The sequence below is a fragment of the Telopea speciosissima genome, chromosome 3 (assembly GCF_018873765.1).
Source record: "Telopea speciosissima isolate NSW1024214 ecotype Mountain lineage chromosome 3, Tspe_v1, whole genome shotgun sequence".
In the NCBI taxonomy this organism is placed as follows: Eukaryota; Viridiplantae; Streptophyta; class Magnoliopsida; order Proteales; family Proteaceae; genus Telopea; species Telopea speciosissima.
In genome coordinates this window covers 72607198-72751376 of record NC_057918.1, presented here as the reverse complement: position 1 = coordinate 72751376, position 144179 = coordinate 72607198, and the positions used below count along the sequence as shown (strand labels likewise).

The following is a 144179-nucleotide window of genomic DNA, read 5'->3' as shown; positions in this document are numbered from 1 at the left end:
CCAAAGGTCGAGGAGTTCCAAGCTTTCATTTTTTAGCATTTTGGAGAAGGCCAGGAGAGGGGAGGAGAAGGACAGGATTGGAATGTTCCAAGCCGATTGGGAAAGGGGGAGGAAGCCGGGGTAGGAGGACCACATGTCAAAGAACTTGAAAGGTTTAGGGCCAAAGGAGAGGTAAGGGAGGACAGAGAGAGATATGGGGGAATGGTCAGAAAGACCAGGAAGCTCAAAGAAGGCATAAGAGGAAGGAAGGGAATAAAGCCAAGTATTATTGACGAGGACCCTGTCAAGCTTGCAGGCAACTCTATCAAAGCCAGAGGGCTTGTTGTGCCAAGAGAGATCAGCACCCGACCATCTGAGGTCGTTCAGCCCAGAGTCCTCAAGACAGGAGTTCAAAGCTGCAATTGCTTGGTAGTCGATAAGGGAACCACCCAATTTTTCGTGGGAGAAGCGGACGACATTGAAGTCACCTCCAATGCCCCAAGGAGAGGAACCAACAGAAGAAGAAACGGATCTGATGTTGTCCCAGAGAGGGATCCTATCAGGGTGACGGTTGAGGGCATAGACCATGGGGAAGAAGAAGAGGTGGTTGTGAAGGTGGTCAGCGATGCTAGGGTGGAGGAATTGGGAGGAGGATGAGGAGACCGAGATATGGAATTTGGTGGGATCCCACATAACCCATATGCGGCCACAGGGGGAATGGTCAAAGTTGGAGAGCAAGGACCAAGAGGGGGCGAGAGAGTGAGCAATGCGGGACGAATTAGGCTCGAGCACTTTGGTCTCAAGGAGGCAGCAAAGGGGGGATCTGGAGGACTTGAGGCGAGCACGGATTTCAGCTTGCTTGGCCAAAGCATTGAGCCCGCGGACATTCCAAATGGTCCAAGGGATCATGAGAGGGGGGGAGCAGGGGGGCAGCCAACCAGTGGAGGAGCTAACTCTAGACCCTGGTGGGACACTACGGGGCCGAAGACGATATTCCTTCAAGGGGGGATAGCAGACCATTGGGGAGGAAGGGAAGGGATCGGGTTGGTTAGGTAAGATGGGTGTCGACGAACCGATCTGGGGGCCAAGGATTGGTTCAGCTAAGGTGAGCCGGGATGGATTGAAAGGGGGAATAGGGAGTAAGTAGGTTGAGGAGATGGGTATTTGGATCGGGTGTAAGACAACTGGGTTTAAGTGGGATGGGACAAGGGGAAGTTGGTGGTGGCCACATGTAAGTTTTGGCTGGGTTTTTTAGGGAGCAGGGGACAAGACAGGGGGTAGGTGAGAGCTGGAAAAGGGGGGGTTTTGAAAAGTGGCAAAGGGGGGGTTTTGAAAAGTGGCAAAGGGGGGGTCTCACCTTCATTGACAAAAGGGGAAGAAGGACGAAGCAGGGGCAAAAGGCGATTTGCAGGGGCGATTTTCAGGGGGAAGTGCAGGGTGTGCAGGCCATCGTTGACGCTCGCAAAGGGCTCCTGGAGAGCAGGCGAGAAATCGACATCACAAGTGGTCTCAAGATCGAGACCCATGAGGGCAGCGAACCTGTTGTGGCCAGCGTCAGAAGAACAGCGAGGTAGTTAAACATCGAGAACCTCGCCAAGGGGTGTAGTCTCGTCAGGTTCTTTAGGACTTCTCCGGCAGAGATTTCTTTGTTTTTTCCGGCCACAAGGCATCGCCATGGGAGGCTTCAAAGGGGGTTCCTCGACTACTACAGGGATGGAGTCCATCGGGTTATCTCCATTAGTTGTGATAGCAGGAGAAGGCGTCGAATAAGCCGGCGGACGAGTGTTCTCAGGAGCAATAGAGTCAGTAGCCACGCTCGCCGTAGACGAAGCAAGAATCTCGACAATAGACGAAGCTATTCAATGCTCACCTTCGAAGGTCCCAGCCTCAACCAGGGTTGCAGAAGCAGGCTTGGAGGTTGAGCTAGCCTTAGAAGAGAGAGGACCTGGCTCGCAGTTTTTTTATGTGTGGCCGAAGACCTTGCAGAGAGAGCAGTGATGAGGCAAGCCTTCATAGTGAACACGTTGGGAGGAGTGGCCATCTTCTTCCAGAACGATGACAAAATTAGGGGGAGATTCCTCAGCACTAAGTTCCACGCAGATGCGAGCAAAGGATAATCGGTCCATTCTCTTGGTGCGCTCGTCGGAGAAGAGGGGGGTACCAATGGTCGATCCGACGATGCTTAGGCCTGAGGGGCACCAATAATGCAGAGGGAGACCTGGAAGGGTAATCCAAATGGGAATGGATTTGAGGTCAATCCTGTGAAGAGAGGAGCGATGGTTCCATTGCTGAAGGTAAATCTGCTTTTTACCAATCTGCCAGGGGCCACCTTTCAGCGCACGAGCTTTATCGGCTTCGTCAAAGAACCTGAAGATGAATATCCCATTTGATACCACGTAGATGAAGACAGCACCTGCAGCTTTCCCTTGCTTGAGAAGGGAGGCCTTGACAACATGGTAAGGAGGACAGCTACCAAGGAAATGCCCTACAAGACAGCACTGCCATTTCAGGATTTCTTGATCAAGTAAGCCTTTGGGGCAGAATCCAACTTTGGAATCATCACGGGAGGTGGGTGGTACAAAATGGAGAGGGTATCCAGCAGGTTTTGCAGAGGAGCTGCCGGAGAAGAAAGATGTCCAGGGGATAGCAGCAGAGGCAGGAGGATCGACTGCAGGGGTGGATGGGTCAAGGTAAGAAGCAGGGGGGTGAGAAGCAGGGGGAGGGAAGAAGGGCAGGGAGAGGGGGTGGGACGGTGGAGGCAGCGTGAGGGGTTCCCGGAGAAGAAGGGAGCATTCTGGAGATCATCCCATCATCCCATCAATCAAACCATAGAGCCTTTAGGAGTTCAGTTTACTTAGTTAAGTGTTACTTAGTCAAGTCTTAGATTACTTGGTGTACAAGACAATATTCTCATGTAAGAGGCTTCTAGTAGTTTCCTTTTCCATTACTTTCTAATTTTCAACTTTCTATTTTGTAAAGCTAAGGCCAAGCTATAAATAGGCCCCATCAGTTGTACTAGAATTAAGGCTTGATTAATGGAATTTCTACAGCTGGCTTGAAAGTGTTTGGTCAAAAAAAGACTTGTGTTAAACAGCTGAGGGTGAGAGACCCAAGGCTGAGATGGCCTACCCCTGTCCCTATTCCCGATTTATCCTTTCCCTTCTTCTTCCCCATCAATTCCTTGTTTCTATTTAACTCTTTTTTTTTTTTTTTTTTTTTTTTTTTTTTTTGGGCATAACTTAGATCAACCAAGGGCTTCTACTACTGCTGAGATTCCCCATCGGTTCAACAGAAGAGTAACCAGTAACTACTGCCATTGTTGCTGATTAGAGAAGGTTTCAAATTACCTGCGGTTCTGCAGATCTGGATTTTATTGCAACAACCTCAAGCTCTCTGAAGGTTAAGGATGATTCAACCAATGATACCTGAGATGGTCTGAGGATTCTTTGATGGTCTGAAGCAACCCCTATTCCGCTCACCTTCCACCTCCTGCTGCCGCCAGCAGGTAGGTGCCTCTCGTCATGACCTCCCCTTCCCTTGTCCCCCCCATCTCCCCATCCTTAGGTATGCCCTACAACTCTCTTTTCCAGCAAACCCCTACCTCTCGATATGGCCTCTCTTTACACTTTATTCCTCCGGCTGTTTCTGAATCATCCAAGCATGCCTTCTACAATGACAATCTGTTGGACGAGGAAGCTTCGAAATGGCACTCTGCTCTGGTTGGTCACTTTGTTGGCAGTCGCCCCCCTCCCCTTTGCCATTGTCAAGCAATCTCTTTCCAAGCAATGGAAAATCAATAATTCGGTGTTCACTTACCTTTTAGACAACGGGTTCTTCATCTTCAAGTTCTCCAATGAAGACGACAAGCTTTGCGTTCTTGAAGGTCGTCCCTGGCAAGTTGGTCGAAACCCCATATTTCTCCGCCAATGGGTCAGATATCTGCAACTTCAGAGAGTCGACCTCAACACCATTCCTCTTTGGATATCCCTTCCTGGCTTGCCCTTGCATTTCTGGGAAGAAGAATGGCTCAACATCATAGGCTTTGGCATGGAAACTGCTCTGTACTCTGATGGGAAAACCAAACGGCAAGACCGACTTGCGTTTGCTAGAATCTGTGTCGAAATTTTTGCTGAGGAAACTCCACCAAGCTCCATTCTGGTTACAGACGATAAGGATTTTTCCTTTTACCAGAAGGACTAATATGAATGCCTGCCTGCTCAATGCTTGGTTTGCAAAGTGTTTGGCCATGACTCGGCCAATTGTATTACTCCATCCCATGCCAAAACCCCTTCTGCACCTATCCTCCCTACACCGTATCCTTCGGCTTCTCTTAGGTCAAGTGTCCCCCCCCTCTCACCACATGAAAACCCTCCTCCATCTCTTAACCACCGTGAGAACCCCCCCCCTCCACCATCTCACCTTCACTCTGAACCTTCTGCTCCCCTTCCCTCAACCAGTCATGACCATGCTTGTCTTTGTAGAAGCTGCCGTCGTGGTCCCCGTAAACTTCCATCCTCTGGTTCTCCGATCGGTTGCTCCTTTGATCCACAGTCCGTTCCCACTTTCTGACCATCAGTCCAAACCAAGCTGATCTGTTGCAGTCTGGCGGAGAAACCCTGCCTTCTGCGACACCTCAGTCTACTGGCGGAGAACCACTAGCTTCTGTGAAACCTCTACTGGCGAAGAACCTCTTGCTTTTGCGAGAACTCAGTCTGTCCATCCTTCCCTTTCAGTCTCTACGGTCTGCATCCCTTGTTCCTGGAACCCTACAACCTTTCTCCTGCAAGCTTTTTCTTCCCTGGCTCCCCCGACTGGCACCCTGTCAGTCTTTGAATCCTTGTCTTCGACTTCTACTTCTGGTAATATGTCGCTCTCAACATCTACTCCTAACCCTTTGCCCTTCTTATCACCTCTTTCCTCCTTCCTTGTGGGACCCAGTACCCCTCTTACGCCATCTTCTTTCTTTATCGAACCATCTGCTCTTTCTTCCCTAACTAGGCCTCCCCCCTTTATTGGGCTTGGGCTTTCCTCTGTTTTTAACCCAACCTCTACCCAGATTGTTTCGAGTCCATCTTCTCTTAACCCGACCCATTTCCCCCCTTCTTCCTCACCCGCCCCCTGGCTTTGAAGACGCGGGTTTCTCTGCCTGTTCGACACTCATACTACAGGCTCCACAAATCGCCCAGGCCCCAACCTGCAATTCATCGCTTCCTCTCCCACAGCCCCTCAAGGGCATTGTTGCCTTCTCCTTCCTCTTTCTAATGATCCAAAGCTTCCTCTAGAACTACCATGGGCTGAACTCTTCGGCCAAACAATCGGAAGTGAAATCTTTCATCAAGTCCCTCAAATCTGCATTCTGCTGCCTCATAGAAACCAGGGTTAAAGAACCCAACTCTCATCGCATTGCTTCTTCTTTAGCCCCCTCCTGGTCCTTCCTTACCAATTACCATCACCACGAGTCCACGACAATGGTCGCCTCTGGTTTTGTTAGGAATCACGATGTAATCACGACTCCTCTATTGGGGGGTATTTCTGTCTTTTATTATTGTTTTGTGTTTTTGGGGTTTACCCTATTATATATTGAAATCAATGGGGAGTCCCAACCTGACGGTTGTGACTCCCATGAGTTGCAGCAGCTCTACTTCTTATTCCTCTCTCCATTCCTTCTCTTTTCTTCTTCTTTTATATTATTACATAGTATCAGACCAAGGTACTTAGGGCTGTGACATATTCCCTATTATCGTGTTCTCCTTTTTCTCAAGTTTTCAAACTATATTGGTCAATTCATCACTGGTTGGTGGTTTACGACTTCTTTAAAGCTTTCGTTTGAAGGGGTACAGCACCCTATCCTGTATTGTGGAATGTTTTAGAGACTAGTTCATGTTTCGGTATTGAGAACTAGGTCTCTCTCTTTTTTGTGGTGATCGATTTATGGAGTAGAAGGTTGCGGTTTTATTCTACATTCAGGTATGTGTTGCTGATTGGTTTGGGGCAGTCAGTTTGATCAGTTTTGGGTCAATTTCTGGGCAGACTCTGCTTATATTTTCTGGACATCAATTCCTGCATATTTTCTGGAAATCATTTTCTGGGCAGACTTGGAATTGATTTCTGCATATTGGTTTCTGGGCCGATTCTGCATATTTTTCTGGACAGATTCTACATTATATTTTTCTGCATCATTAATTGGACAGATTATTTGGATCAATGGGTGATAACAAATCTGTTTTCACTGAAGTTTCTTCCAACAAGTTAGTAGAGAAGAAGTTGGAAGGTGCCAACAATTTTCAACAATGGAAGAAAATTGTTGTGCTGGTTTTGACTGGTCGTGGTCATGAGAAGCATTTGATACAGACCAAGGATGATGCTGATACGTTATGGACAGTAGTAGATGCTCAAATTTTAGGGCAGATGTTAAACTGTATGGATCACCACATCGTTGACCTGGTGACCCATATCGATACAGTGAAGGAATTGTGGGATTATCTAAATGTTCTGTATTCTAGACAGAACAACCTTTCTTAAATTTATGAGCTGTCCCAGGACTTTTATCGGGTTGATCGGAAGGGTCGTTCTTTGACCCAATATTTTGGAGACTTCAAGAGGATGTATGAGGAGCTGAATTCCTTACTTCCTATTACTTCTGATGTACAGCAGATGCAAAATCAGCGAGAGCAACTCGCAGTCATGGGATTTTTAGGTGGTTTGGGTAAAGAATTTGATGCTGTCCGTTCCCAGATTCTTGGTGGCGATAAAGTGGCCACACTTTCAGAGACTTTTTCTCGTGTTCTACGTGTCTCACGTGAGAGTACAAAAGATACCACACCTGTGGATACTTCTACATTGGCATCCTTCACTCCCAACTGTGGGGGCAACCTTAGGACTGGTAGTGTTGGGCGTGGTCGTGGGGCTAGTAAGGGCCCAATATCTGGTAATCAGGCTGCTTCAGAGACTTCGGGGGCTATGAGAACTTGCCATCATTGCGGCAAGCCTGGTCACATCCAATGCTTTTGTTGGAAACTTCATGGTAAACCAGCTCAGTTTGCCAATTCAGCCAGTAGTGATTCTATTGTTGCTTCATCTCCACAGTCCAAGGGGAAGACAGTGAAGATGTCTGATGATGAGTATGAGCGCTTTACTCAATTTCAGCAATCCCAATCATCTCAAAGTTCCCAATCATCTCAGGTCTCCACGGCTACACCTGTTCAGACAGGTAATGCTACTACGTGTCTTTCGTCCACTTATCGTCCCTGGATCATTGATTCAGGTGCTTCGGATCATATGACTGGAGTTTCAGGTTTTTTTTTCTTCATTTCATGAGTTCTCTTCAAATGTTGTATTAGCTAATGGGTCTTTAGCAAAAGTCCGGGGTACAGGCACTGTGCATGTAACCCCTTCTTTGTCATTATCTTCTGTTTCTTATTTGCCCAAATTTCCTTTCAATTTATTATCTGTTCAGAAGTTCACCAAAACTTATAATTGTTCTGTTACTGTTGAATTATTTATCCACCTGTGTCCCCCTTTGGATAGTCTGTCGTGTTAGAGCTCCTGTATGATATACATATTATTTCCTCCCTTTCCTACGCGGTCGGCCTTTTAGAAGAAGCTGTTCCAACAAGGTATCAGAGCAAGCAAGGGTCACAATATCGAGTCCCCCTAGGAGCGGGCAGGTGTTGAATTATTTATCCACCCATGTCCCCCTTTAAATAGTCCGCCGTGTTAGAGCTCTTATATGATATACATATTATTTCCTCACTTTCCTATAAGGTTGACCTTCTAGAGGAAGCGGTTCCAACAGTTACCTTTTTTCATGGTTATTGTGTTTTTCAGGATCTTACGTTGAAGAAGACGATTGGTAGAGGCCATGAATCTGGGGGGTTATATCTACTTGAAGCCACATCGGCTGTAGCGTGTTCGAGTGTGGCACTTCCTCACCAAATTCACTGTCGTTTGGGTCATCCTTCCTTGGAGAGTTTAAAAATTTTGGATAGTCGTTTTCGGTCACTGTCCAGTTTATAGTGAGTCTTGTCAATTTGGGAAACTTCACCGTGTCAGTTATCCCCCTAGAGTCAATAAACGGTCTGACCAACCCTTTTCTTTGGTTCATTCTGATGTATGGGGTCCTTGTCCGGTCAAGTCTAAGTTGGGTCCTCGTTATTTTGTCACTTTTGTAGATGATTACTCCAGAGTTACCTGGATTTATTTAATGAAAAATCGTTCTGAGTTGTTCTCAATTTATTGTGCCTTTGTTCTTGAAATTCAAAATCAATTTAGTACTTCTTTGAAAATCCTCCGTAGTGATAATGCTAAAGAATATTTTTCAACGTCCTTCAGTACTTTTATGATGCAGCATGGGATCATTCATCCATCCTCTTGTGTTGACACACCTCAACAAAATGGTGCGGCAGAGAGGAAAAATAGACATTTAATGGAGGTCACTCGATCTCTTCTGTTTGAGATGAAAGTGGCCAAACCTTTTTTGGGCTGATGCTGTTTTGACTGCATGCTATCTCAATAACCGCATGCCTTCTTCAGTTTTGGGTGGTGGCATTCCATACTCTTTGTTGTTCCTTCTACACCATTGTTCGTGTTACCACCCCGTGTTTTTGGGAGTGTTTGTTTTATTCGAGATCATCGTCTTGGACTTTTTAAGTTGGATTCTAGAGCTCTTAAATGTCTTTTTCTTGGGTATTCTAAAACTCAAAAAGGTTATCGTTGTTCTTCATTTGATTTGAATAAAGATTTTGTGACAGCTGATGTTACCTTCTTTGAGTCTACTCCTTGTGTTGAGTCTTCCATTGTTTCTTCTGATTTGGATGATGACCTGCCCGTATATATTGTCGAAAGTTCTCCTAGTTTGTAGGTTCCTTTGTCATTTGCTCCAACTCCTAGTTCTACGGAACCTCTTGTTGTAACCCGTATTACACCTTTCGAGAGATACACCACTCGATTGACTGCTTCTACCACGCCTTCTTTGCCGGAAGATCCTGATCCTGCACTAGGTACATCTCTTCTCCTACAGTTCCTATTGTTTCCGATTTAGATGTTTCGATTGCTCATCGTAAAGGTGTTCGCAGTTGTACCCACCATCCCATTTCTAACTTTGTTTCATATTCTAGTTTGTCTCCTGGTTTTATTGCTTGTTTGTCTACTGTTGAGCGTCATACTATTCCTACGCCTGTTGCAGAAGCCTTGTCTATTCTTGGGTGGAGAGCTGCTATGACTGAGGAATTATCTGCACCGGAGGAGAATCAGACATGGGACCTTGTTTCCTTACCCTCTGGTAAGTCTGCTATTGGTTGTCGATGGATATTTGTGGTGAAGGTCAACCCTGATGGTTCCTTGGCTCGTTTGAAGGCCAGACTTGTTGCTAAGGGTTATGCCCAGGTATATGGTGTAGATTACCTGGATACTTTTTCTCCTGTTGCAAAGCTTACATCTGTCCGCATCTTGATTTCTTTAGTTGTTATACATCAATGGCCTTTAATTCAGTTGGATGTGAAAATGCCTTCTTACATGGTGATCTCAATGAAGAAGTGTATACGGAGCAACCTCCTGGGTTTGTTGCTCAGGGGGAGTCTGCTGGTATGGTGTGTAGGCTGAAGAAATCGTTGTATGGGCTGAAACAGTAGCCTCGGGCGTGGTTTGGCCGATTTACTGATGTTGTATTGGAGTTTGGGCTGACTCGATCTGCTAGTGATCATTCGGTGTTTTTCCAGCTATCTGATGCAGGAAGAATATTTTTGATAGTTTATGTGGATGATATTGTCATCACAGGTGATGATTCTCCTGGTATTGAGAAGTTGAAAGTACATTTGGGACAACAGTTTCAGACTAAAGATCTGGGAAGGCTGAAATATTTTTGGGCATTGAAGTTGATCAATCACAGAAAGGAATTTCGCTCTCACAGCGAAAGTATGTTCTTGACCTGCTTTCAGAGACAGGGTTGTTGGGTGCTAAACCATTTGATACTCCTATGGATCCAAATTTGAAACTTATGGCAGATGATGCTGATGTTCTTGAGGATCCTGAGAAGTATCGGAGACTTGTAGGGAAACTTAATTATTTGACTGTGACTAGACCTGACATCTCCTTCCCTGTCAGTGTACTGAGTCAATTTTTGTCTGTTCCTCGGTCATCTCATTAGGATGCAGTTATACGAGTTCTACGATATATCAAGAAGGCTCCTAGACGTGGTCTCTTATATTCGGATCATGGTGATGGGAGGATTGAAGGTTTTTCTAATGCTGATTGGGTAGGATCTCCTGTAGATCGGAGGTCTACTTCAGGATATTGTGTGTTTGTTGGAGGGAACCTGGTGTCATGGAAAAGTAAGAAATAGACCGTTGTAGCTCGATCTAGTGCAAAGTCCGAGTATCGTGCTATGGCTCATGGTACTTGTGAACTGATGTGGATGAAACAGTTGATGACTTAACTTGGGTTTGTTTGTCGTATGATTTTGTGGTCTGATAACCAGGCTGCTATCCACATTTCTACTAATCATGAAAGAACGAAACAAATTGAGATAGACTGTCATTTTGTCCGTGAGAAGCTGCAACAAGGGATCATTTTGCCTCGTCATGTTCAAACAGGAGAGCAACTTGCTGATTTGTTTACCAAGTCTTTGGGAAGTGTAAAGTTTGAGTATATTTGTAACAAGCTGGGCATGATTAACATCTATGCTCCAGCTTGAGGGGGAGTGTTAGGAATCACGATGTAAAGAGGGATACGCAGTAGTGATTTACTAATCACGGCTTCTCTATGGGGGGGTATTTCTGTCTTATATTATTGTTTTGTGTTTTTGGGGTTTACCCTATTGTATATTGAAATCGATGGGGAGTCCCAACCGGCAGAGTTGCTGCAGCTCTACTTCTTATTCCTCCCTCCATTCCTTCTCTTTTCTTCTTCTTTTATATTATTACAGGTTTCTTTGGAATCCTACCATTTTGCAAGTCAACCTCCTTGCCTCTTCCTCTCAATATATTCACCTCCAATTTTCTGACCTTCTCAGCAATCACAGCTGTTACTTCACAGCCATTTATGCCTCTAACTGCGCCTCTGAGCGCTTTCTTTGGAGTGACCTTCGCCTTATTGCAGATCAAGTGGGTCCCAACCCTTGGGGCATTGGGGGAGACTTCAATGTTGTCCGCTCTAGTCTTGAAAAACAGGGGGGAGATGAGATTGACACTTCTGCTGTTGATGCCTTCAATGATTGCTTGGAAGACATTAGTGTTGCTGATCTTCGATGGACTGGCCTGACTTACACTTGGCACAATAGGAGAAGTGGATCTGCTAGGATCACTTTTAAGCTGGACAGATTCAGGGTAAATGAAGCTTGGCTTTCTGCTTTCCCTGCTTCGCATGCCACCTTCCAAACCCAAGGTATCTCCGACCACAGTTCCATTTGAGTTCTCATCCAACCTCATATATCTTTTGGCCCCAAACATTCTAAACTTTTTGACATGTGGACCTCCCACACCTCTTTCCTCCCTCTTGTCCAATCAGCTTGGGACAAACCAGTTCACTCTTTCTCCTCCCCTCTCGGCCTCTCCTAGCCTATGTAAAAAAGCTCAGAAATGTCAAAGAAACTCTAAAAGCCTGGAATAAAGATTATTCTGGCAATGTCTCCTCTATGGTTTCTGATTGCAGGTCAAACCTTTCAGGCATCCAAATCAGACTTCAATCGGACCCTCTCAATTTTGCCCTTGCTGAAGAAAAGAAGCAAACAGCTCTGCTCCTCTCCTCCCTCATTGCCCAAGAAGAAAGTTTCCTTAGGCAGAAAGCCCGTGAGAAATGGTTTTTGAACCTTGGAGATTTCAACACTGCATACTTCCACAGATCTTTGAAAGCTCGGCATAATGCCAACACTATTATGCAGCTCAACTCCCCCGATGGATGTTTCATTACTTCAGTTGAAGGCATTAAATCTGAGGCAGTCAGATTCTTCCACAAGCAGCAATTTCAGCCTCAATCCCTAACCCAAGCTGCTTCCATCCCTAATGGTCTTCTCAACATATTTATTGACTCCTCATTCATAGATGTTCTTCGTAAGATTCCATTAGAAGAAGAGATTGTGACTACTGTCCATTTTCACAAGGAAAATAAAGCCCCGGGTCCTGATGGGTTTAGCATGGGCTTCTTCTCCTCCTGCTGGGACATTATCAAAGATGATCTGGTCAAAGCTCTTCAGAGCTTCTTCTTCATCCTTCTCAAGTCAAAGGAATTAATCAGAATTTCCTGTCACATTCCTAAAAAAGGAGTAGCCTCCACCATGTCTGGTTTTAGACCCATTGCCTTATGCAACTTGCTCTATAAATTCATTGCCAAGGTTCTTGCTAACAGAAACAAGTTGGTCATCAATTCTCTAGTCAGCTCCAACCAATCAGATTTTATTGCTGGTAGAAGCATCTCAGACAATATTCTTCTCTGCAATGAGCTTGTTCGTGGATTTGATTGAAAGAATCACCCCTCCACTGCCCTTATGAAGATTGACTTGCATAAAGCCTTTGACTCTCTAAAATGGGATTATATTATCAAGGTCATGAATATGATGGGGTTCCCTCCAATATTTGTTAACTGGGTTTACCATTGTATCTCTTCTCCTCATTTCATGGTGCTGGTCAATGGTAGCCCGGCTGGGTTCTTCTCTTTCACTGTTGGAATCAGGCAAGGCTGCCCCTTGTCCCCTTACATTTTTACCCTTGCTGTGGAAGTGCTTTCAAGAGAGATCCAATGCAAAACTGATCAGCGGCTTATTACCCCTATGTCCAAATGCAAGCATCTCAAGAACACCCACTTTGCCTTTGTTAATGATCTCACGATATTCTCCAAAGCTGACTTGGGTTCGATTGAGACTACTATGGGCTGCCTATCCCTTTTTGAAAGCATGTCAGGCCTCAAGATTAACCCGCAAAAATCCCTCATGTTTGTGACTGGTATTACTGAACAAAATAAGCTTCTTTTACAAGAAAAAACTGGGTTCCCTATAGGGCAGCTTCCTGTGAAATATTTGGATCTCCCCCTTATCCCTGCCAGGCTCTCGGCTCACCATTGCACCCCAATTCTTGACCTCCTCCGCAAAAAGCTCCAGCTTTGGAAAGGAAAACTTCTCTCCTATGTCGGCCGTCTTGAGCTGATCCGGTCAGTCATGCAATCCTCCTACATCTATTGGTCCGGCACCTTCGCTCTTCCCCATTCCATCATCAAGGCTATTGAAGCTCACATGTGTGGCTATCTCTGGAAAGGCACTGAATCTTCTAGATTCCTCCGCCCAGTCAGTTGGTCCTTAGTTTGCCTGCCAAAGAAAGAAGGGGGTCTTGGGTTGAAAAGAATCAAAGAAATCAACTTGGCTGGATTCTTAAACTCATCTGTAAAATTGCAGCCACGCTCAAAAGTATCTAGGTTGATTGGACTTATTCGGGGCTCCTTCAAAGAGATTCAATTTGGATTGTTTCTAGCTCTCCGGATACTACTTGGGTCTGGAAAAACATCCTCAAATTCAGAAACTTAGCCCTTGGGGCTGTTACTACCAAGATTGCTGATGGATCCTCCACCAGATTTTGGCTTGATCATTGGCATCCCTTGGGCATCCTCCTCCCCCTAGTGAGCTCAAGAGAGATATATAGGGCTGGTCTTCATAGACTTTCCTCAGTTGCAGACATCACCTCATCCGGATCTTGGGTCAATCCTCCCCCCCCCCAACTTGTATTTATTTAAAATTCTCTCCCTCCATTGATCAAAAGGGCATTGAGATCTGGAGACTTGGTTTCTTGGACTCCATCAGCTTCAGGTAATTTCAGCTCCAAATCAGCTTGGAATCTCATAAGATCCAGAGGTCCTTCTACTGCTTGGTCCAAGGCTGTTTGGTTCAAAGGGCACATTCCAAGACATAGCTTTTGTCTTTGGCGTACTCTTACAAACTGTCCCCCAACTCAGTCTTTCCTCATTCACCGGCATCTAAGAGTCTCCCCAGCTTGTTGCCTCTGTTGGAATGGCTTACAAACTATTGATCATCTGTTCTTTGAATGCTCCTTTTCGGCTATATTTGGTCTGGAATCCTCATCAAATGCTGGCCTAGAAGAAGAAGGATTCTACCTTTTCAGAGAGAGTGGAAGTGGATCATCCAATCTTTTGGGGGTAAATCGCATGGTGATAGATTGGCTTGTTGGCTTTTGGGGCTACCATTTCTCATATTTGGATGGAGCGCAACATTAGGAGATGGACTACCAACTCTAGGTCTTTCAGGCAGATTTCGGATTCCATCTCTTTGGATGTCAGCTCCAAATCCTTCTCCCCTCCCCCCCCCCCCCTACCCCTTGTGTGAACTCCCCAAGGAACAGGCTCATTGTTGCTTCCTGGGGCCTCCCTTCTTCTCTTCTCTCCCCGTCCCCCTAGGGGGTCGGTTAGCCCTATGTACTGTAGGATGTTCTCTTCTGTTCTTTTCTCCCTCTGAATTCTGGGGGCTTCTTGTATTTTCTCTTTGAAAATGAATTTTTATTCATCCAAAAAAAAACTTGAAGCTCTCTGATCTCCAGATCAATCCATCAGTTGTTGATGATATTTGGAGGCTGAAGTACCGTCATTGAACCTTTCCTTCGACGGTAAATTGAGTCCAATCCAATGGTCAGATTTGATTATATCTGTGAGTTTCTAAATCTGCACTTAACCTTCTAATTCTGAGATCTGTTGATATCTCAGCATCTAGCCATCACTTGTGGCTGAGTTTTGAAGGTTCATTCAACCCAATAATACCTACCTTCGATTGGTTCCCCAGCTCCATCGGAGTTTCTGAGTTACTAAATCTGCAGCAGGTTATTTTCTGGTTAATTTCAGTCTTATTTGTCTGTTTCTATTGCTGATATCTTTGCTGTAGCCAACTGATATTGTTATATAACAATCCTACTATAGAGTGGTTCTTACTAGAACCTCTCCTACATTAAATGTACCAAAAGTGTACAATGTGTAAGGATAAAAGAGATTGGAATATTTACCAACACAGGTCTATAGTTTATGCTGACCAAATAATGGAATGTATGCCACCAAAAATTAAATTTTAAAAAAACAAAACAATGGGTTTGCATGTTTGAAATGGGTACATTGGATGAAGTGAAGGTTCAGTGAATTGTGGAGTTGCGAGACCGAAGGTTCCCAAAGAATGAGACAACTGTTCACATTAAAAAATTAGGACAATTAACATATTGTTTAGTCAAAAACTGCACAAGAAAATGCTTGATTTATACCCCTGAAAACAGGGTATAAGCAAGAAGCAACCACTTCTAGTCCATCAATGTCATTTGAATACTCAGTAAAACATGTCAGTACCAATTGCACTTTCTCTGGTTTGTTGATGTTTGAACCCCGTCGAATTCCACCCCTGTCCTTGCCACTCCCTTCAGAATTAGCTGAAAACAGACTTTCAAGTTCTGAAATATCTATTTCAGGGGCCCTGTGCAGGGAAGAGGGGGGAGACGTGAAAAGAAGAAACAAAAAACGAAATTTCATCAGCCATTTTGTATTCAAAATAGAAACTAATAATTGTAAAAAGGATGAAAGGTAAGACGGTGTAAGTATAAGGAGCCTTCTCAATGCATGATCTGAAGAATTAAAGATTCTTAAACCACACAAGTCCCAACCTTTCAATTTATGGGCAACCGCTTAAGCTAGCCGCAACTCAAAAATTATGTCATTTGAGGCATTTAATGCATATCATCGAAGCATTTCCCTCCATTCCAATTGTAGCATGGACAACATCACAGATTTTTTTTTTTACTATAAGAAGAAATATCTGCAATCTACCCTCTGAGGAGGGATGTGAACCACTCAAGAAGTATTCTGACAGATAAGATCTACAGAGAAATTACAAAAAGTGCCATTCACATGAAGCATAGCAATGTCCTGAATATCAAGTACGTCTCTACCAGAAGTCCAGAACCTAATTGTGCATGTAAAATACATATACACTGACATATAAATAGATGTTACAAGCATGCTACTATACAAAGAGCATTTTAAAGAGCAAGAAAAAGAAAATCATACATACCTGGACTCATTTTCTTGTCTCTGGGAATCAGCCCATAAGCTACCTTGCATTGCCCGAGTAACTTTTACCCAGTGTAATGGCTTTAAAGAAGCTTTCTTAGCTACATTGGGGGCACCACGACCTCTTCCATAGCTTACAGAAACTGGTGCTGATGAGGCTCTTCCCCTTCCAATAGATGGTGGGGGAGGAGGTGGCGCACTAAAATACTTTCCGCCAGGGGGTGGGGGGGGACCCTTTGCTTGTGGTGGAAGTGGAGGGATTGAAACTTGTCGGGTAGATCCCATGGGAGGTGGGGGTGGAACAGGAGGAGCAGAACCACTAGAAGTTATGGGAGGCGGGGGTGGAACGGGAGGAGCAGAACCACTAGAAGTTATGGGAGGTGGAGGAGGTGGAGGAGGTGGAGGAGGAGCCCCCAAGGGTAGAATTCTTGGCAGATGCTCCAAAATTGCCTGATCTCATAGAAGGCAGCGGTGGCGGCAAAGGAGCATTATTAGATGAATTATGCCAAGGTGGTGGTCGATGAATAAAACTACCAGAACCAGAGGGAGGTGGTGGAGGTGGAGGGGGCCGCTCGTACGGATTGTTACTAGAAATTTTCGGGGGAGGTGGAGGCGGAGGTGGTGGGCATCTATTAGAGACATCACCAGAAGGCACAGGAGAAAGGCCTCTTGTAGAAGTAGAAAGGGATGATGGAGGCGGAGGCGGAGGCGGAGGCATGGGTGGTGGTGGACGTGCAGGAGAATCTCTACCAGAAACAAGGGGAGCAGGTGAGCTAGAGGCTGATGATGCATCTTTATCAGAAACAGGAGAGGGAGGGCGAGGAAGCAATGGAGGATTTACATCAGAAATAGAGGGCTGAGGAGTAAGCGATGTTAAAGCATCTCTCCCAGAATAAAACGGTAGAGGTGGTGGAGGTGGCAGAGGGTCCCTAATAAGAGGGGAAGGAGAATATGATGCAGCTGGAACTTTAAGAGATACACAAGTTAGGGGTGGAGGAGGTGGCGGCGGAGGGGGCTGTCTACAAGAAACAGTGGGTGAAGGTGTCGTCATGGGTTGAACACAATTAGTGATCACCAAAGGAGGAGGTGGGGGTGATGGTAGGGATGAGAGTGGAGGTAGGGGTGTAGTTACTCCACCTGGAGGCTGTGTTGCAGGAGAATTTGGAGCTAATCCATTCTCAATTGCAGGAAAAGATGGTGAAGGGCTTGGGAGTGGTTTAGTTGCATCATTGTTTTCCAGAGTTTCAAGTCGAGATGATAGACAAAGCAGTGGTGGTGGTGATGGATGCGGTGGAGCAGAATCTGTAGCAGGGGTACCACAGCTTTGAAAATGTGGAAGCATAGAACAAACTGGACTTGGTACTGAAGTTTGAGTTGGAAAATCAGAAGGCTGGGAAACAAAGTCTTGTGGAATTGTAACATCTTCTAATTCAATGTCTTGAGCTACAAGATCATCAAGGGAATTCATAATCGGTGTGGCTTCAAATTTTGCATATGGAATGGTTTCAGATTCTATAAGATCCATGCTAGCAGTCTTTGAATAATCATTTTCTTCCTCAGAGTCTGTTGGCGATGTTTCTACACTCACCTTACTCTGCAGTCTTGACAGCTCTTTCACATCACCTAGAATTAGTTTTTCAAATTTTTCTTGTAAAGCATTTGCAGAGATTTGCTTTAGTAACCATAAAGCAGCATCCCCATCACTATCAACCCATTCAACACCACTGAAGAGCTCTTGAACCCTAGAAAAAGCTTCAATGGGTAATCCACCTTTCTCTTCACCATTTAAAGTTTCAATTGGAGCTCTATGAGGAGATATACTCTCGACCTCACCAAAGAGAACCTGGGTTAATAAGATTAAAGTTAGAACATAGTGAGTTCATTTTCTTTATCAAAAGAGTCACAACTACCAAGAGATAAGAAATTCACCTCAGCCCGAAAGCCTTTTGGATATCGCTCCTTTGCATCCCAAAGAATGTCCAAGTCCTCAGAATTCAGCATCAGAATGTTGGATCGGATGAAAGCAGTATTGAACATTACGCGGAACATCATGATTTCCCTTTCCGAGTCCATGTCTACATGGAGGCACTCCAATACAACATCCCCTTGAACCAAACATTGTATGTCAATTTTGATCACATCACATTCCACCTGCAGAGAGAAACCACTCAATCTTAACACCAGCTAACAAATTGGAAACAGAAACTCTCATGAGATAAGCCTTCTACCTGTCGGTAATGCCGAAGGGCTTTGTTCTTCTTGGGCAAGGAGAACAGCATCTGAGTTGAAAGTCCATCCTTGCTGAGTAGGTTTCGACCAAAAATACGGATCATTGGCCTACATCCATTGTGGGAGTCGAAGCTTGGAATTGCTCGAAGAATGAGACAATCCAAGGAAAGAGCCCGCTCTGAAGGTGGCCATTCAGGGGAGATGTTTCTCCGCACTACATAATGCAAGTAACGAAGCTGAGATGGGAATGGGTTCAGAGGGGACAAAAGCTGTAAAAAACCCTTGGGAGCTTCCCGATGGACAATTTCAAGAATCCTCTGCTCACTAATGTGCAGCTTTTTGAAAACCAGGAAGCTAGCTAAGAGAAATGCCAACAGTGGCCAACCACCCCTCTCGCAGTGAAGCAAGATAATATTTTGATGATTCCCAATAGAAAGCCAATTCTCGCAAACACGCAAGAAATGCTGAATTAAAGACAACGGAAGAAGGGGACAACCTTCATACTGCCGTGGATAATCCAGGACAGTGACATCGTATTCACACAGAATTTCAGCAAACTGGCTCCTCTTTTCTCCTTCTCGGAAGTTGAAGGCAAGAAATGAGGAGTCCGAATATTCTTCATGAAGCTCAGTAATAATTTCATGCAAGTAGATATGGTACATTCCCTCTCGTAAAACTTCTGTCGAAAAGCATGAATCAAAAACTGCAAAACCAAATGGGAAAAAAAAGATTAATTAATTAATGTGGACAAACATCAATAAAGTAGACAACTAAATATGCTGCTCAACGCATTACTGCACCTTCTTATCTTTCAAAAAAGATGGGGCAACAATAGCAGTAAGTTGAACAAAGGATGATGGTTCTCACCGTATACTCTGTCAACAACTTCCAACAAGCCATCAGGAGGCCTTCGATAAAAGAATCGACTAAACAGGGACATCTTAACTGCGAGATCACGACTGCAATTGTACACTGTATAGGACTCATCAGCCTGATTCTATCCCATCGCCAACAACAGCACCAAATCAAATCAAGCCTGCAAATGCGAAATAAACAATTTAAAAAGAAAAACTAACCAACTCATCAAAAGCATTATCCAATCCATACTATTTTGGCTCGGCCACCCAAATATTGCAGCTTAATTACTAATAACAGTGCATCGCATGTATGTAAGTAGTAAAAATTAGGGCAACTTCAATCCTTCCCTATTTTGTTTTCGAAACAAAAATAAAACTAACCAAAATTTTCTGTGGTTGCCGGGAGAAAAAAGAGGAAGCAACTCATCTCAACCTGGGCAATGAAAACAAGGATAATAGTGTGGCTCTCACAAGTCACAACTCCTTCCCGGCATTAGCGTCTGGGCCAGACCACAGTCTTTAAAGCGAGCTGGGTTGCCTGATACAATTAAGTTAGGTCCTACTAGAAACCAACAAAATTAGCAACTACGCAGTGATTCCCGACTAGTGACTTGTTCTGCGATCAAAAGGTGAAGAGGGGAACGAGAACGACGTATGACTGAGTACAGGTGGACGAAATTTTTTGGTGGTGGCGCCAGGCGGTGGTGAGGATTTACGAGAAAAATATATTCACATGACCCATATTCCATAATATAACGGCTGCAACTGGTTAGAGGATGACGACATACTGGTAGAGGAAAAGTGGAAATCCCCGTCCATATTCGAATTTCAAACTCACCACTGCCTTCTCGCGGCGGAAACTATTGCCTGACAAGTCACAGGGCCTCCAGTCTGGAATGATCAATAGGAAGAAAAAAAAAAATTTGTGATGGAGTTTTTCAAAATGGAATAGCCAATAAAAATCTAGCATTTCAAATCTTAGAATTTTTCAAAAATAAAAAACTCCCTAAGAAAAAATGTGATGGAGTTTGGGCCCGCAAGTCCGAGTCCACCCTGAGCCCCGCAGCGCCAAGATTAGGCTTTTGAGCCCATAGGCAGGTCATGGTTGAGATTCCTAGTCAGCTTGGTTGCGTGGGTAGTGAAAATTCCACACTGCCTTCATTATATCCGTAATTGTGTTGTTTTGAAAGCTCCCATTGGATCTATTTGATAATTAAAAAGGGCAAGAGAACGCTACCACCTAGACACAAGGTCGTGTTCTCAGGGAAATTCGCCTTTCCATGGGGGCACGGTGGTTATTTTGTGTGGCTCTGTAATACTCGTATTCAAAATATAAGGGTAATTTTCATTATTTCACTTTTGATTGTTTGCATACCATGGTCTTCCATCAACCGTCAAGATATGAATGTGATTGATGTGTGCCGGTTGATGTCTTTAATTGATCGAGAATGAGTGTACTTTTGTTTCAAACTCCATTTCTATCATGGATGCTAATGTTGCTAATGCATCGGCGAACCGGTTGTTATCTCTTGGTAGGTAGGAGAAAGTGATCTCTTCGAATTCCCTAGATAGTATCTCCACATGTTCTTGGTAGGGTATTAACTTCTCGTCCTTGGTTTTCCATTTTCGTTGCATTTGACATATGACCAAGGAAGAATCCCCATAGACTTCTAGTCTCTTGAGCCCTATTGATAAGGCGGCCTCAAGTCCTATGGCGCAAGCCTCGTATTCGGCCATGTTGTTTGTGCATTCAAAGTTTAGCTTAAACGCCCAGGGTATATGGGTTCCATCAGGAGTGATTAGTAGTATGCCGGCTCTACAACCCTTGTGATTGACTGCTCCGTCAAACAATAATTGTCAGACCGTATCGGCTTCTTCTGGTTCCAATTGTGCAATGTCCTCGTCATGAAATATATCTTCCAACGATCTGGTTTCAAGGGTTGGGTGCGCTGATAGGTGATCAGCGATCGCTAGTCCTTTGATTGACTTTTGAGTCACGTGTTTGACATCAAACTCTACTAACAAGAGCAACCATCATGCTAATCTTCTAGTTAAGGCGGGTTTCTTGAATAGGTACTTGATTAGATCCATCCTCAAGATCAGAAACACTTGGTGTACTATCATGTAATGCCTCAACCGCCTTGTGGCCCAGATCAGACCCGTGCAGACTTTTTCGTGTGGAGTATATCTAGTCTCATAGTCCACAAACTTTTTACTCAAATAGTATATGGCTTGTTCTATTTTGCGATCTTCTTGATGTTGGGCTAGCATTGCACCCATGGCCGGGTCTGTTACAGACAGATAAAGCAATAAAGGTTTGCTTGGTACCGGTGGTGCCAATACCGGCATATTGGTCAAATATTCTTTGATTGTGTCAAATGTAGCTTGGCATTATTCATTCCTCTTGAGTAGCTTGAAGATTGATTCGCACACCATGGTTAATCGAGAAATGAATCGACTAATGTATTGGATTCTCCCAAGAAATCCCTGATTTCCTTTTCGGTTTTGGGTGGTGGCATGCATGGGATTGCCTTAATCTTGGTAGAGTCAACCTCAATGCCCCTATGGTTGACTATGAAGCCTAAAAGTTTCCCAACCATGGTTCCAAATACGCATTTCTGGGGGTTTAGCCATAGCTTGTATGTCTTAATTCTTTCAAAGAATTTTCTTAAGAATTCAATGTGTCTCTCTCGTTCTTTTGACTTGATCGACGATCATGTCGTCAACATAGACCTCAACCTCTTTGTGGATTAGATCATGTAAAATGGTGGTTGCTGTCCTTTGATAGGTTGCCCCGGCTTTCTTGAGCCCAAATGGCATTACCTTGTAACAATATGTTCCCCATTGAGTTATAAATGATGTCTTTTGCATGTCTTCGGGTGCCATCTTGGTTTGGTTGTACCCTGAGAATCCGTCCATAAAGGATAGAAGGGCGTGTTTGACCGTATTGTCTACGAGTATATCAATGTGTGGCCTTTCCACACTTTGACCTTCTTCTTTCTTTTTTTTGTTTTTTCTTTTCCTTCTCCTTCTCCTCCCCTTTTTTCTTTCCCTTCTTTCTCCGACGAAGTCCGCAAAGACTCCCTTCCCCCCCCTCCCCACCCTCCTCCCTGCAAACAAGCGGGCACCACTGCTACTATCATCCAGCCCTTCCCTCCTTCCCTCTCTCTCTCCCGCTATCCCTCAATTTACCTCTCACTATGTATGTCAATTTACATATTATCTATCTTCTTTCTTTTCACAGAAGAGGAGGGTTGGTGTCCAAGTCTGCACAGGAGCTGAATCTAGCTAGCCCTTCAAGAAGTTGTATGAGTCAAAAAATTACAATTATACATAGTGGAAATGATATGCTATTCTTTTGGCCTGCACTCCCTAGCAACATGGATACGTTGTTTCTTTTGAGGAAGTGGAATTAATTGTGCATTACTATTTCTGCATTATATTGTTACAATCACATTGTTCCCTGTTGTTTGTTTTGTTTTGAAGACTTGTCTGACCCTGTATGTACGTGCTAAGCTGGCTGGGTCATTAACTACAGAACACCACAGATAACAGATATTTACTACAGCATACACCCCAACCGCACGGTTTGACAAAATGTTCTTTGTATGGCATACGCTACTGGGTCTCTCTCTTTCTCTCTCTCTCTCTCTCTCTCTCTCTCCACAACAGGGGCAGTTATGTCATCACGTAAGGGAGAGGAGAGAGATATACACATGGAGGCGTAAGTGTACGATATGCTCCTAGACAAGGAACATTATCCAGACCTTTAATTAGAGATACAGGTCTGTTAGAGCTCCCTTTTGTTTCCTGAGGTGGAAAGGGGGGGGGGGGGTGAGTCTCTCCATATACCAGCATGAGAAAGACCAACTTAAAATGGAGTTACAGATAGATTGATCCCTCTAAAACAAAAGAACTGTTCTCGGGAGAATTTCCAAACGCAGGCTAAAACTTGTGGTGCTTGATGTGCTGGGACTACAAGATCCCTTTCTGCCTAGCTAGATGGCAGAAGGAACGTAGAGTAGATAATTTTGTAAACTGTGTCCAATAGAAACTGGGAATTGGGCCAGTTTTTGTAATCATGTTCCTGCGACAGTTGAACAGCCATCCATCCAGCACCCAGATGCCATGAAAGGTGGCCTTCTGGAGCTGAAGAAGCTCTTCCCGGGCCTGAACCGACCCATGCGTGCTTGGCATCACACCTGGAGTAAGATAGCATACTGTGCATCTTTCCCATAAAAAGCATTTAAAAGTGCTATCAGTTATCACAATAGAGAAATCTGTAGGGTGGCCTTCTGGACTTTCAAGAGAACAAATAAAAACCATGTTAGGATGGTGGAGGACAATCCTCAAACATCTACAGTTTCTTTCTTTTTGTACCAAAGTTATTAAACGTGGAATGAGGGTGCGAAGTAAAGAGCACCATTTATAAATAGAGGGTACAAGATATGATCCGTATGGATTTAGATCTTCCCCCGCGCAGGTCTCTCTCCAGAACGCATCTGACAGCTGGGCTGGCATGATGCGCAACCCAGCACATCTTGTGAATATTAATTTTATGGGGCACCTGTTTTACTTGATCCAATAAACGTTGAGGTCTATGTATCAAGGAGAAATTAGATAACGGATGGAAAATATGCATTGGTTCACTTCATTAGTTAGGATTTTGCCATGCTTAGGATCAGATCATAACCCTCTTATCTTCAAATTCCCTTGTGCATAGATTGGTAAATCATGTCTCCCCCCCCCCCCCCCCGCCCCCCTTTGTCCATTCGGGAACTATACTAGTCATTTGCCACTAATGACAGAGAAGTTCCAAAAAAGTCTCTCCATCAACTAGGTATATGCAATTCTCACATTAAGGCAGGTTTCTTCTTATTGAAGTCCATAAGTCTGGTTATCACTAAGCACTCACGTTAAACCAGACGTGTGTATGCATGTGTTTGCAAGGAAGAAATGGGGTATCAAACTTGCAAAACTTCACAACTAATGCATTACAAAAGACAAACAGAAATTTCACATGGACCAGAAGAATGTACACATTGGCAAGTACATCCCCTCCCTCACAAAAACATGTTTGAAATTAGATCTTATAATGTGAATTCATAAAGAACCCAGGTGATTACCAATACCCAAAACCGTCTGCCAAAAACCCATGCCATACAACCTATCATACTCGAACCACCTGAGAGTCCCAGTGGTAAAAAATGGAACAGTGCCAAAGCACTCTTTTGTACAATCAAAAGAATAATTCAATCACTTCAGGCCCCCAAGGAAATCCATTATCAGGGGCATATGAAGCCTGTGACTGCTCCTTGATTTATTTAACAGCTCAAAAATTTGCCTTCTTGTACGACTGTAGGCCACATGCCCCTTTTACCTTTGGTTTTGGAAGATGGACTGATAAGTTTTACTATTCACCACTTGAGAGTATACGGCAAAAGAGTCCCTCCTCTCATCATCCCCTGGATGTGGATATCTATTATCTGGGAGCAGGTCTTCCTGAAACTGACAGAAGATTCAATCAGCAAAGCCAAATGTGGCATGCACCTCACAAAAGTTTATGTCAAAGAATATGAAATCAAAACTACTTCCAAACATAAGATTAAGCCAAGAAAGCACATGCACACAGTGGCGGTTGCACACAAGGGTCCCGGAATTTTAAACCCTTCCCTATTGACCATCAACATCCTCAGTGTATTTTAACATCCAGTGGACTCATTGTCACTTCCATTACAGAGCCAAAAATATTAACAATAATAATAGATCCTTTCCAAGAAGATTAATTGGCATTTTACAAGATAGGTGACAATTATATGACCAATAGAACCCTGCTATGATGTGCTTCAGAGGCTTGCAAGTGTAAGCAGGTAAGTAGCTTTTACGTAGAACTTCATTCAGCCATTGGGTTTTAGTGAAACAAAAATACCTTTCGCTGTGGTGGTACTGTTCTCCAGTGCTTTTTTGGAGTTCATTTTTTCCAAATGAGGAGTAATCAGGGCATCCAATTTGACCAACCAGAGTGCGATAGCAGATGTTGTTTGTGGCATAGTTGGAAAGAATACGATGACCTCATCCAGAGCCGTATTAGAACCAAGCCCAAAACAACATTTGTTCAACCAGTCTTCATTGATAGCACCAACAAAATCAGTGAGAACCTACAAGACGTTTAAAATTAATACAATGAATATGCATCACCTTTGAAGTACTCATATGTTTTTCAGAACAGTCGCAAAAAAGAAATGATCAAACAACAGAGCAAAACCTACTCGTAACCCCACAAGGGAATGAAAAGACGAAGCAAGAAATTTTGGAGGAAGGAGGGAACCTGCAAAAATTCAGGCATAGAGGAGGTACGTCTGAGCCGCTTGACCCAGAGTTTTTGTGCAGACCGTTTCCAACCACACACAAAGGCGTCTTCAGGCATAACTGCCTGCAAACAATGTCAGAGAAAGATGGAAATGAATTATGTCAACACTCAACAGTCATTGAGTTCAAGACATTACACCATGAAATTCAATTATGAACCTTCCCCCCCTAACTCAAAGTGAAAGGAGTTTTTTCAGAGTCATAAATGCCCACCTCAATTGCATGAATAGCAGCTTTGAGTGACTGCAACTGTGATGACAGAACTTTATGCTTCGGAAACTTATCAGTGTCTTGTTCTCTACATGTAGCAACATGGATGGTATACCTTTCTTCTAGATCAAAATCTAACTCAAATGTAGTATGACATATCTTACAATGCCTTTCATCTCTCCAGTACAGGTCATGGCAACTATAACATCGAGCAAGTGAATCAAGAAAAGATCTTTTGCCCTGTTTTACAGCATTAAGATTTGAGTAGAAAGAATCCCATATCCATGCATCAAATGCTTGAAGGCGGTTCCACTTTTCTTTTTGCTCCTCTCCCTTCTTCCCAAGTTCCATAACTAAGGCAGCCGATGAAGCTGGAGAATGGTTTGCAGTCTCAGGAAGACAAAGATTGTGATCTATATAGGAGACGGGTGAAGAACCTTCAAGGCTAACAATGTCTATCTCCGAAAGATCAGACTGTGTGGATTGCCTGGTTTCATTACCAGATTCCCCTTTATTGGTCATTGCTTGGCATAGAAAGGCTTCCCGCTTCTCCAAAGAAGCGATGAGCTGCGCTTCCCGTGTGCCCCTACCATCCAAAACTGACAGCAGAGAATATAAACCCTGCAGTTGGATCCAATCAGCACATGCAAACACAGTTCACAAGCCATTTAAAGATTTATTTGCATCACAAACAATAAGCTACTTTGAACCATGAGAGTAATTCTGAACAAATTCCCTAAAAATATGTCATTACCTCTTTGGTATCGATAACCTCCCAGTGACCATCTTCAGATGACTCGAAATAAACTCTCCTATGGCCTGGATCTTTAGCATCACAAGGGCCCAAGAAAAGCCAATACCTGTTGTACCTACGATCAGACCCTAAATAAACAGATTGTAATGGATGCACAACAGAGCCCAATTCTTCTGTTGCTTCTGCATATTTTGTCTGAGAACCATTCACTCCCAAAAAATCATTCTCCTTTCCAATAGCCCTTGAGATCGGTGCAGATGAATCAACTGGAAAAAACTCTGGTGATACACTGGTTCCCTTCATACGATGCAATGGTCCAAAGTGACCCCTCACCGACATTAACAAGTTCTGCTGCTTTGCTGATGATCTCTTTATTTTTGCTCCAGAACCATGATGCCAAATCTCAGGAATACTTTTTCTAACAGATTTTACAGGACCCTATGCAGAAAAGAGTGGCAAAACCAATATAATCATACAACCTCTTAATGGTTAAAAAAAAATCCCACATACTGAACCTGACATATCTAAGAAATGATTATTTACCAATGCAAATATGCAGAGCACCAATCTTGTCCTCCATTATGTTTTTCATTTAAGAGGTGTCAAATATTAAGCAAACCATCATAATAATTAACCAATTGATTGGAGGACCAGAAAGTCCTGAAATTTAGAAACATCTCTTACTAGTACTTTTGCCTCTTTTTTTTTTTTTTGGAGGGGGGCGGGGGTGGGAGGGGGATGAAAGGTGAGTATACTTTGAATTGTTGTTTGTTAAAAAAATAGTAATTTGTACACTAAGTATGCTGTAGATATAGGGAAAAGTATCTTCCAGCCAGCAAAAAGATTACTCAACAAGAAAATGGGAGGTAGGCTGGATAGAGAATGCTGGAGGTTTATGCACTCTTTGCTCATACACAGTTATGATGATTTGAAGTGGGAGGAAGAGGATCAAAGGCTATAGATGGCAAGAAATATGCTTCACATTCCCTTTCAATTAGGTTCTGTTTAGAGTTTACAGTAGAATATCAAGTCTTATTGGCTGAGATAATGAAGACCCCCAAGAAAATAAAACCAGAAACTTTCGCCTGGGTGGTGATTCTAGATAGAAACTTACAACTGAAGAATCTACCATTCTAGCGTTAGCAGTAAGCAGGAAAAAATGTTATCTATGCAATGTAGAGAAGGAAACAGAAAGACATATATTTCTTAACGTAAGATCACAGTGGATGCGTGGACCTTGTATGGGATCCTTGGAAGATATGTGACATGGCCAAGAAATACAAATAGTCCCATGTTGTGTTTTGCAGTTGCTCATTTTAAGAAAGAGAATAGGCCATAAAGTATATTGGTGTAGGTCATTCTGACACATACTTTCTGAGAACTAAAGCAGTGCTACTGATTTCATACAGTTCATAGCTCACTACAGAAAGACAGGAAATAAATAGGAACTCAAGATTGCACCTGGGAATAAAAAGAAGCTTTCAAAATATAAACTGCACAAAAACTAGTCGAAAATACCTCCATTCTTATACTGGATCCAGAACTCATAAGATCAACCAAAGCCACCAAGGCATTTAGCTTCTCTTCAATGCTTAGATCTGAATATTCCCCATCCATCAAGCCTAAAACCCAAACTTCTCCTGAATGGCTCTCATCAATTTCAGTGTACACAGTCAATATATTGCTTTTCCTTTTACGACATCCCTTATACTTGACTAAACTTAGATTTTCTGCTGCTGAGTCCGACTCAGATTCATCAGAATCATCCGCACTGCTATTTGAGGTGCTTTCTCCCGAGTCATCAACACTTCCAGAATCCTCAGTATTTGGTTGAAAATCTCCTTCCTTTTTGATAAGAGGATTAACACGAAGACGATATGCAGAAGTTGAGATCTTCTCGAATAAAGTAATGTCACTTGAAAGGGTTGAACATATTAGACGTTCCAGTTCATCAGTTGTGCTAGCAAGATTTAGTTCAGAAATCTTCACACAAAATACGTAAGATAAATATTAGTGACCAATCTATCTACTTCCATTCTTGTACTTATAGAAAATGGACTTCATTCTCTAAGGAACTTACCCGTAAAGCTTTAGCCAACTCAGAAACTTTCAAACCATTATTTCTTTGCTTAGATAAAATACTGAACAACTCACCCTTCAAAGTACAAGGACGAAGGCCATATTTATCCATAGGACTCCCTTCCTACAAAATCGTAAAAGGAATATAAAAGAGAAGGGAACCGGAAGCATATTTCAAATAGACAAAGCCACACCATGGACGTGTTAAATATTCCTTTTAAGGACTCGAAACTCATTTTCACAGAGTTACAAAACCATCAAGGTTCACATACACAAACAACAGGTTTAACAGGTATGCCTGCGCACACAGTTGGACATAATACAAACTAATGCACATTCATCTGATTCAAAATTGAAATGAAGGACAGAAAAGGCTGTGCAATAAGATGAGACAATAAAAGTGTGAAGTGAGTTTTAACCCGGGCTTGCCAAAAAGTATAACTAAAAATATAGAAGCCATGAAGAACTGCAAGTATAAAAGGTCAAAACTCAGAACCAAGAACCACTTGGAAACAAGCTTCCAACAGAACATATTAACAACTCAAAACTAAAAAGTTCAAATTAAACAACCAACAAAACATAATTATTATACCAGAGACGTTAATGTATCAAGTTTATGCTGCGTCAGACACCTTGGACTGACACCAACTCACTTGTCCATGTTGTTACATGGAAATAGAGAAAGCTTTCCCAAGGAAAAAGTAGTCCCAGTACTAGTTTCTGAGGTTTGGACAAAACATCGATACCCTTAACTTTTCTTTCGTCTTTTGTGTATCTTGTTTTGTAGCACCCAGGAAAGACACAGGACATTCCTCTATATGTATAAGATTTTGGGTTTACGAAGTGTTAAAATAAGAACCATAGGGGTGTTTTGGGTAATTCCCCCTGGTATGAGGGTAGTCATGTAATTTTTTCTTCTTTTATTTTAAATAGATGGGCTTGAGTGTTCATTAACACATCCAAGCATTGAGCTCCAATTCTTCTCCTGTTAACATGGTATCAGAGCAGGTTTGAGTTCTACACAAAACCAATCTCCATATTTCCTTCCCCTTCTCCTTCTCTCTTCTTCCTTCGATCTCTTTTTCTTCTATTCTTTTGCTTCTCTCCATTGTTACGGAGCAGCACTAATGAGGTGATCCATGGATCTAGTTGCTGCCCCCCAATACCTCATTCATTAATGCCATAATTTTTTCCCAGTTCGATAGAAGCCGTGCCTCTTCTACCCACGATTTTTGAAGAATTCAATTTTGAGGACTGATTTCTTCCCTATTATTGTGGATCAATTCTCCCTTCTTAGAGATCAAGACCAGCAGAGATTTCATGGACAAGCTTCTATCTTCATCAACAAAAATTGCAGCCTACTCCCTCCATCAATATCAACAACTTTCAGGGTTTTTTCAAAACCCTGAATATCGATCTAGGGTTTCTGGTTGCCTGTTGCTGCTGATTTTTAGAGTGTCTTCCCACCATCCAAGGAGAACTCAATCTACTTATTGGCCCTTTCTGCATCAGCTTTGTTTATTTTTTCACATTAGCACCTACTTGTGATTTGGGTTTTTTCAAAACCCTGCCAACTGTCGATCTCATTATTGGCTCACCTTATTGGGCTGTTTTTGGGAGGTTACTTTGGTCTATCAGAGAGGACAACTTGATTCTAGTTTGGGGCCCTTCTGCTTGCTGGTTTATGAAATATGCCTCCATCTCCATCTGAATCGATTTCTTCTATCATCATGACTGGTTCTGATATTTCTACTGCAAACTCTGGTTCTGATGGACAAGGTCGTAATGAGTACATTCCTTTTGCTGCTAATTCTATAAAATTGGATGGATCCAATTATTTGATGTGGTCCAGGTCAACATACCTTGCTCTTGCTGGCAGAGGTCCTTACGGAACATATTACTGCAACTACTGAGAGGCCGATTACACTTGGTTCTGCCCAAGATCGATGGATCTCCAATGATTCCTTGGTTATGTCTTATTTACTTGGTTCTATGCAACCTGATCTTGCCAGTGGATATCTGATCTTGGAAACTGCTTCTCAAATATGGTCTGCCGCAAAAGAAACCTATGGGCAACTAGGGAATGATGCCCAAGTGTATGAACTCCGAAAAAAAGTTCATGACACTACCCAGAAGGACCTCTCCATCTCCAAGTACTATGCTGCCCTCCGTAGTTTATGGCAACAGTGAGATCATTACTCTGATTATCAGCCCATCTCTGCAACCAACATTGCTGCCTATTGGAAGCATGTGGATAAAATCAGAGTTTATGATTTTTTTGCCGGGTTGAATGTTGAATATGACCATATTAGAGTTCAAGTTGGTGTGGAAGGGGTTGACTCTGTCCAGTTGGTTAGGGAGGTGTCGATGCGAGGCGAATTGTCGGGTATACTATTAGGAATCAGATCACTGTTTCCTACCTTGGAGCAATCCCATGCCCTAGTTCATTCTGAAGAAAATCGTCGGGCTGCTAAGCATACTCCCACCACTGACCGATCAGCATTACAGACTGCTACCACTGCTGCTTCCATATCTGATGGGCCGCATCCTACTACCGATTCTTCTAAAGGGCCTGTGAAATGTGAACATTGTCACAAGCCATATCAGAGCAAAGCCACTTGTTGGAAGCTTCATTGTAAACCTGCTGATTTTGAGGCCAAGCGCACTGCTCATGGAAAGTCCAAGAACAAAGCCAATCATATTGAGACTGTTACCACAGCTCCCACTACTGCCACTAGTCTCTCCCAGGAGAAACTACAGGCATTCCGTCCTATGTTACAGGCTTATGATGCATCTACTACACTGACTCCTGCCAATCCTTCCACCATTTCAGGTTCCAAATTTTCCCTTTCAAGTATTTTGTTTGCTGGTCATTGTGCATCGGTAGTCTTCAGTCCTTGGATAATAGACTCCAGTGCCACTGATCATATAACTGAATCCTCCAGCCTCTTTCACCGATATTCTCCCACTTCTGGGAAAGACAAAGTATGTGTGGCTAATGGTTCCCTCTTCTCTGTTTTTGGAAAGGGATCTATGAATTGCTCTCCTTTCCTCACATTATCTTCATTTTGTATATACCTAATTTCACTACTAATCTTCTTTCCATTAGTAGTCTGGGATCTATCAGTTGCTCTCCTTTCCTCACTTTATCTTCTTTTTGTATATACCTAATTTCACTACTAATCTTCTTTCCATTAGTAGTCTTACTCACGATCTGAATTGTAAAGTGACTTTTTTTCCTTCCCACTATGTTTTTCAGGATCTGATAACGGGGGCGACGATTGGATGTGGTAAAGTGCATGGTGGATTGTATCTGCTTGACAATGGTTGTCCTTCTTCACCCTCACTACCATCTCAAATTCATCAGAACTCATTGGTCTCCTCTGAATTACAACAATGGCATTATCGATGAGATCCCCCCCCCCTTTAGGAACCTTATCTCATTTATTTCCACCATTAGTAAAACAATGTAATAAGGATGATTTTTTTTGTGAGGCGTGTGTTCTGGCCAAACAGACACGTTCAACTCATTCCGCTTCAAATAAAAAAAGTCCTCTTTTTCATATGATTCATACTGATGTGTGGGGTCCTAGTTGCAAAACCTCTCTTTCTGGCCATCGTTGGTTTGTTTCTTTTATTGATTGTCACTCTAGAAATACATGGGCATATCTATTACACACTAAAAGTGAAGTTTTTTTCCTGTTTTCAGTACTTTCATAAAATGGTTCAGACCTAGTTCCAGGCTACCCTAAAAATTTTGCAAAGTGACAATGGCAAGGAATATATGGAAGGTCAGTTCCAAAAGTACCCTGATCATGGGATTGCCCACCAAACCAGTCGTGTCAATACCCCCAATATTGGGTAGATGTTTTCTTAGCATGTGCCTCCCTAATATTGGGTAGATGCTGTCTCAGCATGTGCCTCCCCAATATTGGGTAGATGTTGTTCTCACTGCTGCCTACCTCATCAATCGGATGCGCACTAGGGTCCTAACATCTAGTACCCCAGCTGAGGTGTTGCTTGGCTCCTCCTCCTTTGTGGTTCCCCCTAAAGTTTTGGATGTGTTTGTTATGCTCGGGATACTCGGTCCCTGGTAAGCTTGAGCCCTGTGGATTGCGTTGCATTTTTTTGAATTACTCTCCCATCCAGAAGGGTTCCAAGTGTTAATATCCACCCACCGACATACACTGATAAGTATGGATGTTATTTTTCACGAAGCCCTTTCCTTTTATTCATCCACACCTCTTCAAGGGGAGAGTTCCAGTGAAGATGTGTTAACTCTTGATCCCCTCTGGAGGCCCCTGTGTATACCCAGCCTGAATCCACTACTCTTGTTCCTCCCTTACCTTCTACCGCAGAGGATCCTATACAGGGAGAGGCTTTGGATACTGGTGATGATGAAGTTCCTGTTCAGGGGGAGCTCACTCCAGTCCAGAAAACCATTGGTGAATTTGAGAGGAGAATTAATGACTCTAACCTCAAAACCTATCAGAGAGGATGTTCCAGAAGTAAGCAATTTCAATCCACTGTAGCACTAGTACCCATCCAGTTGCCGACTCTGGATCCAAAACCTACTTCCACTTCGGGTAAGACCCCTTCTCCTGAGTTGCCTATTACTCTTCGCAAAGGCGATAGGACTTGTACTTAGCATCCTATATTTCATGTTGTCTCTTATAATTCCCTTTCTCCATCCTTTCGTGCATTTGTTTCTTCTCTTTCTTCTATTCGTATTCCCTAAAATTGGTAGGAAGCTTTTATAAATGGAAAGTGGAAGGCAGCAATGATTGAAGAAATGAGAGCCTTGCAAAAAAATGATAGATGGGATATTGTGGTTCTTCCTCCAGGGAAAAGACTAGTTGGATGTAAATGGGTGTTTGTGGTCAAACAGAAGGTGGATGGCATTAAGGATAGATATAAGGCACGGCTTGTGGCCAAGGAGTTTACTCAGACATATGGAATTGACTATCAGGAGACCTTTGCATCTGTTGCAAAACTAAACACTGTAAGAGTATTATTATCATGTGCAGTAAATCCGGGATGGGATCTGCAACAGTTGGATGTGAAGAATGCCTTCCTCTATGGAGAGCTTGAGGAGGAGGTATATATGGATATTCCACCTGGTTTCTCATGTGACAAAACCAATGGCAAGGTTTGTATATTGAAGCGTGCTTTATATGGACTGAAGCAGTCACCTCGTGCTTGGTTTGGTAGGTTTCACAAGGCTATGGTTTCTGTAGGATATAAGTAGAGTAATGTTGACCATACTTTGTTTATAAAAAGGAGTGATGATAAAAGTAACCATTCTCATAGTCTATGTTGATGATATTGTGGTAACCGGGAATGATGGTGATGAGATCAACAAATTGAAGACTTTCCTTGGCCGTGAATTTGAAATAAAGGATCTGGGAAAGCTAAGGTACTTTCTAGGGATAAAATTTGTTCGATCTTCAAAGGGCGTTTTTCTCAAAGGAAGTGTAATACCCTAAAAGTGTTCATAAATACTTAATTATCTATGCCCAGGGGTGTTTTCGTAATTTCACACATCAGGGGAAAATACATAAATTAATAATTAATAGGGGGAGAATCCTAAATCGAGGAAGAGAGTTGGGATTGTTAGTGAATCGTGAAAGAGGGAGAGAGAAAGAGACCGAGAGAGATAGGGAGTGGGGGAAAATATCGCAAAAGAGAGGGAAAGAGGAAGAAACCATGAGAGATAAGGAGTGGGGGGAAAATATCGCAAGAGAGATAAAAGGGACATAGACCGAGAGAAAAAGAGAGGTACAAAAAAAAGAGAGAAAATCAGAAACGTGAGACAGAGAGAGGGAGAAAAATCGAGAGAGAAAGAGGAATAAGAAAGGGGGGGGGGAAAGAAGAAGAAAGGGGGAACTTATGAGTTGTTGCTACTGCTGCGGCTCTTTTCGAAGATCTGATCTGGCTATTAATTGCCATTACCGCCTTGCAAGTAAGCATCCAACCTGTTTCCTCATATTGGATCTTTACCCATTGTTCATGTTTCCCATAAGGTTTCTTTATGATTTCTTGACCCAATATTCCCTATACAATTTCTTACCCATTGTTCCCTTGATTTTCCCATATAATTTATTACCCATTGCTCTCTTGATTTTCCCATATAGTTTATTACCCATTATTCTCTTAATTTTCTCATATGATTTACTGCTCATTGTTCTCTTGATTCTCCCATAAGATTTACTATCCATTGTTCCCTTGACATTCCCATGAGAAAGAGATGTTTTCCTTTTTCTATGGGATGGTAAAAGAGATGGTTTATACATGTTTTGTTACACTCAAGCGAATCCACATGTAAACCAAATTCCTGTGACCATGAAAAGAGATGGTATGATTAATCTTAACCAGACCATAAATTTTATGTGATTCCCATTGTTCTCTTGGTTTACCCATATAATTCATTGCCTATCGTTTCCATTGGATTACCCAGACAAATTCTATGATTTCTTGCCCCATTGCTCTCCTGGTTTAACCCTAAAACTAAGTCGTTCTCCCATCCAAATTAGGGTTTCCACTAGAAATATCAGAAAGTTAAAAGAACTTTTGTGTAAAAGTAATAATTGTATTTGTGTAGATTGTGGTGCCCAATATCCAAATTTAGCATTGTGACTAATTCGAGTACTTGGAGTTTGGAGGGTTGAATTAACACGTTCACAAATTACCGTGAGTGTACACCATAGGGGTGTGGTATATTTGACTTGTGTATTGTGGAGTATTTGTCATTGGATGTCATAAGCTTATAGTGATTTGCATTGCATTTGTTGACATATGACGATTTAGTAGTGATAAAGTGTGCAATGTGATTGTGTAAGTAATGATGAAATCTGCGTCAGGTGATCGAAAAAGTGCTTTGGTTGCCTGATGTGATGTGTGATATGCTTGTATCATTGAAAGGTGCTAACATGTGCTTATTTGAATTGTGTGTGAGTGTGTGGCATATGTTTATAGGAGGTAATTGAAATTTAGAGACGAATATTTTTGTATGATTCATATTGTGATGTTGATCGTTACTTGGAGACTTCACTTGTGTTTTCTTTTCACATGTGTGTTTTATTTGGAGAGTGTGATTTTGAAAGGTGAAATAAAAGGAGATTTTGGGTGTCAATACACTGTCCCATACCAGCACCAGAGAGGTTGTGTATTCCGTGGAGCCACGGAAGCATACCCACCGTACACATGAGTTGCCGGTGGGATATGATAATAAAAGGAGACAATTGGAGATTGGCCGTCTTCCTCTCTTGTGTTATGGGCGATGGCAACCTGTTTCCCTCAGTGTCGGCTAAAGAATGATAAGAAAAAAGATGATTGTCTTTTTTTTTAAATGACAATGTTTTATTGAAAGTGTTATTTTTTAAAAACTAAAAATATTTGTTCTAACTATTGATTTTGGCTGATGGTTGTTCTGTGTTGTACTCTTATTATATTCTGTCTTACTGAGCTGTTTAGCTCACCCCATTTTTTAACATCATAGAGGATTGAGAGTTTGAGACAGAGATATGCTTTTGGAGGAGAGTTCAAGGGTGACTCGAAGATTTATTTTCATTACTCACTATTTTATTTCATTAGATGGATGTAATAGAGAGCATTTTGAGAGGTAAACTCTGATAGATTGGAATTTAAGATTTTTAGTTTGGACAAACTTTAGACTGCCACCAGTAGGAGTTTTTATGGGATTTAAGGCTATTGTTTAAATATATTGTGTTTGAGACTTGAATTTGATGAATTGTTTTGAATGATTCCGCATGATTTTAGCGATTGGTTGATCAACGCCTGACACCCGTGAGGGCTATACCTTTACCTGTATTTGGGTTTGGGTCGTGATAGGAAGTATATCCTAGATCTATTGTCTGAGACCGGGTTATTAGGGTGTCAGCCGTCAGATACACCTATAGAAGCTACTAAGAGGCTCATTGAAAAAGAGGGTGAACCGGTTAACAAAGGTCGCTATCAACAGCTGGTGGGAAAACTAATTTACCCCTCTCAAACACTACCAGACATAGTTATTGTCGTGAGTTTGGTAAAGTCAGTTCATGCATGAGCCTTATTCCATTCATATGGATGTTGTTCTTCATATCCTTCGTTATTTGAAGTCAGCACCGGGAAAAGGAATTCTTTTATCTCCTCATGGTCATGTGCAAGTTGAAGAGTATACCGATGCTGATTGGGCTGGATCTTCCGATAAAAAGTCCATATCTGGCTATTGCTCCTTTGTAAGTGGAAACCTTGTCACTTGGCGTAGCAAAAAGCAGAATGTGGTGGCAAAGTCTAGCGTTGAAGTAGAATTCTGTGCTATGGCGCAAGGAATCTGTGAGTTGTTGTGGCTTAGAGGTTTATTGCAAGATCTTGGTGCTCCTGTCCATTTCCCAATGATGTTGTATTGTGACAATAAGGTTGCTATTAGCATTGCCCACAATCCTATTCAGCATGATCGTACCAAGCATGTGGAGGTTAATAGGCACTTTATCAAGGAGAAGCAAGAAGAAGGCCTGATATGTGTTCCCTTTGTGAAGTCTGCTGATCAATTGGCTGATGTATTCACTAATAGGTTAAGTAGGAAAGTTTTTCATCCTATTTTAGTCAAGTTGGGCATGTCTGAGATTTATGCTTTGTTGTAATATGGAATATAAGTGTAGAATTGTCCTAGGGATTTTATGTTGTGTTGCCCTAAGGGCATTACTGTCTTTGTATTCCATTCTCATTATTATAAATAAAGGTGCGTTGTGTGTCATAGACACAAGTTACAATTCCCAAAGTCGTCATGGCATCAGAGCAGGAATTGACCTAGGGATTACCACCTCCGCCGCCTCTCTCTCCCCTCTTCCTCTTTCTCTTTCCCTTCTAGCGTCACCGAGAGGTAGGGAGCCGTGACTCCCTTTTTCCGCCACCCCTCGATGTTATTTTCTTTCACCGCCGAGGGCTTTACCCTCATGTTTTGTTGAACTCTAGCCCTTCTTCATGCACTAAAAGGTTGTGGTTCTTAGTTCTTGCAAAAAAATTTTAGATCTGTTAATGATCTAATTTTTCTCAGATCTGTGGTTGAGTTTTTTCCGCTATTTGCTATGATGTCTGATTCTTCGACTGCTACATCTACTTTGGAGGGACAAGTTCGTGGTTCTCCTGACGGTTTTCCCACCTTCCCTGTATGTGTTGTCTGATTAGATGGCAGGAGTTATTTGATGGTCCAGATCATGTTATGTCAACATCGATTCCCGCGGCTTTGTAGGTTATCTCACTGGCACAAAAGAGAAACCCCTCACTGCAGGTCCTGAAGAAGACAAGTGGAGTTCTTCCAACTCCCTAGTGATGTCTTATTTACATTCCAATATGATACCACAACTTGCTCGTGGTTTTCTTTTGGTTGACACTGCTGCAAAAATTTGGAAGGCTGCCCAGAGACTTATTCTCAGGTTGGGAATGATGCCCAAGTCTATGTATTACGCAAAAAACTTCATGAGACCAAGCAAAAGGAACCCAACCTTTCGCAATATTACTCTAAGTTGCGTAGTCTATGGTAGGAGTTAGATTTTTATGACACTTTCCATGCCTCTACACCTGAAGATGTGGTCAAGTTCAAGAAACACGAAGATAAATTCAGGGTGTATGATTTTCTTGTTGGGCTTAATGTAGAGTATGATCACCTACATGCCCAAGTTCTTAGCAGGGATCCATTCCCAACTCTAGAACAAGCCTATTCTCTTATTCAACTTGAGGATAGTCGTCACAATGCCATGTTGCCTCCTCCTTCTCTGGTCAGATCGGCTCTTCTGTTTGGTCCTCATGTCCAACCCAAGAGTGGGTCTTCTCATCCTAGTGCCAGGGAACCCATTAAGTGCGATTATTGAGGGAAAGAGAGACACACCAAGGAATTCTGTTGGAAGCTTCATGGGCGCCCTACTCCTACTTCTACCACGGGCCATGGACGTGAGAAACCTGCTGCCCATCATACTGAGACCATGGTACCTAATGCTCCTATAGGTGCTGCACCTTCTCCTCCGGATGAGCTTACCACACACCTGCACCATTTGGTCACAAAGTTGGACTCCATCACCGGCTCTACTTCTAACTTGGTACCTTCGGACTCTACTGCTCCAAGTATATCTTTTGCTGGTCTTTGCACATCTTGTCTTTCCAATTCCTGGATCCTTGACTCCGGTGCTTCCAATCACATGACCGGTAAGGCAAATTTCTTCTCCATATATTCCCCTTGTTCTGGTAAGGATAAAGTTCGCATTGCTGATGGTTCCCTTTCTTCTATTTCTAGGAAGGGGTCCATCACATGCTCTCCCACCTTATCTTTAAATTATGTTTTACATGTTCCTAATTTTACTACCAACCTTCTCTCCATTAGTCGTCTCACAACTGATCTTAATTGTAAGGTGACTTTTTTTTTCCTTCTCACTGCCTGTTTCAGGATCTAGTAACAGGGGAAACGATTGGATGTGGTAAAGCTGATGGTGGTCTCTATTTGCTTGATGTTGCTTCTCTTCATCACGCTCATCCCACTACTACTGATTCTGCTATTCCATCTGAGTTATTACTTTGGCATCGTCGTTTAGGGCACCCCCCTGTGGGCACTTTACTTTTGAGACATTTCGTAAGTTATTTTCTGGTTGTAATCTTTAAGATATTTTTTGTGATGCTTGTGTTTTGCCCAAGCAAACTCGTTCTTCCTACTCTAGTTTGAATTCTAGAAGTGATACACCTTTCATGTGAATTCATTCTGATGTGTGGGGCCCTGCCCATTGTTCTTCTCTTTATGGTTATAAACGATTTGTGTCTTTTATTGATTGTCACTCTCGTTGCAATTGGCTTTATTTGATGCATCATAAAAATGAGGTTTTTCAATGTTTTAAATCCTTTCACTCTTTTATTCGTACCCAATATAATACTCAAATTATAATTCTTCGTAGTGATAATGGTAGGGAGTATTTTGATGGAGCATTTTAGGCATATCTCACTTCTCAGGGCATCCTCCACCAAACCAACAGCGTAGACCCACCTGCTCAGAATGGGGTGGTTGAACGCAAGAATCGCCACATATTGGAGGTTGCTTGTGCCCTTCTCTTTGAAATGAATGTCCCATCACATTTCAGGAGTGAAGCTGCCATGACAGCTGCCTACTTAATCAACCGAATGCCTACCCGTGTTCTCCAATTTCACTCTCCCATTCAGGTCCTTCAAGGATCCACCTCCTTTATTATTCCACCCAAAGTTTTTGGGTGTGTTAGTTATGCCCGGAACTATCAGCATCCTAGTAAGTTAGAGCCACGAAGATTCAAATGGATTTTTGTTGGGTACTCTCCTACTCAAAAAGGCTACTGCTGCTATCATCCACCTTTCCGCCGTATGTATGTGACAATGGATGTTGTTTTTAATGAAGCTATCCCTTATTATGATGTGGCATCTCATCAAGGGGGTGATCTGGTTGATATGCCTGATATGCCTGTGTCTTACCTTCCCATGCCTTTGGTTCAGGGGGAGTCTTCTCTTCTAATTCAAAAGGAGACTCAGCCTATGCTTATTCCACCAGATATTCAAACATACACTCGTCAACGTTCTCGTCGTGGGATACAAATAGACAACTACCACAGTTGCACCAGATCCACCGGCTCCTCCTATATTGGATCCATCACCTCCAGGTAATATTGTTTCTCCATCCCCATCTCCTATTTCAGATCAATCCATAGATTTGCCCATTGCTATTCGTAAAGGGGTTAGAAGTTATACACAACACCCTCTTTCTCAGGTTGTGTCATATGAATCTCTCTCCCCTTTATATTGTGCCTTTGTTACTTCTCTATCCTCTGTTTCCCTTCCTAAAAACTGGCAAGATTCTCTTCAAGATCCCAAATGGAAGGCAACTATAATGGAGGAGATGCACGGCCTTGAGAAAAATGGCACCTGGGACATAGTTGTTCTTCCTCCCCATAAGCAAACCGTTAGTTGCAAGTGGGTATTTGCCGTCAAACAGAATTCAGATGGTATTGTGGATAGATATAAAGCCAGATTAGTTGTCAGGGGATTACCCAAACCTATGGTCTTGACTATCAAGAAACCTTTGCTCCTGTTGCAAAGATGAACACAATACGGGTAATCTTGCCATGTGCAGTCAATCTTGGTTGGGCGCTGCAACAGTTAGATGTGAAGAATGATTTTCTTCATGGGGAATTAGACGTCTACTTGGATATCCCTCCTAGATTTGCTACTCAGGAAACTCATGGGAAGGTAAGCAAGTTCAAACGTGCTCTATATGGCTTAAAACAATCTCCCAGAGCTTGGTACGGCAGATTTCACAGTGCTATGGTTAAGTTTGGTTACACCCAGAGTAATGCAGATCACACTCTCTTCATTAAGATGCCTGGAACCAAGATTGCCATTTTCATTGTTTATATGGACAATATAGTTGTCACAGGCAGTGATACTGAAGAAATTGCAAGATTGAAACTACATCTTGGCAAGGAAATTGAAATAAAGGATCTTGGTCCATTACGATATTTCCTTGGAAGTGAGGTTGCCCGTTCTACAAAAGGGGTATTTCTTTCTCAAAGAAAATACACCTTGGATTTATTGTCCGAGACTGGAATGTTAGGGTGTAAGCCAGCCGAGATCCCTCTTGAAGCCAATACTCGTCTCTCTAGTAAAACCGGCGACCCTGTGGACAAAGGAAAATATCAGAGGTTAGTTGGGAAGCTGATTTACCTTTCCTATACTTGGCCAAATATTGGGAGGCTGTGGTTTGTATCCTTCGATATTTAAAGGCTACTCCAGGCAATGGAATTTTATTTGCTCCCCATGATCATTTGCGAGTGGAGGCTTTTACTGACTCTGACTAGGCTAGTTCTCTTGATGATCGGCAGTCCACTTCTGGCTACTGCACTCTTGTTCGAGGTAATTTGGTCACTTGGTGAGAAGTAAGAAACAGACTATTGTTGCTCGATCTAGTGCTGAAGCTAAGTTTCGTGCAATGTCCCATGGAATTTGTGAATTGATGTGGCTCCAGGAATTGTTAAAAGACTTAGCTCTTCCTACTTCATTACCCATGCTACTCTACTATGACAACAAGTCTGCCATTAGCATTGCCCATAACCCTGTTCAACATGATCGTACTAAACACGTGGAGATTGATCATCACTTCATCAAAGAGAAGCTTGAACAGGGGTTGATTTGCAATCCCTTTGTTAAGTCTGGTGACCAGTTGGCCGATATCTTCACAAAGGGGTTAAGTAGCAAAGTGTTTTGTCCTCTTGTCTGCAAGTTGGGCATGTGTGATATCCATGCTCCAACTTGAGGGGGAGTGTTGTAACATGGGATATAAGGGTAGAATTGTCCAAGAGATTTTATGTTGTGTTGCCCTAGGGGCATTACAGTCTTTGTATTCCATTCTCATTATTATAAATAAAGGTGTGATGTGTCTCATAGACACATGTCACAATTCCCAAAGTCATCATGCTCCAACTTGAGGGGGAGTGTTAAAATAAGTACCGTAGGGGTGCTTTGGGTAATTCCCCCCCCCAACCGTCCCTAATTAATAGAGTCGGTGATGTGGGGGTAGTGATGTAATTTTTTCTTCCTTCTTTTATTATAAATAGATAGGCTTGGGTATTCATTAACACATCCAAGCATTGAGCTACAATTCTTCTCCTGTTAACACAAATATTGAAATGCTGAAAAATAGATGGGTATGCAGAGAAAATTTGACTGGCATGTTTTACCATGTCATGCTGATAATCTGTCGGATGTTGTAAAGGCATTGTAAAGCAGGGAAATGCATTGGAGTATGTGCATGGTTCTTGCATATGTGAGGTGCTTATTCTGATTATCATTTAGCATTTTATCACATGTTCAACTTTCATGTTTTCCTGCTCCCATTTTGTAGTCCCACAACTTTAACTTAGCATGTTGTTTATCCAGAGGGAGTGCTTAACATTATTATTCTGCTATGATTCCTCTATTATCATCAATACTACAGATTCTAATATCTCCATTATCTGTTCAGCTTTGACGAGGAAATGCTCTTGAAAGTTTGTGAGCTAGAGTTTTGTTAGTGGAGGATTCATCAACTGTGGACTGTTGCATCCTGGGCGCAGAAACTAGCAACTTGTGAATTGTCCCGGTGACCAATTAGTTCTACTAATATTTCCTTCTTTCACATGGCTCTCTAAACCATATAGCACCTTAGGGTTTAGGACTTCAGGTTCTCACGGTCCCAGCGTAATGCAGATCTGCTTCCCATGAATATATGGTTAAAGGCTGCTCCATTCATCAGGTATCTACATTTCAAATTTTCCAGAAAAAAAAAGAGGGGAGAGGGGAAAGGGAAAAGAGCAGTACGAAAAGCAGAGAGGAGGTAACAAACCCCAGCTATCTGATATACAGATCATTTTTTTTAACAGAATACAATCTATCTCCACACGAGATTAAAGTCATGGTTTAAGTTTTAAAGTCCATATAAATGGACACCATTAAAAAAAAGGGGCAAACCCAGTGCACGAGGCGGGAGCCACTGCGGCGTCTGGGGAGGGTCATAATGTACACAGCCTTGCCTCCGCTTCGCGAAGAGGCTGTTTCCAGAGACTTGAACCCATGAACACTTGGTCACAAAGGAGCAACCTTACCATTGCACCAAGGTCCACCCTCGGACACCATACTGAATTTAAATTTTCAAAAACATGCACAATTGTCTGTCCTTTCATTACTGGTCATGACAAGAAAGAATCACAATGCTTGAATGATGAAAGCCGAACCAACTATTAGACCATAATATCAAGATTCAAAACAAAACATGTATATAAAATAAATAAATTGAAAGAGAGCAAGAGAGAGACAGAGAGAGATCATCATTGGCATCAGTATGACCAAGCAAAACAATGTCTTAAATAGGGTTCAGACACTGAACATGTAAAATAGGCCAACTAATGAATACCTGTAGAAGAGCTCCCCTTCGTAATGGACCTTGTTTTGAACCAAAACCAGCTGCAACCAAAACCTGGCGCATTATCTCTGTCCATGTAAGAGAATTCAGAGAACTACTCCAGAACTGCACCACAAATTCTAGATGTTCTACCTGTCCAAATCCCCCCTCCCAAGAAAAAAATTCATGAGATTACAGATATTTAAGAAAGATTAAACATGTTTGATAGGTACGAAAGAGAATAAAACAATTCAAATAGGAATAAACTGCCCTAGTAAACCTCCGCAGCTCCCCCCCCCCCCTCTTTCTTCCTGCACCCCCCCCCCTTGGGCCCAGTGAGGGGGATATTCAAAAACACAACCAAGAGGAGAAAGGAAATGGTCAAATTAACACACGACACTACAAGGATACATCCAAAGGGGCCAAACTAAATCAGTGCTACACAAGAAATAATAAGACAGACCACTAAAATAGGAGTCACTAGATTGCGCAAGATTCTAAAAGTCAGGACTATTACTCTTGGTGCTATCTCCTCCAGGATAGATAATGGTTCCTCTACTTCGCTCTGGATTGATGATGGTTCCTCTACTTCACTTTGGCTTGACAATTGGCATCCATTGAGTGTCCTTTCCTCAGTAGTGGGTGCAAGAGCTATCTACTCCTCAGGCATTTGTAGGGACTCCCTAGTTGCTACCAGCATCTCCAACGGTCATTGCCCCCCCCCCCCCCTCGCTCTCCTCTCCCCCTTTGTCAGCAATTTGGAATATCTTGCCTCCCCACCCTTCTGGTCTGAGTGGTAGGGGCGACAGTGTTGTCTGGCTCCAATCTTCTACAGGTATACTCAGCTCCTCCTCAGCTTGGGTTTTTGTCAAATCTCTAGGTTCGTTAGCCCCTTGGCGCAAGCTTGTATGGTTCAAAGGCCATATCCCCCGCCACAGCTTCACTGTTTGGCACACACTATCAAATTGCCTCCCTATGCAGTCCTTCCTCATCCACCGCCAGATTCTAGTCTCTCCCTCTTGTTGTTTATGCTGGAATAGTACTGAAGATGTTGATCACCTATTCTTCTCTTGCCCCTTCTCCTCAACTGTCTGGAAGAGAGACCTAAGTAATTGTTGAACTTGACCAAGCAATAGAAGAATCTTCCCCTTTGAGAGAGAACGGATTTAAATGGATATGACCTTTGCAGGGAAGTCCGTATGTGATATCATCGGAAAACTTGCCTTTGGGGTGACCATTAACCACATTTGGATGGAACGTAATCTTCGCAGATGGACCACCAACTCCCAATCGGAATTCCATCTACTTTGATGTTAGTTCTAAGATCTCCCGTCTCCCTCATCTTAATGTAAGAGATTCCCCAAGGTACAGAATCATTGTTGTCTCCTGGGGTCTTGAATCTTGATGCAGAATCATCACCAAACTGAGCTTTTTTGCTTAGGAATAAGTCTAGGGTTGGGTTATATATAGGTGGGCCTTTGATTCCATGGGTTTTCTATGTAATAGGCCACTTTTATGGGCCCAAAATATGGGTAAATAGGTTGCATACGGGGTTAGCTGTTTTAGTTTCATACTATTTTATTTTGGGGTTTTTGTTCTCAAATTGAACTAGTTCAACCAGTGGTTCAATTTATGTGACTTTCGTAGTTTTCTTTTAAGTGTTTAGTTGGGCTGGATTAGGACCCTGTTTTTAATCTATTTCAGTTTTCTAGTCAGTTTAGGTTACCTAATAGAGTAATAGGTTAAAGATTGGGTTACGCCTTTCCTTTTTAGTGGAGGAGTCTATTTTTGAGTTTTTTATATAAGGTTATAAAGGAGGCGAGTATTGGACACGAATTTTGATTAATGAAAAGCTTTCTGCTGCTCTTCTTCTCCATTGAAGATTTTTGTCTTGTGTTTGATCAAGGCTGGTGGGATTGGTGTTTAATCCAATCAACACCTACTAGTGTGAAGCCAGGGTGGTTTGTTCAAACTCTTGTTCTCCATTGCTGCTATGTTCAAGTTCTGATTTTTATTCAAGGAATTTCAATCAAACAAGCTGCTGCCCAAGTACTTCTTCAACAAAAGTAAGTTTGAATCATTCCTAACCCTAGCCATTCTTCTTCTAATCCCCTAAACAACCAAACCGTAGAATTCCCCTTTTGTTTTCAATTTTCCCAAGACCTAAATCCATCAAACCTAACCAGCCATTAAAACCCTCCCATATTTGGACTGAATTCTCCCCTCACCCATTGGGAAACTTGATCTAGGTCTGGTTCACTTTTGACCACTCTAAACTTTATATTCCATCTTCTTCCTCTTTTCAAAAACCCAAAACCCCAACTCTAACCTTGCTGCCAATTCATTCCAGCATACTTCCCTTCATTAAAAACTAAAGTATCCTTTATTGGAAGACTCCCCTACATCAACTTAGCCTAACTCTACCATTAAAGCCTAACCCTAATTTGAACAAAATACCTAAGTTTGACCTACCCGAATTACTGTTCATAGCAGATCCTGGTTATCTGGCTTCTAGTTGGTCTCCACCAATCTAGAACTACATTAGGTCTTCCCTCTCTATTCTGCAGCCCATTGCCCCTCTCCTTTAAGGGTGGATGCATCCTTGTCTGGCTTGTTTGCCTTAGTTCATTCTCTTTCTCCTTCCCCTCCTTGGGGGTCCCTTGTATTCTCTCCCTCTTTGGTAATGAATTCTTCATTCACCCAAAGAAAAAACTCCCATCTCCACCAAATATAAGCAGATTGTTGGAGCAGAGATTAAAAAGAAGACAAAAAATATATATAGCAGCAGAGAGAGAAACCCAATTCAAAAACCAAATTCTGTGCTTTTACAGCTTTAAACTGTTTCTACAGAGGAATAAGCAAAAGACGCCTAATAAAACTGGAAAACCTGTTTAGACACAAGTAACAACTGCTAATCAAACCTGAGACTCAAAACAACTTTCAACAAACCCCACTTGACCAATATGACTTCTCTTTAAAGCATGGTTCCAAATTTCGACATAATTTCAACAAAATGTCAAAATTTCAGAAAAATGTTCAGGATTTGAAAAGGGTCAAAACGAAATAACTAACAAAATTTACACGCAAAATTTCACCAAAATACTTTAGTTTCGGCAAGGGTTGAAATTCAAACTTTTAACCTAGCTTTGAAGTACCTTACTTGCCCACTAATGGCCAAGCAAAATGGCCCAATTACAACCTAAAGACAAAACTTAAGCCCAAGTTAAAGTTACTTCTTTGGGGGTATATAGCTGTACAATTTTGGATAGGGGATCAAGTGGAAGCATGCACATATGGATCACCATATGAACCATAGAGAGTGGCATGCAGACCTAAATACTCAAACTTCAGTCTATTCCATGGTGAGGCAACACTGATGCCAATTCACACAAGGGTGATTAGCTCTAAAGCTAATGACTCGAATAAAGGAATATAACAATGAAATAAGAAGAGACTCCCTAATAACTAATTACAATTCTGAAACTTGCACATCTTTCCTTTTTTCGCAGGAAAATCCCAGTGTCTTCTATTAGGCAATTGGCCAATGCTCCCATAACCCCCCCCCCCCAAAAGTCATTATACTCTATAAATTATATCAATCGGATTAACTGTAGTTTAAAACCCCAATACAATTATATTTCAAGCCCACGTCCTAGTCCATATATTAACCACCCATTTCCTAAAGACCAAATAATTAAGTTTCTGTTTGCTTTATTCTTGTTTTGTTTCAAATCTCAAAGCTTGCAATTTGATGAGAAAGCATGTCCTACAACAGAGATCTAACAGAGAATCGGCATCTGGAGATTGTTTTGATTGGTACAGAATTCTAACATAAAAACCAGAAAAATAGGTGACGATGGACGTGGACCCAGTTAAAAGCAAGGCCATACAAATTAATCATTAAGAAATGATGGGAGCTGGCATGGTCACAAACTCTTTTATTAAACAATCATGTTCTTAAAGCTTACCGAGTGAAGAAGCACAAGAAACCGGCAGTCTTTGTTCATTCGGCGAAGAAATCCATTATTAAGCTCTGTTTCAACATCTGACAGAAGAAGCTTGAGAAGAGCCACATGAACTTTTCCAAGCAACAACAAGTCCTGACAACCAGTTTTAGAGAAAGAATAAATTAAGGACACGGAAAATGCAAATACACCCAAATATAGCATATGAAGAAAATTTCCTCCCAATATAATAGTAGGTTAAGAAAACTAAGACAGAGTTCCAATATATGACTAAATTGATATGAGGAATGACCTTGTCATGAAATGCCTGAGCAAACTCATCAAGAGTAAAGGGGCATAAGCCCATATCTGCAGCATAAGTATACAAGAAACGGAAGACCTGCAAGGAAAGTTTTTAATTCAGGGGGAAAAAGCATTTGAATAAGATTCACAATCATCATGACATGTAGGCTCAAGATTCAGCTAAAGTCAAATCCTAAAGCTACAAAGAAGAAAGATTACAACATGGGAATAACTGTAATAAGTAATATACTTTTTCTGCACAGTTAAACAAGAAATTAATTTAGAGGTAAATCAGGTAACATAGGATGTCCACCTCGAAAAGAGAGAATGGCAAGCCCTCTATACTGTCAAGACCCAGGTATACATAGGTATAAAAAGTTGATCCTGTTAGTGAATCATATTCCCCAATAAATATCACACCTCCTTTGCAAATGCCAGTAGTTAATAGTCAAACCTCATGCATTTGGTAGTGTTTGGAGTAATTACAGAGTTGGATGTAATTAAGAGGGAATTCTCAAGGAACAGGCGTATTGTTGTCTCCTAGGATTACATGTTTCTTTCTCTCAGCCTTCAGGCCCTCCTTCTTAGGGCTTGGCTTTTGAGTATTGTTTCCCCCCCACCCCCACTTTTGGGGTTTTTAGTAATGAAATTATTCATCAAAAAAAAAAGAGGGAATTCTCAGTCACTCTGTAACTGGCATGAACGTATTAAAAAATTAATGACATTAAAGGAATCTAATTCAAAACCAATAAATGAAAATGATATTTATATTCAATCTTAGTTCATGTATGGATTTTAACATGTTTTAGACCTAAGTAACAACAGGAGAAAGCAATTGGGGAATGAACCTAAAACCACCTTGGTCCTAGTGAATTAATGCGCAAGAAGAATTAAAATAGAGGGGATTAAGAAAGCAGATTAAAAGTGGAGGACCACAAGGCCATCTCTAAGTTTGAGCCCACCACGCCTGAAGTTGATGCATCAATAACTGGCGAGCAGAAATCCCTCTTTTCAAACTGCCCCTGAATCTAGCTACCGCAAGCACGGAATTTTTTTCCCAATGGTGTTGAAAGGTTCAGAACCCTGCTCTGCACCCCACACGGTTATTCATCAAAGGCACTTTCCACAAGCTCCCTAGGCCGACATTGTGTAAAATCTATCTGATGGGGTAAGCTAAGCTGAAGTAACAAACACTACCAAACCTATGAGAAACCAAAATCGCAGCCGAACAGAAAACTAAGAATATAGGCAGAAACTAAATCGAATCAGAACTAGCAAACCATGTATCCGATGGGACTGAAACTAATACAGAATGGAGGTCCTAATAGGGTGAGTATATGGTTAAAATATCAAAGAAAGATGATGGTTAAGATAAAAAGTAAGAAAAGAAATTAGAAACTAAAGAGATAATTAGAAATTTGAAGAAAATTAGAACTCACAAATGGCTGATTGGATGAACAACAGCCTTGGGTCGAATGTAGAGGAGTAGAGCAACATATTAAAAGTTGGAGACCATCTGACCATGGTTTAGGGAGATATGCATATCTGAAGTCCTGTTGTACAGAATGGGCAAAACTGGAAGTCGCATGACAGTAAGCTTTGAAGAAATCTTGCAGAATGTAAAGGAAAGTAAAAGCAACAAAGGAACTAAGAAAAGAAACTAAACAAAAGGTTAGAAGTCAATATTAGAGGCTGCAGTTGAAGGTATATGGTTACTGGAACTTCTGCAGAATGGTGAGAGAGGAGAAGAAAAAGGAGATGAAGATGAAAAAGCGAATAAGAATGATATGACCAAAGGCTTCACCACTTATGGCCTACAGTTGGGCTTCACCACCCTCCCTCCAATGCTTCACCACCTTGGCAGCTGCAACTGAATCACTGCAGTACACATACTCACACGAGAGCACAAATTGTCTAGAGCCAAAATCGTTGGCAGCTTGCCCATCTCTCCTTTATTTATAACTTCTAATGGCCTGCTTACAATAATAGAAACTCTCCTTGCTACTGCACTGCCAAATAAACTTTTAACTCTAGAATAGAAACTAGGATGGTATCCTTCTAGAGTATCCATTGCTATAATGCTATTACATGCAAAATGGAAAGTAAAAAAATTTAAAAACTTCTACTCGGAATCTATCTTAACCACCAAGTAACTCATTACATGGAATTAGAAACTAAAAAAATAGAAACAACTAGAATATATTCTCAGCTCCCAAATCTCCAATCCACATACGCTAACTTCATGGGGCCCACCAAGCCATGCGCAAGCTTGGGCTAATGCTAGCCCAGTCAAGGGCTAGGACCAGGACCAGAACCAGAACCAGAAATGTAGCCAGGCTTATGGACCAGGTTCCGGCCTAGGACCTTAAGAGGATCCTGCTGCTATCTTATGCCTATTTGTATACACCTTTATTGCATCACTATCTGGTCGACTGAAGCAGGGATTACAATTCATTGCCTTGCCATCTCTAGTTGAGATTCCCATTCCAATTTCATGCTCAAAGATGAAAGAAACTGTGTTAAGTTATTTGACGCTTCAATACAAGAGAACTGATGTGGCTTAAAGGTTCCAACTGAAATATGCCCACAGAAACCAGGCTCTAACAGCATAGGCCCATATCTGTTGGCCCAAAAAGCATAGGCCCATATTTGTTGGTTTTCATGGATGAAATTAGGCCCAAGCTTAAGACCAATATTGAGTCAGACCTAAGATCAACTCTAGCCTGTGTGTGTAAGCAATCTTAGGAGTATGATTTTTTTAATGAAATTAATGCAATAAATTAAAACATAAAATGTACATTAACATTAAGAAAATTTGAGTAACTCTTAGCGGTTCTGGCCTTTAGGAGTATGTTAGTTGTAAATAAAGGAGGCCCTATTGTCAAAGGGGAGGCTCCATTGTCAACGGGAGGCTCCCTTGTCAAAATTAGGTAAAGGTTTGGTGGGAGTTGAGTCAATGTTTGGTAGCTGGTAGGTGGAAGTTAGGCACATGTTTTGTGGGTTTGTTATGTTTTGCTAACCTATATAAGATGTAAGAGCCATAGAGCTCAACACACAAGAATTTCACGAATGAAGAATGCTTTGGTTTAGTACCATTGAGCTGTGAGAGACAGAATGAGGTGAGATACCTTGTGGTTAGTGAGAGACTTACCAAGGCCATAGGTGAGAGGCCTTGGTAATATCCCCTTATTCTTTTCCCTTCTCTTTTACCTACTCTTCTACCCTGTTTCTGTCAAGAACTTACAATCTGTGCTTTTAGTAGTCGTAATTATTTTAAACTCTACTCCATTGAAGGCTCAAAGGAGGCTGCTAGTAGAAGGCTAACTTCTATCACTCATAACGTTTCTGTCCAGCAAGTCAGAACACTCTTTTCCAGCAGGGCAGATAGTCTCTACTTGAAGGAGGACACCTTGCTGGAATGGGGTACTAAGGCTTTCTGTTTTATTTTCAGTTGTGGTTTCCCCTGCCTATATACAGGCCCTTTGACCAGCAGATCGATCCACCTAACCAGCAGGTTGAGTTGTCTTTTTTCCTCTTAATTCTGGTCCAACCTAGCCCTGTGATTCTGGTTTCTACTTGGAATCCTAGTATCTATCGGTGACTTAGGATACCATCATTTTAGTATCAAAGCCAACTGTTCGAGATGATGTAGCATATGTCCAACAATATGCAAACAATATCTGAAGAGGTAGTTGCCCTAAGGCAGCGTGCGGGTACTCTCTCACACACCAGCACCCGAAGCTAATGACGAATTGAGTTTGGGTGAGAGAGAACCACAAAGATTACCAATTCCACAACCCCCATTGGAAGATGCATTTTGCAGCTTTCTTACTACTAGTGGTGCTAACAGAATTAATGATGACTTCCAACGAGTAAGGTTTGGTTGAAAGAATACGGAGGGAATTTAGATCCCCAAGTATTCCAAGACTAGCTGAATTGTTTGGAGGACTATTTTGATTGGTTTCATTTGACAGTGGCTCGAAATATACGACTTGCTCAGGCCAAGTTAGTAGGACCAGCAAGAGAATGGTGGGACCATCATGAACGGCAGATGCAAATATGAGGAACAACCATCACTACATGGGCTGAGATGAAGAGAGATTTGACAAGCAAATACATGCCTACTAATTACAAAGCTCGTTTGAATGAAAAGCTCAACACTTTCCGTCAAGAAAGCTTGTCCTTGGAAGATTATATGGAGCACTTTGATGCTCTTATTGCATGCCCGGACCGAAGATGACACACAGCTGGTGTCGAGGTTCAAATTTGGTTTGAATCTTGAGATACGTAAAAAACTGAATGTACATGACATTTATGACTTGCAGGATTGCTTCCAGAAGGCGTTTCAAGCTGAGGAAAATGTGAGCTCCCCCACTAAGGTTCACATCTCAAGCCAGGGAGTACCGGAGGAATCCTACAGCTACTAGACCACCTGTTCAGCAGTCATACACCTCCTACTACTGAGTACTGATAAGGGCAAGGCCCCTATGGATGGCAGCGGCGAGACGAAATGTTATCATTGTCAACAATATGGGCACTTTGCAAATTTCCCAAAGAAACAAAGAAGTACCAACGCTGTTGTGACCACTTATAAGACTAAGAAAGAGACCCAATGTTATGATGGATTTCCACCCGATGAAGAAGAGCCACTAGACGATGATATCGATGACACGGAAGAGACCTATGGGGTCAACGTGGTGAGTTGTATTTTGGTAGCTGAAACAAAAGGGGAGGATCGGCGACGTAATTGTATCTTATCCACTCAGATGAACAGCAGGCATAAAGTGGCTCAAGTGATCGAGAACAGCGGAGCGGTAGCTGTGTCAATGTGGTGTCAAATGCCTTTGTCAAAAAGGCCAGCCTTCAGACCAAGAAGCATCCACAAGCTTACCGTGTCTCTTTTCTTAATGAAAACACCCTTGAGGTTGACCAACGGTGTTCAGTACCACTCAAGTTGGGAGAATTTGAGGAGTTAGTTTAGTGCAATGTTATTCCCATGCAATTGATAGATGTGTTGCTGGGACAACCTTGGCTTTTCGATAATGATGTCTTGATGGGCTGAACCAAGAATCAATGTATCTTCACGTTTCACGAGAAGCCAATGATCTTCACCCTTATCAATATTTCAGCTAAGAGAGCAAAACAGAAAGTCAAAACCAGCAGCTATAAGAAGGTGATGAAGCCACAAGACAAAGGGCAGTCTAGAGGCAGCAAAACGGTGCTGGCATTAGCCCACAAGCAGTTTGTTGAAACCAGCAAGGAGTTGGGTCTTATATGACCTATTGTCACACAAGAAGTGGCCCCACAACCTGAGATCAAGCTTTCCAAACCTATACAATAGCTGATTTCTGATTTCTCAAATTTGGTACTTGACGATTTACTGGATGAGTTACCACCAATGCGTGATATTCAGCACTCAATGGACTTGAGTAGTAGTTGATGACAGGCTTACGAATAGAATAACTTTCCCAATCAAAGCCTCACCTAGAAAGTTTAATGAATCGAATAGTTGGAGTAGATGGGAGCAATTGAATGGAAGACATTGAATTGCCAACCTTTGCACGGTAACTGCATCCATTCATTTTCACACTTCAAGTTCACCTCTTGTCCTTTCATGGGGATTGCTTTTGAGGCCTTATTTAGCTTCGCAAACACTTAGGCTCTGCTTCCACTTCCGTGTGGTGACTTCCTCAATGAAAGCAGCTGTCTTCCAATAACCCTTTGGTTTGGCGCCATTCTATTTCCCTTTGTATATGGGATCAACTCATAATGAACCATGCCATACCCAGTTCAATGCTGCCCAACCTGCCAGCTTATCGTCTTAGTCCTACTAAGCATGCCGAGCTAAAACAGCAAGTCGACAACTTGTTGAGAAAAGGGTTTATACAACAAAGCTCGAGTCGATGTACAGTTCCTGCCATGCTCACTCCAAAGAAGGATGGTACATTGGCGGTTGTGTATCGATAGCAGAGCCATCAATAAAATCACCATCAAGTACCGGTTTCCCATTCCTCGATTGGATGATATGCTTGACATGTTGTCTGGTGCTAGGGTCTTTTCCAAAATAGACCTCAAGAGTGGCTATCACCAACTACGTATTTGGCCAGGAGACGAATGGAAGACAGCATTCAAAATAAAAGATGGATTGTTCGAGTGGAGGGTTATGCCATTCATCTTAACCAATGCACCTAATACCTTTATGTGTATGATGACATAGGTACTCTGCCCTTTCATTGGCTGTTTTCTTGTTTACTTTAACGACATTCTGATCTAAAGCAAGCAACAAGACGATCATGTGGATCACTTGTGACAAGTCTTGGCCTTTTGGGGGTACTTCGAGCTGAAAAGCTCTATATCAACCTCAAGAAGTGTTCCTTCATGCTACCACGGGTTGTGTTCCTTGGACTCATTGTAACATCAAAGGGAGATGAAGCTAATCCAAAAAAAATACAAAGCATACTTGATTGGCCTACCGCCTACACCAAGGACCCTTACAGAGACTCATAGTTTCCATGGCCTCACTTCATTCTAATGGAGGTTTATTTAGAATTTCAATGCCATCATGGCCCAGATCACAAATTGCCTGAAGTAGACGAAAAACAAATTCAAATGGACCCCCATGGAAAACAAGGCCTTTGCATTGATCAAGAGGAAGATGATAGAGGGCCCCGTGTTGCAACTTCCCGACTTTGACCAAGTGTTTGAGGTTGCAACTGATGCCTCACACGTTGGTATTGGAGGAGAGCTTATGCAAAGAATTCATCATATAGCCTTCTATAGTGAGAAGCTTAATGAAGTCAAGAGACGCTACACCACCAACAAACTTGAACTTTATGATGTAGTTTAGGTTTTGAAGCATTGGAGGCATTACCTTATTGGTTAGGAGTTTATTCTATATACTGACCACGAGGCCCCTAGACACTTGCACTCTGCCACTCTCAGAAGGCCTTTAGCCATCGACATGCCAGGTTGGTGGCATACCTCCAGGGGTTCATTTTTGCACTGAAGTATACGGCAGGAAAGGAGAACATTGTAGTTGATGCCTTAAACCGTAAAGTGTTGACTATACATACCTTTTCAGCCCATGCCATTAGTATCGATCACACTCAAGACGAATATGCTTCGGATAAGGAATTCTCACATATTTTTCACGAATTCCAGTCAAGGTACTAAAACTCGGGTCTCGGCCCTTGGAAAAACCGAGTCGAGATCTCGCCAAGTTGGTGCTTTTTTTTTTTCCGACTCGAAGCCTCAATCGGTGGGTTTTAGACCTAGTTTAGGTCTAAAGCTTGGTATTCAGCCTATTTTAGGCCATTTAAACACAATGGCACTATCAGATTTTGCAAAAAACAAAGTCCAAATATGAGTTTCAATTCAGACCATAGGTTGGTAGGCGATGGCGTACTAAAATACCCTACTCTACACATAATTTAGTAATAGAAAGCAAGCAAAACAATCAATTAATAGTTGAACAACTTAAATAAAAATTAGAAATGTTAAAATGATACATCAAACTGTTTAACAGTGTTACAACTATCATCACATAAAATGAATTTGAATCAAGTATTCAGTCCCCGCTAGTGTCACATAGTCTTCCCATGACAAAGTGCTGTTGTAATGTTGCATATCCACAACAAGCATATAAGAGTTCTGTCAAGTTAGGCAAGTAAATACATAATAGATGGGTCATTTCCATGGGTCAACCCGAGATCTCGACCCAAGATCCGAGATCTCGCCGAGATATGTCAAGCTCTGTCAAGTTAGGTAAGTAAATGCATAGTAGATGGGTCATTTCCATGGGTGAGTTCTGTCGATTAGGTAAGTAAATGCATAGTAGATGGGTCCTTTCCATGGGTCAACCCGAGATCCGAGATCTCACCGAGATCTTGTATTATTTTGTATCGTATCCCATCTAGTCTCGATTTCTCAAAAAAACCGATAAACTCACCGAGATCTCACGAGTTCTCGAACTATGATTACAGTAAGGTAGACGACATTCACGATATTCTGTCCATGATGTTATCTCTTCCTTGGGTCCTGATTGTGCATTTTGGAGTCTTCTTTACGTCATCACCTTATACGAGAACTGAATGTTGGAGAATCGGGTGGTCATTTTTGCAAACATAAGACTCTTCTACAAGTCTCAGATCGATATTATTGGTCACACATCTCCGGAGATAGAGGGCGGACCTTGGTGCAACGGTAAGGTTGCTCCATTGTGACCAAGTAGTCATGGTTGAGTTTGGAAATAGCCTCTTTGTGAAAGAAGGGGTAAGGCTTTATACATTATGACCCACCCCAAACCCCGTAGTGGCAGGAGCCTCGTGTACTGGGTATGCCCTCTCAAATCTCCTGAGACATCGACCACGTAATAAAAAGGTATCGTGTATGTCTACTTGCCAAAGGGACGAGGCAAAACACGGGCTTGTTCTCTCCTTTGCTCGTTCCGTACATACCTTGAATCCATATTAGTATGGACTTCATACTTGGATTACCTACCACAAGGGAGAAATATGATTCTATTTTTGTGGTGGTTGACTGCTTCTCTAAGATGGCGCATATTATACCATGTCAGCGGATGTATGCTGCTTCACACATTGCTACTCTCTTTTTCAAGGAAGTAGTACGACTGCATGGCTTACCGGAGTCCATTGTTTCTGATTGTGACGTCAAGTTCATGAGTTATTTATGGAAGACCTTGTGGATGAGGACTAATACAAAATTGCAATTCTCTACGGCCTTTAAACCTCAGGCTGATGGGCAAACCGAGGTGGTTAATCGAAGCTTGGGTAACTTGTTACGGTGCCTTGTTCGCTATTATGAAAAGAAGTGTCCATCAACACTAGATGTAGTCGAGTTTGCCTACAACAGCTCCGTCAACAGGATGACAGGTTATACTCGCTTTGAAATTGTATTTGGAATTCAGCACAAACGAACCATCGACCTTATCCCTCTCCCATCTAAGGCACAAGTTAGTATTGCAGCTGACGATTACTTACGCCATATTCCCGAGGTACAAGCAGATGTGCATAGATGGATCACCCTCAGTAATGATGCCTATAAGGCGGCTGTTGACCGTCGTCGCCGACATGTTGAGTTTCAGCCCAAAGACATGGTGTTGGTTCATATTGTCCCGGAAAGATTTGCTCCACAAGCCAAACCAAAATTTTCAGAAAATGGGCCCCTACAAAGTGTTCAAGAAAATAGGTCCCAACGCCTATATATTTGACCTTTCACTAGATTTGGCCATTAGCAAAGTCTTCAATGTGGTCGATCTTACTCTCTACTTAGACCATCATTCCAATGACGGAGATACTGAACATGCTTTAAGGATGCCTCAACTTCCTACTACAGTTGAAGACAAGATTGAGATGTGGTAGATGACAAAAGTATACCATGACACGAAAAGGGGTGGTTATCATTCTTTCCTTGTCAAGTAAAAGGGTCGACCCATGCATTTGTCAGAGACGAATGAAATCAAGCCGAGGAGAATTGATGTGGAACAAAGGTTCCAACTGAAATATGCTTGCAGGAACAAGGCCTAAACAGCATAGAACCACATGGTGGAAGTTAGGCACAATTCCACCAATATTGGGCCAGACCTAAGCCCAATTCTTGTCTATGTAAGGAATCTTTAGGAGTATGTCAGTTGTAAATAAAGGAAGGGCTCCATTGCCAAAGGGAGGCTCCCTTGTCAAAATTAGGTAAAGGTTTGGTGGGAGTTAAGTCAATGTATGGTAGCAGGATGGTGGAAGTTAGGCACATATTTTGTTGGTGTGTTATGTTTTGCTAACCTATATAAGATGTAAGAGCCATAGAGCTCAACACACAAGAATTTCGCGAATGAAGAATGCTTTGGTTTAGTACCATTGAGCTGTGAGAGACAGTATGAGGTGAGATACCTTGTGGTTAGTGAGAGACTGACCAAGTTCATAGGTGAGAGGCCTTGATCATATCCCCTTATTCTTTTCCCCTCTCTTTTTTTTTTTGGTAAATGAATATATTACCGAACCCCAAGAGGGGGAAGGGAAAGGGAACCAATATACAAGAGAAACCAATATACAAGAGAAAAGGAAAACAGGGGGCAGCCAGCCAGCCTACGTAGAGGAGGGAGGCCTCAATAGGACAATATCAAGCCCCTAAAAAGTCAAAATATGCCTGTTTCTAGCGTTGTCCTTACAGTGTCTCTGACGGATACAGCTAAGCTAGGAAGATACATCAGAGGAGATGGCTTTCCAAATCATGTTGAAGGATCTAGATTTGGAAGTCCATCTCCTAATATTCCTTTCCAACCAGATATGGTGAATCGCAGCGCCAAAAACAAGCTTCCCAGTTGTGTCACATATTGAGTTCCCTGGAAAGTTCTTGAGCAACCAAAGCCATTCCCGGTCAAAACTTCGGGCCGTTTTATGTCAAGGCCAGATAGAAGATAAGGCCTTGTTCCAGATGGAGGAGGTGAAGGGGCAATCAAAGAAGAGATGGGTGATGTCTTCTCGGCCAATCCAACAAAGGTTACAAAAGGGGGGGCCTGGGATGGTGCGGTGGATGAGGAAGGCTTGAGTAGGCAAACAAAGTCCGAGGGCTCTCCAAACAGTAAGGCTGTGACGGGGTATGTGGCCAGTGAACCAGACTAGGTTGTGCCAGGGAACAGGAGGGCTAGGGACTCTAAAGAGGTTCCAGGCAGAGGAGGAGGTAAATCGGCCATTGGGGGAGGGGAGCCAGATAACCCGATCCACATGGTAGGGAGTGTTGGACAGGAGGGGGGGAAGGGTTGCCCAGATCTGAGAGGTGATGGTTGGATTAAGGGAAGGAGGAGGAGACCAAGAACCAGCGGTGAGGGCGGAGACCTTGGCATTCTTTGGGAGGCTAGAGGAATAGATTGCTCTGGGGCCAAGCAAGTTGTAAAGGATTCCCAGAGGGTGCCAGGGGTCAAGCCAGAGGGAGGTAGAGGTGCCATCAGCAATGGAGAAGGAGATACCCTGGAGGGCAAGGGGACGGAGAGAGAGAATCTTACGCCAGATCCAAGAGGAATTAGCAGGGGTTTTGACTGTCCAAATGGAATCAGACTTCAGGAGATAAGATTGGACCCAGGAAACCCAGATAGAATCCTGGTGGGAAGAGATTTTCCAGAGGAGTTTGAGAATGCCAGCTGTGTTTGAATCACAAATGCGACGAAGGCCCAGACCGCCCTCCGATTTAGGAAGACAAATGGATTTCCAACTAGCCGGGTGAAGAAATCTGGGGGTGTCTTTCCCTTTCCAGAGGAAAGCACATAAGGTGCGCTCAATGGCCCTTATGGTAGAATTGGGGATTATGAAGATACCGATCCAGTACATGTAAGAGGCTTGGAGGACCGAACGAATACATTCGAGTCTTCCAGCATAGGAGAGGAGCTTGCCTTTCCAAAGCTGGAGGCGCTTGCGAATGTTATCGAGCATAGGAGTGCAATGGTGGCTAGAGAGCCTAGTAGTGATCAAGGTAAGGCCTAGGTAGATGACAGGAAGGGTGCCAATGAGCTAACGAAGGGTTTCTTTAGTAGTATCTGGGATACCAGAGAGAAAGATTTTGGATTTGAGGAGGTTGACACGGAGGCCAGAGAGAGATTCAAAGAGGTGAAGAGAGTCCATAATGGCGGAGATGGAGGAGTGGGAGGCCTTAGAAAAGATCATCAAATCATCTGCAAAGGCCAGGTGAGAGAGATTGATGTGCTTGCATTTGGGAAGGGGAAATATGAGATGGAGGTCAGTCTTAGCTTGGAGACTCCTAGAGAGAACCTCCAAGGCAAGGGAAAAGAGGAAAGGAGAGAGAGGGCAACCTTGGCGGATGCCAACCTTACTTCCCTTCTCTTTTACTTACTCTTTTACCCTGTTTCTGTCAAGAACCTACAATCTGTGCTTGAGTTGTTGTTATTATTCTAAACACTATTCCATTGAAGGCTCAAAGGAGCCTGCTAATAGAAGGCCAACTTCTGTTACTCATAATGTTCCAGTCCAACAAGTCAGCATCACCAACACTCTTTTCCAGCTGGGTCGATAGCTCTACTTGAAGCAGGACACCTTGCTGCCATGGGGTACCAAGGCTTTCTGTTATGTTTTCAGTTGTGGTTTTCCCTGCCCATATATAGGCCCTTTGACCAGCATATCTGATCCACCTGACCTATAGGTTATTGAGTTGTTTTTTTCCTCTTAATTCTGGTCAAACCTAGCCCTGCTATTCTGGTTTCGACTTGGAATCTAGTCTCTACATGTGAGTGACTTAGGATACCATCAAGAACTTACAGGGCTCTTGCCTCTTTATATTACATATAAAATATTCTTCGGAAAGGATACAACTTCTGATTTTCTTTCTGGCATTCATCCCAACTCCCAAGGTTGGAGCGTGCTAGATGGTGAGGTCTCAAATCTTACTCATAAAAGGAAAGCTCAAGATTCAGCTAAAATCAAATCCTAAACCTACAAAGAAGAAAGATTACAACATATGAATAACTGTAATAAGTAATAATGTAATATAGTTTTTCCTCTCAGTTCAACGAGAATTTTATTAAAGAGGTGACAGAGGATGTCCACCTCAAAAAGAGATAATAGCAGGCTTTCTATACTGTAAAGACCCAGATACAATAGATATACTAAAAAGTTGACCCCATTAGGGCATCATATTCACCAACAAATATCACACCTCCATTGCAGATGCACATAGTTAATATTCAAACCTTATGCACATGGTTGTGTTCGGAGTAATTACAAAGTTGCATGAAATTAAGAGGGAATTCTCAGTCACTCTATAACTGGCATGTACGTATTAAAAAAATTAAGGACATCCAAGGAACCAAATTCAAGAATAATAAATAACTGAAAACGATATTTGTATTATGACTTTTAACATGTTTTAGACCAATAGAACAAAAGGAGAAAGCAAGTGGTGAACGATCCTAAAACCTCGTTACTTGTGAATTAATGAGCAAGTAGAATTGAAAAAGAGGGGGTTAAGAAAGTATCTTAATAAGTTGGAGGAACACAAAGCCATCTCTAAGTTTGAACCCATACGCCAGAAGTTGAAGCATCAATAATTGGCAAGCAGAATCCCTCTTTTCTAAAAAAACTGCACCCCATATGTAGCGACTGCAGGCACATCTTTTTTTTTCTTTTTCTGATGGTGCTGGAAGGTTTGGAAACCCTGCTCTGCATCCCCATACGGTTGTTCATCAAAGGCACTTTCCACGAGCTCCCTGGGCTGCCATTGCGTATAATCTATCTGGTTGACTGAAGTAGGGACACCCCTTAAGGTTCATTACCTCACCGTCCCTAGTTGAGATTCCCACTCCAAGTTCATGCTCTCAGATGAGAGAAGCCCTATTAAACTATTTGACGCTTCAGTTATACAAGAGAATTTTCTGGGCTCTTGCAGTGAGCGAGCCTTGGTGCAACAGTTAAGTTGCACTATTGCAACCTATTGGCTATGGGTTCAAAATTTGGAAACAGCCTCTCCTGCAAAGCAGAGGGTAAGACTGCATACATTTGCCCCTCCCAGACCCTGCAGTAGTGAGAGGCTCATGCACTAGGACACTCTCTTTAAAAAAAAAAAAAATTTTGGGCTCTTGCCTCTTTATATTAGGTATAACATATTCTTGGAAAAGGATACAACTTTCTTAATTTCTTTCTGGCATTCATTCTAAGGTTGGAGCGTGCTAGATGGTGAGGTCTCAAATCTTACTATTAATAAGATCTTCACCCCTGAAACTGTACCTTTGCCATCTTCAGCCATAACCATGTCCAATGAAGGAGAGGATCTATGGCAGCTCTTCGTGAGTGCCACATGTGCAAAACAAGGGGTTAAAAGAATTCCCTTGATAACATCCCATTTTATCTGGCATAGACTTGCAACTCCTTCTGGTTCACTCAATCTGCTTGAGGAGGGATGCATGAATATAGGGACGGTTGGTGTCAGTTGATGTGCGGTTGGATTTCTTGTCCCAAGATAGTCTGTGAGTAGTCATGTCTATATAAACAGGATTGTCAAATATGGTGGATGTTGGGAAGAAGTTTGGGTATACAATGCCCGGGCAAGAAGATTACGGGGAAATCATTTAAGCAGTGTTCTTTGTCCAGCTTGCTGGTTATAGGAAAAGAAAACAAAACAAATAGAAATTGAAAGAAAAAAAGAGGGGAAAAAAAGAATATAAAAAGTGGACTTCCTTTAGGAATATGTTTGTCCAGATTATGGTACATAATACAAGAAAACCGAAAAGGCGAAAAGTCCTATGGACGGCTCCATCCATAGAGTATCTAGGGATGACCCGCCTAACTGTGCCGTATGGATGGGTGATGTTGAAATTCTAACCAATGAATGTCTAGAGAATGGTCTGAATGGCCACTTGCCAAATTCCAAACTTAAATTAAATCATATAACCTCTCATTTTCTGTCATGCACCGAGGAGAGTTGAACTCAGGAGTCGGGAGTCGGGACTTCTTAATTGTGAGGTGCTTGTCTTTGCCAACTCGAGGGTGGCCTTGGTGCAACGGTAAAGGTTGCTCCATTGTGGTTCAAGTCTAGAAACAGCCTCTTTGTGAAAGCAGGGGTAAGGCTGCGTACATTATGACCCTCCCCAGACCACGCAATGGCGGGAGCCTTGTGCACTGGGTACACCCTTTTTGGTCTTTGCCAACTGAGCTAACCCCTAGAGGTACTGTCATGCACCTTCTTGGAAGTCTAAGAATTTCCATGCACCTTCTCGCTAGTCCTGGATTTTTAAAGAGATATGTTTCCACTTGGTCAACTCCAATTGAGCTGAAACTTCACAAGTGAACAGGGGAATTTTGAGTCTACCTAGCTACAAATTTTCAGCCCCCACCAATCCTGCTATGTGGTACAAATAGATGGGTTGTCCATAGAAACCCATGGGCATGCACATCCATAAAACCTGCTCCCAACTGAAAAATACATACAAGTATTTCCATTTTGGCCAGAATTCTTAACGGACAAAAAGGCGGGTCCTAGACAAAAGAAGGAAAACTTTTAACAGTTGCATACCGGTTTCTAGCAAAACGAATGGAGGGAAAATAGTAATTTTCCCACGGGATCACCTACACCAAAAAAAGGCCGTACCCAGTGCACAAGGCTATGACCAAAAAAAAAAAAAAAAGTGCACAAGGCTCCCGCGTTTAGCAGGGTCTGGGGAGGCTCAAATGTATGCAGCCTTACCCCTGTTCAGCAAGTGAGCACTTGACCAACGCAAAAAAAAAAAAGCCTTAGACAAAAACTGCAATTGTGGATAATGTGGGGGTGATTGTAGTTATCCTAGAGGGGGTAAAGTTTAAAAAGTTCAAAAAGTAGGATGGGAAGGGGGTTTGAGCAAAGCAGCTCTTACTCCCTTTTTCCTTACCTGGTTAGTTCTTTTGTGGTTTGTGGTTTCTTGTTTCCTGTTTTTGGTTACGAAGAGAAGGGTGATGTATAAATAGGCTAGGTTCTACAATTATAGCTGTCGTCAAGAAAGAAAGTGAATAGATGCAATCCCAGCTTCGAAAACCCCATTCGGATATCTATGGGCCCACCCAAGTGCTTAAATAGTTCAATATAATAACAGTAGTATCAATCTGGTAATTAACCAGATTTATCGAGGGGTTACTAGGTCGGCAAAGAGAAAAGGACTTAAAGGGGTTTAGGAATTATTGAACAAGGGTAAGATTTAATAAAAAATTAACCAATGGACAAGACCTGAATTAGAAGCAAAGGCAAGGGTAATTAGGTAAATAACAAAGTAAGGGTTCTTTTAACAAACCCGATTGAAGGTTGTCTTCAACCTTGGAACAAAAAAAACTAGCGAAAGGAGGAAAACTCCAGTCGGAAGAACTCCAATATACAATCTCTATTTGGCCAACCATTTCAAGCGAAGGATCGCAACTCGCCAGCTCTATCGACTCCCACAGTTAGCTACCAGAAACCATGGTTCAATAAGTCGGTTTCGACCTAGTTGAAACTGACATATTTTGGATTTCGACCGAAATCCTGCAAGTTTCGGTGCATGGTTTCGTTTGACCATTTCGATGGTCAAACGGACATATTTTGGGCTGAAAATTGGCTGAGACCCTAATTAAGCATCCCTAAAAACAATGAAACCTCCAAATTGAAAATGAAACCAACTAAAATATCCAATTGCAACTGAAAAATGAAGAAAACTTATTTAATATTTGTTAGAAGTATCAAGTGGGTCTCGGGATTAGCACCTGGCGCTAATACCAAGAGCCCCTATGGGTCTCGATAAGTATTTTTATTGTTTTGGTTCTTTCCTTATTTGCCCCAATCCCTAATACATACTTTGTATCTCATTCATTATAGTGAGTACTGAATATTGCGGCTGCTGTTCCATTCTCTTCTTCTTCTCTTCTTTACCTTCATTATTAACATGGTATCAAAGCAGGGATATTAGGACTGGTACACAGTCGTGCGGACTTCTCCTTTTCTCGCTTTTCTTCTCTTTTTTTCTTTTCTCTTTTCTGCGATCTCTGGTTCTCCTAACCAGAGGTTTGCGATTCTAAGAACAGGGGTGTCTTCACCCCTCTTTTTTGCTGGTTTGTTGGTTGTGGTTTTGAGGATTGCGATTAAGGATTAAATTTGCTTTTACATATTAAATTAGGAAGAGGCTATTTTTGGGGATGTCTTGAGAGATTTGATGGCGGCAATGGATGGATTTGCTACTCTGAGAATTTTCTGGTGATTCGATTGGTCTTTGTGATAATTCGGCTGATGTTCATATTCGACCGGTGTTTGCGATATTTGATTGGCGCAGTTCATGGCTGCCAGTGATTGTCTATGGTGTTTCTCAATTTTTCTGTGCGGCTTCCTGAATTTTTTGTGAGTAGTGGAATTGGTTGTTTGTTCACAGCCTCACCATGGGTGATGATAGTAAGAAGAATATGGTTACCGAAGTTGTTTCCTCGTCCTCCAACCGAAGCACGGAGAAGAAACTTGAAGGGGTCACAAATTTTCAACAGTGGAGGAAAATTGTGCACCTTATGTTGACAGGTCGTGATCAGCAAGCACATCTGACAGGAAATAAACCTGCTGATGATACAACTTGGGAGACTATTGATGCTAGAATTCTTGGCCAGATGTTGAATTCGATGGAGAACCACATAATTGATTTGGTTACTCACATCGACACTGTGAAGAAACTTCAGGAGTATCTAGGAGTTTGATACTCTGGTCAGAATAACCTATCTCGAATTTATGAGCTATCTCAGGACTTCTATCGGACTGAGAAGAAGGGGAGATCTATTACACAGTACTTTGCTGATTTTAAGAGAATGTATGAGGAGGAATTCTCTCCTTCCTATCTCCTCTGATGTGAAACAGATGCAGACTCAAAGGGAACAATTTGCAGTTATGGGTTTTTTAGGAGGCCTTGGACAGGAATATGATTCGGTTAGACCACAATTCTTGGGGGTGAGACTATTGCATACCTCACCGATACATTTTCTCGGGTGCTTAGGGTATCTCGAGATAGCTCTCATGATGCTGCCCTTGTTGTTGAGAGTTCAGCCCTGGTCTCACAAACAAGGGCCGATGGTATTGGTCGTGGAGAAGGTGGAAGTCGTGAAGGTGGCCGTGGCACAGGAAGGGGTTAAAACCAGCAAGGCTTTCGCCAGTCTGGTACTATCTATGATGATACTGTACAGACTTGACGTTATTGTGGTCAGCCTGGGCGTATTCAGAAATTTTGTTGGAAGCTCCATGGGAAACCACCTCAGCAGCAACAGTTTGCGGACTCAATTACTACTATGGATTCAGCCCCTCAGTCTCAACCATCTAAGGGTAAGGTAGCTGTCATGTTAGATGAGGAGTTTGCCCAGTACAATCAGTTCCAGATATCATAGCCCACTTCTTCCACTGCTACTCTGGTTTAGACAGGTAATGCCACTGCGTGTCTCCCAGCTATATCACGTCCCTGGATTATTGATTCAGGGGCATCTGATCACATGTCTGGAGTGTCAGGTATCTTTTCTTCTTTGTCCCCTTCGTCTTCCAGTGTTACTTTAGCTGATGGATCTTTAACCAAGGATAAAGGCATTAGTACTGTTGCTCCCAGTTCGTTTCTATCCTTGTCTTCTGTTCTCTACCTTCCCAATTTTCCGTTTAATCTTATGTCTGTTAGCAAATTGACTAAAGCTTTAAATTGTTCCGTGACATTTTACCCTGAATCTTATGTCTTTTAGGATCTTGCTACGAAGAGGACGATTGGTAGAGGACGGGAGTAAGGGGGGCCTGTATTTACTTGAAGGTTCTGGTTCAGTTGCTTGCTCCAGTACTGCTTCCCATCATCAGATTCATTGTCGGCTTGGTCATCCCTCGTTGGAGAGTCTTAAGAAATTAGATCCTAGTTTTGTTTCTATTTCTAGTCTTGAATGTGAGTCATGTCAGTTAAGGAAACTTTATCGTGTGAATTATTCCCCTAGAGTCTATAAGCGTTTTGCTTTGCCTATTTCTTTAGTTCATTCTGATGTATGGGGTCCGTGTCCTGTTACTTCCAAATTGGGATTCAAATATTTTGTTACTTTTGTTGATGACCATTCAAGGGTTACTTGGTTATATTTAATGAAAAATCGTTTTAAGTTTTCAATTTTCTATGCTTTTGTCTCTGAAATTCCCACTCACTTTGGTGTGTGTGAAAGTTTTGCGTAGTGACAATGCTAAAGAATATTTTTCTGCACCCATTTCTGCATTTATGGTTCAGCTTGGTATGGTTCATCAATCCTCCTGTTCTGACACACCTCAACAAAATGGTGTCGCAGAAACGAAAAATCGCCATTTGTTAGAAGTTACCCGTTCTATGTTATTTGAGATGCAAGTTCCTAAAACCTTTTGGGTTGATGCTGTTATGACCACCAATTATCTTATTAATCGTATGCCCTCATCCATCTTGAAAGGGGGGATTCCTCATTCCTTGTTGTTTCCTAAAGAGCCATTGTTTTCGTTGCCTCCTCGTATTTTTGGGTGTGTGTGTTTTACTCGTGACCATCGGCCAGGTTTATCCAAGCTGGATCCAAAGCCATAAAATGTATTTTTCTTGGTTATTCTCATGCCTAGAGAGGACAACGATGTTATTCACCTGTTTTGCGTAAGTATTTTGTTACGGCTGATGTGTCATTTTTTGAGTCCACCCTTCATCATGCTGAACCGGTTAATGCTTCTAAGTTGGATGATGGTTTTCCTATCTATATTGTTCAGTCTTCTTTGCCTCAAGGTCCTACTCCAGCTGCTCCTGTTCATCGTCCTCCTGTTATCAATGTTTACAGACGACACCCGAAAGTAGCTGCTGCCCTCCTGTGCCCACAGACACTACCATGACTCCTCCAGCTGCAGATCTTGATGATAGTTCTTCTCCAGATGAACCTATTTTTTCTGATCTTGATATTCCCATTGCTCAATGAAAAGGTACTCGTAGCTGTACCCAACATTCTATCTCTAACTTTTTGTTTCTTACTCAGGGTTGTCTTCCCCGTATCGTTCTTTTTAATCTACTGTTGAGTCTCATCCCCTTCCCAAGTCTGTAGCAGAGGCATTATCTAGTCCTGGCTGGAGGACAGCTATGGAGGGAGAATTATCGGCTTTAGATGTGAATCAGACTTGGGAACTAGTTCTGCGCCCACAGGGTAAGACGGCTATTGGCTCTAGGTGTGGTGGTGACCACTCCTTCTATAGACACTCAAGTGCAGAGAGGATTTTTCTTATTGTATATGTTGATGACATTATTATCACTGGTGATGATTCAGCAGGTATTGTGGATTTGAAGTCTTATCATCAACAGAAGTTCCAGACTAAGGATTTGGGGAAGTTGAAAAATTTTTTAGGAATTGAAGTAGCTCAATTTCAAAAGGGAATGTTTCTGTCATAGAGGAAGTCTGTTTTGGATTTGCTGACTGAGACAAGCATGCTTGGGTCCAAGCCTATTGACTCTCCTATAGATAACAATGTAAAGCTGACCGCTGAAGAAGGAGATGTTCTTGATGATCCTGAGAGGTATAGAAGGCTGGTGGGTAAGCTGAATTATTTCACTGTTACCCAACCAGATATTGCTTTTCCTGTTAGTATGGTGAGCCAGTTTCTCTCTTCTCCTCAGACTCCTCACTGGGATGCTATTATCCGAGTGTTACGATATCTCAAGAAGGCTCCAAGTAGAGGAATAGTGTATCGTGATTATGGTCATAACTGAGTTGAGGGATTTTCAAATGCTGATAGGAGGTCAACTACAGGATACTGTATTTTTGTTGGAGGAAATCTTGTTTCTTGGAAAAGCAAGAAACAAAGTGATGTGGCTCGTTCAAGTGTTGAATCAGAATATAGAGCGATGGGTCATGTGACTTGTGAGTTGATGTGGGTTCAACAGTTGTAATCTAAGTTGGGTTTTAAAACCTCAGTTCCCATGCAGTTATGGTGTGATAACCAGGCAGCCGTACATATTGCTTCAAATCCTATGTTTCATGACAGGACGAAGCGTACTGAGATTGACTGTCATTTTGTTCGTGACAAGATACAAAGTGGTATGATTCTTCCAAGTCATGTCAGAACTAGAGAGCAGCTGGCAGATGTGTTTAAAAAGCCTCTGGGTAGTAGGCGTATTGATTATATTTGTAACAAGCTAGGCATGATTGATATATATGCTCCAGCTTGAGGGGGAGTATTAGAAGTATCAAGTGGGTCCCATTATTGCGTCTCGGGATTAGCGCCCGGCACTAATACCAAGAGCCTCTATGGGTCTGGATAAGTATTTTTATTGTTTTGGTTTTTTCCTTATTTGCCCCTATCCCTAGTATATACTTTGTATCTCATTCATTATAATGAGTATTGAATATTGTGGCTGTTGTTCCATTCTCTTCTCTTCTCTTCTCTTCTTTACCTTCATTATTAACAATATTATAGAGGGAAAAAGAACGCTGCCAGGACGCATAGTCCTTTGTGCCTAGACACAAGAGCGCACGAATTTACCACCCCGTCCCTAGTGAACTCAAAAATCCCATCCATGTTGATGCCCCTACACGCACTAACTCATTGGGCCCCGTGCTGGTGTAGGGGCCATGCAACCAGGCAGCAATCTCTTGCAACAACAATAACTCAGCCTTATCCCAACTAAATGGGGTGGGCTACATGGGTCCTTCCAGCAAAGACAAAATAAAAACAATAAAGTAAAAGAAAATGTCGCAATAACGAAGACAACTCCTCAGCGATATCGTAACTCAATGGGGTCGGCTACATGGATCCTTGTCCTCTCTTGCCCTATTATAAAATTTTAAAATATGACATAATGGTGTACAGTCCGTCAACCCACATCAAAGGTGAAAATAAGCAAAAAGACCTCTGCTGTTCCTCCAGTCTCCTACTCTATGCTACCACCATAGTTCCAGGTTCCATTCGACTAGTCTTGAAACCGAAATATTTCGCAAAACAGTAAAATTCAGTTGAGACATTGATTAAGGGTTTTGAGGCCCAAATGGCCAAATTAGGTCCTGAAACTTTTAGGAAATCCTATTTTGGCCCTCTAAACATAGTGGAACCCTTAGATTTTTTAAAACAAAAAAAACACACCCAAATTGGTAGTTTGACTTTGGCCCTAGGTTGGTAGATTGGTAGTATAGTTGTACACAGTTGTATACATTCTCTAATATTTCCTTCTCCACACACTAGAACGCACATAATTCAATTAAAACTGATGGCCAACCATGAAGTATTTACCCTATTTTTCAAAAAAAATAATTTTTGAGAAAAATGATATACCTTCAACTTTGAATCGTTAACAATTCTACCAATGCAGCAAATCATCACTTTCAATGTGTTCCACTACTGCACAAAAACTTGTTCCACACTTGTATGGGAGTGATTTGGCCAAAATCACAAAAACCCAAGTTTACCAACCCTTTCTGTCGAAACCAACTAAGTTCACAAAATGGGTCAAAATTTGCATTTGAAACCCGGGTTTTTATATTAAGGAAATGTATCGTTTCGGTCGAAATGATACATTTGGTCGAGATTTCGACAAAACAGAAAAATTTTAACCGAAAAACTGTACAATTTGTATATCGTTCAAGGTTTCATTCCGAAATTTGGTGAAACCTTAAACTATGAATACCATATAGAGTTCCAAGAGGGATCGAAAGATGAGGAAGATTGTTTCCGCTGACAAAACTATTCCACCAACTCGATCACTAAAGATGGCCATGCCATGGTTTGTCGGAAGAAACGCACAAGAGTCCATCACAACAGCCTGATATGTCTCATCATTCAAATACTTTAGGCACCCCAACCTCAAATATAGATGACAGGGTCGGGAAGATGATGCAAAAGTGCCTACACTATAGCTGCTCGGTGAACCGGACACTGATAGGGCTGTTGGGGGCCTGGGAAGGAGAATGTTATCCATAAAAGATGTCACAGCCTGTGACTGATAATAATTAGTACGGAATGAAGATGATGAAGAACCATGATAATCAAACCCACCTAAAATTGGATGTGTTTGTGGGAAATGATGGTTCACAACATTGTCTCGCTATTATGCTCCTCATCTGGTCCCCACCTGCAGCACAGGCCTTTGATATAACCTACACATGTGGGGGCACGCACCATGGTCAACATCTCGAGTAGCATGATCAAACTGGGTCTCTCCTGTGAATCGGATAGACTCCGGCTCCAGCTCCATGTCTGCCTGGTCATACTCCTCTCGAAGGTTCACATATCTACCCCCATCACTACCACCACCATCATCATCATCATGATCAACACCATCGTCTCCACCATTAGAGGGCGAAGGTGTGCGAGTTTGGCCACTGGAATGCAACCACTCAACATCCTCAACAATCCCACCAAGCTAGGACTCAAAAGGTCAGGGTGTCTATGTGTGAACTCGACCCTCTCGAGAATACATGAACTTGCTAACATCAGCCCCCATCTAATTAGCAATCTCAGGGTCGGGCCCACCACCAGGTCACTGCAATCCCTCATCCACTCGTACAAGGGAGCCTCATCATCTGACTCTAGCTAGAAGATGTTGTTGAGTTCAATTGGGTCTTTGTCGTTCTCCATTCCCATGTGTATGTGCTCCATCTTCAATCTCATGTTGTAGTGCACATACACCAGTTGCTCAAGACATTAATGACCCACTTGGTTCCGCCTCTTCGAGTGGATGAATGAAAACATACTCCAATTGCACTCACATCTAGAGGCGGAACATGTTTGGGAGGGCACCTTAATTGCTATCTTCCTCAAGTTAGATGCACCTCTCCCATATAGCACCCACCATTCACCTGCATTAGACTATTCTTAATAAGTAGTAGAACTTGGATATATACATATGAGATGTTATGAATTGAACAAAGAGACTAAGTTAATGGACCTACCAGGAGCAATATTTTCCCAGTCAGACTTTGCGGCTGCATGGCTGAAAGTCCCTAGTACACCTCAAAAGATCTTCATCTATGTCCACTTCAAACATTGATAAGTCAACATCAGTCTGTTAATGGGACCTAAGAAGCTACAAGTTATACCTCACTATTGCAAACTAATTGGAAATTCTAGGTTCGGCTCCAACTTAGCCACCACGTCCTACACTGCATCTATCAAATCTTGATTCATCCCAAGTCTGTGCGTGAAATGGTACCTGGTATTTAGATAGTATGCTGAAAATAACATAAAAGCACTTGTCAATGCTTATGAGTTATGAAGTTATTAATGGAAAGTAATTTGGCTTAGGTAGTATAAAGTATAAATTAGAAATTAAAAACTCATTAGCCTTATGCAGTGGATGCATAAGTAATTTGGCTTAGGTAGTATAAAGTATAAACTAGAAATTAAAAACTCATTAGCCTTATGCAGTGGATGCATAAGTTACCTCTTCCAACAATCTTGGACTATATGGATGTGGCTCCTACCACCACGTGGCATCGCCGGCTCGCCGCTGCAATCCTCAACACCTTCACCATAGGCTCAAGTAATGTGACAACCTTCTTTAAGTCGTGCCAAAATAGCTCACTAGATATGATCAACTGGGCAGCTCTACCCCCTGTAGAACTCCCTCCAACCAAACCACTCCTCTGAGGCAAAAATAGATCTATGTCCTACCTTCTTTGCCTCAAAGAGTCAAAGCTCTTCAAGGCAATATAGTTGGTGGTGAATCTAGTGATGCCTGGCCTAACCAAATCCCCACCATACTTGGTCCTCAATAGCTATAGGGCATATCCATGGTTGTAAACAAATTTGGTCACTTGTGCTGCCCTCTCAACCATACTCCACACCAATGTCTTCTTCCCATGTCCTTCGGCATGAAGTCAATGCAGTAAGCTGCACAAGGGGGTCCAAAACAAACTATATCTACTGTTGTTCATCAATTTCTCCCCCATCTTCTTGAAGTTGCTATCGTTATACGTCACCACTTGGACAACATTCTCTATCCCCACCTCCTGGACCACCTCCTTCAACAAGTTGTAAATATATTTTGCATCCTTCTTTTCCTTTAAAATCAAAAGAGTTGAGGAACATGGTCCTCCCATTACAACATACCATAAAATAGATGATGGATTGTCTAGTAGGTCTAGTCCAACCATCAACTTGTACATGCTTCCAACAAATTGTTCCACCAAGAATTGCAAGGGGAATGGCCAAAAACCAAGTTTGGAATCCAAATACAGGTTTCAGCTTCGAGTTCAGTTCGAAATGTGTCGTTACAGTACCCATTTCGAATGAAATAGGGTATGCAAGTAAAGTGTTTATAATATTTCGGCGAAACGAAACGTGTTGGTATACAATGCTGGCATCCGTTACAAACTTATATACAAGACTCAAACAATAGACTTAAGACACTAAAAAGAAAAGGCCTAACTCAATCCTTAACTAATAAGGTATCCTAAATTGACTAGGAAAGTGAAATAATAAAGAAAACATACTCAAAATAGAACTCTAACTAATAAATTAAATCCTGTTTTCCTACTTTCTACCCATATTTTAGGCTCACTAAATTGGCCAATTACAAAATAAACCTATGGGATCAAAAGCCCAATACATATATAACCAAACCTAAGGCTTACTCCCAATAAAATAAGCCCCATAAATGACTTATCTGCATCACATTAGGATGAAGCGAGGATAGAAAAAGAGTAAGGGAAGAAGGTAAAATAGAATAACAGAATGGAAGAAGGGAACACAATGAAAGGAGATGGAGAAAGATGGTCCATAACCTGATGAAGGAAGGAGGAAGAACAGAAAAGGACAAACACTCAACTCAATCTGGTCCCCGACTCACAGTTCCACAACCATGAAGGTAATCTCAAGTCCACAATATTGAATTCCATAATATTCCCCATGGACAGTGCATGTGTGTATAAAGGAGAACTCCAACATAATAAAATAAACCCAACCTACTTGGGATATAAATTGAAACTAGGAAAACGAAGCCATTAGGAAACCAACTCCTACATAATCTACCCAAATAAAATAAAAGATTGCATATATTGTGCCCAATAAATCTCTACCAACCCTTCTTGATTAAAAAACCGGGTTATGCTGGTTCCATCTCAGCTTAGGCTTCCACAGCGGGTTGTGCCAGTCCAACCATAATAACGCCACTGCATCATGAACACATGTACACAACCACAAATCTAAAGAGGTAGTAAGCCAGACTAAAGAATGGAATATTTCTGCTATCTGTGAGAAAGGAGAAATCCTAGTAATACTAAGACTGCTTGAAGTAGACACCTGGTTTTGTTAAAAGATGGTGAAATGGAAAAATGATGGAATGAGTCCAGGTTTACATAATCAAGGTGTTGGTGAATTTGGGATTTTTTGTTTTTTACTGGAAAAGATTCAGTGCAGAAGCGACAGAGAATAGAAAGTATGGAAAACAACCGAATGGTAAGGATTTTGATGCTGGTGAACTGAGTGAGGTTTTTCTTTGACAAGTGTCGAATGGGTGCAGGGAAAGGTAAATGGTAGGAAGACATGGTAGTCATTTGGAGTTGTAGATTAATCGTGAAAAGATATTGACTCAGAGGTTGGTATAGGCAGCTCTAACAATAACAGAAAACAGAAAATAGAGAAGTAACCCATAAACAAGTGACTCAAGTCCCATAGAACCAATATAACCCATCCATGGCCCAAAATTAAGTCTCCCTGGGCCAAACAGGCAGTTTTGAGTAGAGACATTCTATTGTGCTCTACATCTTTTACTACGATTTACGCAAGAAACGGAACAGAAGAGATATGACAAAAATATTTTTCTTAATTTTAAGGAATGATATTGAAAGATCTATGTTTCAGAATAAATGGTGAAATCCAATTATTGGAAATATGGGTACATATTTTTTAACCAGTAATAGAATCTTTTATTACTCTAAATCCCACACAGAGTTCTTACAGTGGAATCACTACAAAACATGATATCATATTCACCTTCACATACATTAACAAGTTATTCAAACATAGAATTTCGAAAGGTTGAATAATGGATATAAGAATATGACATATTCATTCTATTACTGCAATTGCAGAAGCACTAAACAAAATCAGTGGATCAAAATTCATGAATGAATAATTGTCCCATGAAAACCTTGAACAGCTCCTTGACAAGCCGTGGTGAAGAGTCCCAAGGGTGTGTACAGAATGGTTGCTTCATCTTCACAGAATGTGGAGGAAACTTAGCAAGCAAATCTGGAAGAACAAAAATTTCATGTGAAAAAAAAAGGCATGGTATAAAGTTATACATTATATGCATACTTGCATGGCACAGATGCTTCCATTTTAGCTGTGAAAGAAACCTTATTCTTCTAAGAAACATGCAATCAAAATCAAACCTTTGCAAAGGGAACAACTGTGCGGTCCATCTGTAGCTAGATGAGCAGAACAAGTCACAGGATTTGGCCCTGCCCGCAACTCTCTCAGCTCCAGCTCCTCATCATCCACTCGTGAAACTAATTCACTCGGGTCTTGTTCAGGACTCAACCATCCCAGTGCCAGTTTGCAATCTGCTTTGAGGGCCTTTTTTTTATTTTCATCTTTGTCTGCCTTCTTACGTTCTACCTGAAATATTACAGGCAAATTCTAAGGTACTGGAAATGCATTCATAAATCATATCCAATGCCAAGCACAGGATGCAAATATTATGCGACATTTACCTTTCTTCTTTTTACCGAGGTTTCTTTTTTTTCACATGATACCAACCTTCTCCGTTTCTACAGTCCAAAAGAAAAAAAATCAGCATGCATCTTAGGGAAAATTAGTTAGGTACAATAACTCCGGTATCATCCAGACACAACTAAAAATATCACTTTACCCTAATAAGCCCTTGATGCTGCAACCGTTTCACTGGATTTGATGGTTCTTGGGAATTTGACAAAGTCAAACTGGAACATATATCAATAGCTTCACTACTGAAATTTAAACCAGTAGGAAAATCTCCAGCATCAGGATTTGTAGCACGCCACACAGTCATTAAGCCTTTCCCGATCCCATGTTTCTTTACTGGAAGAGACTTGTTTTTGCAAACCTGGGAATCGGCAATGGAGGGCTTGGAGACCTATCAAGCAATTCGATCGGGGAGAGGGAGAAAAAATTAGATTTATGGTAGGTCAGACAGAAAACTCAAGTCAGCTGATCTAGGCTGCAAGTTAATAAGTAACAAGCATAAAGTGCATAGGAACTTGCCCGTAGTTCTGCAGTCAACAACTTCATCAGCTTTTCCAATTACATTACCAAGAATAACTACAATAATAGTTTTTTTTTATCATGCAGCTATAAACTCAATATACTTACCCTGCCCAAAAATACTGCATGATATAATCTGTTAAATTTTAAGCATACCATGCATTTTAAGCTGTTCCACTTACAATGTTAGTGACACATTCAAGACACAGAAATAGAATGATGTACAGGATTACCATGTTTAGTTGTTGTTGAAGTACTGTTCACGTGAACAGTGATTTGGTTGATATGCGTATCTTCTATTTTCCTAGTCCTAGTTGGAGTCCTAGTTTCTATTTTTGTAATGAGGAATCCTAATTTGATTAGGACTGCCCGCTTCTATGTAGCCTTCTATTATAAATAAAAGCAAGGTGAGGGAAACTATCATATTCAACATTTCTCTCCTCTTGCTCATCTTCTTCTCTTTCTCTCTTCTTCCTCCATTCTCAGTTCTGGTTTTCTTCATCTATACTCGGTTACATGGCATCAAAGCATCACCTTTAGACTGGAAGTGATCTGCGATTCTGGTTTGAGGGTCTTCTAAAGCCTTTTCTCTTGCAGGACCCACTGCTGCATATTGCTATGGATTAAACCCTAGATGGAGTTTTCAAGTGAAAACTAGGGTTTCCACTAATACTATCTACCTGAGTTCTTAGATCGATTGGAGATCCTTAAGTTGAAGCTGCCTTTGTTATTTGAAGACTACTTCTACATATAATACTGATCCAAATCTGTGGATCCTCTCTACTATTGAAAACTGCAGAATCAACTTAATTTTTCTCTACTACTTCCTGCGGTAACCCATTGAGGGTTTCATATCAGGTGCTATTTTATCTCCAATTGATCCATTAATCTGGGAAATCTGATTTCTCTTACAGATTCTCGCTGCGGTTCATCTTCTTTATTGTTTCCTTTTTGGGTTTTCAAACCCTATTTACTACTGCTACTTTTGGGTTTTCAAAACCCTATTTACTACTGCTACTTCTGGGTTTACAAACCCTACTGCTGCCAATTGGTTCCTGCTACTCTTCTCAAATTTTCAAACCCTAATCAGAGTCTGAGTAAGAGCTGCTTGTAATTACTGCTACTGCCAGTTGGAACATTGCTGCTGTTTTTTTTTTTTTTTTTTTTTTTTGGGGGGGGAGGGTTTCTCTGTTAATCCTAACCAGGTTCTGTTCAAGAGCCGATTACTTTGCAGCCGCTATTACTTTTTGGATTTGATGCCTAATCCTAAACCACCATCGGACAATGTCCAAGTACAGATTACCACCATTAAACTATCTGGAGTTTCAAATTATATATTATGGGTCCAGGCAGTACAAGCTTACATACATGCCAAGGGCAAACTGAAAACCCATAGTCGATCCTGACTTACTGCCCAGTTTTACAGAACTTTCAAAACACTTAAAACTCTATAATACCTACATTATTAGAGTCCTATAAACCTGCCTAGCCATACCCCCTAAGCCCCCCTTCCATTATCCTAACCTAACCCCTAGGTTTGACCTAAAACTGCAATTCTGTCCTACTGAAACTGCAGAACCAACAACCCCTTAGTTCCTTGTTATTGGTCCTGGTTTAATTGACTTCTAGTAGGGCTTTACCCTATCTAGAACTACACTATTTGGTATCAGAGCCATGGATCAGCATGGTAATCAAGTAGTAAATCCATCAGCAGATCCTATGGTTGCTATGTTGGAATTGTTCCAGAAATTTGTTGCTGAACAAAGGGCTGCAAATGAAGCCATCCTGGATAGGTTGCAACGATTGGGAGAACAAAGAGTCACCCCTGCCAGAGATCACAGGGATAGACTCAGAGGTTACAGAGAAGACACAGGCAGGTATAAAGAATACATATTTTCATTACCAAAGGAAGTTGAAAATAAATCTGAAGTGACAGTGAATTGTGATGAAAAGAAAGAGACTACTCCTATAGCTTCAAAGATGGAAGATCAACACGTAGAAGATCCTACTGAAGTGGACTATGTCGAAGAAACGAATGTAGATAAGGTTGATACAGTAGAAGATGAAGAGGTGGAGCCGGTGTCTAAGAAGGTTATTAGCACTGAAGACTCTATGGCTAGGGCATTCACGGGTGATTCAGAGATCGAACACATAGAGTTTGTTATGCCACCATGGTTCTTCGAAGAGAAAACTCCACGCCTTGAAGACTTCATCCGTAACGTTCCTACATCACCAGAATTTTGTTTGGGAATGGCTGAAGCTGCTACTCATATGTTGTTTCCCCCTCGTCACTGCAAAATTCGAGGATGAATTTTTTCAAGTTGGGGAGAGTTTATGCAGATTCATCACCGCAATGGGTTTATTTCTTTAGAAATAAGTCTAGGGTTGGATTATATGTATGTTGGGCCTTTGATCCCATGGGTTTTCTATGTAATAGGCCACTTGTATGGGCCTAAAATATGGGTAATTAGGTTGCATACGGGATTAGCTGTTTTAATTCCTTAGTTTTGATTTTTATGTAATTAGTGGTCATGTGATCATGTGACTTGTTTAAGTGGTCATGTGATGTAAGTTGGGTTGGATTAGGATTCTATAAGTCCAGCCAGGTTTTGAGTCTATTTCTTTTAGTATTTTAGTTTCCTAGTCAGTTTAAGTTACCTAATAGGTTAAGGATTGGGTTAGGCCTTTCCTTTTTGAATCTTTTATATAAGGTTGTAAGGGGGCAAAGCCTTGAATACGAATTTGATTAATGAAAAAAGCTTTTGCTTGTTGGCTGCCATTGTTGCTCCTCCTGTGCTCCTTATGAGTGTGCATCATTGTGGTTCTATCAAGGTGGAAAGGGATTGGTGGAATCCGATCGACTCCTTGCGCCGTGACGGCCGGGAGGATCCCAATTCGAAGGTGGTTCTATCCTTCACTTCTGTCCAAGCTACTGCTAGTGGATTTCTGCTGCAACTAGTTCATTAATTTTTTCTTCTAATCCTCTACTCCCTTCCCCAATTGATCCCCCTTTATTTTTGCTTGAATTCCATTAAACCCTAGATCTTGCTGCTCAGCCATATTTGTCCATCAAAACCCTAATCCCCTCATCCTTCATTAATTTCCCCAAAACCCATAGTCGATCCTGACTTACGCCCATTTACGAATTTTCAAAACACTTAAAACTCTATAATACCTACATTATTAGAGTCCTATAAACCTGCCTAGCCATACCCCCTAAGCCCCCCTTCCATTATCCTAACCTAAGCCCTAGATTTGACCTAAAACTGCAATTCTGTCCCACTGAAACTGCAGAACCAACAGCCCCTTAGTTCCTTGTTATTGGTCCTGGTTTAATTGGCTTCTAGTAGGGCTTTACCCTATATAGAACTACATTACCTCCTTGGCCCCCTGATTGAGCCTACTGCCCAAGAGAATCAGACCAAGCCTAGGCTTTGCGTGGTCTGGCCAGGCCTAGCCTGCATGCTGCTTTTTTAAAATGGCCAATGTGTGGCCCAGTTTTTATTTAGTCTCTTAATTTTATGTCTTTTCATATATCTTGGTAGTTAAGTGTCTTTTCATATTAATAGGTAGATTTATTATATTCCTTGTTTGTAGTTCCAAAGTCTTGGAACAAATTTTTATTTTTCTTGGGGTTAGTTTCTAGGCGTTGGAATCCCACTCAGCTTTGGAATTCCAACAGTCCATTTGATGTTTAGTGCATGTATCCAAGAGGTAGTTTCACCTCTTCCTCCTCTATAAATATCAAAATCGTGGAGGCTGTAGAGCCATTCCAGAATTTTTTTAAAAAAAAAACAAACTTCTCTTGAACAATACATCCTGTGGAACTCAAGTGGGCTGTGGATCTCAGCAACTAGCCAACTACATCCAAAAGTGGATCTCTTTTAGTGGACCTAAGTGGACTCCTAAGGTGGGCTCTAGTGGATCTCTAGCAGCCAAAACTATCTTTTAATTTCAGTTTATCTTCTCTCCAACTTCAATCATCATCCCTACCATACCCACCATCAAATCACAACTTCATCACAATCTTTTCTTTTCATTCCCCTTTCGTTTGCAGCCATCCTCTTCATAAACCCTTCAAAAGTGGCCCTTTCTTTACTTTCCATTAAACCAGATCTCGACCCTGGCAGCAGCCAATTCTTGACTGCACCACCTATCTTTCTAATTCTGTCCTTCGTTACTATTTTGGTTTTGTGGATTATTTGGGACTAGCATTCTAGTCTTACATTATTTGGTCTCTCACCAATGGCATCTCACCATAGTCTCTAAGACTCTAACTGAACAAAGCACAAAGTTATGTTTTTTTTTTTCTCAATCTTATTAATCAAATTCATGTACAAGGTTGTAACCCCTTACAAACTTATATAGAATACTCAAAAACAGACACAAACAATAAAAATAAAAAATAAAAAAAAGGCCTAACCCAATCCTTAACTAATAAGGTAACATAAATTGACTAGGAAACTAAAATAATGAAAGAAACTGACTCAAAACAGGACTCTAACTAAACTAATGAAGCAAATCCTGTTTTCCTACTTTCTCCCATATTTTAGGCCCATTAAAGTGGCTTATTACAAAGAAAATCCATGGGATCAAAGGCCCAACACAAACATAACCCATCCCAAAGCTTATTTCCAATAAAATAGGACCTGTAGATGACTTATTTGCATCAGTTTCAAGAGTTCGGTCCTTCAAAGAGTCAAAACAGATCAGATTTCGTGTGAGGATCTGTTAGTAGAATTACACTATTATTACTGTATAGGTTTGGGCTTTTAATTTTATTCTTTTTTATTTTTTATGGGCTTTACTTGTAATGGCCTAGTGGACAAGCCTTGGCACAACAGTTAAGTTGCGCTATTGCATCCTGTTGGTTGCGGGTTCAAAACTTGGAAACAGCCTCTCCTGCAGGGAGTAAGGCTGCGAACATTTGCCCCTCCCAGACCCTGCAATAGTGGGAGCCGCCTGCACTGCTCTTTTTTTACATGTAATGGCCTGATAGTAAAGCTACCTGGGTAGGTCTAAGGGCTCAAACATATATGATACCCTATTTATTTTAAGCATTTAATTTAGTTTTTTGAGTGCATCAGCAGTTAAGAGTTAAAGCTCAAGCATGAGTTAGGATGTTTATAGATCCTATCACAGTCCAGTTAATTCCTTGTTGGAATTTTTAATTTCAAAATAAGGCCATCTATGATGCAAGGACACAGCTAAATCAGAGTCGGAAGAAATAATATTTTGTTTTGTGAGCTGCTTCCCACATGAATCCCTAGCAAAGTGTTAGGTAGTTTCCAGTTTTACAGAATCAGTTTCTGCACTTCTCCCTCAATCAGATCAGGTCAGTTTGGGATTTAACTTGTCTCTAACTTTACTTCAGTTCTGTCCCATGTTATCATTCTGCATATATAAACATAGTAGCATACCAACTAGGTTGATTCTGCCTCTTTTTAGTTATGTTCTTTATCTGATTAATTACTCATTTCCTCCATCAATTTCTGTAATAACTACCATCTTATAAACCTTCCTTAACAGCCCATCACTGTCTGAGCATAATCACCTTCAGGGTTTCTGTTCTGCAGTCATACGACCAAAACCATCGCCATTGCACCATCATAAAAGTGACAGAAATCACTTTTCTCTCTACAGCACCATTCATTGGCCTCTATATATTATTTTCCTCAAGTCCATCAACCTATCACCCATTTTTTGCTGCATTTCTTCTGTCGTCTTTAATTCAGATTCTGAAAATACAATCTTCATCTTTCTTCAATCATGAAGGAGAAAGCTGAGTAATTGAATACCAATCAATCATGGAAGGAGCCTGTGGACAAACATAATTCAACAGCAGCAATATTTTCCTACCAAGTATCATTCAGAGGTCAGAGATGCTTGTCAGGTCATGAGGTTTCTTTTTGGAATGATAAGTGGTCCAGGAATCTCAGCTTCAAAAGTTTATTTCAATCAATTTGCAGAATTTCCATGCTTTTGGGGACCTTGCTGTGCTTCAACAGTGTATACTGTTTAGTGAAGCAGTTCTTTGGGGTTCTCCTCCATACAATAAATTTATGGTTAAATCAAAAAATAGTTAGGCAATAATATTGATTGAAGAAAAATAACACAGTAAGTATAATATGCAGCTTGAAATGATTAGTTTACGTTAATAACCATACCTAGTAACAGAAAACATTCAACCAAACATCCATACAGAATCCGCTCCAGATTTTTTTTTTTTCAAATAATTAATATTTAATATCCATGCCTCTTGCTGGAAACACTACAAATATAATGGCGAATATGATCAAACCCAAAGATGATTAACCAGTTAAAAAATTTACTTCCACTACCTTTCCCCCTTTGGGTGCTTTTTGGCTGTCTTGGCAAGCAGGAATAGAATTTCTGGCATCTGTGTGAATCAGGAAGATAATAAGAATGTAGGCAAAAAATGCAGAATATGGAATCTGCAGAAAAAAATTGAGGAAAAGCAACATTTTCAAGAATATCAATTTTAATTAAAAAAAAACCCTATACTGTAATTGCAAATTGTTAAAAGGCAAACCTATCACCAGACAATGGATACAGAAATCCATAGTCATAGAAGTTACAGAGCAAACTACAGACCCTTTTCCATTTCCTATTCCTCTTTTTTTTTTTTTGGTGGGGGGGGGGGGGGGGTTGTAGAAGCAAATGATTAATGAGAACAAGTTTGCTCCCTTCAAAGCATGCAACAGGAAGCAACCTTGACTAACCCGAAACATATATATCTGCAAAAAGAGAGGCGCTGGCCAGAATGCGCTACACCTACCATCATCCCCAATTGATGCAGTATCCAGTACAGTCAAAATCATGGGTTGATTTTAGAGTTATCTTTGGTTTGTTCGATTGTTAGTATTATTTGCTGGAAGTAGATCTGTGTTTTCCAGCTTGATATTTGAAGTTACATTAAGAGTCCTGGATGGATTAGGAGTTCCCATTAACTGGTCGACAGCTATATTTAGTTGTTTTGTCTCTGTTTTCAGTTTCAATATAGGATTTGGTTCAGGTCAATCCAAATCAGTTCATGGGTTTGTTCAGTCCAAAACTATAAATGTATGTACAGGCATACAGCCACCCCAAGATTTGATGAAGTAAGAACGTCAGTTTGTCTTCAAGTTACTGTACATTCAGTACTTCTTCTGAGTGGATTCTCAGGTTGAACTTTGTTACAACCGCTTATTCCAAAAGGTCGAGCTGTTAAGGAACACAGCAATGTATATCATCAACACAACAACAACCCCCACGTGCAGGGCCACACATACACACGTCTCAGCACGTCAGATCATCCCGTGGTGCATAGTTGTCAAGGCATCACCTAGTAAACACCTAGGTGTCCAGGGGTCCAGTTGGTGTTGCATTGTGTCCAGGCCCCCTCCAATGCCTTGGATCGCCTAGACACCGTGACAACTATGACGTGGTGGTGCCATGTGGCATCAAGGGGCAGAAGATGTAGGAGAACCACAACACACAAAACCTGAAAACCCCTTTCACTTACATGGAATCGAACACTGACCTCCTAGCTTTGATACCATATTACAACTACTAATCCCAAAAGCTTGAGGCATTAGGAAGGGCACCCAGTGACACAACAATGTACATCAACAAACTTGGTGGATTTTGTGGGGTTGTTTCAGGTGGATACCTGGCCTATCTATCTTTTCTAACACAGCAATGTATATCAACACCAAAAACCCCACATGCAGGGCCACACGTAGACATGGCTAAGCACGTGAGACCATCTCGTGGTGCATAATTGTCAAGGCATTGGCTAATCTACACCTAGGCATCCAGGCGCCTTGGTTGCCTAGGCAGGCATCTTGTTGGTGTTGCCTTGCGTCCAGGCCCCCTCCAATGTTTTGGGTCAGCTAGACATTGTGACAACTATGACGTGGTGGCACCATCATGTGGCATCAAGGGGCAGAAGGTGTAGGGAAACAACACACAAAACCCCTTGCACTTACCAGGAATCGAACACTGACCTTCTAGCTTTGATACCATATTATAACTGTTTATCCTTGAGCCATTAGGAAGAGCACGAAACAATGTATATCAACAAACTTGGTGGATTCTGGGGGATTGTTTCAGGTGGATTCCTGGCCTGTCTATCTTTTCTATTCTTCTATCTTCATCATCTGTCTTAACATGTCAGTTTACCTTAACTTTCAAGCTTTCAAGCACCTGCAGCACCCCCATTTCTGTCAAGTTTTCTTGATAGTTTGCTGCGACCATAACTCACTGAATACTGACAAGGATTGGCTGAATTTTGAAATTTAACTTTCTTTTTGTTCTCTTGAATTCTGGTCTCACTTCCTGAGAACTATTGGCTGATATTCAAGTTCCAGATCTGTAACTTAGCTTTCCTAGTACTATTAGGACTTTTCTGTGCAATTCACTCTGAACCTCTGTTTTCAAAGATATTTTGCAGAACTGTTCCTCTGGTTCAAATTGGCACTCTGATGTAGGTCCAAGCCTCCTCGAGTTGAAGAAGCCCCCCTGATCATAGGGTTTTAGTAGGAGCCTTAGACTAGTTTATACTTAGTTTATTTCAGTTCTACTTAGTTTTATTTTTATGTCTTTAATTGAACCCGTTCAAATTGGTTGCATCCAATTGGTTCAATTTGGCCTAATTTAAGAAGGGATGTAAACGGATCGGATTCGGCTCGGATAGTGCTATATCCGCATCCGCATCCGCATCCGCATCCGATTAGCTATCGGACGGATTCGGATAGTGCTAAACGGATACGGACACGGACACGGATACGGATCGGATATTTTATCCGTTTACATGTAAACACAGTTTTTCGGATAGCTATAGCCTATCTGTATCCGCATCCGTTTAGCTTTCGGACGGATTCGAATAGTGCTAAATGGATACGGACACGGATACATAAACGGATTTCAACTATTCATTTACACCCCTAAATTTAAGAGAAGTATTCCTATTGGCTAGTAGGATCTTATATCCTATTGGTTACTTCGGAATCTCAGTTGTTTTAAGAGTTTTTAAGTGTTTTAAGTTGTTAGGGGTAGTTATGTCTTTTAACTTTGAGTTGTTTTGTTAAGTTACACTCCTTCCACGATTTTGAAAGAGAGGAAGTTAATTTGTATTAGGATTTTGGCCCTTAGGCCTTTATTAAATATCATAATCGTGGGAGAGGCTCCCCCACCAATTAAAAGTTTAAAAAAATCATCTCTTGCTATTGGCTACTGCTGCTGCTGTTTCTCTCTTCTGAGATTGTCTTGTGAGTTATATCAAGACCCCCCTTGTGAGTCATGTCAAGGTTGAAGGGCTGGAGGAGTCCAGTGACTCCTTGCATCTGTTCATGATCGGGAGATTCTTCTTCAAGCTTCTTCAAATTGCTGCTACTGCAGATCTTCAAGTCCCATAAGTTTATTTAAATTCCTGCAATTCCCTTCTTCCTGTAATCCTCCAACCTAGCCCTAACCCATCCCATTGATTCCCCTAACCCTAACTTCACTTAAACACTAATTTCAATTCTCCATTGCGGCCTTACAATCCCTTAAAAAACCCCTAATTAAGCCCTACAGCCCTAACTTCAACCTAGACCTAACCACCCATCAAAATCTAATCTTTTTATTTTCATCCCACTCCCCACACTGCCATTAACACTCAACCAGCTCACTTTCTCCAGACTCCATCTCTAAACCCTAGATTCTAAAAACACTCCATTTTTACAAGGTCTCTAACCCGAAACCCTAGATTTCCAACTTCATCCAAATCAAACCAAACTTACATTAATAAACTCCTAAAAACCTGCACATCATTACCAAATAAAACCCTAGCTCAAAACCCTAACCTTAATTCAGCCCTAGTTTACCTATTCTGTCCCAATCGGCCAGCATAGTTAAAAACTTTGATTTACCTGGTTCCTAGTAGGATCCTATCCTATCTAGGACTACATTACACTCGACCAGAAAAAAATCAGAGTTTTCCTTTCTTTCTGTCTCAAATTATTAAATTTTACCTTTATTGTTCTATTTTCAATATAGTGATGATCCTGGTAAAGTGGTAATGCTAGTACTTCTAGTTTACCTAGGTTGGAATTGGCTTTACACTACAAATTTTCCTAGTTAGTAACTGATTTCACACTATCAATTTTCCTAGTCTAGAACTGTTTTCACACTACCAAATTCCCTTGTTGGGAACTGGTTTTACACAACCCATTCCCCATCTCCCGCTCACTAAACTCAACTTGCTGCCAATGGAAGCCTCCCATGTGACCTCACATGACTCACCCACTAGGAATTAACGAACCTTTTACCTTCACCATGACATAATTTGAATAATCAAACAATCTATAGCAGTTAATAAAAGAGTCAAGATGCTTCAGTAAAATCACCACATTAGATTCAGGTCATACAAGAACAAGATCTTAATGTACTGAATAGGGTCATAATGGATATAAAGGCCTATTTGACAAAGAGCCAGAGACAAAAGGATGAGAACATCCTGATGTATGGAAAGTGGAAACCCTGATGTGGCGCAAAGAATAAATTGTATATAAAGCAAGAGATAAATAAAATAAACTAATAACCTTTTAGACATTGTTTTACTTCCAAGGAAAACTAATTTCTAGCTCTATACTCAAGGTTTGACCAAGTGGAACCTGATCTAAAGGATTGACAAGGCCTAAGATGAACCACTTTGGCCATGATATGGAGGTCACACCAACAGAGCATCTAAAAATAAGAAGAAACCTGGCAAAAGCAGAACAGGACAATAAGAATCAAAGAGAATGGATGAAGCAGAGTTCCAATGCATGTTGAATAGTAATTAAGGTCTCCAGAGATTGGAAAATCATCAAGGAAAAAATAACGGCTTTGGGTAATTGGAGCTAGTGGACACTGCCATTTTAGAAAGTCAATCAGAGATTAAGTGATGACCTTCTAGAAAGGATTAAAGTCTTCTGGAAATTCTTTCCAGGTCCACTCAAAGCAATTAACCTGACATCATGAAACGGCACTCCAAAGTGGCAGAATCCTTTAAGTACTTGCAAATGAGTTTTATTAGTTAGAATACTCCTATTTCCTTCACCCACCCAAAGTGCACATGCCCATACTCAAACCTCTCTTTATAATTCCACGTATGGAAAATATTTAGCGAATATAAGAACTTAATAATAACTATGCCAGCCATCAGTATACCATGCTACAGACTCGCTTAACATACGAAAGAGACCCATTTGTTCCCAAATGTCCCATTTAATATGCCACCAACAATTTAGAGGCATCGATTATTGCACTGGACCAACAAGTTATGATATAGTAAATGGACTCACAATTCAACTTGATAATCCTTGATAATTCATTGTCAAAATGTGTGAGTCGCCATTCTGTACTTTGTAGTAACCTAACCTTCTTAGCATGTAAATTATATGCGTCTGTCAATTGTCATGCCTTTAGTTATTTCTTCATTGAGGACAATCGTATTATTACTATTCCAAGGAAAAGTACATGTCAACTAATATATCTGCATCATAATGACCCTCGAATTAATAAATAACAGCACAGGAAGATACAACATACCTCTCCGCCGGGTAAATGCACCAGAAGGAGGAGTATCAAACTCCACACCAAGAGGAGGACCATCTTTTCTGAATACCTTCTTCAGAATGTAATCTGGAGGAAGCATATCTTGAAGGTGGTAAACCTTTTTGTTTAGCTTTGTATTCCTGCTTCTAGCCATAAAGTTCTTCAGCTGCAGGAGTTGGGTCCTTCCATCTCCACGCCCAACAAATCGATTGCTAGAACATGACTTATGCTGCTTCTTCTTGAACTGGTCTAACTTTACCAGCCACAATTGATTGTGTTTTGAAAATGAAGATGTTTCCACTCTTTGAGCCAAAGAATCTGGTTTGAATATCTTTTTTCCACGGCCACTTAGCATGCTACAATCATTTCTGCTTATTAAACATTTCTTATTCAAGGAACATACTCTATTTTCCCTTTTCTCCCTTCTCCTCCTTTGAGCAAACCATCCACAAACCTGCTTATATGTCAACTTCAAAGTCACAGCATGGTCCTCCATAGCTTTTTGTGTAGGATAGTGGTCCTCTGCATTTTGTATTAGAAGAAGGTAAACTCTTCGTTACATAAAGAAAAATTGTAACAAAGTCACATCCCCTAAACATCTCTTTCTTTTTCTTTTCCTATTTCCATTTTCTCCCCTGAAAAGCAAGAGTTTTTATGATAAAAGGAGAAGAGGTGGGGAGATGCCACCAAAAAAACAAAAGCCTAGGTAAAATTAACAGAAAACCAAACAAATAAACACAACTGCGAAATTATTGCAAAAATAGTCATGGGGATTTGTAAACTGACAACAACCCCTTTTCTTCCACATGTTTGGATAAGACCTGAATAGAGTCTCTCCAGTGCCTCGAGTTGGTGCACGGTCTTCCTCTTTGTGCCATGGTCTTGAGTCATTATTACAACCCCATCATCTCCCATTAAGGTGGTAACAAAATAAAGCTGTCAATATCCAAAAAAATTGTCAAATCAGTACTCAAAACCCAATATGACATTTTTTTTTAATCAATCTACAAACTCAGTTCACCATATTCTGTTCCACAATGAGAAGCCTTGAGGTGTATAAAACGATGCATACGTTAATCTAGTAAAATAACATAGATATAAAAGTCGAGAGAGATTAGTCCCATAAATAAAATGTGCACCAACACAAATTCGGTCAGGGCCGAAGCCAAAGGAGTGTCACCTCCTAAGTAATATGCACACACCATCTTCCTCCTCCAACCCAAAACAGAAATGTTCCAATTCAGCAATAAGGCTTATGGATTGCATTCGGAAGAACTAATTGTTTAAAAACAAAGTTTCTACCGAGTCCCAGAACATAAGAGCTTGTACAGAACAGAACTGCTTTAATATCAAAATGGGTTGAATAGGAGTTAAGTGGGTATTTTAAATGTCTTAAATCAAACATCCGTAGAATTTGAATGTCCCACTAACGATAAATTGGGTTTTAGACTCAAAATACAATTGTCTTCCAACTGAATTATCGATGGGCAAAGAAAATAAGAGTTAGCCGAGTATTATTAGTTAAATTGGTTGATTGACTAATATAAAACAGATAAATTTAGACCTTCAAGAGAAGCCAACAACTGATACGGGTCTCCTATGGCGTTGTTCAGCTGCCGGTCTACAGAACGATAGCCATCCCATAACCCGTGAAATGCAGCAGCGTTTAAACCCCAAGGAAGTAAGAAACAGAGATGTAAAAGAAAAGATAGATAGAGAGAGTAGAATGAAGAACAATGGAACGAGATGAATTATACGGCTCGTCGCTGGCTCCACCCGTTGGGATGACGTTGCGACTTCGGTACTGATACGAGTGAATGGGGAAGGTGGCGCTCTACTCTGCAGAATGCAGTAGGGTTTTGGGTTTTGGGTTTTGTGAGTTTTATCAGTTTGGAGTCTGGACCGAGATTTTTCCATCCACGGTGAATAGGGGATCTCGTACTCACTTCTATTACTTTCTTGAGAGCAGAATCTTCTTACGGTGACTAATTGAATCAAGATAGGGTAAATTTCACGGACACCCCCTGTAAGTATGCAACATGTCACGGACATCCCATACTTGGTTAAAATATCATAGACACCCTTTATTTTATGAATTTATTTCAACTTAGTCCACTCTGTTAGGTCTCTACAGTTAAGTGGTTGTTAACTCTTTTTAAATGGTGAAATTACCCTTATCACAGTGTGAACTCCCCATAATACCCTTAAGGTAAATCCCCTATTCCTATCTTCAGCGTCTTCATTGGGCGGAAAGAAGAAGGCATTGAAGAGGTCTGCACAAGCGTCATATCATCGTCTTGGAAGCTCGTCGTTTCAGAGGAAAATTGGGGGAATTGGACAGGAGTTGCTTCAGATGTCCGCAAGACCAGATAACACCTTGCTTCGATTCGCGCTTGGAATAGGAATCGATCAGATCGTAGTAAAAGAGAGCCAAGTCTTGGTCTCCGTCTCCAAACCCTAAGTTTTGAACTGATTCAAAGAGTAGGGTTTCCGCTTCTTCAAACTGTCCTTGCTGGTCCAGTTAAGAAATGAGGCATGCCACCAGCTTAGGGTTCCAATAAAACCAAGAAGTTGTGGTGATTCAGAGAGTAGGGTTTCACTTTTTCTACTATTATTTGATTCTCTCTTTCTCTTTTGCTTTTCATTACTCTGTTTTTCAGTTCAAATTCATCTGACCCAATTCACTATTCATCTGACCCATATCACTTACTCCACTCATGAATATCTCATTCTCCTTTTCTCCTCTCTCTTCTTCCACCCCCTCTTCCTTTGATGGCGATTTGAGTTTTCCCGAAGTGCCACCACCGGTTGTTTGTCCGGTAACTTACGTCGTCTCCTTTGCACTGGTAGTCTACCTACATACCCATGTGATCAAATCAAAGAAGCCCAATTCGTGGAGCTCGTTTAGTCCCACGATTCCAAGATTGAGAAGATTGAAGCTCCTGCAACACATGGGATAGTAGCCAGGCTAATGGGTCTCAAATCCATGCCAGAAATTGTTTACCAAAAAAAGAATCCATGTCGGAACTGAATTGGGTTCCGTCGGGGAAAACTCCAGATTCAATTTGCCAGAGCAGATCGGTGGACTTTGCAGATTACTGGTCTGAATTTGACCCAGTTCAAGGAAGACATCGACGGGTCAGAACGTTTTTGTCATTTCATAAACCTCCAACCTTCATACAACTGCAAGGGTACAATGAATGAATGGTGGATATACAGAGAGTTATAAACGAATCAATACATAAAGTAAATTACAGAGGAGAAGGGAGAGTTAAAGGTTACGGGGAGAGCCAGAGAGGAGAGATTGGGGTGCATGTTTTGGAAGAGAGGAGATGGTGAAGGAGTCTCCAGCTGCGGCGGCAAGGGAGGAGAAGAAGCGTTGGCCCTACTTGCTCAGAGCACAGATTGTGGCAGACAACGGTTGCCGCTACTTGTGCTTAACATCAAGGGGTTAAAATTGACATTTCAACTTCGGGTGCTAACTGTGCTTAACATCAGAGGAAAGGTTGACATTTTGACCAAGTATGGGATGTCCGTGACATATTGCATACAGAATATGTTTCTAACCGATCGAGTGGTTTGTGCACGATTGCGCGTAGCCAAAGGAGCGCAAAAAGACCGTTCGGCCTCCAATGAAATAAAAAATCTCATCCAAACCAATGCCTTTATGTGCACTCTCATTGGCCCCCAGCACTGGTGTAAAAGCTACACGACCAATTAGCATCCTCTTGCCCATAAATATATGGGGATAGAGATCGGTATTAGGCTACATGGCCCCTATAACAGTGCAGGGCCAATGAGAGGACAAAGGGCATCAAACAAGGGTGACATTTTCATTTGACGAGGGACAGGGAGGTCATGTAGCCCTACCTGAACCACCAATTTACAAATCTAATTAACCACATAATTTAGTGAGCGGCGCCAAATCTTTCTATGGATTGCTTCTTTCGCCGTCAAAGTGCCTATGGTACCACTTCATATTTGGTCACCCGAAGCTCAATTCCAGATGTCTTTTTTTATTTTGGTGATAATCACTTATGGGAGGGTGAATGCCAAGTTCCACCACAAGAAAGAAAGACTTTTGGAAGTGACTGGGGAGCAGGAGTAGGACATTCCATACAAATCTTTCTGATATGCTAGCTGGTGGTCTGGTCCTCTCAAATCCCATTTTTTCATCAACAGGTAGAGTGAATTCTAAGGTTCCTTATTATGGTTGTAAAGCGGAAGAAGAGGGAGAATGGGCACAGCCCCACCAGCAGCCCACGTTTCTGAAATTTTTTTACTCAAAACAAAGGCGCTACCAAGCTGCGCTAAATCCCTTTTTTTTTAACAGTGTTATTGTAGAGAATCCCTACCCTATTTTCCACATCGGCAATGAACCTCCATCAACTCTGGACGTAGGCACCACACAGCCTAACAGCCTTCATTTCCACTTTATATAATACAATGTATGAAGGGTCAATATACATTGATCATTGTTCTTTCGTATGCGTATCATTTAAACAATTTGGAAGTTATTTCCAAGGTTTATGACTCGGTTTCACCCATGGTTTCGACCAGTCACGAAATAAAGTTCTCCAAGATCTCGACAAGTTGGTGTATTTTTTCCCATCAAGACTTGGTGGTGGGTTTCGGTTGCCATATGGCCAAGATAGGTCTCGAGACTTAACATCCATCCTATGTTAGGTCTTCTAAACACAATGAAAACATTAGTTTGGTACTTTGACTTTAGACCCTAGGTTGGTAGTCTACGGCGTAGGTGAGCTCTATCCTAGGCTATTCCACACAATATTTAGTCCTAGTAGAATACATATAATTAAAGTAGAAGTGTAAAACAACGTAATTAAGTATTAGGAATATAAAAACATCAAACCATAAAGGGACACCGTGAGGCCATGGATTATTCAACGGTGTTGAACGTATATAATAATGGGTTCCAAACAATAAGAGAATCCCATTTTTCTTTCAATTTTTTATTTCAAGAAAACCATTTAATTTTACAAAAAAACAAGTATTCATGGTGGATCTATGCAAAAAGTAGCTTTTGAGAAGAAAAAAAATTACCTAGCATTGTTTTTATGATAAGAAATGCAACTCCTCCTTTATTCTTAAAGCTTCAATCAACAATCTCCAACCTTGAGAGACATGTTTGTATTGATCAATGAAACCTTCAGAAGGAGATGGATTCTATTTAAGGTTGTTATTAAATCATGTAAGAGGGCCAACATCTTTTCAAGATTTATTGTGTGTTGATGGTATCGAATGTTCATCTTTCAAAGAAGCCTCTCAAACGCAAGGTCTTCTTAAAAGTGATAATATTATTTCAGAATGTTTAAAAGATTCAGCTGTTTTCCACATGCCGATCACAGTGCGTAAACTTTTTGTAATGATGCTTGTTTATTGTGAACCTGGTGATGTTAAAAAGCTATGGAATGGTCATTATGAAGCACTTTCTGAAGACATTCAAACCAAAAAAAAGCGGAGGATATGAATATCATTCAATGGAAACAATAAGAAGTGTCAATTATTTCTTACAGAGCATGGGCAAAAGCATCAATGATTATGATTTACCCCAAATAAAAGATACTTCCAATCAATATAATGGAAATCACACAAGAGAAATAGTAGATGAATATTCTATAAAAGTTTCTCCTGAAGATTATGATGCGCCGAACAATTTAAATCCAGAGCAATTGAATACATACAATTTAATTTTAAACCAAGTGAATGCTAACCAGAGTGGCATTTGTTTTATTGATGGGTCTGGAGGTACAGGAAAAACATATTTATACCGTGCACTACTTGCAAAGATAAGATCAAATAATCAAAATGCTTTGGCGACAACAATCTCAGGAGTAGCAGCGACAATAATGCTCGGAGGTCGAACAGCACATTCTAGATTTAAAATCCCAATAAATATCAATGATTCAAGTGTTTGCAATTTCTCTAAGTAAAGTGTCACAACCAAATTAATATGGCAAGCCAAACTTATCATATGGGATGAAGCTCCAATGGCAAAATAGCAAGTAATTGAAGCCCTTGATATGACATTGTAAGATATAACAAGTAATTGAGAATCCTTTGCAAGAAAGGTTGTGATATTCGGAGGAGACTTTCGGCAGGTATATCCAATGGTTCCTCGAGCTACTAGAGCAGAGACGGTAAATGCAAGTTTAATATTGTCATACTTATGATCGAAAATAAAAAAGTTGCAATTAAAAACTAGAGCAAATTACTCAGACCTCCCTTGACCTTTCTGACAATTCAGGGAACCTCCCCTGCCCTTCTGACAACTACTCAAACCTTTTTTTCAAACTTGGTTTCACTTAACCCAAGTCCGTTAACGGTGTTAGTAAATTACTTGTTGTGACCAAAATACCCTTACACCTTTCCTTTTTTTCTTCTTCTTCATCCTCCTTGCCACTGCCACCACCACAACCACCGCTCCACCATGTTCTCCCTGCCCCAACTCACCCCCCGAAAGAACCAGAAAATCAATGCAAAGTCACAAGGGTATCCAATCTTCCAAGTCTGTGCCCACTGGTTCAATGGTCAGAACTCTACAAATCGCCGGTTATCTCCAACTCACCCGAAACCAATTCTTCGGAAAGCTACCCCCAGAAATCGACAAGTTGCTCCCGCTGGAGATCGCAAACATGCCACTCACGATCCTGGACGTCTCTCACACTGGATTCTCTGGTAAAATCCATTTAGAACTCAGGAATGCCATGTGCTTGCAGAACCTGGATTTGTCTTATAACAATTTCTCCGACGAGTTCCCTGCAAGCTTGAACAATTTGACTGAATTAAGCAAATTTAATGTCTCCTACAATCCACTCATAACTGGTGTAATTCCATCAACTAGACAATTAGCCACATTCGAGGAAGATTCATTTCTCGAAGATCCTCTGTTAGATCTTATGAATTTCATGAACCACAGTAATAGGAATTCCCCACCACCATCAATCAGGAAACCCACAGAAAATCAAAAAAAAAAATCCAGGATGGCCACTTTTCTGGTGTTCTTTGCTCAACTGCAAAGAGAGCTTTTTCCATAAACTTATATAGGAGGCTTTACTTTTCATTTAAGAAACTAAAATGTTAATTCATTAAAGAAATTCCGATTTCCCCCCCCCCCCTCAAAGATTCCTGTGGCTTTTAAATTTCACTGTGTTTCGAATCTGTCTCATTTCTACACTGGTTCTGATCTATTTTCAGCCATTCTGGATTGATTGACTCTAGGGTTTTAGAACTTGATTATAGGGCATGCGTGGATGAGGTTGCAGAGGGGTGGGAGCAGGTGGAGGAGAGTGGGGGTTGCGGCTTGCGTGGATGGGGTTGCAGAGGGGTGGGAGGGATGGGAGTAAGTGGATTTGCAGGAAGAAAAAGAAGAAGAAAGGGTGTAAGGGTAATAAGGTAACTTTCTATAGATTAAAAAGTTATAATTGGCAATTTTTTTAGTTTTTGCAAATTTATCCGTTACCTATCATTAAAAAACTAACGCACTGGGGCTAAGTGAAGCCCAGTTTGAAAAGCAGGGGAGGTCTGAGTAGTTGTCAGAAGGGTAGATGAGGTTCCCTAAATTATCAGAAAGGTCAGGGGAGGTCTAAGTAATTTGCTCTAAAAACTAATATAAGGGCAATAAATGATTCATATTTCAGTGAATTTCTATTACGTGTTGGAAATGGAGAAGAACAAACTGAATTTAAAGATTTGATCTGTTACGGCTTGGCATATTATGATCCGAACCCTAACCCGAATCCGAATGCAGGTCTGGAACCCAAGGTCATAGCATCGTGTACGATATGGAGTATTGATTTGATGTTTGAACGGGTAGAAGATAAAGAAGGAATTCCGGTGGTAACCCGCCACTTGTCGGCAAAATGATAGATACCTTCCCCGTGCGGTTGTGAGATCCACACACAGATGTACAACTCGTGGTAAGGGACCCTAACCTCGTATTAGGTGCTTTTGGTATTATAAATATGTCCGTGTGGGTTCGCATACAAAATGCATCGACTTTTAGACGTTCCGACACAAAGAAAACAAAGACAGAAATCTCAGGTTGATGTACTAGTCGATTGCTGCATCAACCAGAGAATTGTGCCATCGCAAATTTTGCTCTTTGAGGCGCGGAGCCCGGTGTTTTAAGTCGGGGATCTCGCCGCCGCACCCCGAATACCGAATTGGAATGTTTTCCCCAACATTCTAGGACCCATGGGGCCCGCAAAATCCAATTACCCATGCAAGGGTCGGCTATTTGTTTAAACAAACCAAATCTTACAAAAAGACAAATTTGAATTAGAATTGAGTTTTGGACTAAGTGAGTATTATGTTAAGGACACCTATCAAAAACAAATTAAATCTTGGATAATGTTAATGACACCTACAAAAGACTTACATGACACCTATTAATTTACAAACCGACTAAAAGATGGATAAGAGGAAAAATTTAGGATTGATTAAAAAACTTGATACATATCTAATGGGACAATCTACACTATTCTAACTAATTAAAAACCACTAACATCTATCCACCCCACTAACCGACTTAAGGTTTATACATAGAAAAGGGAATTTAAAATTAATCTAAAACTAATTCGTTCATCTGCTATGTTTTCCACCCATTTGAGCTAAACTAGAGAGGAAAAGAAAAAAGAAGAAGAAGAAGGTGCCGGATTAGGGAGGGTTTGCTAACTTAAGGTAAAATCCTCACCTCTTCATCTTTTATATAATTAAACTATAGTGAATCCTACTAAACCCATGATGATTTGGAATGAACCATGTTCTTTCAATTTTTATAGTTTATGAAATTGATTTTTGATTTATGGAATTAAAAGCTTAAACCCAAGTATGTATAAACCCTAACTGCATGCTAACCATAGCACTAACCTATTCACAGCTCTAGGGACTGTATTAAAATAATCGATACATATTCGGCCACAAAAAACTGTTTTATCCAAAGACTGAATCATGAAATTACCTTCATGGTTGTACCCACCTTCGAAACCCCGATTTTTCTATACAAATCGATCATAACATGGTCCCATTTATAGTAAAGATCAATTGAATGTGGATTCAGCCCAAAACCCCCATTAGAAATTTTGTTTTCTGCATTTTTGGGGCTGCTATGCATCTCTGGTCGATGTCCTAGTCGACTGGGTCATCAACCAGAGAATGCTACTTCAGTTTTACACCTATTGATATCTCTGGTCAATGTCCCAGTTGATTGGACCATTAACCAGAGAATACTGCATTAGTTTTACACCTGTTATAATCTCAGGTTGGTGTCCCAGTTGACTGGTATATCAACCAGAGAATAATTGTTTCAGTTTTAAGCCACTGCCATCTCAGGTTGATGTCCCGATTGATTGCCTCATCAACCTGAGATGCTGTTTCACTTATGAACACGCCCTAGACCTTGTCCAACTTTACCACGAGGTAACCCTAGGTCTCCACACTAGTTTTGATGCTTCCTAACACTGTGTGTAATTAAACATTCGTAGGATTCCACTTTTCGCCAGTCAAATAGTACCGGCAACTGATACGAGGCATAACCCAACTTCTTAACCGCAAGTATAACAAGGTGAGTGGGGATAGACAATTGATTTCTGTTTGGGAATGTTTATTTCATTTAGTTATTTTGTTAGGTGTCATGCATATGTATGAGAAATTGTTCTTATGTATCATTTGAAACTGTTCTATTGATTTATTTTTGTTTATAACATATGGATTATGGAATTGTGAATGGATATGGATGTGATAGTGGAATGTGTTGAAATGTAAATCTCTGCTATGTTAGAACAGATGCCGTAGTCGACTTGGAAAAGAGAGGTATGGTGTGCCGTAGTATGGGATGCGGGAGCACTGTACACCTTGTACTATACCATGTAGATTACACATGGCTAGGAATGTCTAGGGGTGTAAATGAATAGCTGAAATCCGTTTCCGTGTCCGTATCCGTTTAGCACTATCTGAATCCATCTGAAAGCTAAACGGATGCGGGTACGGATAGCTTATAGCCATCCGAAAAGCTATATTTACATGTAAACGAAATATCCGATCCGTATCCATGTCCGTATCCATTTAGCACTATCCGAATCCGTCCGATAGTTAATTGGATGTGGATGCGGATGCGGATATAGCACTATCCGAGCCGAATCCGATCCGTTTACAGCCCTAGGAATGTCACTTCCTAGTGCTACAACCCTTACCAACAAAGGTCTACGTGTTGGATAGTCCTCCCTGGGGAAACCAGCGTTACCAATGGAGGTACTGGGACCGACGATGTCTTATTGAGGACCGGGAAACCAAAGTTACCAATGGAGGTACTGGGACCGGCGATGTCCGATTGAGGACCAGGACCGACAAGCTCCCAGCGCAACTCGGGTTTAACATCGCCAACAGAGGGGGTGCTACCTAAGGTGTTGCTGTAGCACAAGCTTAAAGACTTAGGCATTATTGTTAGGTGGAATTAAGATTAAAATTGAATCTCATGCACATAGGATTTTGCTTATGAATTCTTGCATGGTTTATCTTTACTTGCTGGGCTCAGTGGAACTCATCCCCGTGGATATCCTTTTTTTTTAGATGATCATGCAGGTGGAGGTGACTGTGTCGGGGAGGAATTCTTTGAGCCGATAGATGAGGGAAGAGATGACTATGCTGATTTGGACACGGAGGGGTATGGTCCCGGCTGTATGTGTGATTACTGTATCCTTTCTTAAATGATGCTATAGACTGAGAACTCTTACTTTTATGACCTTCTAATTATCCTTTTTGGTGGATGAATTTCCACTGTTTATATTTTTAGAATAGTTGTGTGTTGGCTCGATGGTCGTGAACTTGGGAATATCGATCTGTTGGAACTTTTAATGTAAATAATATGTATAAAACTTATAGCACTTTACTTTTCCTGCACTCTGATCAATGTAACACGTGTTGTCTTAAAATTGTGTTGTGCTTGTAACGTGTATTTACTGCATCTGGATCCTGGAGGTCTCCGAATACATCGGGTATTCGGGTCAGCCATCGAATCCTCCCAGGGGGGTTTCGGGGTGTGACATGATCCAAATTCCAAATGAAAATGGTGATAAAATGCCAACATGAAGAAAAAGGTGAAGATGAGTGATAAATGCAATATTTCCTTCATTACAATAACATTATGATTCGGCAGAGTACATTACACAACGAGCAATCTTGGCAATTAAGAATGACAATAGACAAATTAAATGCGAAACTTATTGATTTATTTCAAGAGAGAGTATTACATATTATAACTTTGATTCAGCATCATCGGATTCAGCAACCGATGATGCAGATGTTTGACATTTTCCAATGAAGATGTGTGGGCTTGATTGATTATCAGGTCGATCATTGATGAGAATCAAGAAATACAAGGGATGATGTGGCTTGCTACTTATTTTATTGAGATGGACCGGACCGGCCTTGCCCATTGTGGAAATGGGTTAGGATTTGGGGAGTATTATAAATACTAATGATGAGGGGTCCCTACAGTTACTATTCTCTTTTCTCCACAAGAAAGGGTGCTCTGTTGGAGTCTAGGAGACTGTGCAAGATCCCCATCGCGGTTATCCAAGATTATTCGAAGATTCAAAACCATTCTTCATCGGATCATTATTGTTCTTCAAGGTATTCTTATCTATTATTCGCCAACATACGTGGGTGCCAGGTACGCCTTATTTTCCTGTTATTTTATTCAATCATGTTCTAGATCTTTGTATAGGGATGGATTCGGGTTGACAAAATCCAATGATTTGCTAACAAGTGGTATCAGAGCAATCGATATAGACTTAGAATCGATCGGTTGCTTATTTAAGAACATGAATCGATTTTTCAATGGCGAAGAACGGATTTTTGGTCGGATTTACGGCGAACCCGTACGGTTTTTGGCCGCTGCCATGATTTTTCACTGGAGAAAAGTTAATATTTTTATACTGGGTTGAAGGGCTCGGAGAGAAGAGTGTTTCGGTGGGTGGATCACCACCGTCGACGGTCGGATGCGTTGCCACGCATCTGCCAAAGTGGCGAGTGAGATCCACTCACTAGCAAGGTTTAAAAAAAAAAAGGTTAACGATTATGACATCGTAGGGCTGACGTCACGATGACGTCAACGGACTTACTTGCAGGTCACGTTTGACTTGGTCAGAGATGGACCCGACCCAGGTCAAAGATACCCAGACCCGGTCAAATGGGGCCAGGTCAAAGATTCTTGACCCAATCAGCTGATCCGGTCCGATACCTATTTTCCTGACACGGGACCGGGGTGGACCGATGGACTGGTTCGAGTGAACTGGATCGGTTTTGTTTAGTTTGTTCAGCCGCTTTGGCTTGAACCGATTTGGCTCTCTCTTAAATTTAAAAATAAAAGACAAAAGACCAGAAACTTCCAATGGCCCGTGTGGGTTTGTTTGGATGAATTTTGAGGTGAGGCTTTTTCTGGTGTGTCTATTTTTTTGTACTCTTCGATTTGATATATAATTTGGCATATCTTGGGTAAACAGAGACCATATTTTGATGGTTTTTGCATTTTCCAATAATATTGGGAACAGAATCAACTGTTTCTGTTCCAGAACTGTTATGGAATTGTGCTTTTGTTCTCAAAACTGTTCTGGAACGCTTTTATTATTCCAAAAGCTATTTTTCCTATTTTGGAATGCTGTTTTAGTTTAGATTTTGCTCTGGAATGCCATTTTGATTGGATTCTATCTTGGAATGCCCCATTTAGCTTGTATTTTTCAAAGCCGACATTTTGGGTACCCTATTTGAATAATTTTGATGAACTTGTGGGACCTGTTAATGACGATTATGTCACCTTCGGGTGGTGTGTGGGGCGTATGGAGCATCAGATTGGGCTCCGATTGGTCTTGTTTTGTTCAAAATTTCAAGACCTACCGCTTGGTACTTGGTTTTAGCATGTTTAATACTTCTAGGGTGCTATTTTTTAACGATTATACAACTTTAAGCATATTTGGACTATTTTGGGTGGACCATTGCCACTTTTGACGATTAATGTGTATGTCGTAACGTATTATGAACGTTTAATGTGTTTATTTTCACTTATGTTGTTGCGAATCAGGTTGAGGAATTATCATAGGGTAAAATGGTGATCCATCAAAGTGACACATTGTATCCTTTTATGGTTCTGTCAAAGAAACGGAATAGGTTATATTAGCCCAAAGACAATGTAGTCAAAGATTGACGAAGTGATATGCACATAAAAGTCTAAGGGTTCCAGATGCCCAATGGTGATGGGACTTCTGAAAATTACTGATCTTTTCACGGAAAGGCAGTATGTCCATTCAAATATAGTATACTCAAGAAATTTCGGATGCGTGGCCTAGGGGTTTTTCTTATAACTCAAATGTGGATGAAAATTTTTGAAAGTCATCGACATCTCGCTGTATTTACAGTGCAATAAAATTATTATAATTGAGGTGCATAACCTAGGGGCTTTCTTATCACCCAAAGGTGGAGAAATTTTTTTTAAAGTTGTTGCTATCTCGCGGTACTTGCAATGCGATAAAGATGTGTGCATTTGACCCAAAAGGGAAAGAATGCAGTAAAGAAGCAATGTTGATTGAATTGTTGATTGATGTTTATCATCTAGAGTGCATGCATACATATATTTAGTGTGTTGATGATGATAAAGTGTAAAACCACTGATTTTATGGTAATATGTTAATACATGCTTGAATGATAAATGGATACGCGATGGTGAAAGAACATGTTGATTTGTACAATATAGAAACCTTTGATAATATGATATTGTGTTTCTATATGATGATGGAAAGTTATGTTATTGACAAATGATAACTTATTATGGTAGATGAAATAATAAGTGAATGATTAAGGTAATTAACGATTAACTAACATAAATAATGAACCATGAACAGAATGTTCCATCAATAATGACTGAAATGATGAAAAATTATGTTAAAAACCAATATGTGAACCTGTGGTGTATAATAGGCCTTGAGCCATCTAATGGAAGCCACTTTGGTGTTATGCAATAAAAGTATACTGATTGTATGAAATGATCAGGCTAAACGCTGAAATAAAATAAGAAATAATAAAGAGGAATGAATGAGCGAATAAAATCACGAATAATATATTAAAGGAAATTGATGTACGTGACAAACTATGATTATATCCTTAAAGGAGTTGATATCTATTTATACTCAATAAGGAAAAGAAGAACATTGAGAGTGATGACTTAACTGAGAACAAGGAAATAATCAGTTCGAGTAGTTTGATGGTTTAGATTACTTTATGCATAATTTATGGTTTGAATTTTTATCTTCAAACTTTGTTGATTTGATTTGTTTGTTTCTTTTGATTAGTGGAAGTTCTTTTTTACATGATTGATATGTTTGTTGAATGGGAGTTCTTCTTTACATGATTGATATGTTTGTTGAATGAGAATTCTTCTTTACTTGATTGATATGCTCGTTAAGTGGGAGAAATTATAAGATATATGTTTCGTTTTAATCATGACACTTCTGCTTGATGTGATGAATAGCATTTGTATGCATGCATATGTCGTTTGATGAGTTGAAGGCTATTTTGGCTTAATGATGTTCGATTGATGATGAGACAAGTTGTTCGACTGTTTTTAGCCATGGATGTTCGATTGGTGATGAGCCAAGTCGTTCGATTATCTGCTGTAAGTACCATGGTCCTCGCAGTGGATGAGGTTTCTGTGAGATAACCTAGAGGGGGGTGAATAGGTTATCACTAGTGAATTTTAAATCTTTTTCGATTTGTCTCCTAATTAAGTGTTTGAAACAAAATAGTAAACAGAAATAATGCGAAAACTAGAAGACACAAGATTTATAGTGGTTCGACTAAACCAAGCCTACATCCACTCCTCTCAACCTTGAGAGAATTCCACTAGTAACTTCCTTTCAGTATAGTAGGTGGGAAGAACACCTTTACAATCATTTTCACAGGATAAGAGAATCCTAACTCTTTTTCACAGGATAAGAGGATCCTACACACTAATCTAAGTACAGTCTAGATTAATGTAAAAATGTTTTCTTAATTCAAAAGCATAAATAATTGAAAGATAGAAGGTAAGGATTACCTAGGCAAGGAATGTGTCATGTATTCCTTGCAAGTGAAGAATGATATGTATATGAATGCTCTATATAATGCCTTCAACATAATAAAGCTTGAAATATGAATTCGGAGAAGGTCTTTGATGTGTTGAAGTTTTCTTGAATGATGCTTGTAAGAGATGGTCAGACTTCAACAAAGAGAACTTGAGCTTGATGCTTGAATATAAGTCCCACTTGATTTGAAACTCACACAAACAAATCTTCAATGGATAGTACTTGGGGGGTTTCAAGTGTTGTATTTAGAACTAAGAAGATACTCTATTTATACAAAAAATCTGGGTTAAGTTTGAGTCACAATGCATTAAAAACGGCTAGTTTTTAGTCAAACTGGTCGACCACTTTGTGTGTCGGTCGACCTCTTTAAGAGAGTCGTTGTAAAATATAGCCGTTGGAATCAAATTGTACCAATCGATCGATCACCGGTCGACCGATTATGGAACCGATTGGTGTTGGGCAATCGGTTCCCCAACTGGTACGTCCCACTTCAGCCTCTGTGATTGGTGATCGATCTGTGTAAGGACCAACCGATCGATCGATTCTGAAACCGATTCACAGACAAGGTATTTTCAGTGATTTTTCTCAGTGGGTACTTACACATATTAAACCCTATTAATACTAAGGCCATTATGGTATATAATCTAGCCTCCTAAGGTCTCTAAAATGCATGATGTATGCAATGTAATTTTCATTTAAAATTATCATGCAGTACATTGTGTGTAAGTGGTGTGTGTCTACAGGGTTGAGTCTTCGATCTTGAGCTTTATATTGACATCTTCAAAGATGTTCTTCAATCTTCAAAAGATCTTGATTAGATCTTCTTATTGAAGAAGCTTCATATGGCTTTACAGCATCCTTGATCATGCAAGTTCTTTATTCTTTGATTCTTGACTTCTTGGCTTGATGCGTTCTTTGATTCTTGACTTCTTGGCTTGATATCTATTTTCAAGCATGTCTGTTTGTTATCATCAAAACCAATGATTAGGGAGGAAAGTGATTACCCAACAATCTCCCCATTTTTTATGATGACAAACCTTATGATTTAACAACAATGCAATGGTATCTATTTTTGAAAATTTCAAGAGAAGAATGCATCATCATAAGCATTAAGTAAACAAGAATAAATTGTCAATAAATTATCATCTATTTTTAAATCATCCATTTTCTCTCCCCCTTTTGTCAACAGCAAAAAGGTGAGGGATGAAAAGAGCAACAAGCTCCCCCTGCAGAAAATATTAGTAAGCAATTATGAGCATACGCAAGTAAACTCCCCCTACAAATATGCATCAAAGATAATAAAGCATATGTATTAATTTTAAACCTTAAGCATATTAAGTCAAGAGCATATAAGGTTTAAAGTATAAGTGCAAGAATGAAAAGCAGTGCATAGTCTAAGCTATTACAACCCAAATGTACCAAAGTTAACTTGTTTAAGTTTTAAAGACTGAAAATAAAAGATAGGCTAGGCATGAGGAGCATCGGTAGCATCAGGAGCAGTAGAAATGTTGAAGTGCTGGGTGATGCAAGAAAGTTGAAGAATCATGGAGTTCATCTTGTCATCCATGGAGTCAAGGTGTCCAGTAGTGGCCTTCATGTAGTCCAGCATCATCTGACGATCAGAAGTGGAGGAGGATCCTTCTGGAGGATTATAGTCCACATCATCACTCTCATCATAGTCTTCTTCTTCAGTGCCAAATGCATTTGATTTCCTTCTGCGATTTTCAGTAACAGGAGGAACAATGGACAAGTTCATCTTCTTGATTGTTGTAGCATCAATGTCACATGGCTTATCTTCAGGAATCTCATTAGAACAGTCGATTTGGAAATGATAGAAAATAGTGGTAAGAGTCCTACCATATGGAAGACTGTCTTGGGAAACTCTCTTGGAAGCAGTTTTCATCACCCTCGTCATTAGATATGGAAGGCTAATTTGGTTTTCAGTAACCAAACACCAGGCAAGGTATGCCTCAAAGGGTTTCACTGCATCCCTATGGCCTCCTTTGGGTAGAAGATTGTAGGAGTTGATGAGACACATCACCCTAGGAATATCTTGAAATTGGACAGCCTTGACCTTTTGGGAGTTTTCATCATAATTTTGCATGATTTTGCCATAGACTTCAGCCTTATTCATGAAATCATCATAATTCTATTTGGTCTTGAGATACTTGAACTCACCATAAGCCCTAATATTCAAAATATCTTCCAAATCTTCCATATTGAAAGAGATGGGAATGCCATTGACTAGAGATTTGATTCTCAAGTCTCCATCTTGGCCTTCAACTTCCAAGTTGCAATAAATATACTTTACCGAAGTAGGATAACAGAAATTATTATGGTAAAGTGCAGAATCCCATCCAAGAAAAGTGTAGTATTATGAGATATTACCAGTTTGGAGTTCTCCAGTCCTCACATGGCGTTCTTGGATCACTTTCCTTTCCAAATACTTGGGCCAAAACAGAGAGGCTTCAAGAGATGAGAAGAGAGACTCATTGTAAGCCCTAGTCTTCCCTTTGTTTGCTATAGTCTTTCTCTTCTTGCTTGGAGCACCATCCTTTGGAGCCATTGAGGAGGAAAAAGAGAGATTTGAGGGAAAGATATGAGATTGAAGTGAACTGGGGCTTAGATTCAAGGGTTTTTATAGAGATTTTTCCCTAGAAGGTTCGTTTAAGGGTTTTGGAACGAAGAGGCACGAAAATAGAATGAGAAGGTATGAAGAAATGACTTCTCGGATTCCTTTAAAAATGAAATTTTAGCGATCCGATCGATCGATACGATTGAAGCGGTCGATCGGTTGAGACAGAAATCCTTTATTTTTGAATTTTTGGAACAAAGACTGATTTTTCAGTCAAATAGGAGTATTTTTGGATGCTTTAATTCAAAAAGGATTGCAGATGCCCAACTCACGTCGAAGTGTGCAGAAACGCTCTTCGGATAGGGGTTTCGTGAAAATGTCCGCGACTTGTCTAGCAGTGTCAATATGTTCAAGGACAATTTCACCCTTTTGAGCAGTGTCACGAAGGAAATGGTTACGAATGTCGATGTGCTTGGCTCGAGAATGAAGAATTGGATTTTTGCTGAGATTTATAGCACTTGTGCTATCACACATTATTTTTTAAGTTTCAAAAGAAATACCAGAATCAGTGAGAGTTTGGCGCATCCAGAGAATTTGAGCACAACACCTACCTGCTGCAATATATTCAGCTTCAGTAGTAGAGAGTGCGACACAATTTTGTTTCTTACTGAACCAATAAACAAGACATGATCTAAGAAAGTGGCAAGTTCCACTTGTACTCTTGCGATCGAGATGACATCCAGCAAAATCGGCTTCAGAAAAGCTAAGTAATTCAAAATTGTTGTTCATAGGATACCATAATCCTACATTAACAGTATTTTTCAAATATTTGAATATTCTTTTGATTGCACTAGCATGAGATTGCATAGGGCTAGCTTAAAATCTAGCACAGACACAAACACTAAACATGATGTCAGGTCTACTTGCAGTCAAGTAGAGCAAACTGCCAATCATACCTCTATATCGAGTGGGATCAAAAGGAGTTCCATTCTCATCTTTTGATAAACTTAGTGAAGTACTCATAGGAGTGCAAGAAGCTTTTTGAGCATTTATATCAAATTTCTTCAATAATTCTTTAATATATTTAGATTGATTATTGAAAATTTCATTTTCAGTTTGTTTAATCTGAAGTCCTAAAAAGAAATTCAATTCACCTAATAAACTCATTTCAAATTCATTTTTCATGCAGTTACTAAATTCAATGCATAAAGATTCATCAGTAGCACAAAAAATGATATCATCAACATATATTTGAACAATGATTAAATGTGATCATTTGTGCTTTACAAACAAAGTTGTGTCTACTTTACCAATAATGTAATCATGCTCAATAATAAATTTTCTTAATCTATCATACCAGGCTCTAGGTGCTTGTTTAAGTCCATACAAAGCCTTTTTTAGTCTATAAACATGATTAGACAAAGTAGAGTTTTTAAATCCCGGAGGTTGTGAAACAAAAACTTCTTCAATTATAAAACCGTTTAGGAATGCACTTTTTACATCCATCTGATAAAGTTTGAAGTTCTTATGACAAGCAAATGCTAACAACATTCTTATAGCTTCTAATCTAGCTACAGGGGCATAAGTCTCGTCAAAGTCAATTCCTTCCTGCTAAATATAGCCTTGAGCAACTAGTCTTGCCTTGTTTCTCACAACAATTCCATTTTCATCAAGTTTATTTATGAAAATCCATCTTGTTCCAATGATGGATTTATTTTTAGGTTTTGAAATAAGTTCCCAAACATCATTTCTTTTGAATTAATGTAATTCCTCTTGTATAGTCAGAATCCAATCATTATCTAGCAGTGCTTCTTTTATGTTCTTAGGTTCAATCATAGACAAGAAAGCAGCAAAATCACAAGTATTTTGGATTTTAGATCTAGTTTGAATACCTTTCTCAATACTTCCAATTATTTGGTCCAAGGGGTGATGCCTTACAGGTCTTATGTCTTTAGGAAGTCCAGTTGACTCTTTTAAAGGGTTATCTTTGATGGAATCATCTAGAGAGATGGTCTCAACTCTCTTTTTAATCTCGGATAATGTATCTTCATCATCATCAACCAATGGTTTATATCTATTTTTGGGAAATGAAACATCAAATTTGACATTCATGGATTCTTCCACAGTTAAGATATTTTTATTAAATATTCTATAGGCTCTACTGTTGCCAGAGTATCCAAGAAAAACACCTTCATCAGATTTTTCTTCAAATTTCCCTTTAGGATCTTTGGTATTCAAGACAAAGCATTTACATCCAAAAACCTTGAGTTTCTTTTCAAAGAACAATTCATACGAAGTTTTAGACAAAATCCTTTGGATTAAAACACGATTCAAAACATAACAAGCAGTATTTACCGCTTCAGCTCAAAAATATTTTGGTAAAGAATATTCACTAAGCATGGTCCGGGCAGTCTCTTGAAGATATCTATTTTTTCTTTCAACAACCCCATTAGATTTAGGAGTTCGAGGAGCTGAGAAGTTGTGTGTGATACCTTCACAGAATTTTCTAAATTGGTTTGAGTTGTCAAACTCACCACCATGATCACTTCTTACAGTAGTGACCAAATATTCCTTTTGGTTTTGTATCTTCTTGCATAGTGTTGCAAATTCATTGAAAGCATCATTTTTGTGTCTAAGAAACAAAGTCCAAGTATATCTAGAATAGTCATCAACAATCACAAATGTATATACTTTACCACTCAAGCTTGGAGTAGGTATAGGACCAAATAAGTCTAAATGAAGTAATTCAAGGGGTCTACTTGTAGATACAATATTCTTAGATTTATGAGAAACTCTTGCTTGTTTCCCTTTTTGACAAGCATCACAAAAATAATTTTTGTTAAATTTAAGTTTAGGCAAGTTTCTAACAAGATCTTTAGATATGATGGATTCTATCAACTTAACATTTATATGACCAAGCTTTCTATGCCAAATATTTGATTCTTCATGTGAAATCATGCATGTAATACTAGGATTAGTTTCATCAATAATACAAGTATATATATTGTTATTTCTAGTTCCTTTCAATATGATTTCATCATTAGCATCCATAACTAAACAATGTGAAACATTAAAGTTTACTTTAAATCCAGTACTACAAAGTTGACTTACACTAAATAAATTGTAAGCAAGTTTGTTTACCAAACAAACGTTTGAAATAGTAGTACCTCCAATATTTATGTTTTCGATGCCAACAATTTTTCCTTTGCCATTATCTCCAAAAGTTACCTATCCACCATCATATTTTCTTAGTTTTGTAAACAACTTTTCATTTGATGTCATATGCTTTGAGCATCCATTATCAATGTACCATTCAATTTGATCTTTGCTCTTCAAGCATACTTACAAAACAAGATTCAAATATACATTGGCCCTCACATTCTTATGGGTCCATTGTGGTTCGGATCAAGGGTTCCTTTGGGCACCTATACTCTCTTAGTAGAGTAGTTCATGGAATAAAGGTTGCTTGGGGATTGACCATAGCTACTTGAGGATGATCCGGATTGTGTTGTAAATTTTTGAGTTTTTGGTTTTTGATATCTATGATAGATATTCAAGGAGATGGTGTCCTCTTTTGACTATCAAAAGACTTTTGAGATCTCCTTCTTCTTTGAGGAATATATGATTCATAATGTCTTGGGTAGTAAGGCTTTTATGACCTATGATTTGGGTGAGGTCTATAGTTTCTTTCCATAAAGTATGGAGCTTGTGGTCTATAGTAATGCCTTTGTGGCTCTTGGGGAACAAATTCCCTTTGTGACCTATACGTTTTGTGATAGATATATTGGAAGGCATGATTCTTTGGTTTTCTATGGTTTTGTTTTCCTCTTTGATTTCTAGAAGAGGGTACTTGGGAATTTGAAGTTTGACCTTAGCTTGCTTCTTTTGGATGTACCATCTTACTATTTCCTTTGGCATGTTGTGGGATTCTCCCATCATAGCCTAGACCTTCCTTATCAAGAGGGATATTTTGTGGTGTACCAAGAAAAGCATCAAGGACTTTTGTCCTTTAGTAAAGGTTAGCAAGGCCGACTTCAAATTTTCCTTTTCTTCTTCAAGCTTAGTAATATAATCATTTAGACTATCTACCTTATTGTGAAGATTAATAACTTTTTTTTCTAATGTAGAGTTGGAAGCCTCAAGCTTTTGGTTTGCCTCATAGAGGGCTTCAAAGTCTCTTTTTATATCATCTTCATCTATATCATTTGTATCAATATCATCAATTGAATTGTTATTTGAACTAAAAAAGTTAGAATTTACCTCTAATTCATTTTATCTTTCATGAGCCATTAGTGCTAGGTTTGTGGTTTCTTCTTCTTGTTCTTCATCCGAATCCCATGATATTTCAGTGACGTAGGCTTTCTTCTTATCTTGACCCTTTGGACACTCAGTTTTGAAGTGACCAGGTTTTCTGCATTCATAACAAACTATATCTTTTCTATTAGAAAAACATGGTTTATCCTTAGAGATGTATTTACCTTTGTTCTCTCTTGACGTCTGTCCTTTGTTGAAAAACTTTCTTCCTTTCCTTTTGAGGAATTTTTGAAAGTTCTTGGTGATTAGAGACATCTCCTTTTCTGATATACTTAGATTTTCATCATCAGAAGAGTTTGCAGCTTTAAGTGCAATAGTCTTTTTCCTTGGCTCTTTCGTCTCTGCCCACTTATCATCTTCATTTAACTCAACTTTATGAGTTAGGAGAGATCCCATAAGCTCATCCATACTGACCATGTTCGAATTCTTTGATTCTTTTATGACCGTAATCTTTGGTCTGGATTTGGGAGGAAGTGACCTGAGAATCTTTCACACATTTTCGGACTTGGTGTAGGTATTCCCTAAGCCCTTTAACTTGTTTATGATGTTAATAAATCTAAAAAATATATTAGCAATAGTTTCATTTTCTAATATCTTGAATAATTCATATTCAGTCACAAGCTTATCAATTTTTTATTCTTTCACTTGTGTTGTTCCTTCATAGAAAATGACAAGAGTATCCCAAATCTCTTTAGCAGACTCACACATAGCTATTTTATCAAATTCAGATTCGCTTAATGCATATTACAAAAAGATAATAGCTTTAAAGTTGTGTTGAATTTTCTCCTTTTCAACTGGAGATAATTCGTCAGTGGTTTTAGGTACATTCTCATCACCAACCTTCTTGGTGAAAATATATTATTAGTTTTCAATGACATGCCAGATATCTAAGTTGTGTGCACATGTGAAGTTCTTAAATCTAATTATCTAATATACAAAATTATCACCATTAAACAATGGAGGTCTCGAGACATTTAGTTCCTCAAGTGCGTTGTGGTGTGCTGCCATAGATCTTTAGTCTCTGTGTATTGAGCTCCCGCTCTGATACCAATTGTGAGATAACCTAGAGGGGGGTGAATAAGTTATCACTAGTGAATTTTAAATCTTTTTTGATTTATCTCACAATTAAGTGTTTGAAACAAAATAGTAAACAGAAATAATGCGGAAATCGGAAGACACAAGATTTATAGTGGTTCGACTAAACCAAGCCTACATCCACTCCTCTTAACCTTGAGAGAATTTCACTAGTAACTTCCTTTCAGTACAGTAGGTGGAAAGAACACATGTATAATTTTTTTCACAGGATAAGAGAATCATAACTCTTTTTCACAGGATAAGAGGATCCTAACTCTTTTTCACAGGATAAGAGGATCCTATACATTAATCTAAGTACAATCCAGATTAATGTAAAAATGCTTTCTTAACTCAAAAGCATAAACAATTGAAAGATAGAAGGTAAGGATTACCTAGGCAAGGAATGTGTCATGTATTCCTTGCAAGTGAAGAATGATATGTATATGACTGCTCTATGTAATGCCTTCAACATAATAAAGCTTGAAATATGAATTCGGAGAAGGTTTTTGATGTGTTGAAGCTCTCTTGAATGATGCTTGTAAGAGATGGCCAGACTTTAACAATGAGAGCTTGAGATTAATGCTTGAATATAGCTCTCACTTGATTTGAAACTCACACAAATAAATCTTCAATGGATAGTACTTGGGGGGTTTTCAAGTGTTGTATTTAGAGCTAAGAAGATGCTCTATTTACACAGAAAATCTGGGTTAAGTTTGAGTCACAACGAATTAAAAACGGCTAGTTTTTAGTTAAATCGATCGATCACTTTGTGTGTCGGTCGACCTCTTTAAGAGAGTCGTTGTAAAATATAGCCGTTGGAATCAAATTGTACCAACCGGTCGATCGTCGGTCGACCGGTTGTGGAATCGATTGGTGTTGGGCGACCTGTTCCCCAACTGGTACGTCCCACTTCAGCCTCTGTGACTGGCGGTCGATCTGTGTAAGGACCAACTGGTCGATCGGTTCTGAAATCGGTTCACAGACAGGGTATTTTCAGTGATTTTTCTCAGTGGGTACTTACACATATTAAACCCTATTAATACTAAGGCCATTATGGTATATAATCTAGCCTCTTAAGGTCTCTAAAATGCATGATGTATGCAATGCAATTTTCATTTAAAATTATCATGCAGTACATTGTGTGTAAGTGGTGTGTGTCTACAGGGTTGAGTCTTCGATCTTGAGCTTTATATTGACATCTTCAAAGATGTTCTTCAATCTTCAAAAGATCTTAATTAGATCTTCTTATTGAAGAAGCTTTGTATGGCTTTACAACATCCTTGATCATCTAAGTTCTTTATTCTTTGATTCTTGACTTCTTAGCTTGATGTCTATTTTCAAGCATGTCTGTTTGTTATCATCGAAACCAATGATTGGGGAGGAAAGTGATTACCCAACAGTTTCCGCAGCCTTATTGGCGACAGACGGATTAATACTGGGTAATACTATCAATGTACAAGAATGATATCAGGGGGTTGGGATCATGCGTCAAAATATATTAAAACAATGTGAAGTCGCCACCTAGGGTTAGGGCCTAGGACCCATTAAGTGTAGCCCTATCCGTTGTAAACGGAATCGAGCTGCGTGACTCCATATGGTCAGCCCAGAGGTTCGGGTAAAGGATCAGGTTACGAGTGTGAGAAGGTTTTAGGCACCCACTTCGCCCGGCCGAAACCGGTCTCTCTGTAAAAGATTCTACATAATGACGAATATTCTCTCTCTTGTATTACGGGGATGGAATATTACGAACAACATTATGACATTATGGATTACACTACGTATACAAAATGTACATTAAACGACGAGACGCGAAAGGACTACATTGAATCGATAAAAATGCAGTAACTTTACCTGTGTGAATGTATTCCCTTGGCTCAGGGGAGACGAACGAACATGCCGACATTGATTCTTTTTTGGGCAGAATAACAGCTCTTCTAAATGGCTTGGTAGTAGACAAACAGACAGAACAATGCCTGCGATAGGGAGAGTTTCACTTGTTATCCGTGCACTGATGGGATAACACACTCTAAGAGTGAAATCGCTCTAATATCGGGTGGATAACCGAAGGATCTACCTACGCCGAAGGGGCTTCACTCACTCACACACTCACAAGAGAAAGAGAGGAAAAGAGGGTGAAAACAAAAAAGGGAAAAAGAGGTGAGAATCACCGATGGAGGGTCTCCTTACCCCAAAAAACCTTGAAAAATAAGGGAGGGGGGACCCTTACCCTTGGCCAGATAACACCTCCAAGGCATCATGGGTGACGTCAGCAGGCTGATGTCATACCCCTTTGCGGTGTCGTAGAAAAGGTACACTGGTGCCATGGTGGGCCCCCACGATGCTGAGGAAGTGTCCACGGCGCCGTGGGAGCGCAGTGCCATTTTTTTCTTTTTTTTGGGCCTTAAATGGGCTTCTCTAGTATTGGGGTTCTTTATGGGCCTGTGGGTTTATAGGATAGGTAATTTGGGGTCCAGAAAACACGTCACCTATTGTCCGTGTCCCATTGTCATCATTGCCAAGGGGGTGATAAAATTCAGTGTCTACACCTGCGAATATGACGATGTTCAAAGGTAATCAATGAGTATAACAATGCTCATGGTATGTTTAAGGACCCACAATGAATGATGACGATATTTATGTGATCACAGACATGTACGACCTTCCTTGTACAAAATTATCTCAAGGCGGTTAATGTTAGTAAGTAAATCTTTGTTTGTAGCTGACAGAAAGTGGTATGCCATATGTTGATGTGTATTTTCTACTGTTGCTCGATATTGATATATTTGCTAACTGGATCAAGGTTTAGTAGCATTATAGTTGTATTGAGATTCCATGGCCACATCTGATAATGATAACTTTATAATTAATCTAGCCAAAGTGGGAGATTGTTAGACATTTTTCAATGACAATGTGTGGACGTGATTGATTATTGGGTCGATTATTGATAGGAATCAAGAAATACAAGGGTTGACGTGACTTGCTATTTATTTTATTGAGATGGATCGGACCAGCCTGACCCATTGTAGAAGTGAGTTAGGGTTCGGAGAGTATTATATATACTAATGATGAAGGGTACTTGTAGTCACTATTATCTTTTCTCTTTTTTCCACAATAAATGGAGCTCTGTGGGAGTCTAGGAGACTGTGGAAGATCCCCATTACAGTTAACCAAGATTATTCGAGGATTTACAACCATTTTTCATCGGATCATTATTGATTTTCAAGGTATTCTTATCTATTCTTATTTTTAGCTAATATATGTGGATGCTAAGTACGTTTTATTTCCTTGGTATTTTATTCAATTGTGTTTATCTTTGTATGGAAATGGATTCGGGTTTAACAAAACCTAATGATTTTTTAACAATAGAAACTCATTATCCAAAAGAATTCCTTAATGATGATGTAGAAACTCAAAAAAAACAAAAATGTTAATCTTGAAACTTGCCTAAACACTACTTTAGTCTAGCCAAAACAACTGCATAATTCTCTAACGTCAGTTTTAAATGGTGTAGTAATAAAAACCTTCCATAAATCAGTTTTGGATTAGGCTAGGTTTAGGGTCAATAGCAGTTCTACTCTCCAACCGATCATGAACGGTTCAATGGGTCATAAGCCAAGATTACACACTCTCTGTCTCTCTGTCTCTCTAACGCGTATTAACGTATTTCTTCTTAAGAGCAAATTTTGTCAAATCTCGTAAGGTGATGTCCTGTCCGGTATCACTTCCGTTACGTACCGCGAGATGTTCGGCCATTGGTCCGGATGCACGGGAATCGCGAGAAATTGCGAATTTATCGACCTGCTTAGATAAATGAGATCTGGACAAATGGCGTAAATAAATAATTATAGATTCGAAATACACCAATTAGAAATTAATAATTAAGAAAAAATAAAGCAATAAATAAAAACGAGGCGAAAAGAAAATGAGAGACGATGACTTTTATTACAATCCCTTCTCCTTCTTCTTCTACTTCTACTGGTCGTCTCTGTCTTTAACAGGGCGTAATAGCTCCTCCAAAGTGCCGTTTCTCTCGTGTTTCATGCTCGGTGCATCTGCTTTAACCTTTGAATGTTGTCTGCAGCTTCAAATTGAAGAATTGTTGAGAGAGAACCCCGTCGATCGAGGTGCGTTATTATGCTATTTGTGTTTTGGAGGTCTAGATCAGCAATTTTGAATTTTTTCAGGGCTTCTGACATTTTTTACGGTGTTATATCGTTTTGATTGTGGTTTTGTTATGGCTTTGTCCAGTTTGGAAGAATTTGATGAAGATGTTGTTGAAATTTTATCTGCTGCAACTGAGAGAAGAAATCGAATTTTGCTTTTGACTTTCCTTTTTTCAGGCCCTCTTGTTGTGTCCTTGTTTCGAGCTTTTCAGTTTGGGTTTTGGGTTTGGGGGTTTAGCTTTGAGAACGGATTCTGACAGGTACGGTATCTGACGCTAGGAAGAATCTCAACAACAGAATGAAATGGAAGTTTGAAGTTTGGTTCTCAAGCTTTTCGATTTGAATGCTTTTAGGGTTCTGCGGGAACTTTGTTTTGGAGAAACGGATATATACTGAAGAAACTGCACCATCAAGTCAGTCAGAACTCAGAAGAACGTCGTCAGAGCTGAAGTAACTGCTTTTTAGGGTTTTCTCTCTAGCGTGTCGAGCTTGGAGAATCCGATGCTGAAGAAGTGAAGAGACCTGAAGGTGGTGCGTGACGGTCGTAAAGATGGTGGAGGGTCCAAAATTCACTGGATTTATTGGCAATAACAACAATCCAAACAACTTTTATGATTTTACACAAGGGTTTTATGAGAAACTTGGCGAGGGTTCCAACATGTCAATCGACAGTGTTGGAAGTTTGCAGACGAGTAACGGTGGGGGTTCGGTCTCGATGTCTGTGGAAAACAGCAGCGTCGGATCAAACGATTCCCTCACTCATATCTTAAACCACCCTGGTCTGCGTCCTGTCAACAACAACTACTCTGTAGGCCACAGTGTTCTTCGTCCGGGAAGGGTTTCTCATGCGCTGAGTGATGATGCACTGGCTCAAGCCCTGATGGATAGCAGATATCCCACGGAAGGTCTTGCAAATTATGATGAATGGACGATTGATTTGAGGAAGCTTAACATGGGGACCGCTTTTGCACAGGGAGCTTTTGGGAAGCTCTATAAAGGTACGTACAATGGCGAAGATGTTGCGATTAAGATATTGGAAAGGCCAGAGAACAATGCAGAGAGGGCACAGTTGATGGAACAACAGTTCCAACAGGAAGTGATGATGTTGGCCACCCTGAAACACCCCAACATAGTCAGGTTTATTGGGGCATGCCGCAAATCCATGGTTTGGTGCATTGTCACAGAGTATGCAAAAGGAGGATCAGTCCGTCAGTTCCTGATGAGGAGGCAAAATCGATCCGTACCATTGAAGTTGGCAGTCAAGCAGGCCTTGGATGTTGCGAGGGGGATGGCGTATGTGCATGGGCTAGGGTTCATTCACAGGGATCTTAAGTCGGACAACCTTTTGATTTTTACTGATAAGTCCATCAAAATTGCGGATTTTGGTGTGGCGCGTATTGAGGTGCAGACTGAGGGAATGACTCCAGAAACAGGAACTTACCGATGGATGGCACCGTAAGCATCTTGGCCTTCTTGTGATGAAGATTCTTTTTATGCTTTTCTATGATTTAATGCTTCTGCATTTTCCTCTTTCCTTCCTGCTATTTTCAGTTTTTTTTTTACCACTCTTCTTGATGTTAAATCACTTGGTTTGTGTAATGCTGAATGATGGTTTCTGTTTTATTATCTGGTGCATGGTTTTAGGTCTCGGTTTCACCCCTGGTTTCGCCAGGCCACGAAACCGAGTTCTATTGAGATGTCGGATTCTCGGCGAGTTGGTGTATTTTTTTTCCTGTCTTGACTTGGTGGTGGATTTCAGTGGCTATATGACCAAGATAGGTCTTGGAACTTGACATCCGCCCTATTTTAGGCCCTTCTAAACACAATGGAAACATTAGTTTTTACAAATTCAAACTCAAAATTGTACTTGGACTTCGGACCCTAGGTTGGTAGTCTACGACGTATGTGAGCTCTATCCTAGGCTATTCCACACATTATTTAGAACATATATAGTTAAAGTAGCGGTGTAAAACAAGTTAATGCACTAGGAATTAAAAATCATAAAACAATAAGCCATTTACACATTAGGCATCATATTCATAATCATACATGGTGATGGTTTGACAGTTTGTTAATAATTATTAGAAACTTGGAAAGAGACATAGATTAAATGATGTTGAAACTTGATGTTCTTGAGATGCAATATAGCTCCCTCTCTTGATGTTGAAGCTTCAATCTTGACTTTCCAAGCTTTAATCTTTAGTTGATGTGAGATTTGCCAAAAAAAAGCACCAAAACCCTCACTTGGAGGTGTTTTTCCTTCACAGCAGAGCGAGAGAGGTGAGATTTCAAGTTGAGGTCGAAATTTGGCCGAGGCAAATGCCTTTTAATAGAACTGAGTCGAACCGAGATCTTGGCGAGATACCAAGATCTTGACTGAGATCTTGCACAATTCATGTATCGCCTACTATCTTGACTCAAGACTTTACGGAACCGTAATTTTTGCGAGATCTCGGCGAGATCTTGTACTATGTTCTGGTGTGGCTGAATTCCTGTTAAACATTTACACTAGTTACGTATTATGATGCTGTGGTTAATGTTATTTCACAAGTTCGTTTTTATAATATACTTTGATGCTGTGGTTTTCATATGCAACTATGTTTTTTTTGGGTGAATAAATATGCAACTATGTTGTGTGGGGTGAAATTGGTGGTTTCTTTTCGGTTGAGATCTTGCACTAGTTTTGTCTGGCTTGTGCTTGGCAAGCTTTCCTCCTCCGGAACAATGATTATTATGAATCCTCCAGCCTGCCTTGGTGCTTTAGAGTAGTTGTTTTCTCTGGCATCTTTTTGTTGTGAAAATCCTTTTGATATATACAATGTGGTTCGAGGAAGATTATTACTTATTAAAATAGAACATGTATCTATTCTTTCCAAAAAAAAAGTGTTTCTACATTTTTTTAATAAGTAATGAATTGTTTGGAATTTAGCAACTCTCTTCAATAATTGACACTTTTTGTCTGCATGACTTTTATCGAATGCATGTTTGTGTGATTCTTCCATTATCATTTGCATTTAACCTAATGCAGTGTGGAAGAAAGTTAAACATCCGCATTCAATACAATCAAGGTAAGTGTTTTTGAATTAGGCAAAGTTCTTAATTGAAACTGAGACGAAACCTTGAGTCGATACTGACTCGTACCAAGTTTCGACCTGGTTTTGACCATATTTCGCACATTTCTGTCAGTTCGACCAATTTTGGCCAGTTTCGACCAGTTTTGACCAGCCCATGATATGTTGAATTTTGCCCAGAAAATACCAGGTTTCGATCGAAAATTGGGAAATTTCGGTTTCGGCCAGGGTCGAAACCGGCCTCAAAACCGAGATTTAGAACTTTGGAATTAGGTTTCAAGAAAGAATTTAATGGTCTGTATCAAACCCAGGAGATTCCTGGGTGGTACAATTCTGGATTGGTCGAGGTTGACCAATACATATTTAGATGAGCCTGTTCGGTGAATGAAAGCCAGTATTGCCTGTGGATTGACCAATCAACTGCTTTAGGGATTGGATCAGCTGATCCATAAAACCATGTTACAAGGTCAATTTTCGCCGCATTAGTCATCTTTAGTAGCATGCTATGTCGTAAATTGTAACTCCCAATCTCCCTTTTAAGTGGGTACAGGTGTAGTATTCCCTCTCACACTTTGGAGAATATGATTATTTTCGACAGGTGAGGAAAAAAATTATTATTAATTATCATATAAAACAAAACCATACAGTATGTGTATATCGTAGTTGTCATGGCATCTAGGCAACCCAAGGCCTTGGAGGGGGCCTGGATGCAAGGTGATGACCGCCTAGGTGACCAAGTTGCCTGGACTCTAGACACTGCCTACTGTATATATCTCATCTATACGTATAGAGTGAAACTGGTATGTGCATATTCTCAGTGTTCTTAATTCACCCTTTACTATGGTTTCTAAGAGGTACTTGTGTGAAGATCAACATGGTTGTTTCTTTGTTTAATCCATATTGTTATGAGTCTATGTTATGCCCTCATGATAAGCATATGTAGCTCTCATCACTTCCAGGCTTCTTTGTTATTGAATTGTTATTAAGATGTATACGAAGAATTTTAATCCAGATATCTTTTGTTATCATCCCATTGACCTGAATTATTGAGGTCCAGACACCTGTAAACAGGCTCAAGTTGTTTGTAGCATTGAAAAGAAACATGCATTTTTCTTAACTTTAAATTTAAATATAATAAACATGACTACAATGACACTAATTAGCAGGTAAATGTGATTTCTCAGAATTTATGCAGTATATCATATCCACAGCAATAGTTTCAAGACTGTTTGATCAGAACGTTTGATAGACAGCTATATGCTTGTATGAGGAATTCCATCAAGTAAACATGAACAAATCAGCCAGTGCCAGCATTAGTTCATGTTTGCATTGTGTTAATGATTTTTCATTTTAATAATTACTTGCAAAATATTCTTTGAGAGGGTGGACCTTGGTGCAACGGTTAGGTTGCTCCATTGTGACCAAGTGGTCATGGGTTCGAGTCTCTGAAAACAGCCTCTCTGCGAAGCAGGGGTAAGGCTGTGTACATTATGAACCCTCCCCAGACCCTGTAGTGGCGGGAGCCTCGTGCACTGGGTACGCAAGGAAGGGTCATATTTCTGCAAGGCAGTGTTGGAGGATCACTCATGATTTCTTTCTAAGCATCACTGAGAGTCCTCAGCAGGGAAAGGTCTTCAAAAATCAAGGAAAATGTTCACTTTCAATGGTTAGGATTTACTGCCTCTTCTTTCCCAAATGACGACGACGAAGAAATAGCTGTTGGTTGGATTAGGTCAATATGAAATTGAATGTTTTACACTCAGGCTGGAAGACTAATATGTCGAGCTTTACTCAGAGTACCGAGTCATCAGTGATGCTTAGGAAGAAGTCATGAGTGATCCTCCAACACTGCCTTGCAGAAATATGACCACAATTTTTTTTTCTGACTTTTTATTCCTTCCCTTTTTTCCTGGGCATATGCCCTGCTAAGACTAGGCTTGGTAAGCGTAAGCTATTTAAGTAGGCTCGCTGTTTTGCTCAGCAGAAGAGTACGCACGCTAGCCCGACCAAATAAGATAAAGGCTTGGCAGCGAAAAGGCGCTTTTCCAAGAAGCAACTTTCTTATTTTGAGGCTCCCTCATTGATATTGAATCACTCTCAAAAGGGGTGGGGGATGAGATGCAGTTTAGTCACTTTGGTTTGACACATGGATGCATGTCAGTGTGTGTGTGTGTGTGTGAGAGAGAGAGAGAGAGAGAGAGAGAGAGAGAGAGAGAGTTTAATAAATGAGAGTTATTCTAATAAATTTTATGTATAAAAATAAATAAGAAAGAGTAAGCCTATCTTTGAAACTTGTGAAGAATCTCAAAGAAGCCCATGTGTTACATCCCAGGCCATATTTCCCAAGTTTTTGTCATCTTGTAGGCTTTATTTTATTGGTAATGTAGGGTTATAAAGGTTAGAATATAGAAGATAAGAGTGAGATTATGGAAACATATTAGGTTAGAAATGAATAGAACCTTAATTCCCCACACTAATAGCTTGTGCAATTACTACTTCACAACAGAACTCATCCAATGCAAAATTTATTTATTAATATACCACTAAACAAATTTGCTAATGTGTTGAGAAAATTTATGTGGCAGTACGGTGGGGCTCAAATTTGGTGGACATGTTTCCACAACATCGTCCATCCATGTTCAAATCTTCACATAGATCTGTTGTTATTATAGAGGTTTATTAAAGGTCTGCAAAGTTTAGGAAGTCAACACAACATGAAACATTGAAAAACCAGGAGAGAGCCCAAAATGGTGGGGCCAGTGGGCCATAGGGCTGAGGTAGTTCACCAAATTTGACCAATGGCCTTTCAAGTGCATTCCAAACCTATTGAAGGGCCAGCTTATTAAAATCATCAGTCCATGTGGCTGAAAAGTAAAGGGGGTGATGGAAAGGCTTCCAGGTCAGGGCAGGATGGAGTTTCCGTTGTCTTTCTGCATTTTTTCTCTTTTCGAGCTTTTAAAAACATTGAGGGCAATGAGTGTTACATCTTTTGATTCTTCTGTTCCATGTTTGCAAGTATTGGGATCAGCTCTGGATTATTGGCCTATCCAAAGCAGTACCTCTGGAGTTTGATCTATGGATACAATTCTGGTCCCTTCAAAAGATTGGGTGACTATGTATGTTTACCCCTCTTTCCACCCAACTTGGCCAAAATTGGTTGGGATGGGCTGAGTCAATTTGGCATCAGACCTGGATTGACGGTGGCTCATCTAACCGTTGAATCCAATTTTTAAATCTTTGTCCTCTTATTCCTCTTTTGACCAGTAATGTTTCATTTGTCTATTTAAACTTCTGGGTTTGGTATGTGCTGTTTTATCAATTTGTTAACCATCATGTCTTCTGTTAATTGGATCAATCTAAAATTTTTTTTGCATGGAATGATGCACAATCTATGAAGAGATTTCACAAGACTACCTATAGTTATGCATTTAGGAATTTTAATCTCCTTTCTAATTGCTTACAATGTACAACATCTTAGGTAGTGAATTCGAACATACATAGATTAGACAAATGCTATGAATGGTTGATGCAATCAAGCTTCATTTAGATGAGAGGGTTTTAGAATGTTCTGATATTTTGCATCATTGAGCTGTCCTTGTTTTAAATTTGGCTGTTCTCACTTTCTTATCTTAGATTTCTTGATTTGGATCTTGTGGAATTTTGTAAGTAGATGTTCTTTTCTATAGTAGAATTACTGAACAAGATGAGGGAGGGAGGGAAGGGCTACTGGTGTTGTTGATCTGTGTATGTTGGGCATACATTGTGTTGTTTCTGTGTACGTTGAACAAACACTGAATGCGATTTCGAATGAAGTCACGTGCACAGACATAGAGTGAGAAAAAAGGGGAGGTGGGAAGAGGGAGGAGAGCCAAAATTTAGAAACCTCCCCCTCCCCCTCCACCCCAAAAAAAAATCCCCTTTTCCTTACAAAGGAATCTATTTTTTCACGGAGAAGGGTTCTTTTGGAAAATTAAAAGGATTGAATTGTGCTTGTATGGTGTGGATAATGTGCTTGTAGGGTTTGTGATGTTCTTTATAAATGAGCTGTCTTTATGCTATTATGTGCTTCTTTGATGGTTGTTTTGGCAAGGATGGAATCATGCTTGAATAATGTAGGTAATGTGGTGATTGGTCTTGCCATGTGTTGGACCCAGAATGTTCTATGTATTTATTATGTGTTTTGGATATGAAAACCAATGTGTGATGTATGTTTTGGATATATTAATATGTGTGCTTAATATGCTAAGAGAAAGATGATACGCAAGCTGCTGAAGAGGTACAGTTGATGAAGAACAAAGCATGTTGATGTAGATTTATCACCAACTGGGCTTCTTTTATTAGGAATAAGTCTAGGGTTGGGATATACATATGTTGGGCCTTTGATCCCAAGGGTTTTCTATGTAATAGGTCACTTTAACAGGCCTAGACAAGGGGTACATAGGTTGCATACGGGATTAATCCAATACTTAATTTATTTTTATGTTTTTAAATTAAACCGGTTCAAATTGGTTGCATCCAATTGGTTCAATTGGGTCAATTTAAGTGATTTTATGTAAGTCTTTTATTTTAAGTTAGGGACAATTAGATCATTTTATTGCTTTGAGTTATTGGCTTTTGATTTTTATTCACTCTCTTCCATGATTTATGAAGGAAGAGTTTAGTTTGTAATAGGATTTGGCCTTTGGCCTATTATTATGAGTATTGAAATCGTGGGAGGCTCCCCCACAAGTTTTGATGAATTAAAAAAAGAATCGTTTGCTGCCATTGTTGCTGCTGCTACTCCTTGTGAATGATTGCCTTGTGGTTCTATTAAGGAAGAAAGGCAGGTGGATCTCCTGTGACTCCTTGTGCCGTGACGGCCGGGAGGATCCCTATCTGATGGTGGTTCTATCCTTCAACACTGTTCAAGCTGCTGCCAGTGGAGTTCTGCCGCAATTTGATCAGTATCTTCTTCTCCTAATCCTCTAATTCCCCCCCCATTCGATCCCCCTTTATTTTCTGTTTGAATTTCATAAACCCTAGATCATCTAAACTCTGTCCAGCCCTATCCTATTATTCAAATCCCCTCAAATTTCAGGCATAGCATCCTTACAATAACCCTCCTACTCGACCTAGTTTGTTGCCCCATTCCCAATAGCTAAATCCTAATTCCCCCTCATCTCTATTAAAACCCAAAATAGCCTAAAACCTGTCCAGACCTAACTAGCCATCCAATTCAGCCCAAATTACAGTCGAGTCTCCCTCTCTCTGCCAGTGATACTCGATCCAAAACCCTACTCTAAACTCCCATTAGAAACCCTAATTTCAACCTAAATTCTAAAACCCAAAACCCGAAACCTTAACCCTAATTTCTGAAATTTTAAATTCTCATCTAAACCTAACCTAAGCTACCTCTTTAAACTCCCCAAAACCTGCCTAGTTTAATCATATAATCTACATTCTCATTACCCAAACCAACCCTAGGAATTGACCTAAATCTTAATTCTATCCATTCGAACCAGCAGCCCCCTTTTTACTTGATCCTGTTGCTTGGTCTCTAGTATGATCATCTCCTATTTAGAGCTACATTACATGTTGATTGGAAGAAGAACTTGTGAAGACAGTCTTCTGCAAAGCAGATGATAGTCTTCCATGTACTTGAATAATCAAAGAGTTGAAAGCTAATCTAATGGAAGGTTACTTCAAGTCAAGACATTAGGATTTGATCTGATTGTAATATCCTTAAAGATCGTAATGTGTATGATTAACAAGATGAGAGAAGCCCAGAAAATGACATCAAGTAATGCACTTGATGGAAATACCAAGAAGCTAGGTGGTTTGTCTTAGAAGAGTGAGTGTCTATGTTTGCTGTCCACACTTCCGTGAACATGGACAAACAACCGAGCTTTAAATGGTAAAATCGAAAGTCTTAAGTCTAAACTCATGGATGACCAAGCTTAAATGTCCAAGTTTCCACGGACGACCTTTACGGTCTTTCGTGTGATCTTCAATGCATGTTCGAGAGTTTATAAATTTGTGTCATCTTAGATGGACGATGTCGTGATCTTCTGCGCCCATCTTCTATGAGAGTTCAAGACTGACCGACTCAAGTCCCTGGCTCCCTGCAGCCATGGTCTTCCGTGACTATCGTGCGATAGTAAAATGTTGCGTGGTCAAGAAGTTGAAGGGTCTTTGACTATCTATTAATGACCATTTGGACTATAGCCACTTGAATGAATTCTTAAACATCTTCATTGATATTGAGGAGCTCCAACAACTAATTTTTCTTGGTAATCTAAGTTGAATATTGAAGACCTAAATGAGCTTAATGTTAATAATTGATTTGATGTTTTAGTGGTTCTCCAACAGCTAGTTTCTCTTTGAAATGAAAGTGGAATTCAAGATTCAACGGAGAAGCTTAAGTTGATTCTAACGGTAGTTCGTTTTGCCTATAAAAGGGCTGGAGTCTCTTGATGTCATAATCAATCAACACACTTACAAGCAGCTAGTGTACAAGCTTTAATTCAAATAATCTTGAGTGATACTGTTGTGCTTGAGCTTCATTGTCTACATCCTTTTGAGATGTTGTTGATGTGTTGAAGTGTATTGAAACACTACATCATTCTAAGAAAGGTTGATCAAAGAGCTACAACGTGCAAAGTACTTTGTAGCATCATCTTGTATTTGATCATGAGTGTGTTGAAAAGATTACAGTAATCCGGTTTGTAATAAGAAGCCATTGTATGTTTTAAAAAGAGGGCTGTGTGACCAGTTGGTGTAAAATCCTTGGAGCCTGTGTGGCTTGGGTACAGAGCATGCCGTTGTGTGTAAGAGTTCTTGATATTTGCCTGGGAAAAGTATCTATTAGTAGAGGAATCTTTGGTCCATGATCAAGGTAGTGGACGTAGGACAAGTTGGTCCGAACCACTCTAAATCTATGTGTGCTTTGGTGGTGTGGATTGGCTGTCTCTCTCTCTCTTTCTCTCTTGCATCCTCTACAAGCAATCTGATAATACCTTCTATGGCTTTACTTTTTGATGCAGATCCAAGCACCCGCAAGAAGAGGAAGAAGAAGAAGCCTAAGATTAGGGCTTAGTATTTGGAGCCTTAGTTTAGTACTTAGTTTGTTTCAGCTTTAGTTTTCCCATACTTAGTTTATTTTTCAGTTTTTAATGTAACTTAAATTGAACCGGTTCAGTCTTGGTTCAATTTAAGTGATTAATTCTTATTGGTTGTTAGGCTTTATTTCTTATTGGTAGATTAGGAATATTTTAAGTTTTTATAGTTTTAATTAAAGTATTACACCCTTCCACGATTTAAGTGAGGTAAGTAATTAGATTGTATTAGGATTTGGCCTATGGCCATATTATAAATAAAAGAAAATGGGAGGCTCCCCGACAGTTCAGATTAATTATTTTCAGTCATGTTTGCATGCCATTGCTGCTGCTACTCTGCTCCTTGGTGAGTGTGCCTTGTGGATCTCAAGATGAAGGGATTGGTGGACTCCTATCGACTCCTTGCATCTATTAAGATTAGGAGGCCCTCTTCTCTGCATTCAAGTTGCTTCAAGCTGCTTCAGGTTGCTTCAAGCTGTTGCTAATTGGATTCCTGCAAAACCAGTAAGTTATTTAAATTTTCCTGCAACTACCTTTCTTTTCCTCATCCTCCAACCTAAGCCTACATTCCCATTATCGATTCCCATAACCCTAGCTTCATTTAAACCCTGTCCAGCCCAATTCCTTCCATCAATTATAACCAAACTTCATCCACAGCATCTTCACCCTCCCCCTAACACTCGACAGCAACCTCTCCCCCATCCTCCCTTCAAAACCCTAATTCCCCTCAACCTTACTAAAACCCAAAACCCTAAAATACTGCCTAGACCTATGTAGCCACCCAAACCCATCCAAACTACAGCCGAACTACTCTCTCACTGCCCGAAACACTTGACCAGAAGCCCTGCCCCGAAATCCCATCCTAAATCCTAATTTCATTCCCTTTTCTATTTCCCAAAATCCGAAACCCTAACCCTAATTTTCTGAAATTCAAATTTTCAGTTAAACATTATTCAAACCTACATTGTTAGCTTCCCCTAGACCTGCCTACCATTACCAAATAATATCCAACCTCACTACCCTAAACATAACCCTAGTTTTTGGCCTAAAACTACAATTCTGCCAACCGGCCAGCTGTTTTAGAGGATCCTAACTTACCTGGTTCCTAGTAGACCTGTCTATCTAGGACTACATTACCTTTGCTTGTTGCTTCTTTATTTTCTTTTGTATGTTATTGTGTGAAGTGCTTAGGATGAGATCGGCGGTTGGTATAGTTGAGAGCATTAAGGTTTGGGTGAATCGCCTCCCTTTACCAACCAAGCTTGGCAGAGCTTCCTCAGTTAGGGGTAGGCAAATTCTACTTGCTCTTGGAGTCTCGGCCCCCCCTCCCAGGCTAAGACGCCCTCTTCCTATATATTGGTGCCCGCCTTTTGTATCGGTAAAATTGAATGTGGATGGTGCATGTAGAGGGAACCCAAGTGTTGGGGGGGGGGCGAGAGGAATTATAAGGAACTCAGAGGGGCTTGTCTTGGCGGCCTTCTCTAGCTTCTACGGTGCCTGCACGAACTCAATTGCTGAGCTTCATGCTTTGAGAGACGGTTTGATTAGGCCTCTCTGATGTCGTGGTTAACTCTGATTCATTTTTCACTGTCAGCATGGTTTGCCTAAAGAGATGTAACTTATGGAGGGGTTGGTGCTGGTTTCAGGAAATCTTGGAACTGATTGGTTTGGTTAGGCCTTGTATTTCCTTTGCGTATAGGGAAAGTAATAGGACTGCAGATTGGTTGGCTAATTGAGCCTGTGAGGCTGGGTCTTCCACTACTTTTGGGCAGGACAATCTGCCACAGGGAGAGCTTCAACGTATCCTTCGGGAAGACAGGGCTGGTTTGCCTGTTCTCAGAATGTAGTTCCCAGTTTTTCTTTGTTTATATCCTGTCTCTTGGGTTGGGGGTAAGGTGGTATGTTCCCCCCTTGTATTCTTTCATTCTTTTTGGAAATTAATAAAATTATAGAGGCTGGCCCGGGTCCCAGGTAATATTCGGGTTTAAAAAAAAGTGCTTAGGAATAGTTTTGGGTTTGGGTTTAATTGGCCACACTTTGTTTTATTTGGTAACAACCTAATTCATTGGGTTGCTCTTGATCCTACAAGTCGTATCAGAGCAAGGTCTCTTCATTAAGAGTTTAACAATTCGAAGTGTAAGGTGCAACCCCTTGTTGGTTGATAAACCAAATTTTGATAACTTAATGTATGCTGATGATTGTTTAGTTGATAGTTGTGATAATGATTTATCTTCTTGTTTGGATGATGCTGATTTGATTGAATCTGTGTTGTCCTGCAATAATCTTGAGAATGTTAATTGAAACCATGAATATTTAGATAATGATGATAGTCTCTCCACATTATGTGTTGATGATGCTAATGAAGTAAATAAAATGTTTAAACTTGTATCCTTGTTTAGGATAGATTTAAGTAGTGCTTATCATAGTGTTCTATTGATGACCATGATGTTACATCCTGTTTTGAATGAAAATGATGATAGTTCATTATGTAATGATAATTTGTCATTATGGTGAGCGAAGTTTGTTTTATGAATTTTGATTGATAATTTGAAAGAATGTTAATGTAAAAATCAGATTAAAAAAAATGCTTTTATTGAGTTGTTTGAAACTTCTTGCACTCTTAAGGAATCAAATGATTCTTTAAGGGATGAAGTAAGTATAAATATTTAGCTGATCGTAGACCACCAGCCCCGCCTTAGACAAAGAAGAAACTCCCTCAGCATCTCTTGATAACATGATCAAAAGAACTATGATTGTTGAAGGAGTACTTGAGAAGTTAAATATAATCAAGTATTCTTGTGTTGAGAGCTCTTGTAAAAGAAAATACAACAGATTTTTTTTGCTTGTTTACTAACCTTTGTGGACCCAAGATCATTTGGGTACCAAGATGGAAAACTTATTTTGTTTTACAGGATAGGTGGATGACTAAGGTCAAAAGTTCTCTAAAAGGAAAGTCTTATCAAAAGCCAAGAGTCTGCTCCAAGAGTGAAGACTAAGAAAAGGCTAAAGGTGTGACAACATCAGAGTTCTATGTGTACTTCAATCCACCAAAAGGGATGGAGATGAAGATCTTCTCTATCTACCGGGATGATTGATTCGCAAACTAAACATGCCATAAGGCATGGGAAACGATGGTAGAGGGAGTCTACTATAATCAAAGAGGTGTGAAGCCTCTTTTTCTAAGTGTTTCTAGGGATGTATATTGTTAAACAAAGAATGCTATTATGTAACCACGATAGAGGGACTGTGGCCTTTATCTTTCTTCCTTTGTTTTGCTTTCCTAGTTGTACTAGGAGTTTGTTAGCTTAGCTTTCTTTCTTTTGTTCTTTTCTATTATGAATAGGAAAGCTCCAATATACTATGTTTTCCATCTATGAATAAGATTGGAACATAGTTCGAGAACTCACGAGATCTCGCCGAGTTTCTCGGTTTTTCGAAATCCCGAGACGAGACTGCCTACGAGTCTCAAAATGTCAATATCTCGCCGAGATCTCGGATCTCGGTTTGACATAGGAAAATGCCCATATAGGTTCTTTATATGAATGCCAGGTCTCGAGATCTTGTTGGAAAATTCTTGGTACACAAACACCTATCAATGCCAGGAACCAAGACAAACAAGACAGACACTTATTTATGCCTAATATCATTTGTATTTCATTTACTTAAGATATTATTCGTAAATAAGCAAATACCCCCTATTTGAATCCAATAAAAATAGTTAAAAATCAAATTCCAAAAGGAAAAAAAGTCAACCCCCCAGTTCAAGAACAAAAACTGGATTTTCGGCGGTAGGTGCAATTTTCAACTTTCTAATGCTGGGGTTTTTCTCAAATCTAAAAATTCCATAAATCTTATTATGGTAAAACATTGCTAAAAACCAAAAGTGCGGTAAAATATTCATTTGTTTTGATGTCCAAAAAACTATTTTCATTCAGAGCGATTTTGACAGCATTCGTGCACACCAAGAAAAATAGGTTTTTCAAGGGTCCGAGTTGGCACCGAGACCCGAGTTTTCGAACCTTGGATTGGAAAGGGGGAGGCTGCTATTGGTTGTTACTCTCTGGCAGCCTCCCCACTCGATCTTCTCCTTCTTCCGCATTGCTGGTTTTATTCTCTGATCTTGTTACATAGTATCAGAGCAATATAACTAGTAATTTCTCTCAGTCAAATCCTGGTTTGATAGTTTCTTCTCAAACTACTCACGATTCTTGGTTGCAGCTACCATAAGCTGCCTATCTGCTTCAAGTTTCCCTAGTTATTGAAAATTCTTATCCAATTCAAATTCCAAAAACAACTGGATGAATACCTCATATGCCTTTCATTCCAAGGTTGAATGTGATAAATAGCTCCTTTCTCGAGAATCCTATCAAGAATATGCCTTTATACACATATACAATTCCACATCATTGTACACGTTTCCACACCCCCCAATGTCAGTCCCAAATAAATATGAATTGAACTATGGCGCCCTTCTAATCTACATTGCTGGTTATGAAGACACTGGTTTTTGGATATCAAATTTCAAGTTTATGAAGCCTGCGGTAGAAGAATTTGCAGTTTATGAGATCTGAAATTACTTTTTTATCAGCCAACTGATGGAAGTCATATTCTGAGGTCTGATTACTCCTACCAAGAGCTACACTCGATCCAAGTTTTGGGACCAACTTATGGCCTGATTTTCTGCAATTAAGTTTCTCCTATTGACTGGGGGCACTCTGTTTTTAGGTTAACAATCAGACCCAGTGTTTATTAAATTACTTCTGATCTGGCAACTGATCAGACTAAGGTTTTGGGAGTTTGTTTCCCTACCTGAAGACATTCTTCGTTCCAAGTTTTAGGTCCTTCTAACCTACTGATTACAAGGTATTGATTTTCTTCTAATCCTGGGTTTATAGTTCACTAATCTGTCAAATCTCTTGCTGCCGGCTTCAGTTTTTTGGCATTATATTCTGCTGCTACTAGGTGATCCTATTATTGGTGAAGAAGGTATTGCACCCCTGATTTCTTCAACAAAACTAAGTTTAATTCAAGAAATTGGTGCTACTACTCCACTGACTGTGGATTATTACTCTCGGTTGAATGCTATCTCTGATCCTTAAACTACCAGTTTGTATGATGGCCAACTCTAAGGCTCCTTCAGACAATGTCCACTTACATATCACCAACATCAAGTTGAATGGTGTGTCAAATTACATGTTGTGGTTTAAGGTAGTTCTGGTTTACATCCATGCTAAGGGGAAGATGAAATATCTTACTGATGATCCCCCTTCTGCTGATTCTATAGATGCTACTTCTCTTACAGCATATGAAGACTGGATGTGTGAGAATTCTGCTCATACAGATCACCCTCAAATTACATGTTGTGGTTTCAGGTAGTTCTGTTTTACATCCATGCCTAGGAAGAAGGTGAAATATCTTACTGATGATCCCCCTTTTGTTGATTCTAAAGATGCTACTTCTCTCACAGCATATGAAGACTGGATGCATGAGAATTCCACACTCAAGATATGGTTGTGGAATAGTAGTGATCCTATTATCGCTGCCAATATTGTGCAAAGGGTGTTTGGAATGATCTGAAGTGAAGTTTCTCTCGGGAGAAAAATATTTTTGAACTTAAGAGTTGTATGAGAAGTTATTCATTTGTAAGCAGCGCGACAAGTCCTTTATTGCAGCGGTTACAAAGGCATTATTGAAGAACTTCAGGTCAAGGTACTAAAACTCAGAACTCGGTACCAACTCGGTCCCTTGAAAAACCGAGTCGAGTCGAGATCTTACCGAGTTGGTGCATTGTTTTTTTCGACTTGAAGCCTCAACTTGGTGGGTTATAGATCTAGTTTGGGTATGAAACTAGGTATTCAACCTATTTTAGACCATTTAAACACAATGGCACTATCAGATTTTGGCTAAACAAAGTCCAAATAGGAGTTATGTACCGGTCAAACTTAATTTAGTGTGTACGAATGCTGTCAAAATCGCTCTGAATGGAAATATTTTCTTGGACATAAAAACAAATGAATATTTTACCGCACTTTTGGTTTTTGGCAATGTTTTATCATATTAAGATTTATGGAGTTTTTAAATTTGAGAAAAACCCCAGCATTAGAAAATTGAAAATTGCACCTACTGTCAAAAATCCAGTTTTTGTTCTTGAACTAGGGTTTTGATTTTTTAACTATTTTTATTGGATTCAATTAGGGGGGTATTTGCTTATTTATGAATAATATCTTAAGTAAATGAAATACAAATATAAAAACATTTACTTAAATGATATGAGTGCCAGATCTCGAGATCTTGTTAAAAATTCTTGGTATACAAACGCCTATCTATGCCAGGAACCAAGACAGACAAGACAGACACTTAGATCTCGCGAGTTCTCGGTATGTCGAAAATCCGAGACAGGATAGGGGTCGAGTCACAAAAGTACAATATCTCGTCGAAATGTATCTCATCGGCATGAGTGCCAGATCTCGGTTTGACATAGGAAAATGCCTATCTAGGTCCTTTATATGAGTGCCAGATCTCAAGATCTTGCTGGAAATTCTTGGTATACAGACACCTATCTATGCCAGGAACCAAGACAGACACTTATTTATGCCTAATATTATTTACTTAAGATATTATTCATAAATAAGCAAACACCCCCTATTTGAATCCAATAAAAATAGTTAAAAAATCAAATTCCAAAAGAAAAAAAAGTCAACCCCCAGTTCAAGAACAAAAATTGGATTTTCGGCGGTTGGTGCAATTTTCAACGTTCTAATGCTGGGGTTTTTCTCAAATCTAAAAATTCCGTAAATCTTATTATGGTAAAACATTGCTAAAAACCAAAAGTGCGATAAAATATTCTTTTGTTTTGATGTCCAAAAAACTATTTTCATTCAGAGCGATTTTGACATAAACCAGATTTCAGCAATCTGATTTATATTGAAGGAATTAGGTACCGGTCAAACTCAATTCGATGTGCGCGAATGCCGTCAAAATCGCTCTGAATGAAAATATATTTTTGGACATCAAAACAAATGAATATTTTACCGCACTTTTGATTTTTAGCAATGTTTTACCATATTAAGATTTATGGAATTTTTTGATTTGAGAAAAACCCCAGCATTAAAAAGTTGAAAATTGCACCAACTGCCGAAAATCCAGTTTTTGTTCTTGAACTGGGGGGTTGACTTTTTTTCCTTTTGGAATTTGATTTTTTAACTATTTTTATTGGATTCAAATAGGGGGATTTGCTTATTTATGAATAATATCTTAAGTAAATACAAATACAAAAGCATTTACTTAAATGATATTAGGCATAAATAAGTCTGTTTCTCCTGTGTCTGTCCTGGTTTCTAGCATAAGTAAGTGTCTGTCCTGCATTCCCACTAACTGAAACTCCTATTTGGACTTTGTTTTTGCAAAATCTGATAGTGCCATTGTGTTTAAATAGCCTAAAATAGGCTGAATACCAACTTTCAGATCCAAAAGAGGTCTAAAACCCATCGAGATGGGCTTCCGAGTCGGAATTTTTTTTCTTTCAAAAACTCGCTGAGATCTCGACTCGACTTGATTTTGGGCTGGGCCGAGATGGCTCCGAGACCCGAGTTTTCGAACCTTGCTTGAAGCCGCCACTAATGGTTTCTCAGATCAAAAACTACTGGGTAGATCATCATTCTAGGGACATCATTCTCATCCATCCATTTCTTAACGCCAACACTCTACTTCCGCCTGAAACCAAGAATGTTTCTTTGACCCTTCACTCTATCACCAAGGAGGCAAGGAACACAATCCTTCTCACCCTAAAGCAACTAAGTTCTCAACCAAATCAAAGGGGATAAAAACCCCCACCTCGACAACATCCATGTACTGAAACCCAACAACAAAAGTTACGAAACACAAATGATCAGTGCAAATGGGTGGCTAGCTACGTATTGTAGCTTTCAGAACTCTCGTGCTCTGTGTGCAAAACAGAGGACGTTTAGCAGATACCCTCGTGCTCTAAGCAGAGTAGTTGGGGAGTTATGAGGTTTTTACCAGAAATAGACAACCTGAATCAATAGACAAAACGAAGTGTGGTCGCTGAACCGAAGTGTATTTTCTGGTTAGAAACTATTGACTTGGAGAAAGAGTAGAGAGAGGAGGTGAACGGAATCTACAACAGGCGATTCTGGGAAGGATTTCGACATTTCATAATGTGGGAGAGAGGCATGAGGGGTATCAGCTTTAGAGAAGAAAGCTCGGAGCACTGGCGGATGTAGATGGAGAAGAAGCCCATGAAGAAGAAGGCGCTTATCAATGACTCGGCTTCTGCTTCAATTCGTTTGTCGTGAAGGAGAACAAGAACTGCTACTCCTGGTTTTCTTGTGTTGACGGCTTATAATTTTTATTCGTTTTTTTTTTCAATTTCGAGTATAGATTTTTTATTTCTAGGGTTCGAGCAATGTCTGCTACGGTTCTCAGATATCCACAATTATATTTTTAGGAGACCTGGTAGGAGGTGCTTCTAATCCCACTGAGCATCAAATCGCCACTTTAATTGCTCCATATTGCAATTGTGGGTAGTAAACCAGTGCACAGCCTTGCCACAACGAGCCGCGACGAGCTAGGTTAGCAAGTTGGATGGTATAGTCACCATCGGAGGCGGGGAAGAAGAGTTACAGGAGGAGAAAAAGAGTTGCAGGTGAAGAGCATATGTTCGTGCCCAGGATATTTTGGGTTGTGGTTCAACATTAAATTGGATAATACCCTATCAAGGGTATTTTGGTCCTAAAGTTTCTATAAAACACATCCCGTTTGTGACTAACGGGAGCAACTAACTGCTTGGACTAAGCTTCTATAAAACACATCCCGTTTGTGACTAACGGGAACAACTAACTGCTTGGACTAACTTATCAATTAATATGAAAGGCAGGGGAGGTACGAGTAAAGAGTGCGTACAAATGGATGCATCGATAATAAGTCCATACCACAGGGGGGTATTCGTAAATTTCCCTTTAAATAATAACCTCTTCTTCCTTATTCTTACCTTCCATCTTCTTCTGTCGTGCTTCAAAACGAATTCTACAAAACAAAAAAAATGTGATGAGTTTATCTTCTTCCCTTTTCGCAAACCCAATTCTACAAAGACCGAATAAACCCAAACCACTCAATTAATTAGACGAAAACATTAAACCTAGAAATTTCAGTTTACCCATTTATTTTTTGTTCTTTGGATTCTGCAGCAACATTTGAGTAGAGACGGAACTATGAAACCAAATGATTTAAGCTTGAAACAATAGAGATCCTACCTGAAAATTGAACAACCCTAAAGCAAAATATCCACTGGATGTATGCTTGGGTGAGCCTGAGCCTAAGCCTGTGCCTGTGCTATCTGGAAGAGAGAGCAGAGGAAGGTTCCCTCAAAACTTCCCTAAACTTAGCGAAGGTTTGGGTGAAACCCAACAACCGACTACTCCAATTATATATCCACCCCAAATTCAAGTTCCTCAACCCTCCTTAGAACATGCAGAGAAGATGAAAACCAGAAGAAACCCTAGAGTTTATCAATTAGACAACACCAACTACTCCAATTATATATCCTACTCATCATCTCTTCCTTTCCCCCCTCAGAGTCAATTCTCATGGGCTTCTTTGTCCCCTATTGCAACCTCACCAATCAGTACTGAGAATTACAATTTTTCCCTACCCAATCAAACCCTAGGGCTAAATCTCAACCTCAATGATTTCAACAACAGCCCATCAATCTACTCATCTTCCTCTCCATCATCTTATTCTCCTCCCACTGCCATGGAGGAAGTTCCACCATCATCTGCCATATCATCATCAGCCGAAGAACCTCCAATGATGACAGGAGACCTTCTGCATCCAGCCATGGATGATGAGGAGATGGCAGAGATTAGATCCATTGGAGAGAAGCATCAGATGGAAGGGCCGCCACCATGATCAACCTGGAAGATTGCATCCTACCATTATCCAATTAACCACAGAAACTTTCCCTTCCACCTACCTATGCCAATTAACCAAATTGCAGGCCCTCGTCTTCCCGAACAACCAAAATAATAAGAAAAAACAATATGATTTTTTTTTTCTAAAAAAAAGAAGAAAAATACCTTTTGAGTTCTTCTCAACGTGAAACTCTTCTGAAACGTAACCTCAGACGCTTCAGAAATTTCCAAGGTAGCAGTATCAGTAGTAGAACTAGCCCTGTTCTTGCTTCTTCCGCCTTTAGTCCAACGAAGACGATGATGGTTTGTAATTTGGGGTTTTACCCTTAAGGGTTTTCTGGTAAGTCAACCCTGTGGTAAGGGTAATTTTGCCATTATGAAAGAGTTAACAGCGACTTAACTGCACAGACCTAACGGAGTGGACTAAGTTGAAATAAATTCATAAAGTAGGGGTTGTCTGTGATATTTTGACGATGTTTGGGATGTCCGTGATATTCGATATACTTACAGGGGGGTGACCGTGAAATTTTCCCTAAAATATACTTTCTAAAACTGCAAATTGAAGCTAAACTTAGACAGCGTTAAGATAGGATCTTTCTGCACTAGATGGGCCCACAAGATCTTCTAAAAAGCATCCCCATACAAGGCAAATATGGGCTGTGACACTGTTCACCTGAACAGTGTTTTTGCCCTTTTTTTTCTTATTTCGATCTTCATCAGAAGAATATGATGATGTGCTTAACTAATGGATATATGTATTGATATTATCACATCTTATACATATCTGAGATGTGTGGTGATGTCTAACAACTCATCACATGTAAAGATCAATCACATACAGTGTATGGTGTTGTGCTTCATTGAAGGATATGTGTATTGATGTTCTCACACATTATACATCTAAGGGCCTCTTTGGTATCATTTTTCATTTTGTTTTTGGCCTATTTAAAAAAAAATCATTACTGAAAACCATTTTGATCTGAAAATAAAAACTGTTTGTTAACTAGTAAACACAATAGACTGTAGAATGAAAAATAAGTTTGGTAACTACCTGTGTAAATAATTTTTATAACATTTTTGAACAAATGGGCCCAAATCAGACTTTTTTTAGAGAAATTGGCCCAAAGCCCATATATATTTAGTGGTAGGTGAAGAAAGTCTCCCATCACCCATTTTCTTTCCCAAATCAACTCTAAACCATAAATCTCCTGAAATACAACATCAATCTATGCCAATTCAAATGGAATGGGTGAGATCTGGGATTTCAGATTAGCTTTTATATATAATAGTAATAATAAAATAAAACTAAAGCAGAAAGGGGGGAGAAGAGCATTATACGGTTACAGAGAAAAAAATGAGAACAAAGGTAATGTGTGGTGGTGGCAATTATGGAGGGTTGGGACTTGGAAATCTAGAAGAAGATGGAGAAGTGGGCATCGGTTGATGACAGGAAGAAGAAAAGGTGAAGAATAGAAGAAACAGTAGGAGGAAAAGAAGAAATCAAATCAGAAAGAAAACGAAAATAGGGTTTTATGTTCCTGCAATTGATGGGGGTGAAGGGAAATAGGAGACTTAGGGCTTGTTTTCTTTGGTTTTTCCCCTGGCTCAGGGAGCTACGACCACGGCTGTCTCAAGCTTCTTTGTTTCTTTTGTTTTCTCTGGTTTTTTGAAAACCCTGGCTGTCTCAACGCGGGGATCTTCACCGTGGATTGAAGTATTGAACGACGGAGGAGAAGGAGGTGGCTTGTCTTTCTAAACATAAAAGAAAATGTCTATTTTACCCCTCATTTTTAGTTCATATGAGCGCATGCTCATTAAAGAGCGAAAAAACGAAGGAAAAACAGATTTTGGCCATAATCCATAATAAACTCGAGAGTCTATTATCATTTTGGGGGTGTTTTCATTTATTTTAAATTAAAACAAGTTTCAAAATGGATTTCAGACACATGAAAAAATGAAAAATTGTCAGAAAATGAAAATGAAAATGAAAAATGATACCAAAGAGGCCCTAAGATATATGGTGTTGTGTAATAATTCATCACATACAATGTGTTTTGATATAGATTTGTGCATGTTGGGCATACACTGTTGTTTCTGTGTAAGTTGAGCATACCCTAGATGTGATTTCGAATGAAGCCACATGTACAGACATGAGAAAAAAGGGGAGGTGGAAAGAGGGAGGGGAGCCAAAATTTCGACACCCCCCCGGGGAAAAAAATCCCCTTTACCTTTCAAAGGAATCTACTTTTTCACTGAGAATGGTTCTTTTGAAAAAAAAAAGAGGGATTGAATTGTGCTTGTATGGTATGGATAATGTGTTCACAGGGTTTGTGATGTTCTTTAAAAATGAGCTATCTTTAGATCTTGTCTTTCACGATTAAGCTATTATGTGTTTCCATGATGGTTGTTTTGGCAAGGAGTGAACCATGCTTGAATAATGTAGGTAATGTGGTGATTGATCTTGCCATGTGTTGAACCCAAACACCATTGTGTTATGTGTGGTTTGAGTATATTAATAGTGTTTAATGTGCTAAGAGAAAGATGATACCCAAGCTGTTGAAGAGGAACAATTGATGAAGAACAAAGCATGTTGATTGGAAGATCTTGTGAAGACAGCCTTCTATATACTTGAAGAATCAAAGAGTTGAAAGCCACATCTAATGGAAAGTTACTTCAAGTCAAGACATTAGTATTGATTTGATTGTAATATACTTAAAGATCCTAATGTGTATGGTCTTCAAGATGAGAAAAGCCCAGAAAATGACATCAAGTAATGGACTTGATGGAAATACCAAGAAACTAGGTGGTTCAACTTAGAAGAGTCTCTATGTTTGTTGTCCACAGACTTCTGTGAACATGGACAAACAACTGAGCTTTAAATGGTAAAATCTAAAGTCTAAGTCTGAACTCACGGATGACCGAACTTAAATGTCTAAGTGTCCACGGACGACATTCATGGTTTTCCATGTGATCTTCCGTACATGTCCAAGAGTTTATGAGTTTGTGTTATCTTAGACGGACGATGTCGCGATCTTCTGCACCCATCTTCCATTTGATTTCGAGGGTGACCAAGTCAAGTCCCTTCTTGAGGAGCTCCAACAACTAAATTTTTTTGGTAGTCTAAATTTAATATTGGAGACCTAATTGAGCTTAATGCTACTGACTGTTTTGATGTTTTAGTGGTTCTCCAACAACTAGTTTCTCTTGGAAATGAAAGTGGAATTCAAGATTCAAAGGAGAAGCTTAGCTTGACTCTTAACCGCTAGTTTAACGATTAGTTCGTTTTGCCTATAAATGGGTTGGAGTCTCTTGATGTCATTATCAATTAACGCACTTGCAATCAGCTAGTGACAAGTTTTGATACTTGCCTGGGAAAAGTATCTGTTAGTGGAGAAATTTTCTGTCTGTGATCAAAGTAGTGGACGTAGGACAAGTTTGTTCGAACCACACTAAATCTCTATGAATATGGATGGACAACCGAGCTTTAAATGGTAAAATCTAAAGTCTTGAGTCTAAGCTCACGGACGACCGAGCTTAAATGTTTGATTGCCCGCAGACGACCTTCACTGTCTTCCGTGTGATCTTCCATGCATGTTTGAGAGTTTACGACCTTCACGGTCTTCGGCACCCATCTTCCATGAGAGTTCAAGAGTGATCAACTCAAGTCCTTGCAGCCGCGATCTTCTATGATTGTCGTGCGTAGTAGTTTAATGTTGCATGGTCAAGAAACTGAAGGTTCTTTGACTATCTATTAATTATCACTTGGACTATAACCATTTGAGTGAACTCTTAAACATCTTCACTGATATTGAGGAGCTCCAACAACTAATTTTTCTTGGTAGTCCAAAATTGAATATTGGAGATCTAAATGAGCTTAATGTTACTAACTGTTTTGATGTTTAAGTGATTCTTCAACAACTAATTTTTCTTGGCAATGAGAGTGGAATTCAAGATTCAAAGGAGAAGCTTAGCTTGACTCTAATGGCTAGTTTAATGGTTAGTTCATTTTGCCTATAAAAGGTTGGAGTCTCCGGATGTCATAATCAATAAACACACTAGTAGCTAATGTACAAGCTTCAATTCAAATCATCTTGAGAGAAATTGTTGTGCTTGAGCTTCATTATCTACATCTTTTTGAGAAGGTGTTAATGTGTTGAAGTGTGCTAAAACGCTACAAGGGCTGATCAAAGAGCTACAACGTGCAAAGTAGTTTGTAGCATCATCTTGAGCCTGTGTGGCTTGGCTACTCAACCTGTGGTTGTGTAAGGGTTCTTGATACTTGCCCAGGAAAAGTATTTGTTGGTGTAGAAATCCTTGGTCCGCGATAAAGGTAATGGACGTAGGATAGGTTATTCCGAACCACTCTAAATCTTTGTGTGCTTTTGTGGTGTTGATTCTCTCTCTCTCTCTCTCTCTATATATATATATATATATATCTTGCATCCTCTACAAGAAATTGTAATACCTTCTATGGCTCTACCTTTGCTTTTTGATTCTTTATATTCTCTTGTATGTTATTTGTGATGTGCTTAGAAATAATTTTGGGTTTGTTTTTAATTGACCAAACTTTGTTTTATTTGGTATCAACCCAATTCAACCCCCCTCTTGGGTTGCTCTCGATCCTACACCATGTTTATTTTTTGGTTAACTTGTTCTTTTCCCTTTTTAAACTTGCTTGACTTTCTTGATTTTTGGTTTGGCTAAGAAGGATTAAACCATTCTTCTATGATATGGATGGTAGGTGGCAGGCGTTTTCGTGTTCATTTATTTATGAGCTCAGCTAATCTGAACACCCCTGTGCATTTCACTTACATACATTCTTTCTATCCATGATGGTAATAACGAACATTTCATGATCTGAACTAGACTCCCTCCCCCCACCTCAACACCCCCCCCCCCCAAAAAAAAAAAAAAAAAAAGTGGTCTGATTTCTTATGTACGTCCTTTTTGTTCATGGTTCTAATTACAAATGTGAGGTTTTTCTGGTTACTTATTGCTCTGAGTTTCCTATGCTTCCTTGATTATCAATCCTAGTGTCTTTGGAAACTCCTCAGCTCCCTTTCTGTTGGCGTCGGAAGAGGAAGGTGTAATACTGTAATTGCTTTTCTGTACCTGTTTGAGTAGGATAAACATTTTTTTCTTGATAAAGCCCTCCACGTGTGCATTTGCCAGTGGACCACAGCACGTACTTTAGTAGGAATTACAATCTAGTGTGCATTAATTATATTCTAATAATTTTCTCTTATTGTAATGTTGTATGTCCAAGTGTTTTTCGAAAGTCAAAATCCATGATTTTTCTCCTCATTTATAATGTGGGCTGAACCAACAGAAACATCTGGACAAGGACCTTTAAAAATTAATTAAGAAAAGAGGCAAAATTACAATAATGGTTGTCCACTCGTTTGTGGGAATACTTAGAAAGGATGTATAATTGTATTATCTGTTTGCTGCCTGGTTATTGAATTGTTAGTTTTGTAGTTTTTATTTTTATTTTTATTTATGTACTTTAATTTATATCTATTATTCATTAACCAAACCGAGCTACTTGAGTGCATCCATCCTGGTTTTCTGCAGAGAGATGATCCAGCATAGGCCATACACACAAAAGGTGGATGTGTACAGCTTTGGGATTGTGCTCTGGGAGCTCATCACGGGTATGCTTCCCTTCCAGAATATGACAGCAGTGCAGGCAGCATTTGCTGTTGTCAACAAGGGTGTCAGGCCAATTGTTCCCAATGACTGCTTACCTGTTCTTAGTGAAATCATGACTCGATGCTGGGATGCTAATCCGGAGGTCCGACCGTCCTTTGCTGAAGTCGTTAGAATGCTTGAGAATGCTGAGACAGAGATCATGACTACTGTCCGCAAGGCCCGCTTCAGGTGTTGCATGACCCAACCAATGACAACCGACTGATCCTAATTTGGGAGTTTAGTTAAAGAGGAGGGGGAGGGAGAACAGGAAAAAAAGAGAGGAAGAAAATAGAAAAAGAAAAGGAGAAAGAGCAGAAGTTGATTTTATCTGAGCCTTCTGTATCCACCATTATCTTTGTTCGGATGGGAGTTTTGGGGGGGGGGGGGGGGGAAGTTATGACGAGGACTCCTGGCCTCTGGTTTCTGGTATGTACCTGGCTTGCTGCTGGTATCTACTGGTTTCTGGCTTCTATTTTATTGGATTACTATTGCTGTAGTAGTTGAAGAGATATGATGTGTATCCTTCCACTCTTGTTATATGTGGGCAGTAGAAGAGATTTGATGTGTATCCTTCCACTCTTGTTATATGTGGGCATGCCTTAATCTATTTGCTTTTGTTTCCAAAAAAAAAAAAAAAAACAAAGAAAGATCGTTTCTCGGATGTGCATTGCTATCCGTTTTGTTTCTTTCCCCACCTCCTCTACACTTTCTGTTGGATATGATATTTGCTGTATTAAGTAAATTATAGTTCACATTTTGTTTCCGTTTTCTCTGTGCTATGGGTATTAGATTTTCCATGTGAAATGAAAACAGTAGCTCTGTAGGTCTTGGAGTACTTACCTAGGTGTCTTTTGTAGAAAATTTTCATTGAAGTGTTTTCTCGCTGACCACAGGCCTAGCTAAAACTTTCTATTGTATTTCCCAAATCTTTTTACCTGGCTATCTTCCTTTTTGGTTTTGTTTTCCTAATGAAAAAGAAACTCAATTAATTAAGCAAGGGGCAAATATTGTTCACAGAACCAGAGTAAAAAAGACCTTTTCCCATAGTACTGGCCTTTTCTGCAAGTTTACTAAACATGCTACAGACCCCAGTGTCCCCATCATTACAAAAAAGAATTGTTTGAGGGTACATATTCAATTGAGAGAAAATATGAACAGAGTGCCATGGTTGGGAATGTACAAACGGTTGTTTGATTAGAGCCTGTAATTCTTGTGACACATTCGACACTTGGAAGTTAGTTCTTCCTAAATTATCAAAAAATTATTGACCTTTAAGAAGTCCACGAGCTTCAGCTTCTAAAGCAATGCTTGTCAAAGTACTGAATTTCAATTAAGACAAAAACAAAAACTACTTTGGTATAATATTCCAAAAGCCCAGCCTGTTTTGTTTAGAGACCTGTTAGTGTATAACCTGTACAAATCAAGATAGTACCTGTTAGATATGGAATATCAATAGGAGTGCAAGGATCAGATTCATTACCATTGGCTCTAATATTAGTATCCTGATCTTCACATAAAATGGGAACAAATGCAAATTAGCAATCCAACAATTGGTGTTTTTGATAATTACCATCAGGTTTGGATTAACATTGGTTAATTCGGTCGGATAGTGGCATTATCATATTCGTAGTTGATTATATTCGGATGGATTCAGATAATATTTTATCGGTTTTCGGACGGATTCGGATAATTTCCAGATAGTGATTTTTTGAATACAGATTCTCCTAAATGGATATGAATACGGATTGAATGCGATTTTTTGACTATTCGTTGACATATTTACCGTGTTTATGATGAGGGTTACGGTTGAGACTAGAGAGTTCAGTAACTACCTCTTCTTCTACTCTTCTTAGTTTTTTATTCTCTTTCGTTTTTTACTTTTGATTTTTTAATAGATATGTAATTCCATGTATCATATTGCATAAAACAATATATATAAACCAATAGCAAATCTAGAAAAAGAACCACATTATCTCAACTTATAAATTTATAAAAATAAGATAACAAAATCCAATAAGGTAACTTAGAAGGATAGACAAACATATAGTTATATTTCAGATATTTTATTACTGTCGGACCACTAAACGAATCGGATAATAATTGATCGGATAGCAAGATTATCATATTCATATTCGATTAGTTTCGCACAGATTCAGATTCTCCTAAACAGATACGAACGCGGATCGAATACGGATTTACGAATATCCATTTACCACAACACCCACACCCACCCCCCAACCCCCCTTCTTCCTTGTTGCGGTGTTTTTTCGCACTCCCAGTCCTCTATTTTCCTTCTTTCTCTTTACCTATCGTTCTCTCTGCTAGACTGCTACTGAGAACCCTAAGAGTGCGGAGAGAGTAGATAGACTATTAGCGATGGGTAAGCTAACGTAGAGTGCTCTCTCTCTCTCTCTCCTCCTACCATACATCTAGGGGTGTCAATACCCAACCCGAATCGATGAAACAGGCCCGAACCAGCCCGAACGAGCCCTGACCACACCGGACCGAACTCTTAATGATTCGGTTCGGTTTGTGGATCCAGAAAGGCAAACGGTTTGGTTTGGTTTGGTTTGGGCTAGCCCGACGGTGCACCGGTAGCCCGAACCGTTAGGCCCGAACCCAAACCGAACCGACCTAACCCGATAAATGGGTAAATCAGTAAATGCCTAATGCCCCATTGCCCCCTAAATGTGTTGTGATAGTTTCTCACTTTATCTCATATCCTTTGTTAGTGATTACCCAACCAATTGTATCCATAGGTCATAGAACATAGAATACAAAGATGCATTGTATTTGAAATATTTTATGTACTTAAAAGAGAGAGAAGAAAAATTAGCACTAACCGGACCTTACTAGTTATATAAAACCAGTACCAAACCGAATCCAAACCGATATCAACCCGTTATCATAAACCGAAACCGACACAAAACCAAACCGCACTGAAACCGAAACCACACCGAAACCGAATATTTCTTAATGGTTTGGTTTCGGTTTCTATAAAAGTCACACCGAAACCGAAAAGCCCTAACCAAAACCGGCCCAAACCGGCCCGTTGACACCCCTACATACATCTATTGATTTTATATCATTTGGTGGATATATTGGTTTTGGATTGGATTTCGTTGTGAATTCGTGCTTCTTACATCGTCGATTTTACTATTTTTTTAACTTTGTGTCTATTTTAGATTTTCTTTTGGAATTCTTTTCATTTTTCGTTGTTGTTATTTATTTTTTTGGGTTTTATAATTCTTAATTGTTGTTGATGATCTTAAGCAATTAGAGGGTGGCAATTGAATCAATGTTTACCCCTTTTAACTAGACACGTTTGTGCAGTTACTGTTTGTGGGTTTTGGTGCATGATTGAGTTTTAAGAGCTACTGAGGTCACGTCTGGTTTGTGTTTTGATTCTAGATATAGATGCTGAGATCCAGTCTAGCATTCGGTCGCTGCAGTTGGACTCTGCAGGTACTAATTGAAATGGTGATTTTGGTATACTTCCATGCAGAGAGTATAGATGCTATTTGACCTTGGCGTCAGTGAAATGACAAAATTTTGCTGCGTTTTAATTGAATTTTTGCGGAAGGCAATAATGAAGTGGTTGCTTCAGATGAAGTTAAAGCAGAAGAGAGTGAAAAATGGGATACAATGGAAGAAGGTATGGAGTAGCAATGACATAAATTATGTGCATGTTAAATTTGGTTATGTTTAGAGCAATGACTAGGTGCGACAGTAAGGTTGCTCCATTGTGACCAAGTGGTCATGGGTTCGAGTCTGGAAACAACCTCTTTGCGAAAGCAGGGTTAAGGCTGCATACATTATGACCCTCCCCAGACTCCGTAGTGGCGGTAGCCTTGTACACTGGGTACGCCTTTTTTTTATTTTATAGAGCAATGACTTGCTAGATTTTGAAGCTCAAGTGTGACCGTGGTTGATGATTCAGTTTAATGTTCAACAATTCTTTGTTTTTCCTAATTGATTTTAACATAAAATGTTTTCTTTCGGAAAAAGCTGTTTATTTCTATGTTTCTTCCGTTTTCTTGTTATTTATTTGAAGCTCCTGTATTGATGTAATATGGATATTCTTTTTGCATATAAATTTCCCTTCGTTGCACCAAGTTCAACCTAAAGAGGAGACATACGTTTTTGTAATCTCAACCAAAATTATGATACTATGTCTAG

At 40.3% G+C, this 144179-nt stretch overlaps 4 protein-coding genes and 1 long non-coding RNA gene across 10 annotated transcripts; 1 reads left to right on the top strand and 4 right to left on the bottom strand.

Moving 5' to 3' along the window:
* Nucleotides 1-1940: 1940 nt before the first annotated feature.
* On the bottom strand, nucleotides 1941-3502 carry LOC122655507. The gene is made up of 2 exons (XM_043849694.1): nucleotides 3459-3502; nucleotides 1941-2595 (listed from the first exon to the last, which is right to left on the bottom strand). Exons 1-2 carry the CDS (start codon nucleotides 3500-3502, stop codon nucleotides 1941-1943), a joined length of 699 nt encoding a protein of 232 aa, XP_043705629.1.
* An 11622-nt stretch (nucleotides 3503-15124) lies between these two features.
* On the bottom strand, nucleotides 15125-19729 carry LOC122656375 (formin-like protein 14). 2 transcript variants are annotated; one of them, XM_043850866.1, is made up of 7 exons: nucleotides 19572-19729; nucleotides 19111-19279; nucleotides 18243-18946; nucleotides 17944-18165; nucleotides 16458-17857; nucleotides 16016-16426; nucleotides 15125-15421 (listed from the first exon to the last, which is right to left on the bottom strand). In XM_043850866.1, exons 2-7 carry the CDS (start codon nucleotides 19181-19183, stop codon nucleotides 15178-15180), a joined length of 3054 nt encoding a protein of 1017 aa, XP_043706801.1. In that variant the 5' UTR covers nucleotides 19184-19279; nucleotides 19572-19729; the 3' UTR covers nucleotides 15125-15177. The 2 variants fall into 2 exon arrangements, with proteins under 2 accessions (XP_043706801.1, XP_043706800.1); XM_043850865.1 differs by lacking the exon at nucleotides 15125-15421 and having other exon boundaries at nucleotides 16115-16350; nucleotides 16405-17857.
* Nucleotides 19730-24150: 4421 nt separating this feature from the next.
* LOC122655645 (homeobox-DDT domain protein RLT3) lies at nucleotides 24151-88221 on the bottom strand. 4 transcript variants are annotated; one of them, XM_043849903.1, is made up of 18 exons: nucleotides 88136-88221; nucleotides 87777-87891; nucleotides 86950-87477; nucleotides 81714-81772; nucleotides 75002-75244; nucleotides 74844-74900; nucleotides 74523-74748; nucleotides 74279-74379; nucleotides 47708-47794; nucleotides 47419-47550; nucleotides 43463-43603; nucleotides 28514-28636; nucleotides 27952-28416; nucleotides 26434-26871; nucleotides 25683-26300; nucleotides 25429-25533; nucleotides 25030-25258; nucleotides 24151-24608 (listed from the first exon to the last, which is right to left on the bottom strand). In XM_043849903.1, the coding sequence occupies exons 2-18, from the start codon at nucleotides 87868-87870 to the stop codon at nucleotides 24583-24585; spliced, it is 3672 nt and encodes a 1223-aa protein (XP_043705838.1). In that variant the 5' UTR covers nucleotides 87871-87891; nucleotides 88136-88221; the 3' UTR covers nucleotides 24151-24582. The 4 variants fall into 4 exon arrangements, with proteins under 4 accessions (XP_043705838.1, XP_043705834.1, XP_043705835.1 ...); XM_043849899.1 differs by having other exon boundaries at nucleotides 88095-88220; XM_043849900.1 differs by having other exon boundaries at nucleotides 24151-24602; nucleotides 88095-88220.
* A 3000-nt stretch (nucleotides 88222-91221) lies between these two features.
* LOC122654676 lies at nucleotides 91222-114360 on the bottom strand. The gene is made up of 3 exons (XR_006331947.1): nucleotides 114247-114360; nucleotides 95900-95905; nucleotides 91222-91237 (listed from the first exon to the last, which is right to left on the bottom strand). It is a non-coding gene; the product is annotated as an uncharacterized LOC122654676 (long non-coding RNA).
* On the top strand, nucleotides 113998-140349 carry LOC122654675 (serine/threonine-protein kinase STY13-like). Of its 2 annotated transcripts, XM_043848881.1 has the most exons (3): nucleotides 113998-114176; nucleotides 114393-115670; nucleotides 139884-140349. In XM_043848881.1, exons 2-3 carry the CDS (start codon nucleotides 114766-114768, stop codon nucleotides 140221-140223), a joined length of 1245 nt encoding a protein of 414 aa, XP_043704816.1. In that variant the 5' UTR covers nucleotides 113998-114176; nucleotides 114393-114765; the 3' UTR covers nucleotides 140224-140349. The 2 variants fall into 2 exon arrangements, with proteins under 2 accessions (XP_043704816.1, XP_043704817.1); XM_043848882.1 differs by lacking the exon at nucleotides 113998-114176 and having other exon boundaries at nucleotides 114307-115670.
* The last annotated feature ends 3830 nt before the right edge of the window (nucleotides 140350-144179 follow it).

Coding starts and splice junctions, on each gene's coding strand:
- LOC122655645 (XM_043849899.1), bottom strand. CDS start 88,160: ATGGTGTGTGCATATTACTTAGGAGGTGACACTCCTTTGGCTTCGGCC. Junction 87,892..88,094: donor CCCTGACCGAATTTGTGTTG/GTGCACATTTTA, acceptor GGATATTGACAG/CTTTATTTTGTTACCACCTT. Junction 47,551..47,707: donor CTCAGGCATTTCATGACAAG/GTCATTCCTCAT, acceptor ACTGGTTGTCAG/GACTTGTTGTTGCTTGGAAA.
- LOC122654675 (XM_043848881.1), top strand. CDS start 114,766: ATGGTGGAGGGTCCAAAATTCACTGGATTTATTGGCAATAACAACAAT. Junction 115,671..139,883: donor ACTTACCGATGGATGGCACC/GTAAGCATCTTG, acceptor GGTTTTCTGCAG/AGAGATGATCCAGCATAGGC.
- LOC122656375 (XM_043850866.1), bottom strand. CDS start 19,183: ATGTCCCTGTTTAGTCGATTCTTTTATCGAAGGCCTCCTGATGGCTTG. Junction 18,947..19,110: donor AGTTGTTGACAGAGTATACG/GTGAGAACCATC, acceptor TTGGTTTTGCAG/TTTTTGATTCATGCTTTTCG. Junction 18,166..18,242: donor CCCTTCGGCATTACCGACAG/GTAGAAGGCTTA, acceptor TTCTCTCTGCAG/GTGGAATGTGATGTGATCAA.
- LOC122655507 (XM_043849694.1), bottom strand. CDS start 3,502: ATGACGAGAGGCACCTACCTGCTGGCGGCAGCAGGAGGTGGAAG. Junction 2,596..3,458: donor GCGGCAGCAGGAGGTGGAAG/GTGAGCGGAATA, acceptor CTTCTCCGGCAG/CTCCTCTGCAAAACCTGCTG.